The sequence below is a fragment of the Penicillium macrosclerotiorum genome (assembly GCF_028827735.1).
Source record: "Penicillium macrosclerotiorum strain IBT 26536 chromosome Unknown utg000002l_segment0_segment0, whole genome shotgun sequence".
Taxonomy (NCBI): domain Eukaryota; kingdom Fungi; phylum Ascomycota; class Eurotiomycetes; order Eurotiales; family Aspergillaceae; genus Penicillium; species Penicillium macrosclerotiorum.
The window spans coordinates 4,573,671-4,679,356 of NW_026643082.1; the positions used below are offsets into that span (position 1 = coordinate 4,573,671).

The 105,686-nt window shown below is 50.4% G+C and overlaps 29 protein-coding genes across 29 annotated transcripts; 14 read left to right on the plus strand and 15 right to left on the minus strand.

The window, feature by feature from the left end:
* Positions 1 to 3,106: 3,106 nt before the first annotated feature.
* On the plus strand, positions 3,107 to 3,977 carry N7462_002797 (uncharacterized protein; the record flags this gene model as incomplete). The annotated part of the gene is made up of 4 exons (XM_057074523.1): positions 3,107 to 3,177; positions 3,319 to 3,341; positions 3,412 to 3,786; positions 3,832 to 3,977. The coding sequence occupies 4 exons, from the start codon at positions 3,107 to 3,109 to the stop codon at positions 3,975 to 3,977; spliced, it is 615 nt and encodes a 204-aa protein (XP_056938164.1).
* A 6,992-nt stretch (positions 3,978 to 10,969) lies between these two features.
* N7462_002798 (putative RNA polymerase II transcription elongation factor (Ctr9)) lies at positions 10,970 to 14,574 on the minus strand (the record flags this gene model as incomplete). The annotated part of the gene is made up of 2 exons (XM_057074524.1): positions 10,970 to 13,666; positions 13,738 to 14,574. The coding sequence occupies 2 exons, from the start codon at positions 14,572 to 14,574 to the stop codon at positions 10,970 to 10,972; spliced, it is 3,534 nt and encodes a 1,177-aa protein (XP_056938165.1).
* Positions 14,575 to 15,256: 682 nt separating this feature from the next.
* Positions 15,257 to 16,601, minus strand: N7462_002799 (lysophospholipid acyltransferase family protein; the record flags this gene model as incomplete). Its single annotated transcript, XM_057074525.1, has 2 exons — positions 15,257 to 15,644; positions 15,742 to 16,601. 2 exons carry the CDS (start codon positions 16,599 to 16,601, stop codon positions 15,257 to 15,259), a joined length of 1,248 nt encoding a protein of 415 aa, XP_056938166.1.
* Positions 16,602 to 17,917: 1,316 nt separating this feature from the next.
* N7462_002800 (uncharacterized protein) lies at positions 17,918 to 21,199 on the plus strand (the record flags this gene model as incomplete). The annotated part of the gene is made up of 2 exons (XM_057074526.1): positions 17,918 to 18,339; positions 18,397 to 21,199. 2 exons carry the CDS (start codon positions 17,918 to 17,920, stop codon positions 21,197 to 21,199), a joined length of 3,225 nt encoding a protein of 1,074 aa, XP_056938167.1.
* A 1,760-nt stretch (positions 21,200 to 22,959) lies between these two features.
* N7462_002801 (serine/threonine protein kinase CLA4) lies at positions 22,960 to 25,456 on the plus strand (the record flags this gene model as incomplete). Its single annotated transcript, XM_057074527.1, has 2 exons — positions 22,960 to 24,882; positions 24,932 to 25,456. 2 exons carry the CDS (start codon positions 22,960 to 22,962, stop codon positions 25,454 to 25,456), a joined length of 2,448 nt encoding a protein of 815 aa, XP_056938168.1.
* Positions 25,457 to 26,510: 1,054 nt separating this feature from the next.
* Positions 26,511 to 29,804, plus strand: N7462_002802 (tetratricopeptide repeat protein; the record flags this gene model as incomplete). Its single annotated transcript, XM_057074528.1, has 5 exons — positions 26,511 to 26,592; positions 26,653 to 26,815; positions 26,877 to 29,465; positions 29,514 to 29,603; positions 29,660 to 29,804. 5 exons carry the CDS (start codon positions 26,511 to 26,513, stop codon positions 29,802 to 29,804), a joined length of 3,069 nt encoding a protein of 1,022 aa, XP_056938169.1.
* A 1,197-nt stretch (positions 29,805 to 31,001) lies between these two features.
* On the minus strand, positions 31,002 to 35,571 carry N7462_002803 (glycine--tRNA ligase; the record flags this gene model as incomplete). Its single annotated transcript, XM_057074529.1, has 4 exons — positions 31,002 to 32,945; positions 33,043 to 33,162; positions 33,431 to 33,805; positions 33,865 to 35,571. The coding sequence occupies 4 exons, from the start codon at positions 35,569 to 35,571 to the stop codon at positions 31,002 to 31,004; spliced, it is 4,146 nt and encodes a 1,381-aa protein (XP_056938170.1).
* Positions 35,572 to 35,870: 299 nt separating this feature from the next.
* N7462_002804 (rRNA-binding ribosome biosynthesis protein RPF1) lies at positions 35,871 to 37,172 on the plus strand (the record flags this gene model as incomplete). Its single annotated transcript, XM_057074530.1, has 1 exon — positions 35,871 to 37,172. The coding sequence occupies one exon, from the start codon at positions 35,871 to 35,873 to the stop codon at positions 37,170 to 37,172; it is 1,302 nt and encodes a 433-aa protein (XP_056938171.1).
* A 663-nt stretch (positions 37,173 to 37,835) lies between these two features.
* Positions 37,836 to 39,089, minus strand: N7462_002805 (class I SAM-dependent methyltransferase; the record flags this gene model as incomplete). Its single annotated transcript, XM_057074531.1, has 2 exons — positions 37,836 to 38,883; positions 38,956 to 39,089. The coding sequence occupies 2 exons, from the start codon at positions 39,087 to 39,089 to the stop codon at positions 37,836 to 37,838; spliced, it is 1,182 nt and encodes a 393-aa protein (XP_056938172.1).
* Positions 39,090 to 44,918: 5,829 nt separating this feature from the next.
* Positions 44,919 to 45,167, minus strand: N7462_002806 (uncharacterized protein; the record flags this gene model as incomplete). The annotated part of the gene is made up of 2 exons (XM_057074532.1): positions 44,919 to 44,978; positions 45,042 to 45,167. The coding sequence occupies 2 exons, from the start codon at positions 45,165 to 45,167 to the stop codon at positions 44,919 to 44,921; spliced, it is 186 nt and encodes a 61-aa protein (XP_056938173.1).
* Positions 45,168 to 45,554: 387 nt separating this feature from the next.
* Positions 45,555 to 46,458, plus strand: N7462_002807 (uncharacterized protein; the record flags this gene model as incomplete). Its single annotated transcript, XM_057074533.1, has 3 exons — positions 45,555 to 45,613; positions 45,697 to 46,070; positions 46,127 to 46,458. The coding sequence occupies 3 exons, from the start codon at positions 45,555 to 45,557 to the stop codon at positions 46,456 to 46,458; spliced, it is 765 nt and encodes a 254-aa protein (XP_056938174.1).
* Positions 46,459 to 47,204: 746 nt separating this feature from the next.
* Positions 47,205 to 47,905, minus strand: N7462_002808 (M24 family metallopeptidase; the record flags this gene model as incomplete). The annotated part of the gene is made up of 2 exons (XM_057074534.1): positions 47,205 to 47,645; positions 47,711 to 47,905. 2 exons carry the CDS (start codon positions 47,903 to 47,905, stop codon positions 47,205 to 47,207), a joined length of 636 nt encoding a protein of 211 aa, XP_056938175.1.
* A 1,328-nt stretch (positions 47,906 to 49,233) lies between these two features.
* On the plus strand, positions 49,234 to 49,947 carry N7462_002809 (fungal specific transcription factor domain-containing protein; the record flags this gene model as incomplete). The annotated part of the gene is made up of 1 exon (XM_057074535.1): positions 49,234 to 49,947. One exon carries the CDS (start codon positions 49,234 to 49,236, stop codon positions 49,945 to 49,947), a length of 714 nt encoding a protein of 237 aa, XP_056938176.1.
* Positions 49,948 to 50,516: 569 nt separating this feature from the next.
* Positions 50,517 to 51,211, plus strand: N7462_002810 (uncharacterized protein; the record flags this gene model as incomplete). The annotated part of the gene is made up of 3 exons (XM_057074536.1): positions 50,517 to 50,532; positions 50,720 to 51,014; positions 51,121 to 51,211. 3 exons carry the CDS (start codon positions 50,517 to 50,519, stop codon positions 51,209 to 51,211), a joined length of 402 nt encoding a protein of 133 aa, XP_056938177.1.
* A 422-nt stretch (positions 51,212 to 51,633) lies between these two features.
* N7462_002811 (alpha/beta hydrolase) lies at positions 51,634 to 52,585 on the plus strand (the record flags this gene model as incomplete). The annotated part of the gene is given in 3 exon segments (XM_057074537.1): positions 51,634 to 51,767; positions 51,828 to 52,143; positions 52,163 to 52,585. 3 exon segments carry the CDS (start codon positions 51,634 to 51,636, stop codon positions 52,583 to 52,585), a joined length of 873 nt encoding a protein of 290 aa, XP_056938178.1.
* A 1,366-nt stretch (positions 52,586 to 53,951) lies between these two features.
* Positions 53,952 to 54,653, plus strand: N7462_002812 (aminoacyl-tRNA hydrolase; the record flags this gene model as incomplete). Its single annotated transcript, XM_057074538.1, has 1 exon — positions 53,952 to 54,653. The coding sequence occupies one exon, from the start codon at positions 53,952 to 53,954 to the stop codon at positions 54,651 to 54,653; it is 702 nt and encodes a 233-aa protein (XP_056938179.1).
* A 631-nt stretch (positions 54,654 to 55,284) lies between these two features.
* Positions 55,285 to 56,607, minus strand: N7462_002813 (amphiphysin-like protein RVS161; the record flags this gene model as incomplete). The annotated part of the gene is made up of 6 exons (XM_057074539.1): positions 55,285 to 55,738; positions 55,856 to 56,003; positions 56,099 to 56,172; positions 56,253 to 56,298; positions 56,438 to 56,488; positions 56,595 to 56,607. 6 exons carry the CDS (start codon positions 56,605 to 56,607, stop codon positions 55,285 to 55,287), a joined length of 786 nt encoding a protein of 261 aa, XP_056938180.1.
* A 1,093-nt stretch (positions 56,608 to 57,700) lies between these two features.
* N7462_002814 (uncharacterized protein) lies at positions 57,701 to 58,139 on the minus strand (the record flags this gene model as incomplete). Its single annotated transcript, XM_057074540.1, has 2 exons — positions 57,701 to 57,870; positions 57,932 to 58,139. The coding sequence occupies 2 exons, from the start codon at positions 58,137 to 58,139 to the stop codon at positions 57,701 to 57,703; spliced, it is 378 nt and encodes a 125-aa protein (XP_056938181.1).
* A 4,694-nt stretch (positions 58,140 to 62,833) lies between these two features.
* Positions 62,834 to 64,523, minus strand: N7462_002815 (serine/threonine protein kinase SAT4; the record flags this gene model as incomplete). The annotated part of the gene is made up of 2 exons (XM_057074541.1): positions 62,834 to 64,134; positions 64,208 to 64,523. 2 exons carry the CDS (start codon positions 64,521 to 64,523, stop codon positions 62,834 to 62,836), a joined length of 1,617 nt encoding a protein of 538 aa, XP_056938182.1.
* A 3,273-nt stretch (positions 64,524 to 67,796) lies between these two features.
* On the plus strand, positions 67,797 to 68,009 carry N7462_002816 (uncharacterized protein; the record flags this gene model as incomplete). The annotated part of the gene is made up of 1 exon (XM_057074542.1): positions 67,797 to 68,009. One exon carries the CDS (start codon positions 67,797 to 67,799, stop codon positions 68,007 to 68,009), a length of 213 nt encoding a protein of 70 aa, XP_056938183.1.
* A 3,905-nt stretch (positions 68,010 to 71,914) lies between these two features.
* On the minus strand, positions 71,915 to 72,706 carry N7462_002817 (TRAPP subunit BET5; the record flags this gene model as incomplete). Its single annotated transcript, XM_057074543.1, has 5 exons — positions 71,915 to 71,932; positions 72,007 to 72,095; positions 72,176 to 72,321; positions 72,401 to 72,608; positions 72,670 to 72,706. 5 exons carry the CDS (start codon positions 72,704 to 72,706, stop codon positions 71,915 to 71,917), a joined length of 498 nt encoding a protein of 165 aa, XP_056938184.1.
* A 427-nt stretch (positions 72,707 to 73,133) lies between these two features.
* Positions 73,134 to 76,063, plus strand: N7462_002818 (serine/threonine-protein kinase; the record flags this gene model as incomplete). The annotated part of the gene is made up of 6 exons (XM_057074544.1): positions 73,134 to 73,234; positions 73,341 to 73,410; positions 73,480 to 73,629; positions 73,785 to 74,579; positions 74,639 to 74,776; positions 74,831 to 76,063. 6 exons carry the CDS (start codon positions 73,134 to 73,136, stop codon positions 76,061 to 76,063), a joined length of 2,487 nt encoding a protein of 828 aa, XP_056938185.1.
* Positions 76,064 to 78,469: 2,406 nt separating this feature from the next.
* N7462_002819 (putative AT DNA binding protein) lies at positions 78,470 to 79,721 on the minus strand (the record flags this gene model as incomplete). The annotated part of the gene is made up of 3 exons (XM_057074545.1): positions 78,470 to 79,407; positions 79,493 to 79,607; positions 79,680 to 79,721. 3 exons carry the CDS (start codon positions 79,719 to 79,721, stop codon positions 78,470 to 78,472), a joined length of 1,095 nt encoding a protein of 364 aa, XP_056938186.1.
* A 4,084-nt stretch (positions 79,722 to 83,805) lies between these two features.
* Positions 83,806 to 87,144, plus strand: set2 (SET and WW domain protein; the record flags this gene model as incomplete). Its single annotated transcript, XM_057074546.1, has 4 exons — positions 83,806 to 84,274; positions 84,549 to 86,188; positions 86,249 to 86,329; positions 86,401 to 87,144. The coding sequence occupies 4 exons, from the start codon at positions 83,806 to 83,808 to the stop codon at positions 87,142 to 87,144; spliced, it is 2,934 nt and encodes a 977-aa protein (XP_056938187.1).
* Positions 87,145 to 88,207: 1,063 nt separating this feature from the next.
* Positions 88,208 to 89,219, minus strand: N7462_002821 (translation initiation factor 6; the record flags this gene model as incomplete). The annotated part of the gene is made up of 3 exons (XM_057074547.1): positions 88,208 to 88,565; positions 88,704 to 89,051; positions 89,185 to 89,219. The coding sequence occupies 3 exons, from the start codon at positions 89,217 to 89,219 to the stop codon at positions 88,208 to 88,210; spliced, it is 741 nt and encodes a 246-aa protein (XP_056938188.1).
* Positions 89,220 to 90,928: 1,709 nt separating this feature from the next.
* Positions 90,929 to 93,762, minus strand: N7462_002822 (uncharacterized protein; the record flags this gene model as incomplete). Its single annotated transcript, XM_057074548.1, has 5 exons — positions 90,929 to 91,102; positions 91,150 to 91,731; positions 91,793 to 91,897; positions 92,010 to 93,529; positions 93,684 to 93,762. 5 exons carry the CDS (start codon positions 93,760 to 93,762, stop codon positions 90,929 to 90,931), a joined length of 2,460 nt encoding a protein of 819 aa, XP_056938189.1.
* Positions 93,763 to 96,440: 2,678 nt separating this feature from the next.
* N7462_002823 (uncharacterized protein) lies at positions 96,441 to 97,727 on the minus strand (the record flags this gene model as incomplete). Its single annotated transcript, XM_057074549.1, has 1 exon — positions 96,441 to 97,727. The coding sequence occupies one exon, from the start codon at positions 97,725 to 97,727 to the stop codon at positions 96,441 to 96,443; it is 1,287 nt and encodes a 428-aa protein (XP_056938190.1).
* A 1,843-nt stretch (positions 97,728 to 99,570) lies between these two features.
* N7462_002824 (putative UV excision repair protein (RadW)) lies at positions 99,571 to 101,232 on the plus strand (the record flags this gene model as incomplete). The annotated part of the gene is made up of 7 exons (XM_057074550.1): positions 99,571 to 99,588; positions 99,675 to 99,722; positions 99,815 to 99,890; positions 100,028 to 100,107; positions 100,198 to 100,533; positions 100,587 to 101,051; positions 101,116 to 101,232. The coding sequence occupies 7 exons, from the start codon at positions 99,571 to 99,573 to the stop codon at positions 101,230 to 101,232; spliced, it is 1,140 nt and encodes a 379-aa protein (XP_056938191.1).
* A 1,767-nt stretch (positions 101,233 to 102,999) lies between these two features.
* smp3 (glycosylphosphatidylinositol-alpha 1,2 mannosyltransferase smp3) lies at positions 103,000 to 104,937 on the minus strand (the record flags this gene model as incomplete). Its single annotated transcript, XM_057074551.1, has 4 exons — positions 103,000 to 103,963; positions 104,016 to 104,146; positions 104,214 to 104,596; positions 104,829 to 104,937. 4 exons carry the CDS (start codon positions 104,935 to 104,937, stop codon positions 103,000 to 103,002), a joined length of 1,587 nt encoding a protein of 528 aa, XP_056938192.1.
* Between the last annotated feature and the right edge of the window lie 749 nt (positions 104,938 to 105,686).

Genomic DNA, 105,686 nt, shown 5'->3' on the forward strand with positions numbered 1-105,686 from the left:
AGGTTCCTCGCCGTGGTGGAGTCCAGTTGAGAGTCTGAGTTTGCGGCCGAAAAACGAGAAGCATCTTCCCGCCTTCCCGCATATCCGTATGCTTGGTGTCCATCGTTTATCAGCGTATTCCCACGGAACTACGAAGAACTCAGGTCTACAACGATACTGTACGAAACAGATTAAATCCGATAATGGAGGATCAGAAAACTCTAGGAGACTCTGGTGGACGACCCCGCCCCATCTTGATCATACCATCTTCTAACCCTAACCCCCTCTCCTCTCGAGGTGGAGTCCTGGAGTCCCCACGCCACAGAGCCCTACCGTTATGAATCTCGTGTGAAAACGAAATAGCCGGAGTGGGCCGCAACAGTGAAAAAAAATTAAGTTGTAGCTAGCAGCATTCGAAACAAGGGAGAAGCCCGAAGGAAGTCGCATAAAACCCCCTCTCGGACGCCAGCGTCTCAGACGCGGCTGGGCAAAAAGTTACTTTGGAGGGGAAGTATACTTATCGTGCCCCATCTTCAACAGAGCGGACGATCTAAATGGGAATCGGGCTGCCAGCCAATCGGAGACTGTCATGGCCTCCAATTCGCGCGAAAGAGGAATATACGAGCCTGGGGATACTGCGAAATCGGTACGTCGGACGAAATACGGAGTAGTATCTGGTGTGGACGGTGCGCTAGACCCCATACAGTCTCTGGTCCTGGAGTGTCACTGTGGATTTTTTTTCCTGTTAGCACGGTATCCGTCCGAGCAATCGAGGCATCTCCACTTCCACCTCGGTCTTCCGGTCGAAATGGGAGAGCGTGTGGACTCCGGACGATCCCCCTCGTCTAGAACCGTCGGCGACCTTGAGTGGATCCCGCAACGAGCTGCCGTGCCTGATACGCCTGCCGATCCAAGCAAAAAACAGAGAGGGGGGGGGGGAAGGGTTCCTGAACGAGTCGACGTTCAAGCCTTGAAGTCTGTACGAACGGGCCTATTTGGTAGACGGGGGTTCCCAGAGGAATACGGAGCCCGTATGACGACTGAGGACGTCTCCGGGATCCATCCTTCGATCCATCCGTGCCCATTTCTGTCCATTTCTGAACAGTCCATTCTGCTCCGGATCCCTCCCCCCTCGACATAGCGGGCCTTCTTCTCCACTGGTAGTGTCGCATATCGTCATGAGCGAACGCGACAGGCCCATGCACGAACCAGGGCACCTTCGGGCGTCCCCGTCGGCCCTCCCCCTACCGAACACAAAGATGGATGAAAATACCCAGACGATAAAATGGGGAGGGGGAAGTGGGGAGACCAAAATGAAATGTCACTTTCCAGAGAAAAAACACCCCCTGAACTGGATAGCCTACAAAAGAGCATGTTCCGGTCGCCTCTTCCTTGTGATGGCGTAGGTGGTGGCCGGCAAGGACAAGTATATCCACCACACAAGCACGATGTCCATCCCCAAGTGCTAACCAGACAACCGGGATCATCTTCTTTCGATCGGGACTCGGTAATACGGGGTACACGATACGATACCGCGAGGTCCCATGCCCCCACCTGTAATACGCAAAGGTACGATGCGATGCGGATAAAACTCCCCATCTTTCACCAACCCCCGTGCTTAACGTTGCTTTGCTTCGTGCGCTTCGCAAGGGCTTGAACGGCCGTGCAGATCTTGTAGTTTTTGATTTTCCTCCCAATGTTGGTTGAGGGGAATTCAGGGAAGAGACAATAGGAAAACGCGAGAACAAACACACATCCGCCACGCAGGATAACAATGGTGTGCGAGGGCCAGGGGACGAGGGACGGGACGCGTCGCGGCCTGCAACAGTACAGAAAGCCCGGCAGGAATCCCATCCCGGGCATCCCAGAGGACAAATGGGCCACTGAGAAAGCACGATGCGCGCCATTGGAGAAATTGCGAACCGCATATGCTGAATTGGTAGTTGAGGGGTTCCCGTGCCCGCATCAACAAGTGCAGATATGGATCATCTGAATTATTCTTAGTAGGCAGATTCTCTAACTGCCGCGAGGATCTCCTGCCGTGGTTCGAACCATTTTAGGCCAAACGCAAGCTCCCCTTTTCCCAAGCGGCTGGGGATCGACAGCCTCACGGCATCTTGGCCGAGACTTTTGGGATCGGTTGGGCATCTAGACTCACGGGCCAACCTTGGCTCAGAGAAGGAGGGGGCGGTTATCCTCATTTCAGGGTGTTCGAGGTTCTGCTTCTTCAATTCCAATGGCCAGGGTGGCCCGTCTCCAGACTATTGTCTCCGGCTGAGGCCTGGAAGTTTGCTGTTGAATGTCCCACCAAATCTCTCTCTCTCTCACTCTGCTTGTTTCAATTCCTGTTGACCTTTTTTCGAGTCAAGAGGTGGAGATCTGCCTTACAAAGTAATATCGTGTAAGATGATAGAAGGGTGGGACCAATTGCGTAGGAACTAGAATTTACAGACACTTGACATGAGATTCTTAGGGAGGGTTGGACTCCGTACGGAGTATGCGCTCCAAAATTACAAAACGAATGACATTGTTGCTGAAACCGCTACACGGAGGTGTCAATAATAGCCTCTGGCTGGGACGTTAGTGGGCAACGGTCTTGACAAGTGCTAAAATGCCCTGACAAGTATTTGGCCCCCTCGAGTGGGACGACCCTTGACACTACTCACCCAAAAACGGCGGCCCTCAGCCTGAGCGGCCGAGGTTGCCCCTATTCCCGAACGCGTAATAAGTCGCCGTGGGCCCTCGTCGTCGCGTCGACCTGGCTAGTGCGCTATGTGCAACACGCAGAAGTGGGAGACGAACGAGATGATCTTTTGTAACAGAATAGCAGGTTTGCTTTTTTCTCTCTCTTTTTTCCCCCACTCTTTCCTCGGACTGCCTCTTCTGTGCTGCGCAAATTGCGCCCAAGTCAACAGTACGGGATTGCCCACGCGAGCTGAACCGTTGTACCCGCGTTAGGCGTGGGGCACCGGAATAGAATATCCGACTATTTTCCCACCATCATGGAACTAGCTGAAAATCCGGGTGTTAGGTGCCAGATAATTCTCTTAAAGAGCAGCCCAGATCGGTCGGCCCGTATAGTGCCGACGATCTGCATATACATAGTCCTAGCCATATCGTGGGAAGTATGATGAAATGGAACCAACCCCTAATGGTTGAGGTGACAGTGATTTTTGCTCCATATGAAATAATTCCTAGGTAAGAATTGAGTATAGAAATAGAATCTTAATCTTAATAGTAATTCAGTTGGTTTTAAAATCCATTGTAAACTATCATACCGTATTATTTTGAGGATCTATTAACGCCAGATTTAAATTTAAATTTTATCCCGGAAGACAGAGAAAAGCAAAAGGAGTTTAACGGTAACACTGCATAGACGAGACCGTTAGCTGTCATCCGAAATCATAATATCACGGTGTGACAAAATCCCAGGCACATACGATAATTTTCCGAAGCAGAAATTAAAGAGTGACTTGCAGTTGTATCACTCAGAGATTGACAATACCGCCATTGGCGTTGACAGGGAGAACACCATCAAGCTCAACAGGGCCAACAAGCTCCTCGTCGCGCTTAGCATTCTTCACACCAGAGGCATCACCATCGCCTCCCACAAGAGCAACACCGATATCATCGGTGATCAAGCCAGCTTCAGCACGCTTAGCGTTCTTCACACCAGAGGCATCACCATCGCCGCCGACAATGGCAACACCGACATCATCAGTGATCAAGCCGGTCTCGTCGCGCTTAGCGTTCAGCAGACCAGAGGCATCGCCATCGCCGCCCACAAGAGCAACACCGACATCATCGGTGATTAAGCCAGCTTCAGCACGCTTAGCGTTCTTCACACCAGAGGCATCACCATCGCCGCCGACAATGGCAACACCGAAATCATCAGTGATCAAGCCGGTCTCGTCGCGCTTGGCATTCTTCACGCCAATGGCATCGCCATCGCCGGTAATGACTCCAACACCAACATCACCGACGGCACCGTCCTCTGAACGGCCGAGGAAGTCGTTCCCCAAAGGAGCACCTTGGATGGCGGCAGCGGCCAGGAGAGCCATAGCGATATAGCGATGCATGATGCAGATGATCAAAAGATCTCAAGAGAATCAAGACTAGTAATAGGAGATTAGCCCTCCTCTTCTCTTTCTATTATTCTCGCTCCCTTCTCACTGGCTCTATACAGGCTGTATATGTCTCCGCACGTGGGAAGAGGGCTTTTCTTGAGCATGCTTACATATAAGATAGGGTACAGGGGAAATGGACTGGGATGGAAAGAGCACAAAAAGAGAGGAACTTCGAGGGACTTCTTAAGAACCTGAAATGTGGAAGGTTTCATACTGGGGAAATCTTTGAGGAGCTGACGTGCTCCACTGGGCCCTATGAATCTGGAAGTGGGATGAAGTCTCCTCGTTGAGCTGAGGACGGGCATCCGAGCTACTTTCCGAGAAGTGAGATAGTCAACGGAGTGGTTTCCAGTCCCTGCGGGTTCCTCGCCGACACAGAAACTGCTACAGGTGCCCTTTTCAAATGGTATTTTGTCTGCGTTCTTTTCCTTTTTCGCCGATTCATGACATATGGCAGGCGAGCCATAGGGCTGGACTGCGCTGCCATTGGACTCTTGTCTGCTTGAGCTTCAAACTGCTGTTCAGTTGACGGCACAGCTACTGAACCTGATCCAATCAGCAGCATACGTGAAACAGGATCACGGTGCTGGACAAGAAGAGGTGTGGCTAGGGTGTCAGTGACAGTGGATGCTGCGCAGAGCAGGTCATCGTTTCGGGCCTTTTGCTGACGATCCCTGACTATTCGGGCTGCAGACCCAAGGCTGACGCAGCACTGATGATCCCGCGACTGGTGTCATTGTAGGATTTTTCGGTTGCCGAAACGGGAGGCTGACCTTCTGCAGGGCGGAGGATGCCTCAGGAATGGAATCCTCCGAATCTTGGTCACGGCGATTAGTGTATTGACATAGTAGAGGCATTCTTCTATAAGGATGGGACTGATGCTCCAAAAACAGGAATTCGGAACCTGTCGAAGCTCTACTGGTATTCTAGAAGTTCCCTCCGCGACGCCACCAAAGCCCCTTGGCCAAACAAGCCAAGCTCACATGCCAAGCTCCACTGCTCGCCAACCCAAAGCGGAACATCGCCCAACCTTAACCCGGATAAAGTTACCTACGCAAATCACAGCTCCGCTAACCTCCGTCGGGAGAAAAAAGAGACCCTACGTAGCAAGAAGATTACGCTTTTTTCACACGCTTGGGCGTGTCTGCAACATTTTCGCATCTGGGTGGTCCAGTCCCAGTCGGACGTGCCTCAGCGATCCGCGGTGCTGGGTTCATCGAGGTCGTATGCCGCCCTAGCATAGTTTCTCATTCGACAAGACGAGAAGGTTAATGCAAAATCCCTGAGAATATGGCAGGTGGAACTTTTTGTGACTTTTTTTCTTTCTCTGCAACAACCTGTCTATTACAAGCACTTTTCAGTACGTAGATCCCTTTGTCATGGATCTGACTTAGGTTGGCAGCAGGTTCTAGATTCTGTCGGTATTATTATCACGGCCCTTATCTTGACTTTTCAAGGACCATTCAGCAAGAGGTTTATTGCGTCATCTTGTCCGCAAAACATACCAAAAAAAATGCGAAGCTGATAGCAAACCTGGAAGGTCATGGCAGTATAGTAAGGGGCAAGGGGACTAAGTAAACCTTACTGGCAGGTTTAAAAAAGGGGAAAGAGGGGAAAAAAAAAAAACTATACAACAGCAGGGATTCGCTGGTGGTCACCTACCTAATTACTAGCCTTCCGGCGTGTAGCTAAAGTACAGTCAGTAGTCGGGTGGGTGTTGCCCGGGTGAGCAGAGGGTGAGCACTTTAGAAGAATCAAGATTTATGATCCCATCACACATCATATCCCATAAGTGCTAGACCTTGATAGTAGTAACAATTACGTATGTTATCATCCATTGCCCTGGTGAACCTTCCGTAAATGAGCCGCGGTCATAAAACTTTGCACCTCCGAGCCTAATCGAGTAAGAGGTATGTAAGGAAGCCCCCGCCTACCAATTCCTACTCACATCTCCCTGGTGCTTGACGGACAGCTCATGTGCAGGCTTTTAGCGTGGGCTGTGATAATTAAAGCTTATACCCAGCTATTGTATCGCCAGCCTGAAAGGGTTTTGAGCGAAACATAGGACTGACCGGAAGTTTCTGAGTCCACAGTATCAAGCCCGAGAGAGGCCTTGGCCAACCTCCCTTTGCCCCCTCCCCTTCAAAAACGATGCTTGTTTCTCTTTCCCTTTTCGTCCCTCCAGTGCTCGCAGGATCATCTATTCTAGTACTATAATGAATAGCTCCCTACCATCCAAACTCTTTCTCGCACTAGCTTAATACCAAGACACAAATCACTCCTGGTTCCCGTTCAACCAGCTCATGACCTCTTTGTTCTGGATAGCTTAAAAATATCTCTACTCAATAGGCACTTGAGAAAGCGTCCAGTGGCTCTAGAGAGAGCTCGCTCTCCTCCACCTCGACCTACGAGAAAAACAAATCCTGAAAGACCGGTTACACCAGGCTACTTCTCAAGAATACGAGGGACAACATTCATTGTGAACTTATATAATCTAATCTTGAGCATTTTGAACGACCCCTTTAGCAACCGTCGCTAACTATCTTACCCCGTATAAGGTGGAGCAGCTTTCGAGCGCTTTTCCGCTAGAAAGAGATAAGATAATACCAATATCGCTAGTTGTCCTAGGGTTAACAAGTGAATAGTGGCAATCAGACTTCTCTAAGCCTGCTCTGCTTCGTGTTAATCGATAACACGCGAAGCGATAAGCCGTCAAGGGGAACATCTTAGAGGCGACGAGAGGAAAGAAGAGCTTGACAGAGGCAGCCGGTAATACGGAGAGGCTGCATCTAACTTAGGAGACATTGAAACGAGCTAGCGTCGGGTGCAGGTAGGCGGGAAGTTGATCAGCGGACAATTAATGCTACTAATTTTTGCAGCCTTACTTCTCGTGACCTAGAAGCTAGGGAGCTACGCAAGATACCGGATATAATCGGTATATCGACCTAGAAGGACCTCTAGGCAACCGGGGTTTGCTACTAGTATATTACGGAATGCGAGTTTATATAAGCTAGTTTACTAGGTATCTATGAAGAAGAGACTTAGAATATGTAACTTGGCGGTGTTCTAAAGATTCCCTTAGTCTCCTATTAAAAGAATAGGGTCCACAGCGAAGCTGGGCTAAACTAGGGCCCCTTAGAAAATAGCTTAGTACACAAGTTTTCCGGTTATTAGGTCACCTAAAGGATTATTCCCTCTCCTTGTTCTTTAACCTCTTCACAAGGGCATAGAATTGTGGATTACAGACTTGACTCACGATCAGATCTTACTATCGAGACGCAACAGCGTTGCGTGTATCCTATGCAACGTGATCTAAGTATACGTCTAAGTCACTGAAAATATATAAGATAGAATAAATAAATAAGAGAAATAGCATAGAAACTAACAAGTAGAGGGATTTATTTTATTTCCTGGAAAGCTAAGGATAGGAAGGCTTAATACTTTAAAATTACCCGAAAAAGGAAATTAGTATAATAAATCCTGTGACTAGTAATAGCGATTCAAAGATACTATATAAAGGGCTATCTTAATTCAACTTACTTCCTACTTTCGTTAAGGTCGGATAGCGTTTGAGAGCTCTTCTATAACTATCTATCCCGTAGAAGAAGGGCTTTCTATATCTATAGAAATTCCTAGCGTTCAACCAGAGATCGAAAATGTATTCAACGTTCTTATATTGAATTTGGAGCTATCAGTCGTCCTTAGTACCAACCGCGTAGCATTTCGAATTGAAATGGATTCTAGATCGAACGGCTTTATTGGAAAAAGGCTCACCCGATACGACTGCGAGTAGGATAGGCAACTACTGACGGGGTTTTAGGTGGCTTGCTAGATAGGGTGATTAGCGAATTTCCTATTTAGACTCTGGTTTCTTTAGCTTAGTCTGATCTTTTATTTTCTGTTTAACGTCTTTGCTCTGTTTTATAGAGGGGTGAGGGTACGCATACAAGGGAGAATGTTATCCTTTTCAGCTTATTTTCGGTTTTATGCACTTCTGCCCGTCTTACGACAATTGATTCGATTCGTTTTTTTGTGTCTTGTATCGGTCACATTTTATTTACTAGTTTGCATCCCTCTTATTTTATCCGCCCGTTCGCAGCATCATATCAATATTATCCTTCAATTCTACAGATATACTGGAATTCCTTACTTATTTTGAAGGTTTATAGTCTATAAGAACTCCATGGAAGTTGCTAAAATGAATTATGTAACAGGCCACCCAACGAGGTATTAGAATAGTGTCTTGTAGATACCGAGGTAGTTTAAGGTTCCTCGATTTATATGTTTTGGTTTAATAATTTTGCCCTGACTTTCTTTAGGCTTACTGTATTCTCAGAGGTGCTCGAACCAGATCCTGTCTCATCGGTAGAACGACTATATGGCACCGTGCTCTTGACGGGGCTAGTCTCCCGACTTCAAATTATACGGAGGAAGCGCGTGACAACCAGGCATCTAGAAGATCAGCCTTCAAGACTATCGCTAAGAGCTCAATCCACTTTACCTGTATGGATAATTACAATCGCTACCTAAAATTTCCGCCGTCGTCAGGTGTACATCTCGGTGACGATATATGCGTACCGTCTATATTAGATTAAACTCCCTTGATAGAGACTTGCATCCTCACCCCTCCTATCTTTGACATTACGGGTTGTGGGTGCGTCGATATTGAAGGCATGGCGCCTAAAGCATGACTAGTTAATTCAGAAATATTTAAATTACTGCCAGAGCCACATCCGGCCGACTGTTAGGTTGCTAATACAACCTGCTGATCTTAATGGTAGTATGGTCAGGAAACATCGATCGTTACGTGTGCCTTCGTCAGCTATCAATGATTGAGGGTGAATTACATTATGTTATTCGGGGCATCCGTTTTAATCTGTTCTTTGGCAAATAGTGGTCAAAATAGCTAGCTGTACCGCATCAGCCTTGAATATCTAGTTATGCGCGCTTTATTATAAGTCATTAATCGCCTTTCCTGGCAGACGGAAAGTACAACGAATGACGGACTCTCAATTATCATCTGGTTCCTGGAGACTCTAAAGTTCCATACTGCTTATTCTGCAAGAGGTTTCATTTGCACGCAGCGGCTCGTTTCCAAGAAAAGACCTCATTTCTACAGATAGAAGTGAGCAAAGCAATCTCTGTTTTAACTGTTCCCAATGACCCTTTTTCTCGTAGGGCTATACGAGGATGCAATGTCTCATAAATCGGTATTCTGAAGGATATACTGGGGAGGTTTTTCAAACTCAAGCCTTTGGGCTGCTTTTTCCACCTCTTCATTTTGCTACTGCCACATGCTTCTGATCAAGCGCTTTTAGGAATAATTGTATATTTTTGTACAAAATGAGATAATTGGACTTCTGTTTCGGTGAGCTATGTGCAAGAAGCCTATTGACCTTTATAGATTTGGGGTCATGCATCTAGTTCTCTTAAGATACATGTGTGTATACAAAGAGGTAGGTGGTTCTGTTACAGCTAAACCTAACATGACGCCATAATATATAATGCTTTATCTATATTTTTTCTAGCTGAAGCAGCCAAAATTTAGGCTTTGATGAATTTTTTAGCCGATATCAAGGGCCTAGAGCTATGATAATAGAATGAGTAGAAACGATGGGAACTCATTACTCCTTTGGGTATGCTTCGAATGGGGCAATTATGAGAGATGGTAAGCGGGGTGTTTGTGCGACCACGAATTTCGACTGAACTGAACCTGGTTCTTAAAGCCTCCTAGCAGACTTGGGATCGTCGATAGCAAAGCATATCTCGATACTAGGATACCTCAATGCCCCGTCTATTTTGTCCTGTACCATACATCGCCCCCAAGTCCAACCCTGGCTTTACGTCAACATACGACCCGACGCGATGCAATGCAGCGCACACCGCTGCACGATCGGGCGGGCAAGCTGCAGGTCCGGTCCCGATCTCGCCCAAGCTCGGAGCGTATCTGAGATGTTCATCATCCGGCGTCCAGGATGCCCAGTCAGCGGGCCGTCCATACGAAGGAAAGAAACTCCCAGTGGATAGATGTAATATACTAGATCTTGTGGTGCATAGCCTCGATCGCACGGTCAAATTCCGAATGGTGCAGGGGCCGGAAATTAAACGTCAGCACTGGGCTCCGCTGTGACTCGACAGCTAGACAATGGTACTCAGCGGGGGCTGGGCGAGGAGCTAATACTCGGGCTATTGGGGGCCGGGCCGTGGGGGAGAAAGCTACCCTGCAATGCGGTGTGAGCGGCCCGGCCCTATTTCCAAGCTGACTGTGCGCGGGGCTGGAGGGGTTGGTGGCTTGGAGGCATTGGACAGAGCACACAACTTAGTGAATTAATCTACGGAATTGACCAATAAACAACACGGCATGTCAGAGATACTACAATACTACGTCGGTATTGTTACGTTTGAATTACATTGAACGTGAAATGGAATGAATTACTTCGATACCCAGAATGTGACGGTGTGATGACATGTATTCATTGTTACTATTCCAATGCCTGTACGGAGCAAAATAGGAAACTAAAACAAAGAATCGAATACAAAAGTACTGCATTCACAAAGGTAGATAACTATCGGGTGAGATCGACAGAGGAGAGAAATTTGAAGGCTAATAATTACACATGAGTCGAAGGACTTTCTCGTTTCGCAAATAAACTGTATCTGCCACCGCATGGAAAGGAAATGGTGAACAATGATCAAAAATAACAATATTGAGGTGTGATTCACAAAGTAAATGCCTTCTTTGCCGTGATTTTGCCGGACGCCGAGATGGGTAAGACATGAATAGTTGAATAGAAAAGAAGAGAGGCAGGGAAAGATAAATCAGAAAAAAATTGAGTAGCTCAAGGATCACCGCACAATTTGGCTCAATCCTCCTGCATCTCGGTGTCTTCCTTTTCGCCAAAGAGATCCTCGTCCTCGTCGCCAGCCCTTGCTGCGGTCTCTTCCTCCTCATCGTCATCATCTTCAATACGACGAGACACCTTGCCCCGACGACGAGGTGCACTCTCCTCGTCTTGCATTGGCTCATCATCACCGAAGAGATCATCCTGATCTTCCTCGCCAGGACTTGCGGGGGCGGCGCCTTCTTCATCCTCATCGTCCGAGTCAACCACAACTTCACTACTCTTGAACTTGCTCTGCGCCTTGCCACCAGAGCGGCGCTCCAGGCGACGCCGCTTCTTGGGCGCGGTCTCGTTCTCGCTCTCCGGCTCAACGCTACCCTCCTGCTGATCACCTTCGTCGTCTGCCGCAATAAAGTCATCGCCACCCTTCTTCTTCCGCTTTGACGGCTTCTTCTTTCGCTTGATTTTCTCGCCAGTCGCAGAGTCGTCGGTGAGTTCGGCCTCTTCGCGGACACGGTCCGCCTCGGCGCGCTGCGCGGCATGGCGCTGTAGCTCCTCGACCATCTGCGCACGCTCCTCGGCAATCTTCCGCTTGCGCTCGACCTCAACCTCCTGAGCCTTGCGCGTCGCCTCCTCACGCTCGCGCATAGCAGCCTCACGGGCCTCACGCGCTTCACGGAGCTTCGTGGCGTTCTTATCCTCGTACTCCTTCTGGGTTTGGAATGCACGGTCAAGCTGTTTGCTGATCGTTCGGCCCATGTTGGCTCGTTGCTCCAATGCCTGGCTGGGGTATGGGGGATTCTTCTCCTTTGAGATGCGATCAAAGGCTTCAATCGCCTCCTTCAGCCCCTCGGCTGCCTCCTCGACATCTTGGAGGGTCTTCTGGGTAGGCGGAAGACTGTATGCCAGGGAGGCGATCTGATTCTGCACAAAGGCAACATTGAATTGCAGGTGAAGCTGATCCGGGGAGACATTCTTGGCCCGCTGTGCATAATCAAGAGCGGTCTTCATCGCCTGCATGCTACCTTCCTGCTTTCCTTTCAACCACCAGACACGACCAAGACAAGCTAGGATCTGGACATCGCGAGACCGATCTTTGGCCAGCGCAGCTTCGTAGTGTTCGATGGATCGCGAGTACTGCCGGAGCTCGGCATAAATATGACCCAGGTTGAGATAGACGCTCGGGTCCTTGAGTGTGTCGCGGACCCTGGAAAAGATCTGCACGGCGGAGCTGTGGTCTTTCTTGTCATCCACGAGAGCAATTGCAACACCCTGTGCGGCGTAGGCGTTCTTCGGATCGAGCTGCAGAGCTTTGTCAAAGAACTCCACGGCACGCTGATACACCTTGCGGCGTTTCTCCTTCTCCTGGTCCGTATCACGGCGCATATCACGGGCCGCGAGAAGGTGCACATTGCCCATGCCCGTCAAAGCATAGCGATCATGCTTGTCGTGGTATTGGAGGGTGTGCTTGTAGTGGCGTTGTTCGTGATCTTCCGCGAGGTTGGCCACACGCTTCTTCGATTTACTAAGATACCAGCCAAAGAGGGAGCGAACTTCTAGATTTGAGGATTCGGCTTCATAGAGTTTAGCCATCTTCTTGGGGCCCTCATCTGTGGGACTCTGGCGAAGGGCTATGTATGTAAGGCGAGCACTGGCTTCGGTGTAGTCGCTGTGCCGCTCCAGAAGACCTTCATAAACCTTTTTGGCTTCGTCCCACATGTCCGCAGCCTCGTAGGTTCGACCCAGGTTGTAGCTGATAGAAGTAACAAGAGCGTCGTTATCCGTACCGTCCTCTCGCTGCGAGGATTGAACGCAAGCGTTGAGTGCAGACTGGAACATCCCACGAGCCAAGGCGATCTTCTCGTTCTGGTACAAGAAGCACCCCATGTTGTTGAGCAACTGTGGAGGAAGGCTCTCTCGGAGCGTAACTTTCAGCTGATCCTCATCTTCGATATCCGGACGAGTGCTTTCAGGAATGCTTGAGATTTGGAGCTCTTCCAGCTGAGCCAAGCACTGCATGCTCTTATCTGGCGCAGTGTTCTCGTAAAGGCGTGACAGGTACACCAGAACCGATTCGTCAGGTGTCAGTCTCTGTTTTTCATCCTTCCACATCGCCCGAACAGACTCTAAGAGAGTGATCGCACGCTTTGCCTCGTTCGACTTGTCTTCCTTGCTTCCAGATCGCTGGGCGGCAAAAACCTCCTCGGCATGAAGTGCCGCTAATAGGATTGTCGCCTCAGCATTTTTGGATTGCTGAACGATCTTCTCGAGGTGGAACTTAGCACCATCGAGATCCTTATTGGTGACCTGCATTTGCACAGCACCGAATTTAGCCGGCAGGTAACCCTTATCGCCGCCACCCCGAGCTTGATCAGACCGATTGTAGAACTCCGTGGCGCGTGCAAAGTCGCCCTCATAGTGGGACTTGCGACCAAGAAGATACCAGCCATCACTTGCAATGGGCATGACGTCTGTTTGTTCAATGGCTTTGCGAGCGAGGGTTTCCACGGTAGGATAGGCTTTTCGAAGGAGGAAATAGCCTCCGAACAGGGCACATGTCATCGGATATTCCTTATCGAGTTTGAACGCCTTCTGAGTGTATTGTGTCATAGCCATCTTGTACAAAGAGCCAAACATCGGATCTGTAGTCGAGCGACGGGAGCTGTCATAGAGGTGATAGACTGCGAGGAGGATATTGGCGACCTTGGACTCAGGATTCTAGTTTGAAAACGATTGCGGTCAGTTGAAAGGTTTATAAATAGCAGGCAAACGGAAGAGGGAGAGCATACCAAGGCCAATGATCTCTCCCAAGCTGCCTTGGCTTGATCTTTAAATCCAAGCTGCCACAAGCAGCATCCCAAGCCGATTCTCGGGTCGGGATCTGTGAGATGAGGCACCTTCAACAGAACCTTCTGATAACCATCTAGAGCCTCAGCATATCGGCCTAGCATATAGTGAGCTCGAGCACGTCCCAAGATCGCCATGATATTGCGGCCACCAAAGGCCTTAGATGATTCGTCGAAGCATTTCAACGCCTGTCGTAAGGATTCTACGCGCTCAGATGTGTCAATTGTTCCGGGACGAACCGCACGGGGAGGATATAGCGATGCACGGAGAAGGCATAGAACGCCACGCGCGAGGAACAGCGGGGGATAGGCTGGGTTCAAACGAGATGCTTCGTTCAATGTCGACGTCGCTAGCTGGAGGTAGTGATCCTTCGTCTTCGCCTCCGAGTATAATTCACCCTCGGGAGCGACACGCGGAGCCTGGCGACTCTTCAGCATCAGCAGCCAGCAGACCCAACCGAGAAGACCCAGTTTCTCTTTGGTGGCACCGTGGGCGACGGAGGCCAGGCCCTTGTTGAGAATGTCGATTGCATGGTCAATCTGCTTTCGTTTGGCGTACGCCAAGGCAATGATCACCCAGAAGTTCTTCGCTGCGCGCTCATTCTCAAGCAGGGTGCAAAGCTCGGTTGGATCTTCCGGGAGATCAAGGAGGCTGACTTCGACTTCGCTGTCGAAACTGGAGGCGGGAATATCGATGGCATCGGGAATGTCGGAGAAACGGAGAGCCGCGACAGAGTCACCATTCAAGCCATTGGCCTGGCCATTCTCAAGCGGCGCCATGGTTGCGCTGTTTGCGTCCCAGCCCGAGGAGTGGGAGAAAGGAGCTGGCGTGTGCCGAGGATGTGTGATGCGACAGGAGGAGGATGGGAGAGGGTTGTGGGTCGAGGTATTCCTCTTAGCTCATGATCAAATGAGATTGTCCAGAGATTGACCAAATTCACGAGCCAACTATTTCGCCAGTCCACTTGAGGGCTGAGAGACCCCTTGTCGCCGAACAAAAAACTGCGAGTGAATCGGGAAGCTTCGTGAGTTCGCGGTGCTGTTCAGTTGAGAATTGGAGGCTCGGTGTGGCTGGTGGAGATGCACCGCCACAGATCGCCAGCCACATGCACTAAATGTTGTAGGCTTCGAAATGAATTCTGGTTACCGGAATTGAGGAACATGTGTGAAAAATAACCTCGCAGACATTTAAGTAAGCCTAACAAATAACAGCTAATATGAAGCATGCGATGCTATAATCTCTGTTCACAGGTGGTGACATTCTGTGCTCGGATTTTCCACACTATGTAAAAAGTCGCAAGTACACATGTTTGATAAAGCCAACAATGACAGCTTGTATAACAATAACGTTCAAAATGTTCATTCAAAATTCTAAATAAGAATATTTTCTAGGTCTTGACTTCGTGTCTCTGGTCCTCAAGAGAAGAGAAAGAGAGGAGTGATTGCACCAGCGTCTCAAGAATCAGTGTGTCCAGCCGCTTATGAACCTGCATAGACAGGCAAGACCAGCCAAAACCATGAAAATCTGGCCAAGTTCGATCCAGTGGTGTACTTGAACATAAGACTCTATATAACCTGCGGAGACCGCCACTTTTTGTTCATCGGTGGCATGCTTGGCCTCGATCGACCCGGCCAGTTCGGAGGGGAATCTGCCGGTTTCGAAATACTGATCCATTAGCTCGTCTTTTTCGGCCCAACGAGCTCGAAGCCATGCATCAAATTCTTGCTGGTCGTCGAGGGGGATATCGGCAACGGCAAACCGCCTCCAATGCGTGTTGACCGAAGTTGGTGGGCGCCCCAAGGCGTACGTGGAACGAAGAGTGAAATACTTGTCAGGATAGCTACCTTTTCTGTGAAAATAAGAAAGATAGGAAGTCAGTATATCTGGATACTTGAGAGCAAGGCGTTGTTCTTCTTTCATGGGGAAGACAATCAAGGGAAACATACGGAGGTCCCTCGTAGGCAATGGTGCTGTCGTATACCCAGTCCACGGTTCCCCGTAGTTGCTGAAGGCAGAAGAATAGACCCGTTGATCGGGGGAGAATCTCGTGTTTAAAAGAAGGATAACCCATTTTCTTCCCGAATTCGTCGCTCCGCCGCTTGGTATTGAGGGACAAATTGGTGCCTTCGGGAAAGAGTAGGAGCCACATGGGGTCATACTGCGGCTGGCCGGACTTGGACCCGGTCAGTCGGGTTTTGAGTTTCTCCAAACGATACTGAAGTCTGGGTTTATCGGACTGCCATTTGCGCGCCATGAAGATGAACCCGTAGAACATCATACCCTGCCCCATAATGGGGATATACTTGAGCGACTCCTTCAGGATGATGTAGATGCGACCGTGCATGGCGTTGGTATAAGCGAACCACCAGAGATAGATCCAGTCGGTATAGACCTGGTGGTTTGCGATCATGACCAGGCGTTCCGGGAATTGGGTCAGCAGCATTCCGTCCTCGCCGAGGTGAAGCTGGCCCCGGACACTGGCATCGCCGCTGACCCGGAAGAGGGTTGGAGCTCCCCATTGGGTGAGTGCAGTTATCACCAAGCCAAAGTTTTGTTTCGTGAACGCCATATAGGAATAATAATAGTCTTTGTTGATCAGGTATAGAGGGGCGCCCACCAGTTGTGTTGCCAGGATGACGACACAGCAGCAGTTGAACCACGCTGCCATCGCCAGCGAGCGCAGTACCTGCATCGTGAGGCCATACTTGAGGCGCGGATCGGTCGCTGGTTTGGAGGAGTGTTTCAGGAGCTCACTGACGTCCCCCGCGGGGGGTTGCTTGCGTTGGCGGAGCTCAGTTGAATTCATGCTGGTTTGAGCTCGGCCCTGGAGGGCTGATGGAGAGGTAGGGGTATCAGCTATGGGCAGAGAGATGCCGTGGCCGCACTATTCGAATCGGAGAAGCTAAGCACGCAACTCCGGGAGGGGAGTTGCAGAACTTCAGCAGCCCGGACGTGAGGTTGTTCGCGGGAAGCGGCGGATGCGAAGATCAGGCCCGAGGAGTGGGGCGATGGTCTCGTCCGCGATGCTTCCAGGGGGCCAGCCAAGGAGGGGAGAAGAGAGAGGGGAGAAGAAGGAGCGAAGCAGCTGAGGTCAAGAAGCAGCGGAGTAAGGAGCCATGGTCCGGGTCTCGTGGACGTGGACGTGGACGTACCGGAACGAGCAGTTCACGGCCAAACCTTATAACGTCAGTGAAGCGGTGGGGGCATCGAGGCGCCCCCGGTCCTTTATCCCGTCACCAACATCCACTCACATCACCCGAGCCGCTCCCCTTTCAACATCCCCGACCTGTTGGGCTCCAACCGTGTGGTTACACCCTATTCGGGCCTGGCAGAGCCTCGGATTCGAGCCTGACTCGTGCACACATTCCTGCTCCTTGGTGTCGTGTGCGCCTTCTGGGAGATGTGGTTCCCGCGGCGTATCACACGATGCGCCAACCCAACGCCTAGTCGACCAGATCGCCGATACGAAATATCGAGAAATACCCCCCTTGGTTGTGCGATTGAGGAGCCCATGTGGTTTGCGGAGCGTGATCTGTGCCTTCGGATATGGAATTTAGGAACCGATCTTCCGGCCTCAAGACTTGCTTCCTAAACCATACGGATTTCGATACAAAGTATCTTGTTACTGTGGAAAATCAATATACCAGAAGCTATGGCCTTCGAAATCTACTGCCCAGACCCGATCCCTTGGTCGTATCCTCTGAATGTGGTGGCTTCCAGGTGGAGCCCATGCATCGAACTTCTCAAGACGAAGTTGGAGAAGCTGCAAGCGTGTCCGCAAACACTGGGTTGATACTAAAAGACGTCCATATAGCCCCCAAATGGAATTATATATTCTGTCTCAGTTCCGTGTGGCTTACTCGCTTTTCAAGTGTCGGTTGACGCTGGTCCCCCGCCTGCATAAGCCGTTGCTAGTGGCCCCGAGCCGCAGGATCTTCATGGAGCGGCTGGAATTGAGGGGCAGTGCTGGCCCCCACGAGGGCTTAGTAGGAGCCATCAGGTGAATCCGGCAAAGGCCGTCTATTTGTTCTATCACGAATCGCACCAGGCCGTTAGTGTCTCTTTATTCGAGAATATCGTGCCTATGGCTCTGCCTCACGTACCGAGGATCAAGACGACGCCATGGATCCCGTCACGGCCATCAGCATTGCCGGCAACGTGCTGGCCTTCATTGACCTTTCGTACAAAGTCATTTCTGGAGTCAATGAGGTACTCTCAACGGCGAGTGGCATGACCCCTGAAAACGAACACCTCGGGGTTTTGGTACAGGACTTGAATTTGATCACACGGAACTTGGTCACAGATGCGCCTGCCCGGACCGAAAACGAAAAGCAGCTCTGCGCCTTGGCCGCGAACTGTCATGAATTATCAGGCGAGCTCTACCAGCTCCTTCGCCGATTGAGAGTGGGGGATTCGAAATCGAAATGGGAGGGCCTAAGGGTGAAATGGCAAAGTCTCCGGAAGGAAAAGGAGATCGATTCAATCGAGCGAAAGCTGAATGGGTACCAATCGCAGATTTTACTCCGACTGCAAGTCATGTTTAGGTATACCTCTCAGTCAGGGTCATCATTCAGGATCAGTTTATGCTGAGATCAGGATAGTCAGAAAGCGAATGATCAAAATTCTTTCATCAATGGCCAGTTGGAGGCCCTTCGGAGCGAGGGCCAAGCGCTTCAAAACATCACAACGACCCAGCTAGATGGATTGTACCAGACTATTTCGACGCTGGTGGATAGACTTCAGTCGACTGCGGCGCAAGATGATTCGGACAGGTCCGAAAAGGAACCGCTCACCAAGCTGAGCGATTCACTATTCAAGTTTCGGTCCATGACGTCTACAATGTCGCGGGAAAACAAGATCTTGGAATGTCTAGCCTTCCCATCCATGTTCAATCGCGAAGACCGCATTGAAAATGCCGAAAGCGGCACCTTTGCGTGGATAGTTGACGAGAAATTTCAATCAACCGACGAACAAAATGACTCTTCTGCCAAGCCCGGCGAAAATCACGAGGAACAAAAGGCAAAAGTACAATATCAGACCGAGAAGGCAAGGCAAGCGGTCCGGCGCGAGTCTACTCGAGAGCAGTTTCTTACTTGGCTCAACGTTGGCCGCCACATTTTCCATATATCAGGTAAAGCAGGTTCCGGGAAATCGACCATGATGAAATTTCTATCGCACTCTTCTCAAGTTAAGAAAGGACTAGAAAGCTGGGCTGGAGGTAGATTTTTGGTCTTTGTTCGGTTCTTCTTCTGGAATTCAGGCGATGCGAGACAGATGTCGCTTGAGGGCCTGTACCGAACTCTGCTGTTTGAAACTTGCAGGCAAGTGCCCGACTTGATTCCTCTACTTTTCCCCGAGCTTTGGGGGTCTCCAGCTGCTACGGCTGCCCCGATACGCTTTGATGAAGTTAAGGCTGCGTTTGATCGTCTGATCCAGGAGGCAAGCTCGTCAGAAAGATATTTCTGCTTTTTCATTGATGGTCTAGATGAGTTTGAGGGCGATGAGGTCGACCACTGGTGTCTTGCCCGAGATCTTCAATCTTGGACAGAACGAGCCGAGAATATCAAGCTTTGCGTCAGTAGTCGCCCGCATGTTCCCTTTGTTCAATCGTTTGCGAATAAATTGAATCATCAAGTGAGCATCCATGACCTCACGCGAGAGGATATTTATAAGTTCACCGCCGCCATGTTTGAGAAAGACCCCAATTTCCACCGCATCAAGGACTCGTATGAGGATTTGGTTGTTGAGGTTGTGAACATTTCTGATGGGGTATTTCTCTGGGCACGACTGGTTGTACGCTCGCTGTTGAAAGGTATAGGATACCAAAGTAGCGAGAAAGACTTGAAAAGAAAACTTCAAACGATGCCCAAGGGACTGGATGAGCTCTTTGATCGGATCCTTGGTTCCATTGATCAAGACGACCAGCTACTCTCGGACCAACTGTTCCTGTTGACGACTCCCAACTTTTGTCGATGGCAGCCAACCGCCCGGAATGCGATCGCGTACTCCTGGCTCGGGGACTTGGACGACCCGGGTTTCCCTTACGAACGACCGATGCAATCATACACTATGGCTGAGATCGATGAGCGGCTTGAGCAGGTCTCGTGCACGTTGGATCGCCTTTCTCGCGGTCTGCTCGAGTTGTCCCGAAAACGCCCCCGAGAACAAGATGGGCATGATTATTTTACTTATGAAGTGCAATTTCTCCATCGCAGCGCCCGTGATTATATTGTGAATACGCGGGAGGCACAAATGCGAGCTCGGCTACCTGAGTTTGATGTCTGCTCCGCGATCTTTCGACTGTTGCTTGCAGAGTTCAAATTCGCGCTTCCTACTAAGCATGATGCTAAGCCTCGAACCTGGGCGGTTACGAGTGAAGGTGGTCCTTTGAGAAGGGCCCTTCATATTTTATTCACCACGATGAATGCCGCAAAAAAGCATTACCAATATGATATACCCTCTCGTATTCTCGATGAGGCCTATCATATTGTTCGGCATCACTCGCAAGCGACAGATTCAACCCAGGTTCTCTCTGGAAATTCGGACTCAGAGCTCAAGGGCTATATATTTGGATCAAATTTGCAGCGCCTCGGCGAAGAGTGGCTCATGCGAAGGGCATCGGACCATTCACCCAATTTTCTTTGCGAGGTTGTGTCTCGCAATGTCCAACGCTGGCTTTCTCCTGATCTCATGAGCCACTTACGGAAACAGAGCTTGCATTCTGGTCCAAATCTACTCCTTGTAGCGTCTGTTTATTGTGAGGACTTGGAATTTGTGCAGGGCCTTCTGCACGAAGGACGGTCACCCCGAGAGATGGTTTCCATGGAGCCAATCCGTCCCTTGGACAAAAGCGATTTCGAGAAAATTACAACCATGATTCCAGCCCCGCAGGCTACCGTGTCTGTATGGATGATATTTCTGTATTCTTTTGTGGAAGGATATATATTGAGCGGTTGCACCAGCCTCAGCAATCGATGCCTCGAGGAGTTCTTGCAGTACGAGGTCGATCGCGACATAATGTTTGTTGTGAGAATTCCTGCCTTGTCCCGCAAACCGAAGGAAGCAGTGGATGATGTCTTTCCTTTCGGGGATACCGACGAGGGATCGGATGAACGAGTGGCATTTGACTTGCTTGAAGTCCTGGAACTGGCGGATCCATCCAACCTCGAAGCTCTTCGTATACTTCTTTCGAACCAGGCCTCCCAAGAAGACCGACCGGAGGTAAAACCCATTTCTGGGCCCTCAATCACCCACCAACGAGGCTCTCTAGCCAAGGCTCTTGACGCCATCGAGGCCGCGGGTAGGAAGAGTCCTCATTTTGGATTTGGACCGGCTCTTCGCCTGGAGAGTGTCATTTGCCCATCCGAGCGCTTGGACATGCCCTTTGCTTTCCGGATTACCTGAACAACTTGAACCCTGGCACCCTTAAATTATCATACGAAATTTCAGATCCTTCCTTATTAGTGCCTACAATAATGAAATGATTGATTGAATGGGATATTCCCCAGAGATGTAATAAGAGTGGGTAGCTATGCTGTGTTCAATCTCCATACTTCCTGGCGCTCTTTCTTGTGATTGCTTGGATATCCGTTTAGCTAGTAGGGTTCCATTGATGTGATTGCCTTCAGGTCGGCGCATAATGCACAGGTCAGTTCCAACATGGTATTGTCTACAAGGGTACTTGGATCCCTATTATCCCCGTGCCGTGCCAACAAGGACCCCAAGTCCACTGCGGTTGTCCACTGCGGTTGGCTGCGGGCACAGACCCTCCCCCCTCTCCCCCAATATCGGTCCTGGGAATGTCTGGCGCCGGCCGCAGGACCTGTGGAATGGAGGAAAATGGGAAGGGGGGTGACAGCACTCTTGTAGGGTGATGGAGGCCTGAACAGGGGGAGAAGAGAAGAGGAAGGGGGGGCGAAGAACAACTTTGCCCTCCATCCCTTGGGAAGGCTTGCGAGTTTTTCTTGACTCCCCAATCCTGTCTATATTTTGGCGGGGCGGTAAGAGGCAAGGAACGACAAATAAGATCTTCTTTTATTGGCGGTGGAGTCGTCTCGTATGCCTCCCGGATCTATAGATTGCACCTCATTAGCCGCCCGTGGGCAGGGGACGTCGGCATGCGCTGAGATGCGTCGGCCTGCCCGGTGTGTTAGCGCCGCATGGGGACCAGCAGTAACGAGGAACTTAGCGCTCTCGATCGTCCGAACAGCCCCCAAATCGCCAGGGTAGCAGTCGCAACGAGTAACACGCGTAACGGGAGTCCCTTGAACCAGGCTAGACGGAGCTTCCAGAACCAGTGCGACCCATGGATCCCGCGGGCCTCCACCCCCCGTTGATTGGCAGGACAGTGTTTTCTGTAGATTGGTGGGATCCCGGGCGAGTCGCGCATCCGGACGATAGTGGGTTTGGGCAGCGAAGAACAGGAGTTGGGGGAGCTGGTCTTAGGAAGGTATCATTGGGATAAAAGGGCCACAGGACAACGCGGCTCTGTCGAGTTGGCGCATGTCGAAAGGAGGGAAAAGCGTGGACTTTGTGAAGTAGGAGTAACAGTAATAACAAGGCGATACCAGCCGATCTCCCCTGAGATCACCTTATTTCTCCCGCCCCCAGACACTCGTCCCTCTTCCCCCCCCCCTGACCTTCTCTTCTCTCAACCCCCCCCCCCCCCCACCACATCTTCACCTCCAATTCTTCCTTGACGGCCGGGTGTGAGCAATCCTCGCAGTGCGAGGACCGCTCCCGTTTCTCTTTTTTTGCTGTTTCTCTTCCCCCACGGTAAGCGACTGCCCGCGGTTGAGCCTGTGCCGCCCGTCTCCCCTGACCGAATCATTGCCCCCGGTCCAATTATTCTCCCTAAAACACTCCCCCTCCTCCCCTGCCGGGTTACAAACGTGTGCGAACTGACCCTCTAACCCGTGGCACCACAGAGCCGCTAGCCTTGAGGGGCCTCAGGAGGTCTCGGCGCGTCAATTCTCTTCTCTCTTCCGCGACCTCACCGATCCCTGAAAGATGGCCTCATACGGCAAGTAAGTCGCGTTCCAAACCACGCTCCGACTGCACTACCTCCCAGAGACCGAGAGCAAGGAGGGCGCAACAAACCCAAAATACACCAACCTTTCGATCCAATATCTAATGATTTTCTCTCTTTCGTCAATAGCAGCACGATGTACTCGCCGGACCAGTTCATGAACCCGGGGCCGGCTCCCCGCCCCCCGACGGATCGTCCCAAGTTGACCCTCCCCACCAACAACAATGTGGCCACCTCGTTCAGTCAGATGGCCTTGAACTCTCCCAGCACCCCCAGCACCGCTCCCAGTGGCAATCTCTCGCTATTCCCCAATACCAGTACTCCCTCCCTGGCCCGGAGTCAGACGAGCGGCTCCGGGAGTCTGGCGATTATCAAGGAGGGCTTCGTGCGCTGCAAGGAAGACAAGTTCCTGGCAACATGGAATCAACGTTACCTCATCCTGCGCGACTACAAGATCGAATTCCTTAAGAATGAGTCGGGCAAGGTCGTTCTGTCGTTCCCGCTTTCGACCGTGACCTCCGTGTCTCGTTCTGAGGAGTCGAAGATGGCCTTTGAAATCACTCGCCTGGCTAACCCTAAGGATGCCGGCTCCAAAGCCGCTATGATCACCCGCGATGTCCCCACCAAGACTATCACCTGCGAGGTCAAGTCTGACGATGAGATCTACGAATGGATTGACCGCATCTACGAGCGGTGTCCCGGCATGGGTGGTGTTAGTAACCCAACCAACTTCAGTCACCGTGTCCACGTCGGTTTCGATCCACACACCGGTGCTTTCGTGGGCCTCCCGCCGGAGTGGGAGAAGCTTCTGACCGCGTCGGCCATCACCAAGGAGGATTACAAGAACAATCCTGAGGCAGTCATCGAGGTCCTGGAGTTTTACTCTGATATCAAGATGCGGGAGCAGAACCCGCAATACTATGCTGGACTTGGAGGCCCCAGCGCTGCTGCACCAAAGCCCCTAGGCAACAATGCCGTGGGCAACTCGATTGCCCCCCCTCGGCCTGCTCCACCGCCTCTTGCGCAACGCCTCGACACTAGCCAACCAAAGGCCTCGATGGATAGCCCTATGCGCTCTGCTACATCTTCACCAGCCCAATCGCACATGCCCGAATCGGCGGCGGAGCGCATGGATCGGGAACGAATGGATCGTCGCAGAGCAAATGAGGAGGCTGTGGCAGCCAATAAGGCTGTGTCCAGGGCCCAGGAACCTCTGTATGGATATGGCAGCCCCAAGAAAGAGGATGGATACAAGAATATGGGCGGAGATGCCATGAAAATCAATAAATTCCAGGAAAGACCTCTCCAGGACAAATACATTGCCAGTCGCCCAGCGCCCAAAGCTCCCGCCGCTCCTCAGGGCCCACCTGCTGGCATGTACCAAAGCGAAAGTCCCTCACCAAACGCCGCTCCTCATTATTCTCCCAACCGTCCGCCTCCAAGCAATGGCAGCAAAGGTCAACAAGGGCCCCCTCCAAGCCGTCTTCCTGCTCCCGTGCAGGCTGTCAAGCCATTGAACATCGCCAACAAGCAAACAGCCAAGAACCCTGCTGTCGATGGCGTCCGTCAGGCAGAGGCTGCTTTGACTAAGAAGACCGAGCCACGCCAGAAGGAGGTACGCATGTCTGCTATGTCTGAAAATGAAGTTATGGACCGTTTGCGGGCGGTGGTCTCTCGGGACAACCCCAACGAGTCGTATAGCAAACAGCGCAAGATCGGTCAGGGTGCGTCGGGCTCCGTATATGTGGCCCGAGTGAAGGAGCATGCCACATCTTCTGTGGCTCGGGAGCTGTACCGACAGTACGGCCCACGCTGCCAGGTAGCCATCAAGCAGATGGATCTGCGCAGCCAGCCCCGAAAGGAGCTGATTGTCAATGAGATTATTGTCATGAAGGACAGTCAGCATGCCAATATTGTCAATTTCCTTGATTCCTTCTTGCAGGAGTCGAGCAATGAGCTTTGGGTGGTCATGGAGTTTATGGAGGGCGGCGCCTTGACTGATGTAATCGATAACAATTCATCGATCCAGGAGGGCCAGATTGCAACCATCTGTGCCGAGGTATGTTTTCTTCTTAGTTCGGAGCTCAACATAGATAACTAACCTCAAGTACTCAAAACAGACTTGTAAAGGATTGGCTCACCTTCACAGCCAAAATATTATCCACCGAGATATCAAGAGTGACAATGTCCTACTTGACGCTGTCGGCCACGTCAAGATCACCGATTTTGGCTTCTGTGCCAAGCTCACCGAATCTAAGAGCAAGCGTGCTACCATGGTTGGCACTCCGTATTGGATGGCACCCGAGGTTGTCAAGCAGAAGGAGTATGGCCCCAAGGTTGACTGCTGGTCGTTGGGTATCATGGCCATCGAGATGATTGAGGCCGAGCCCCCGTACTTGAACGAGGAGCCCCTGAAGGCTTTGTATTTGATCGCCACCAACGGAACCCCGACCCTGAAGAAACCCGAGAAGTTGAGCAAAGAACTCAAGGCATTCCTGAGCCAGTGTCTCTGTGTCGAAGTACGCAGCCGTGCCACCTCTCATGAGCTACTCGCCCACGAGTTTCTGCAGACAGGTTGCAATGTCGCCGGTTTGGCTGAGCTGCTGCGCTGGAAGAAGCCCAGCGGCCAGTAATTTTGTCACCATCTAGAGGCTTTCTCTCATGTCTCCACACCCCTGTTTCCCGCCACTTTCCAACTCTTCACTCGCCATGACTACGAAGTTTATCAAGTTGGAGATCTGTCCTGCGCACATATGGGTCCAATTTAACGCGCTTCGGTTTAGACGTTCCTTTACACTCTCCCTCTCACGAACCTGCATGGGGACACTACATTCCCGGTTTTGCCCATACACACGTTTATGCGCTACCCCTGCTCCTGCTGCAGCATTCTGTTGTTTTGCCTTATTCTAAAGAACATTAGGCGTGGCTCATTAGGCGTTCTTTTTCTAACTCAATTTTCATCCTTCATTTCTCGATGTTCGCAGCTTTTCGTGCCTTTCCCCCACTGCCTCTTTCTCGTTCATGATAATCTCCCTCTTCGTCCCGACCTCTTTCGAGACTTTGCACAAAAGATACATAATCCCAACAACACACTCATACCTCCACGATCACCCAAACGACCCCTAGTCACCTCTAGGTAGTTGCATTATGACGTTGACGATTCTGGCACATTCGAAATGCACTTACTCACACTTGCACTTGTTTTCTGGCGTGTCCTTGCACTAAAAGCAAAGTTCAGTAGTTCAAATTCGAGGGCTGTTGTTGGGGGCTATAGCCCAATTCCATTCATTTTCATTAACAAATCTGTCACCGTATAGCAAAATTAGGTGTAAGACGCTCCCTGTGGCTCAATTTTTGGACGACTCCTTAAAGGAAAAGTCATAACTGACGACCATGGTTTACACTTTTGGAGCAAAACTCAATTTTTTGGTACATTTTGTTTCTTATCGGCAAACAATGAGGACGGTCTTCCCGTGTCCGGGATCAAATGTCAGAGATTTGTGTGACTTATACGGCGAGAGCCATTGAGCTCAATGCTCAGGCTGTAAAGCAATTCCTGCTCAGGTGAAGGAGGGGTTTAGTGGTCACCTGACTGGTCTGATGGTGGGGGAGTTGACAACATTACCCAAAGTCTAGTTGGGCTGTACTCAGTTTCAACAAGCTGTTCCTACATTCTTCTTTGTTTTGATGGAATCAAAAACTTTCGGAAATCTATATTCCGGGATCCAGAATGGGGTCAACAATGGCATCATCAATTATTACGCCTCGAGTTCGTATTCTGCTTCTGATTAAGACCCAACTGAACCGGACTAATCACTGCACATACTAGCCCACCCCGAGACACCTCCCTCTCCTATATTTGCAGTTCCATATCAGAGAGATTTAGATTTTGTTGACCGCTTGGATGAACGTGGATCAATTCTCAATCAAGTCGCTGGCATCTGTTCAAAGCCTGGGTCAGGAGTGGCGCTTGTGGGCCTTGGTGGGGTTGGGTAAGTCCGCCTTGTACCATGATCTATCTCTCTGTGTTACGATCCTATTGACGCCACGAAGCAAGTCCGGGCTTGTCATTGAGTATTGTTATCGTGTTTATGAGAAGTCTCCCGACATTTGGGTTTTCTGGGTCCATGCCAGCAATAAATCCCGATTCGAATTGAGCTATAAGAATATTGCTGAGCAGGCCAAGATACCTGGCCGTCAGGACCCTAACTCCAATGTCTACCAGTCAATACAAAACTGGTTTCAAGATGGAAAAAGGGGGAAGTGGATTCTCGTTCTAGATAACCTCGATGACGACGAGTTTTTCTGCACACCCATCGCTCCAGGAAAGCCACTACTCAAGACTTTCTTGCCTCAAAGCCCCAGTGGATCAATTATCATAACGACTCGAAGTTGGAGCATTGCAAGGAAGTTTTTCAGTGAGCGCAGTATCATCTCAATTGGTATAATGGATGAATACTCAGCATTAGACCTTTTGCAAAAGAAGCTCGCGACAAGAGAGGCAGGAGACGGAAATGATGATGCAAGACAGCTTGTTGGAACCCTTGGTTATTTTCCACTTGCCATTGTCCAAGCAGGTGCATTTATTGTGCAGCGTTTGCCCCGGTACTCTATAAAGCAATATTTGAAAGATTTTTTGAAGAGCAAGCAAAAGCGAGCAAAGCTCCTGGGTCACGAGGTGGAGAATCTCCAACGAGACAACGAAACAAGCAACTCTATCATGGTAACATGGCAAATCTCTTTTGAATATATCAACAAAAAGCGGTCATCAGCTGCTGATCTTCTCGCGCTTATGAGCTTCTTCGACAGACAAGGGATTCAAGATGAATTGCTTCAAACTCCGCCGCGGAACAATGCAAGTCTGAGCAGAGACTCCAGAAAACAAGATGACAACGACAGCGATGATGAAAGTGAATGGAATGAGGTCTTCGAAGATGATTTGGTCATGCTGAAAGACTACTCGCTGATCTCCATCTGTCCCGATAAAAGAACGTTTGAGATGCACCGACTAGTACAGCTTGCGATACATCAGTGGCTAAAGTCTCACGCGAAATTTGACGTTTCGCATGCTCAATTCATCAACCGCCTTTATCGTGAATTTCCATTCCCCCTACAGATATTCAATCGCTGGTTGGAATATCAGTCTTGGTTTCCACACGTGAAACTGGCGATGGAATATCGCCCCGAGTCAAATAAATCCCGTAGAGAATGGGTCACCCTTCTTTATAAGGGCGCAAACTTTGCAAACGAAGCCGGAAACCTAGACGATACGGAACAGATCACAATGAAAGCGATAGCAGAACACGAGGAGCTGCTAGGTTGGGACCATCCGGAAACGATTGAATGTCACTTCACGATATTTTCGTTGCATTCACGAAGGGCGCAATGGCCCGAACTCCAAAGTGCTGCCAGTCATTTACTTACAAGAAGTCGGCTGGTGCTGGGCCCCGAGCATCCTTGTACGGTTATCACCATGGGTTACCTGGCTTTAGCCTACAACCGGCAAGATCAACTAGAAGATGCCGAGAGGGTAGAGACGCAAGTTCTGCACGCCTCCAGGAAGATTTTTGGGGAAGAGGACCAAAGAACCCTCTCAAGCATGAATAGCTTAGGTTTCGTGTACAGAAGGCTCGGTCGTTATGAGGACGCTGAATCATTAAGTATAAAAGTTCTCGAGGTTCGCAGAAAGATACTTGGCGAGAAGCACCTTGACACGCTCAACAGTATGGACACCCTGGCAAGTCTATACGATCTACTTGGCCGATACGAGGATGCCGAGCCTCTAGGAGCCAAATCAGTGGAGATCCACAAGAGCGTTTTCGGAGAGCAGCATCTTGATACGATTGCCAGCATGAACATACTGGCAAGCATATACAATCACCTCGGCCGATACCAAGATGCCGAGCGGCTTGGAACAAAGGTGCTGGATATCCGTAAGTCTGTGCTTGGAGAAGAGCACCCTGACACGCTTGAAAGCATGGAGATCTTAAGAGACGCCTATAATTGGCTCAGTCGACCCGAAGAAGCGGAGTCGTTGGGGCAACAGGTACTAGAGATCAGTAAAAGAGTTTATGGAACTGATCACTCCTATACCCTTACCCAAATGCGTAGGCTTCACGCAATATACCAGAGCCAAGGTCGATTTCAAGATGCAGAACCTCTTCAAGCACAAATAGTTGATATCTCCATGAGAACTCTCGGAGAGGAGCATCTTGACACCCTTCTCGACATGGCTGTCCTTGCAGATGTGTATGATGGCATAGGTCGCCATGAAGATGCTGAAGCACTGGAAACGCATATTATGGAGGTTCGCATGAGGTTGTTTGGAGAGGAGCATCCCAACACGCTCAGAACCATGGCAAACCTGGCATTGACATATCAGAGTCAAGGTCGGCTCCAGGAAGCCGAATCGCTGCAAAAAGAAGTCGTCGCAATTCAAAGGAGAATACATGGAGATGATGATTCAACAAGCCTGCTTTTCATGTTCAACCTCCAATCGATATATCAGAGCCAGGGTCGATTCCAGGAAGCCGAAGAATTACAATTGCAAGTACTTCAAGGCCGAAGAATTGTCTTAGGAGAGGAAGATCCTCAAACCTTAGACAGCCTATATAGCCTGGCTTGGATCTGTAAGAGTCTTGGGTATGACACTAGAGCCTTCGACTTGATGGAAAATTGTTGCAATCTTAGGACCCAAGTACTGGGGGAAAAGCATTCGGGCACCCTCCAGTGCATAAAATTTTTGGAAAGTTGGCGTGTTGAGTCTACGCCAAAAGAAAAGTAAGTAGATTCCAATACTTCTCCCAAACAAAAATTTAGGTATTAACTTATCCTAGTGACAAGGAGAATGACATAAGTTCACCAGGCTTAGAGAAGCAAGCCGAGGTGCCTCAAAACGGCATTGAAAGTTCGAAATTTGGTCGACTTCGAACCAAAGTCTTGTGGAAATCGTCCCAGTGGAAGAAGAGAAAGTCCAAATAAGTTATACATAATTTTTGGGTCCAGTTCATGGACTCCAATTTCCACTGGTATTTTGACATCGCCTATCCTGCGATTAGACGCAAATCAACACAACACGAGGACATAAAGGAGTGGAACCTAGCTCCTGTCGCTTTATATACGCACCATATACGGATTCTGTACGCATCCAGATCAAGCAATTAATAGTTTAAATTTATCATGGTTACTCACTGGTTTTGAATCGCAGTATTTGGGAATCATGCAGGATGCTAGTGGTGAAATACCTTATGAGGTAAAGTAGATGCCACTATATTCCCATCCTTCTATTATAATACTCACGATTAATCTAGAAAGACGGGAGTGACGTTGAGCTATCCTATCTGGGAAAGTAGTCTGTCCTATATACATATGCGAAGTGGATTGAGCGAAGATAAAATCCTCACCGTTATCATTAGAGAGCTCACTGTCATTAAGAGATATACAGAGCAAATGACCCTTCTATATATTTCTCTAATGTATATGGCTTTTTATTTCAAGAATTAATCCCGAATATTCCCCAGCCGGTGATATGGGCTTCATCTCTTTCATATACGTATATGAGGCGGGTAGGTCATCAAGAATAAACTATGAATAAGAGGACGAAGAGTGTGATTATTGACTTGAACATTAGTTTACCACCACAGGAAAAGAAAAGGAATTCGTATTTATATTATATTCTCGCCATCAATATCAATCAAATTCCAATTAAGATTCCGACGAACATCCTCTTCTTCTGAGGTTGATCCCATAATTGAACGAAAGCATCCCCCAAATCTCCCAGATCGATGAAGAGGGGTCTTATCATGCGGTAGCATCGAGTGGTATCAGAAAGAGGCATCGACTAGATGAGACCTGGATCTATCTAATCTGCGCCTTCCTTGATACTTACATTTTGATAAGGTAACATTTCAGGCTCCATTTGAGGGCTTTGCATACTATAGTAGATTCGAAATACACTCGTTGATAGCCGAGCAAGTATCCAAAGAAGGAGAAGGTGGTCTATACGTGGTATATTTCAAACGTTGCAGTAGTCAAAATTTTTACAGCAGAAACAAAGTCATCTATCTCATCGAAAATATACCTAATATATCAAATAATACATGAAAAGAGAGCACAAATCCGTCAAATCCTAGATAAAAGAGTCCAAATTGAACCAAAACACATCAGCATTGAAAGTTCTCAAGGCAACCCCTCTCTGACAAACTGCCGCAGCTGCCCACAAGCCTCACTAAAAAGCACGCCTTGTAGTACAGTCTCACCCTCGCCAGCAGCCCAGCGGCCAGCATCAGTGAGTCGCTGTTTCCAAGCAGCCTGGTCTGCGCCGCTGAGATCTTTCCAGGCACGGAGTTTGTCTGCTTCAGAAGAATCGTCTTCACTAGTATGATGGGAATAAAAAGTTTCGATCAGAACACTCTGCTCGGCAGTTTGGCCATGCTCATTGCAGCGCACGATAACAGAAAGAGCATGCGGGCTGACAGTCTCGATATCTGCAGGTGCTGCCCCAGCACTGTGAACCCGGTCAAGAATCTCTTTGAGGCTTTCGATTTGGGCTTCTTCAGTGGAAGTCTGTGCAATTGGGATACCGGACCGACTCTTAGGGGAGAGGATGTAATCAATATAAGAGCCCTGGCCGGGTGAAGGCGGGATGTATTCATTCGCAATTGTATTGCGAATCGCGGGAGGAAGCCATTCTGCAGCGCCGAGGAAAGGCGGTGTTCCACCACGGATCTCGGCAAATGCAAGCATGGCAAATGTAATAGCAATGAAAGATCCGAACAAGACAAGAGCATAGTAAATGCCCTCCCATAACTCAGCCGGTCCAGGAAGACTGAGGACATAGCGGGGCGTCCGGGAGGAGGCAGGGAAGGGTGAGAGCGGGAGGGTGTGGACGACGACGGTATTGCCCATGCTGATGGAAGCCAGCTTCACTTTTTGCGGTGGTACATCGGGAGTGATGGGGTGCAGTGGTGCATTGAACGGTGAGAAGACAAGTTTTGTCATAGAAAATGGGTGCACGTCGCGGAGGGTGGTATACGGCCGAATAGCACCGTAGCCCTTGTTGGGTCCATATTCCAGCGTCCAAAGCGCAATAGAGTGATCACTGCCGCTCGCAGCAATTACAGTCTGTTCCTGGCCAGCTGGATTGGTGCCAAGTGCACATATATCGAGCCCAAGGCCGATCTTAGTACTCCTGGGCAGCTTGCGTCGACGCACGATTGTAGCCTGGGCATGCTTGGCGGCGGGTAATCGGAGGAGGATGAGTTCGCTACCGCTCCGTTCTGGCGCATTTTGAAGGAGAAGCAAGACATTTGGGGAAATGAAACGTAAAGCACGGAACTTTGGGCGGGCCGCACGGGCGCCGCTGGTAGGGACGGGGATGGTATACACGCAGCGGACCTCAGGGGCCGTATTGGAGCGAATTGAGGACGAGATTTCACAGATATTGACATCTGCACCGTTGGTATATGCCACGCGGAACCGGCCACATTCAGCTTTCGCCTCCTCTGGGTCGTTTTCTAGAGACACGAAGTCCACGTCCTCCGCCTCCTCGTTGTTACCGAGGCGAATGCGGCCAATGACATCTGAATCCGTGGGAGATTCTGTGACTTGAAAGAAAACAATCTCCCCTGACGATGCCAGACCTGTTGCAATAGCTCCGACTCTTGTACTTCGGCTTTCGTTTTGGGATGCCTCGGCGCCTAGCTTCTTCCACGGTGATAGCCTCAGCACACGTTGGTAGGTATCGCCGGACTCTCCTTTTGTACGGAATAGCGATGCGCGTGACAAAGCTTCTGCTTTGCCGGCTGTAACCTCTTCTTCTTGTTTTTCTCTCTTGTCCTTGTTCTTTTTTGTTTTGTCCTGTCCATCGCCGTTTTGGGCACCGCTCGTCGTCAAAGCTTGCTTCTTTTTCGGCACATCGAAGCGGAATGATCGCATATGCTGGTTATTATTCTTTTTCTGCTGCGCAACGGAGCTGTTGATACCGGCTAACGTAGTCAGCGAGCTATCTTCATCGCCAAGCTGCGGCGCCGCGGCGAGCGACGTCACCGAATCCTCGTCGCGCGACAAGCTGAGTTCGACGGTCTCGGTGATCTCATCTCGACAAGACGTATCAATCAAGGACTAGGAGAATTCAAGTTTACCGGGTAAGTTTCAAGATATCGAAGCTGAAGGCGCGCGCCACTTACAATCTTGTTCCCAACTCCGCTACGGCCCTCACCACCTCCACCGCCGACGAGCAGACGCCTATTGTCGCGCGGATCAAAATCGGCCGCAAATAGAGGACAGGAGAGAGTGAGTTTGGCGGAATATATTGTGGGCGCCATGGTTCTGTCGGGTCCTGTTGCTCTCTTGGGAGCAGAGAAAGAGGACAGTTGGAAGTGACGAGGTTGCCCCGGATTCTTGGCGCGGCAGGCCGCATCTGGGATCCCGCAGAGCTAAATTTATGCCAAACTACCCAAAGTATCGTGAAAATGTAGACATTCCACAATCGTGCAAGGAAAATTAAGAGCAAGGAAGCATAAGCTGGTGAGAACAATGAAAAAGGTATATAAATTTTTTTAGAACTCCCCCATAATGTCATCTTTCTCTACAATACTCTAATCGACCTCCTGGCCAGTGAACTCGGGCAGTCGCTTGGCCACATCTTCCCAGGTTTCGTCGCCCTCGGCAAGCGACTTAAGAGCCTGCAAAATCTCGTCCTCGCTGGCACGCACCTGCTTGGTGGTGTCACGGTCGCGCAGGGTGAAAGTGTTGTCCTTAACGGACTGGAAGTCGACGGTAATACCGAAAGGAGTGCCCAGCTCATCGTTACGGGCATAACGCTTGCCAATACTGGCAGATGAATCATCCACGCGGCTAGAAACACCGAGACGGCGCAACTTCGAGCTCAGGCTCTGAGTCAGAGGCTTGAAAGCAGGGTTGGTGGAGAGAGGAACCAGCAGGACCTTGGTGGGAGCAATGGCCGGGGGGAAAGATAGAACCTGATGAATATTAGTAACAATTTTATAAGAAAGGGGGATGGAAAATTTGAAAAACGTACACCACGGGCCTCGTCGCCAGCACGAGACCAGTAGACGTGCTCGATCATGCTGTACATAATACGACCGATACCGAAGGAAGGCTCAATAACGTTGGGAGTGTATTCGCGAACGTTCTCAACACGAGTACGCTTCTCAATCTGGATGATGTCCTTCTCTAACTCAACCTTGCCGGAGCCAACACCCTCAACGTCAATCTCGATCTTGCCCTGCTGCTCCAGATCCAGAGAGAGCTTTTCGCGCAGATCCTGGGACAAAGCCTCAACGGCGGCCTCGACGGTCTTGCTGTCTTTCTTAAAGCGGGGGCCGAACTTCTTCTTGTCAAGGTCGATCTGCCACTCCTCAATGCGCAGAGGCTCAGAGCGGGTCTCGCGAACAACAAGAGGCGCACCGGTCTTGTTCTTGTGCACAGTGAGATCGTAAGCACTGCGGTCAGCACAACCAACACACTCAATCCAACCATAGCTGGTCTGCAACTCCGCATCCCAGCAGTCGGCGGCATAGTGGGCCATCTCGTTGGCCATGTGCTGGCGGAAACGCAGCTTGTTGAAGTCGATGCCTAGCTTGAGAAGGAAGAGCTGGATACGGGCCAGGAAGTAACCCAAGGTCTCGTTATCCACGAGACCAGTCTCAACAGCCTTGCCGATGGTCATCTTGGTGACCTTGGTGCTGCCGGACAGCTGCACATTGCGGTCAAGCAGGGACATCTCGATGTCCTTGACCTCGACAAAGCGGGGGTGCTTCTTACCACCCTCCGGGTCGACGTAGTGCTCAATCTCAGCCATCAGGAACTCACGCACACGAAGCAGACCGGCACGCGGGGAAATCTCATTACGGAAGGACTTTCCAATGGAGGCAGAGGCGAAGGGCATGCTCTGCTGGTTGAACTCGAGCAACTTCTGGAAGTTCAGGAATTGGCCCTGGGCAGTCTCAGGTCGCAGGTAGCCAGGCATGTTGCTGCTGGGACCGATCGAGGTCTGGAACATGAGGTTGAAGGAGACGGGGGGCAGGACCTTGCCATCGGTAGCGGGGTTGCGGATATCGTACTTCTCGATGATCTTCTCAAGCTCAGGGCCGCCGAAGTTATCAATCTGAGCCAGAGTCTCTTCATACTCCTTGACGACGGCATCGTCCAGCTTGACGGCCTTGGTCTCCTTGGACTTCTTCTTCTTCTTGGCCTCCTTCTCGGCGTCAACCTCGACCTTCTGCCCACGAGCCTCCTTGTCACCCTTCAGGCGGTTCTCCAGAACTTCCTCAACCAAGTGATCGGCGCGGAAGATCTCGCCAGTTTTGGGGTCCTTGCACATCCAGTCGGCGAACTTATCCACGTGCCCACTGGTCTTCAGGATCTCGTGGGGGGTGAGCATGGTGCAATCGACCTCAAGCATATCCTCCTCCAGCACGAAGTGTTTGCGCCACAAGTCGGTCATGTTGGCGACCAGAGCGGTGCCGGGTGGGCCATAGTCGTACAGACCAGACACGCCACCATAGATTTCGAAGGAGGGGGTGTAGAACATGCGGCGGCGGAGCATTGAGTCGAGGACCAGGCGGTCGACAGCCTGGCCAGTCTTGGTAGTGACAGTCGCCATCTTGGGGTTGCGATTGGACTTCTTCTGGAGCGCGGTCGAGCAGGTGAAAGTCCTGAATTGAATGGATGGAGGGGAAAGAAAAGAGCGGGGGAGGAAAAGGCGCGGCAGCAATTGAGTCATCCACTCAGCATAAGCCCCCCTTCAAGGACTTGAAACACACCACAGGCAAAATGAGCGGACGGATAAAATGCGATTAATTAGAAAGAGATGAAGATTGCGCTTGTTAATCCCCCTTATTAATTTCTTGACTTTTTGATCTCCCACGCAACGTGATCAACAAAATCAACGTTGCTACGGCGCATCGGCCCGTCGTTTCTCCGACAAAATAAATTTATCGTGGAGATCGGTTGAAGCTCCTCCGACGAGCAGCCACCAATTTTCTCCTTGAACTTCTGTTTTTTTTGCGACAGATTTTCACCATGGGTATGAAGGGCAGAGGAGGGCCGCCACCCGGCGCGGATCCCGAATTTAAGCCTGCCAACAAGCAGCGCCGCCAGATGATGCACATCAAGCGGAAGAGAACGAAGGACTCCGAGCGCCGAGCGGAGCGCTATGCTATCAAGAAAGAGGAGGCCAAGAACCCCAAACTCAGAGAGGACCGTCTACGTCGCAACGTGCCGTTGACACTTGACCGGAAACGTGTCTGGGACGAGGCCGACAATGACGCCGAGGAGACTGGACTTGGCCTGAGTGTCGACGTCGAGCGCATCAAGCGGGCGAAGAAGGAAGAGGAGGATGAATTAAACCGGCCCTTGGAGGATGGGGAGGATGACAGTGAAGAGCCAGAATCCGACAATGAGTCCATCGACAGCATGATCGCGACAAGTGAGAGTGAAGATGAGGACGAGGACGAGGAAAAAGACGGCGAGGACGAAGAGGACTCAAGCCGTGGGCGCAAAAAGTCTTCGCTGCCCACTGCCACTGAGCGAGCTACCAGCCCAACGCAGTCAACCCGCAGCACGAATCTCAACCTTGCACCCGAAGCATTGGCTGCCAAATTTCCCTCGCTCTTCTCCTCCGAAGCCCCGCCGACCCCAAAAGTCCTCATCACCACTTCCATCAACTCTACGCTACACAAAGAAGCCGAGATCCTGACAGACCTCCTCCCGAACAGCGTGTATATCCGACGTACGGCGCATCGCTACTCGCACAAATTTTCAATTCGTGAGATTTCCAAGTTCGCCGCCAATCGAAACTATACCACCGTGGTCGTGCTGCAGGAGGACCAGAAGAAGCCCAGCGGAATGACTATTGTGCATCTCCCCATTGGTCCGACCTTCCATTTCAGTATCAGTAACTGGATTGAGGGCAAGCGACTGCCGGGCCATGGTCGTGCGACTGAACACTGGCCTGAGTTGATCCTAAACAACTTCCGCACCCCGCTGGGTCTTTTAACGGCGCATCTGTTCCGCACCTTGTTTCCACCACAGCCAGAGTTCGAGGGCCGACAGGTTGTCACGCTGCACAATCAGCGTGATTATATCTTCGTGCGCCGTCACCGATACGTCTTCCGCGAGAAGCGGGAGACCGAGAAGCCGGTTGTTGGTGCGGATGGTAAGGAGATACAGGGTGCTGAGGGTATCCGAACTGGTCTCCAGGAACTTGGTCCTCGCTTTACTCTGAAGCTGCGGCGTGTAGATAAGGGCATTCAGCGAGGCAGTGGCCAAGAGTGGGAGTGGGAGGGTAAGATGGAGAAGGTGCGGACCAAGTTCCAGCTGTGAACAGCTAGAGGGGCTTTGTCCTTTGTGGTATTTTTTTTTTGGTTTTCTTTCCGCATGGGGTTTGGGGAGTACCTAAAAGCATGGTTTTATTTAAGCTTATTCTCTGGGCATATTTTGCACTTTATATGTGTCGAATGAACATAGACATGTCTTATTTGAGAATGCCATCTCCCTGTACATGTAAGCTTGGATTCTGGCCCTGAGACTAAGGGCCTTTCTATAGTGGGAACTACTTCGTTGGTTTCACCTACTTGCGATATACGTAGAAAATATATCCAAGCAGACCGAAGTTACCGACATAGTCTTTTTCCAACGGATCTGATTAAGTGTCCGAGATTAGGGTTCCAAGGATCTCTCCATCTCGGTACCTCCCGAATACCAATAAAGTATCACTCTCTTAACGACACGCCATCGATTATTGCTCCGTCACTTTCATCGGATAGATATCTTACTCAACGGCTAGAGATGTAGTACAAGATCGTCGGTCATATTCCGAAGCGTATTTTGATTTTGTTAAGACTCTCAGTTTATCGATCGCTGTGTTAAGTACTTTTTCTTTCGCTATTCTTCTAGAACCCGGCAATCGGGGGCAGAATACGCCCAATTGCATGCATATGATACAAAATCCAAAACCAACGCCTCCATTGATCCCATTCCCATATCTTACTCCTTTGCATTCCCTCCACCTTCCTTCTCCTCCGTTTTAGCATCCCAAGGCAATCCTGGCGTCATGTCACCCCCCTCGTCCTCTGTTATCAGTGCCTGCACTTTTTTCATCGCCCTCGCCATTACCTCCTGTCGCTTCTGCGCAAAAGGAATCGCCTTCCGGGCTGTGACGACCCGCACATGTGCCCTCAGCCCCTGCGCCCCCATCAATTCAGCCTTCACGTTGTCGCAGAGCTCTTGCGCTTCGGCCGGTGAGTACTTGCCAGAGCGGGTCAGCGGCCGCAGCGCGTACGCCTCCAGGCTCTCCAGCAGCGCGATCAGCGCCATCTTACCCATTGTTTTCTCGTGCAGGTCTTCCGGCCATAAGCCGATGGGAATCATGCGCTCCAGCACGCACACGTCCACGAAGCCTGCCGCGGTCAGGACTTCGGGGTGCAGGTGGTGCAGGTCGCGGGGGTAGCCGACTTCGGTAGCGGCAGCGCGCAGGGCCGCGGCATAGATGTTCAGATAGGAAGTTGCGCTGGAGGCCGAGAAGGAGACGGTATCGCCAGCCGGGTCGGCATCGGCAACCTCGATGTAGCCACCGGGTTTGAGGTGGGCGTGGGCTTGTTGGTAGATGGAGTGCCAGTCCGGGAAGGCGCCTGAGAGGCCGCGCATGTGGATGAGGTCAAAGGGCTCGTGGTAGGTCCATTCAGTGCGAGCATCGGCGAGCTGGAAGTCGATGTTGGGAAGGGCGATGTGACCCAGGCCAGAGTCGAAGACGCCTAGGTCGGAGGCGATGATGGTGGCGGCAGGATATTCGGCGCTCATCTCGATGGCCCAGTCGCCGGGGCCGGTGCCGATATCGAGGATGCGCGGGTTTTTAGAAATGACCGGCGCCGTAGTAAGACGGCCATCGAGTACCATCAGGTAGATTTGGTGGACAATGTTCAGGCGGGTAAGCTCGGTTTCATCGTTGGGCATGAAGTATGTATCGTCGCAGTACCGTCGGCCATTTTCTTCGATATATTGGAAACTGAGCGGCGAGTAGGAGCGGGTGGATTTTCTAGGATGACGCGGTTTGTTTTAATACATGCTCGGGTAAGGTGTCTGCCCCGATTGCCACCTATCAACTTACATTGAGGCTTCTCCGTCGGACTCGTTATCAGACTCGGGCTCCGAGCTTGTACATGCCTGGTTCGCGTCCGGGGCCGGTCCTTCTGCATGAGAAGAACCGGGGTCCTCTGAAGGCCGAATGGGTTTGCCGTCCATGACATGACGTTCCTGTAGAGACGAATGGCAAGGGCCGCGGGGTTCAATAGAAATAAGAGCCGATAAGGACCGGAAATTAGAGCTGAGTGTTTGGAAGCCAAGGATGCTATTACCAGGGAAAAATGTAAAAGAAAATGGAGATGGAGAGAAAATACGGAAGGAGTCAGGAGCGCAGAACGAGACAGAAAAACTCAGAGGAGAGAATCCCGAATAAAAAAAGGGCTGTCGAAGATGGCGTCGATTAAGAAAAGAAAAGAAAAAGGAAAGGGAAGGGAAGGGAAGGGAAAGACCAACGGTCAATTGTTGAACATCAAACAGGAGGGCGAAAGACAGCAAGACAGCAGGCCAGGAGGATAGGAGAAGTAGGAGGGACGACGGCCGAGGCCAAAGAAACATCCGACTAGGGCGGAGTCGGTTGACAGAAGCGAGCCTAAAATCAGAAAGGGTTTCTTACGGGGGGCAAATAATTCGGCTCGGGATTATTTTCATTATCGTTTATTGTCATTTATGGTAATTTGGGCGGAGAGGGGATTGTTATGGAGCATTATCATTAGCTGGGAAGCGACCCGACAATCCGGCTCACGATACGTCACTGCATAGTCTGTCATCCAGGAGTAATCTGATCTGGTAATTCAGAGGACGGAGGGAAGCACAGAACAGATTGGTCCAGTGGAAGCCAGGGCAAAAGAAACGTTGTCAAAAAAGAAAAGAGCGGACCGGACCGTCGGGACAACAGAATTCTATGGATGCTATCTCGCCAGACCCGGGGCTGTGGTTGGGAAAAGAAAAGAGAAAATACTGTAACAGACAGGGAACTACCCACGGACCACGAACACGCAAATCAAACAGCGCATATGAAAAGAGAAGGGGAAAAAAGATATTCTAATTTGATTTTTGAAAAGGAAAATAAAATAAAATCAAATCAAGTAAGACGAGCTGACGGGCTAGGGACAAATGACCCAGAGCTGCTGGCTGGTGGGGAATCCCAAGCGGCGGGGACGTTACTGAACTCTGGGAAATTGAGAAAGGAATCCCTAAGCCATTCGCCCAGTTCGGGCGTGGTGGGCCCCATTTCGTGCCCGAAGGTTTGTTAAGAGGGGGGGAAGGGGGTGGGGAGACACCCCCATCACCCGAGCCAAGAGCCTAACGGACTAGCTGCCTGCCGAAGAGTCCAGAACCCCCCAACTCTACAGCCCAAGAAGTTAAAAATGATTTGCACCAGGAAAGCAAAATCGAAGAGAGCGAGAAAGAATCACACCCTTTTTTTTTCTTTTTTTTTTTTTTTTTTTTTTTTTTTTTTCCCTCACTTTCTTTTTTTTTTGGGTAAAAAAAAATCGAAAAGAGGAAGGAGTGTACATGGACACCCATGCCCGGGCAGGCCGGGTCAGCGGGGAAGGGGGAAGAGGGCCAGTCCGACAGCTGAGGTGGGGCCGCGGAGGGTCTGATCGGGGGGTGGAAACACTTGGGTTTGGAGCTTATGCGCGCGGACGACCCGGTCTCGAGGGACGATCGGGGCCTGGGACCCATGTTGCCGGGATGCTTGAATAACTCACCATGGGCTTGACTCATGCAAGTCCGAGAGTCGGAGTTAACATACTCCTTCTCTGTATATCTGTACCCATAAGTGCCTACCACCCACCCCACACACACACACACACACACACACACACACACACACACACACACACACACACACACACCTGTAGAATGTATCGACTAGTCCAATGTATCCGCGGCCAGTCATGGCGGTTAGGGGACTACGAGGGTTGACACAGGTACGTTCATTCCGGATCAAAGGTCGGACGATGCGAGGGATGCGTCAAGCGACCGAGCGGCAGGATTTGGTATCGTAACGAGGATCCTTGTAGGAAAGTGCAGGTGTCACGGGCCAAGGCCGATACTACAGTCACGTGTGCCATGAGACCTTGGCATGTTGACATAGCGAATGTTGAAAAATCTCTCTTCAAACATTTTGTATTTGTGGCCTTCTTAAATTGGATTGAAGTCTTGCTTCAGTCCTTCGCAGCAGTGCTTATCCATGCGGACATGTTATAGTCAGCGCTCTGGAGGAGTAAGCGGGCCCTTCGGAAGTATACCGGCGAGGTTGCCTTCCACGCGGCCTGATGAGTTGTGAGTTGTTGCTCTAAGCTAATTTAGATCCCCCTCCGGTCCGTGGCCTGATCTGAGACTGACACTAATCACTATATCTCATTATTTTGTTTGTTTTCTGGATGGAATATCTGCTGGGCTCGGGGAATCTCGCCAACTGCCAAGCACCGAGCGTGTGTAATTTGTGTCTCTCTGGTCGATCGCCCTAGATATGCAACATACATGGCTCCATTTTGGGTACATACAGGTACCTCTTGCTAAGTACATAGGTGCCCAAGCTTGATTTCCCTCACTTCACCATACTATGGAGTCTTCAACCTTTCTGGCTGAAGAGCCCTGACAAGCCCAAGTTCAACTTCGAAGCATGTAAAGATGATTTTCCTGAGGGGCTTGGCTGTTTCACTCGCCGCCTTGATAGCGGCGTAGCTAAATTTGCTAAGCGACCTTGTTTCAAATTTGGCAGAATTTTCATTATTGCCTTGTCATATATTACATTAATGAAGGTCAATCAATATTCACGAAGAAAGTCTCTGTGAGGTGAAAAGGTTCAACTGTAAGCTCCCACAAATCTGCAGTGGACCCGACACAATGCCCGGCCCCTTGCCATCGCTGATTAACGTGATCCTGAACTTGGGGACTTTAGTTTGAGATGGTCACAAATTATAAGATTCTCGAGGAAATTGACATTCCACGTATCTCGCCAAGTTGAAGAGTGCCTCCAAATTGATCTTTATTACGCTCTGTTGTCACCGAATCTATTGAATGCTTAGACTAACTACGCTTAATGAATATAGTAGAACAGCTTTATTAGCACCTATTATAACTTATCCGTAGTTTTTCGCTTGCCGGCGTGAATTAAAGAACCTTTTCACAATCCGTACACAATGGTGAAAGTCTGCATCATGCTGCCGAAGTGTTGATTTACTGCCAACCCTCCCAAAACAAATCGTACATATATAATATCTTTGGACTGCGTATAAGTTGGGTGGTATAGAGGAGGTGTGACCTCTATAGGCATTAGTTTGACAGAGAGCATCGCGCTAATATAAAGGCTCATCAAAACAGTAAAGGACCTGGAGCTTTGAGAGATGCATCTATTAAGATCTCTAAATCTATCTCTAGACTAGATGAGCAAGTTTAACCAATCTGAGAAGCTCGAGCAGTACTTTCCGAATAAACTTTGTATACCTCTCGAGGGTCGGAAAATGCTCAATCACACATTCAGGTAATAGTTCCTTGGAATGTAACAGTAGAGGAATTTGGTCCCAGTAAATATCTTCGAGAATACTCATAAAATGCAAATCGTTTCGATCATGGCTCAGGTTCGCCAGAAGCTTTTTCTGAGACAGTACCTTCGAACGATCGGTCAGATACTTGTCCACAACAAAAAAGAAAAAAACTCGTATTTCAGTCTACTTATATGTCTATGCTGATGTCAACGATGCCCAAGAAAGTTTTCTTTACCTGAGTTACTTTAAGAATAGCTGCTGTCAAGTAATAATCAAGCTATGGGGAGAAAGCATAAGTAACGTATCGCCCAATGTGAATAGTACATTGAACGAAAATTCTGAGCCGAAAGTATTCATCAGTCTCTCTGTCACTCTAGCTGAAAGGGCTTTGTGGTCCTAGCTAGCGGTAGAAAGAGACATCCGAAATCAATACAAACTTAGGTCCATCACTCGACTTCGCCGAACTTTCTCTCCATCCTCCCCTAAGTAGCGACCTGTTCTGAAACTAATGTAGTATTTTGAGTGCTGAGATCATGATCAATACTTAATCCAGCATGCTTACCTCCAATGGAGGCTTCCAAGAGCCATCTTGAGGCGCATATCGGCGTATTTCAGTACCTCTCGATCAACAGCTTCCCCCAGACTGGTAAATCAGCCGGCACATTATACCACCGTTTGTAACGACCAATCAGGATTTCCCCGATTCTATCCATAGCTTGTTGTGTAGAAAGCCCCTGGCCTTTTAGCAATGGTATCAAGCCATTATTCTCATCCCGTATCTGGTCAAAATATTGGTGCGAATTGGCAGTCGCTAAATCTTCACTCACTAGCTCCTTGTTAAAGGACATAATGTCATTCACAATAAATGATTGTAAGGAAACTTTGTCTTCTTATCACTGCCAAAACAGATTGCTTACAGCACCACAATATCTGCGCAGATGGCGTTTAGCTCTGCAAGCAGTGAATGGTTGACGATATGAAGGGAAATATTGATATTTCCACAATTCTATATGCAAATCAAAACCATTACCAATCCATAATTAAGAGATCAAGATAGTCTCGAAATACTTACTCGCCAAAGATAAGCGATGGGTATATGCCGATTGTCTCCCTCCGCATTTCAATAAATTCTGCTGTATCTCGCGTGAACACACGCTGATCATGTGCGTCCTGGGTCTGTTTAAGAACTCCCTGGAAGTAGCCATAGTGTGCATCTCTCAACCGCTTTTGTGTGTCTAACAGAAACCGAAATACACGATTAAACACGGGTTCGAAATTCTAACGCTTCGTTGTGAGCTTACTATGAGACGACCGCTGATAAAAGATTGTCAGCCAATACATACGGTAACTTTTCGCATTCAAACTATGTAATTTTTGACCCGATCCCATATATCTCCAAGCATAAACCCACTCCGGTCGTCTTGGGCGGAAGGTGGGGGTCGTGTGCCATCCAGGATAGCAAGCTTAGATATTCTACATCTGCTTGCTATAAGTCGCGTAGTTAACGACTATAAGCTTACTAACACGTCGCAAACAACCCTATACTTGTATATATAAACCGTATCACTGCTCCTTCCCCTTATTATAAGGCTCGCTAGCTTCTATGCTAGCGCTGCAGAGCGAACGTCTTCGTTGGATAGCTATGAATATATAAGCACTCTTTCCTGATAGGAATTCGAGGCCACAAAGTTTCTTAACGCCTCCGAAACCTATAATCTATTAAAGCATTTTGTTATAATACCTTCCATCAATTCTTCACCCTCGGACGTAGGAAAGCACGATAATTTACCTCTTGCTACCGCTAGTAGCCTTGAAGGGTTTATTAAATATTTAGGTAGCCTCAAGCCCTGAATTAGAGCTTGTATCTGCTATTCTTAGCGAGATCTCCTAAAAACGTTAGGAGATTTACTCTCAAGATAAAGAGTTAAAGAAACTCTAGTAGGAGATATCGCATATAAAGAGGACAAAAGAAACTACTATCGACGATATATTTGCTGCCAACGAGAAAGAAAGAGTAAGGCTTAAAGCCTCTACTACTTAGATTGAAAAACTTCGTACTACTATCCTCGAGAGGGAAATCAAAATCGCCGAATTATCTAGGAATATAGAGTCTCTATTCAAGGAAATCGAAAAATTAAAATCAACCTACTCACAGGAGGTCGCGAAGCTCTCACAATCTTCTAAAGATATTACTACACTTCAAAACAATTCAAAAGAGAAAGATAAAATAATAGATCAAATAAAGACAGCGGGGTCGAAATTGAAATCTGTGCTATTATCGGAACAGAAAAAGAACGGAGAGATAGGAGCAACTAATACCTCAATAAGCGCAGAGCTATAGGTAGTCAGGGCCCGTATCTAAAGAATAGATAGTTTAATAGTCCAATCCTCGGAAATTAATAATAATTTTATATAAGTTGAGTTTAAGAGTTTCAAGTACTTGTGGCCTAACTTTTCCTGTCCCTTACTTTGACAACCAAGTTCACAAGCCTTAGATAAAGACAGCAGCCTTACCCTTGGAAACATCGTGCACTACCTCATTAATCTCCTTCTGAAGTGGAATTAGCAATTATCACCTTGGAGGAGCTAAAAAAGAACCCCCTATATCACTCACTTCATAGTTCTTCAAAACCCCAATGAGCTTTGGTAAGACTTGCTGCACCTCGGTCCGCGAGCGCGATGGTACGCCCAGGCTAAAAGGTAGGATCTTCTGTCTACTGTCTGTAGACCAGGTAGCCATCTACTCTTCAGTGGTGAATTTCTTCCTTCCTGCGAGAAATTCTTCGAGTGTAGCCGCTTGAATGTGGGCCGGCGAAGGCATGCCTGACTCTTTTTTTTTCTTTTCACCTGATTCTTGTTCCTTCGCCGATGGGACACTATGCCAAAGACGGAACTATTCGTATCCAGTATTTAAAATAAATCAGGAGTATGCCAGAAGAATGCCGAGGTGGACCTTCGACTTCCCATTTGGGCTTCTTAAACAATTCCTTCTTCCAGTACGACTTTTAGCTGCGGAAGATTGTGCATTGAAATGACGCTAGCTCTGGATGCTAGTTCAACCCATACACTTCGACCGGTGCACTTCGGGGTTCGGTACAATGCGAATATCAAATTAGATTACGCCATCATGCCCTTGAAAATGTTGGCTGGCCGTATTATGTGGTCCAATCTCTTATACGCGTTTGTGTGAGTAAATCTTGGACTTATCTTTGCCCAGAGGGATTGTTTGCTTTGATGTCAACGGGCTAACTTGTGATTACGTTCTGCAGTGCCAACCTAGCAAACTTTCAGATACTGTTTTATCTCCCCATCTATTTCCAGGCCGTTCATGGCATGTCAGCCATCAAGAGTGGCGTCTACTGCCTTCCCTTCATGGCTTTCTATACCTGCGGGGCTGTAGTCAGCGGTATGCTTGTTGGGAAGACCCGTTTCCTGCAGCCGATCGAGCTTGGTAGTGCACTCATAGCTGTTCTTGGAGGCGCCCTAATCTACGGCATCGACGTTGATACCTCTAAGGCGTGGTATATCGGCGCTCAGATTCCTTTCGGGCTTGGAATCGGTCTTGGAAATCAAGTTCCGGTGACGGCGTTACAGGGCTTCGCGACGCCGGAAACTGTGGCAGCGACGATGGGAGTAGCTTTCAGTAAGTATTAACAAATCCCATTAGCATAAATGATCTCCGCTAATACTCTCTCCCAGCGGCCCAATCTATCAGCGGGGCCTATTTTGTTACTTCCGCCAACTCTATCTTCGACAACTACCTACTACAGACTTTGGCGCGAACTGCTCCTCAAATCGATTCGGCGGATATCCCGTTCATTGGAGTGTCGGAACTTGCAAATTTTTACGAAGGGGAGCAGTTGGCTGTGATTCGAGACGCATATATGGTTGGGATCAAGGATGTCTTTGCCTTCGCCCTGGCCGGTACTGCGCTCACTGTAGTCCTCGCCCTTTTGATTCCCTTCACGAGACTTCCTTCTCACGAGGCCAAGAAGGCTGAGGATAAGGAGGCAGCGGCTAAGGCCTCTTGAATTATCATCCAGGACACTTGAACCACGAACATATCAAGCAAGAAAACAACCGCAGATCAACTCACCGAATGGGGTCCAACTAGCGTGGAAGAGGGGTTTTAGATACACAGATAAATAATTAATCTACCTAGAGAATCAATGCTGGATACCTAGTGTGTCAGCAATTTATCTACTTTTTATGTGCCTGAATATACTATATCTACTAGTAGACCAGGAAGTACCAGTGACCCTTGAAATTCCCCGAATCCCGATCCTCTATGTAGTGGGCCGCTGGACGCCAGAAACGTATAATTAGCCCCTATTTCCCTTCAAACATGGAGGTCCCGGCTTCTTGTATGCCGTCAAGCAAGATACTCAACCGTGGATACAAGGCCCTGTCAATGATCCCAATCCATGGGCAATCGAGCTGTTATTTCACCTATAGTCAAGTACGTGACACTGAAAAACCTACGCCCTAGCATCTACGATATTGCCGAGTTCTACTTAGATGAGATACGAGAAACGAGCGAGACTTTCGTCGAGGGACCGTCTTTTTTGGTGTGATATAAGTATATTATTAAGCAGCTTGTTCTATCCTGCCTTTCGACTATTCTATTTTTTCATCTTAATGAATAATAGCCTTATGCGACCAAACTTTTACCACAAGTGGCCTCCAGGAACCGCTGGGATACAGATAGGCATGGTGGGTGCGTGAATGTCGGGGTGGTGCTGAATAGCATCGCATTTCATTATTCTGTAATGGAGCCTCAATTAACAGTCAGCAGCTGCTCAGTAAATCCACCAAACCCCCGGGCAGTATCCCGCAGATGAATCTCCAGAATCCAATGTCTCTTAAACCCATCCTTGCCTGTCTGGTTCATCGACTCAGTATTCCCCTTTGTGATGTATAGAGTAGTCCGATCTTTCGGAATGCGCTCGTGGGGGAACGACCCAACCAAATGGCCTGCAATATCTGCCCCAAAATCAAAGCCATTCTTTTGAGCCTCTCCGCAAGCAATATCATATAGTTCCTCGCCCGACATGTTGGGGTTTGCATCAAACTGGGCCTTCACAATATCCCAGATGGGCTGCAGCGCATCTCGAAGACGTTTCTTGTGCGGGTCACCGCCCAGTACATATGTACGGCCGAAATCTGCCTCCCATGCTTCGAAAACGGGACCCAAGTCGACTACAAGAATGTCGTCCTCCTGGATAATGCGGTCCGGGGGTTATCCGAGAACGGACTCAATGTGTTGGGCCCACTACGGATTACCCGTTTATGCCAATGCGTTTTGATGCCATAACGATCGAACCCTAAATGATAAATCTCGCTGTTCAAAGTTTTTTCGCTGATGCCAGGTCGGACAAGGTCACGCTCAATTTCGATGAAGAGCTGTGCAGCTTTCTCCTCGGCATCTCTGAGGTAGGCGGCACGCTCGCTCTCGGTAGTTGCGGTGCTGTTACCCATTATTGTGGTAGTTATGAGGAAAAAGAGGCAGTGAATCTATGAAATGGAGATCGTCCCGAATGATTAGAAATTCTCAATTATGCCGTGAGTCATCGGCGTTCTTATGCTTGATGGGGTAAGTGCGGGAGGGTGGGACTCGGACTTGCAACCCCGAGGAGAACTTGGTTTAGTAAAGCGCGGGTTCCGACTCGGACTTCGTAGCGGGTCTCGCTAGCCACAACGAACCCGAAGGGCGCACCACACGCGCGTCACCGATTGCACGGCCTCTTGTCAATTCGGCGACATTTTGGTTTCTATTATTTCAATCTATTATTTTGAGCAATGTCTTTCAAGCAATCATACTAAAATTCAAGCATTCGGGAGAGACCCCTGGCAGAAATATGAGGGGAATGCATAGCCTCTTGTTTCCGAGACCTAAGTAATGTATTAATATTTTGAATACGCAGTATTTCATCTGCGCCGTGTTCGATACACAATGCTCCCAGAATATAATGAGAACCATTGGGCAGCACTTGAGCAGCCCTACAGCACGTAAACCAGAATGTAGCTAGTGATTTCTAGCCAATGAGAGTCGCTCTGGCACCACCACGTCCGAGGTCGCGCTTTTCTTTGTTATCTTCAGATCACCTGATCTCAATCTATATCGGGGGCCAGCACGCATCCTCCCGCTTTTCCTATTTACACCTCTTTCGGCGCTTTGGCCAGAGTCTTACTCCTTCGTTAGTTGAACCAGAAAAGCTTTGATTGTTAGATGAAGCAGGCTTGATCCAAGGGCTTCCGAGACAACACGAGGCTTGGCGGTAGAATCTGATTTCCATACCCAGTCAATTGTAACAGACCAACCACTTGATAGCTCTCCTCGACCGTGATCGACTGGCTCGTGGATGCGAAATGGCAGGCCAACCATCAGCCTCTCTCGATATTTTAACTCATGCGAATTCAAGGGCAAGTGTCCTTGGGCGAATCTCGTAAGTTTCAGTAATCGGGAAGTAGCAATCTCATACTCATGAGCACGTAGGTGCGAAAGATGTCGAAGACGAAAGGTCGATATATTGTTTCCTTTTTTCTCTTCTCTTATCACAAATTATTTCTATTGCTGACTACTTCAGCACTATAGGTCAGATGTGACCGTGCGCGCCCATGCACGCAATGCATATCAGCAAACGTAGAATGTACAAATACTGACTCGATAAAAAAGAGGTTGGTATTCTTGAACTCCATTTAATAAACCACAGGGCTCGTATCCTTACAGTTTCATCCCTAGACCGATATCTCGGTCTTACGCCAATGCGCTTGAAGAGCGAATCGCTTCCTTGGAAGGGTTTATCATGAACCTGGTGAATGCAAGCCATCTGGAGCGCGAGCAGCTTTTGGAAGACTATGAGAAGTCGTCAATGGACCACACGCAGGCTCTGATGAGCGGTCCTCAGTCTTCCAAGTCTCACGCTACGTCAAGAGGTTCTCTGCTGAGAATGAAAGAGGGCATTGCGTCTCAATTCTTCGGCGACACAAGCTTCTACCCCATTGTTCCTTGTATCGACGAGGACTTGGAAGAGGACCTTAAACCCACTCGACCAGAATCCGCAATTGAGGCCCAGAAAGCGGCGAGCACAGGCGCTATTGCGGAATGTGCCAGCGACGTTATCTCCGTGCGCGGGCTCACCCCGCACAGTCCGATTTGCGAGCAAGCCATGTCGGCATTCTTTCAACACGCCTACTACTATCATATGGTGCTCTATCGAGAATATTTCCTCCGCGATTACAAGGCTGGAAAGGGGCTATACTATTCTGAGGCTCTGTTGTACGCTATTGTGTCAATAGGTGCTGTAATTAGTAACAATGATTCATTACGAGACTTGGCAGAGGTCTTCTCCGATCACGCAGAGAGACTTATTTATAGCGGAGCACTCCATTCGCCAAATATTACCACTATTCAAGCGCTTCTATTGATGGGGCAATTTCAGATCGGTCGCAGAAACGAAACAAAGGGGTGGCTATTTACAGGTTTGTCAAATTATACCGTCACTCTATGCCATGACTAAAGTATGGTGTGTTGACAGGAATTGCCTTCAGAATGGCTCATGAGATGGGTCTTCATCTTGACCCCAATCACTGGAAAACCGTGCACGATTCCGAAGTGGAAAGGGAGGTTCTCAGACGAGTATATTGGGCATGTTTTATTGCAGACAAGTATCTCACTCCCGGGACCGCATTGATTAATGATATATCGTACTGAAGATATCAAGGCAGTTAAGTCTCTATTTTGGGCGGCCACCAGTCCTCCATCCAAGCGCAGCTGATGTGCGGGATTCTGTTCGGATAGCATACCCTTTGAATTGGGATATGCTACTAGATGAGTACGTCAAAAAAAACACATCGCGAACCGAATATGAGGATGGGGTAGCATTCAGTAGTTGTTTTGTTCAATTGGCGAATTTATCCAAGATTGTTCATCGCATGGTCACTGAGGTTTTCGAATGTCGAAAGATCGCGGATGCGAGTATTCTGGCTGCGTCAACGAAATCGATACATGTCTCTCTGACCAAGTGGCTTGCTGATCTTCCAGCCAAGTTGCACTGGAATCAATGGCTAAAACACAAGGTACCACCCTATGTACTTCATCTTCAGTAAGTTCTAAATTGTCTTCTTCGACAAATGCAACCTTCATTCATATCTTCAGTATGTACTACTTCGCGGTATTGATTATTCTATACCGACCTCCTCGACAACTTGATTCGAATCGGCTTGGCGCGTTTCGGCCAGGATTTGAGATATGTGAAAATTCGTTGCTTTCAATCCTTCAACTTCTCAAAGTATACTCGAAGGACTACGGCCTCGACCATCTGCCAATGATATTTATACAGACCGCAACAACGGCAGTTAGTATCGTGTTGCTAAAGTTATATGTGAAGGGGTTTTCTAGTGACTTGAATAATACGGAGAAACAGCTTGAACAGATCTCGCAGATTATTGACAATGTTGCCAAAACCTGGACTGCAGTCGTGCCGATTCAGGAGGCGATCAATCAGTCTCGGCAAGTGATTGCACATAGGAAAGCATTACAGGAGCCGGCTTGTTTTGACTGGGAAAACATAATGACTACTGATTGGTATGTGGCCTACTCATATCGCTATGTGCACATGACACATCTTTAATGCCCTCTAAAGGCAGCTAGATTCAAGCCTACAAACAGTCTTAAGTATGCCTCCACCTAGTTCTGAGGTTGGTATTCCTGGAGATCTGGCTACACTTAACGAAGATATACTATCCTCAGAGTATGAACTACCATTTCAAGAAACAATATAATGTTATAAATGTCTGTTGTCGAGGCTCAAAAATGCTTGATCTTATATTTTGCCATAAATGGTGCTGTCCTGGGATCACGAGATGTATTTAAAATCTAACCTTCCCCAGCTTTGAGCACAAAGTTCTAGCCAAGTCGTCAGCTCCATGTCATTACACAATTCTTCTGCGACAATCAATGAACCGACTCATTGGATACTTTCAAATGTGACACCCTTCTTGTTGGCTCTCGTCGGTAAGCTAACCGTCTCACAGCCGCGGCGCAGCAACTCCGATACCCCACTCCGAGACTAGAGCACCGTTCTCTGAACACCGCTTTGCTGATTTTAAAAGGAGTCATCATCTCAAAGATATATCTTTGCATCGCCTAATCGACAGTCTTGAATCTACAGCATTTCCGATACCGCAACTCAAGCAAACCAACAATGGCCTCCATCAATCCCGATCACACTATTGCCTACAAGCGGGTGGGATCTCTTGAGATTCCAATGGATATCTATCTACCCAAAGACAAGAAGAATGCGCCGGTCCTGCTATGGTTTCACGGAGGTGGATTGCTGTACGTTCAAAGCATGTCAGTTTCTTTTAGACCTTAACCCCCAGTATTAATGTAAGCCAGACAAGGACGACGCGACCTGCTAGCCCCTCATATGCGGACCGGCGTTCAAACTTACGGCTTCGTGTGTATCTCAGCCGACTATCGCCTGGCACCACAGGTCAACGTCGGCGAAGTCTTCGAAGACGTCAAAGACTGCATCCGATTTATTCGTGAGGAACTCTCCGGCGTCCTTGGAGAGGGTCTCGTGGATGGATCCCGCTTGGCCGTGTCAGGAAGCTCCGCGGGGGGCTTTCTTTCGCTTCTGGCCGGCCTCTACATCGAGCCGAAACCGCAGGTCATCATACCTATCTATCCAATCACCGACCCCCCTCGGGACGTTTTTCACCAACTCCCAGCCTGCACCAAAAGGAAGGTACACGGCATCCAAGGGAGAAATGGCCCCTTATCTCGATACGCAGGCAGCGGTGGTCGCTAGCTCAGGAAAGCTCCCCGACGACCCCCGGTCCAACATATATGTGTATATGCTACGGGCTGCGAACCTGGCTGAACTCTGGGGCATTTCTGGGAATGAAAATGCTGCAGCTCCGTACCGTATATCACGTAGAATTCACGATTACGGTCTGCCTCCAGCGTATATTTTGCACGGAGACGCAGACAGCGCAGTGGGGGTGGAGCAGTCTGATGAAGTCGCTGGTGCAATGATGGGATGTGGACTGACAGTCCAATACGAGCGCCCTCATGGAGAGGACCACTTCCTGGACAATGAAGACGGCTACGAGAACAAGGCTCTTTATGAATTCATGCTGCGGTATCTGTAAAGGCTTCCGAGTTTTAGTTCATCAATTGAAAGTCTGCTGTATCTGGAGACATGCAAATCAATGGAGCAGAAAGAGAAGTAGGAGTGGATGTCATTGTGGCTGTCATCATAGTAAGAGTTGAGGTGCGAGAGGAGACGAGAGGGCCAAAAAGGGCATTGACACGCACACGTATTGCTATTAGAGTGTTTCCTAGCATGTGTCGATGCAGATGAAGTCCAAATAGAATCTCAGGCGTCATCAATGATGAGTATACCAAGGTCGAGAAAGTTCCGCAGAATATTCCCCGTTTGTTGCTTCTACTCCGGCTGGGAAACGTGTTTTCGCTTGACGCTTTATGTCTATCACGGATCGTGATTGGTGTGTTATTTCCCCCATCTCAAGACACAGAATATTTTCAAGCAGGAAAAAGCCAAGCAGCCAGCAGCGTCCTGGCTGGCCCGCCAGAAAGCCGACCTTGGGACGTTATTGGCGAACAACTGGAAACTGATAGCGCTTCACGGAGATTCCGAGGAGTTCGGGTTGCAGGAGCGAGTACTTGCTTTTTGATATTCAAAATGTAAGCGAAGTGCCAATCGTGACTCTAATTATATACGAAGAGCTAGATATTCTTTAGATTGAAAGGATCAGTCTGAAGATGAAGATGAATATCTCAAAAGGGAGTCTAGATACGGAGTAGCCTCCGAATCCCTCTGTATACTTCTTTCCCTCCGAAACACCGAACAACCCATCTAATTCCGGGCGTAACAGGCAAATGGTCCCCGCTCCCCGCTCATGGAATCCGCCTGGCCACCGTGCTGGGGCACTTGTTCAACTCCCTGAACTGGCGGTGTCTACGGGGTCGCCCATCTTGGCCTAGGATCAGGGGGAGTAGAACATATGTTATGGGAGCGAGCTGGGTGTATGTACCTCGACCGGTCAAAGTCCACCGTACCTGTCCTGGCCCCTGCACAGCCCCAAGTACTTCTGTCCGACGCCACCAAAAGTCAAAATCCACCCTGCGAAACCAACAGAACTCACCACGCTCGAGACCCGCCGGACCTTGAAATCCCGCGAACCGAGAGAGTCTCTTGCCTGAAGCAGCAGAGACCGCGAAACACGCAGGTCATGAGACCATCTTCCGATCGAGTTCGATCCGAAAAAGCGCCAACCCCAACAAGTAGAGAAAAATCGACAGTCGACACGGACAAGTCCAGGCGCCAACACGAAGACTCCCGAATTATCGGAAGAGGAGGATCTCGCGCTGCTGTGGCCCTGACCGGGACAGAACATCAATAGCATCATCTACCACGCGCACTGCCTCCAATTGCGCCCGCCTACAATTTCTGCCCTCCACCATCCTCCGCATCATCAATCACAACCCACTACCATGTCAATACCTATTCCCTCCGCCGGCCTTCCATCCCCGCGCCTTCTCTTTATCGCCTCAATTGGCAATCCTAAACCCTACCTCACCACCCGTCACAGCGCCGGCCACATCCTCCTCGACGCCGTATCCCCACTCCTACATGCTCGCCTCGCACCACCATCACCACCACCCCCCTTCTCGCAATACACTACCTATCGCAGCCCCTCTCTTATGAACATCTCCGGTCCCAAACTCGTCAAGGCCCTACGGAAATGGCTCGCGCAAACGCCACCGCTGACCCCGACCACCCTGGTTTTGCTGCACGACGAGCTTGAGGCCACGTTGGGCCGCGTGCGCGTGAAGCGCGGCGGGCCCGAGGCCGCCTCACTACGCGGCCATCGTGGCCTGCGCAGCGTGTTCGACAGTCTGCACGGCGCGGGCCTGTGGCCATCACGCGCGCGCGAGTTCCAGGTGCTGCGCATCGGCGTCGGCATTGGGCGGCCGACGGGGAGGGAGAAGGGCGCGGTGGCGGATTATGTGTTGACAGAGATGGAGCCGGGTGAGCTGGCGGCAGTGCGGGGAGCCGCGGCGCAGGTGATGGATGTGTTGGAGGGCGAGTTGCTGGGGAAGAGCGAGGGAGGATTGGAAGGTAGGCGGGTGTCGACGACGTCGAGGCGGAATGTGAGTGGCAGGGGAGGAAGCTCGCCTGTTGAAGGGGCATGAAGAGCTTTCACCGTTTCTTTTCTTTTTTTTTTTTGACAAATTTCTTCATTTTTTTCTCTTTGCTTTGGGCTGGGTAGAAAGCGACTTCTATGGGGACTAGGATCATTCTGTATTGATATTTAGATGAGCAAGGCCGAGGGCCCGTAATGTACAGTATCTGCATGGGTTGGAGGAATTGGGTTGAGCGTGGTTGATACCCCCTGTCTTTCTGCTATCGGCAATTGAATGTGTCACACACAATGCGCCCGAAAAGAAACTCCTCTTCTCCTGGAATTGAATTGGGCCTTTAATAAAATAGGAAACGCAAGGTAAAGGAACAGACGGTAACTGAGACCAGGCCCGTGAACAATAAGAGATCGACCAGCATGTTGAGATCATGTACATCGGGGCGGTTGAGGGTAGAGAGAAGTAGAAGAAGGAACGGATATACAGACAGGAAGCAAAGAGAAAAACAGGATCACGTAGTCTTCGTCAATCGAGGGGCGCAGACGTCAAAAATCGGACGCAAGAGCAAAAAGAAAATAGAAGAAGGAAAAAAAAAAAAAAAAAAACAAAAAGGAGCAAGAGAAACAAGATGAAATAAGAACCCCGGCATTATGCGAATAGTATCAAACGTTCAAGGATAGCCACACTAAACAGTGCCAGCTATACTCAGATCTCGAATCTCTTGCAACACTTCTTCAACTCGATTATCCAGATCACCGCGTGCATACTGGTCCCGGGTCTCCGCATCCAGATACTGCTGGACCTGCGCCATGCGTGAGTACGCTTCGGCACAGAAGCGGAGCTGAATCTTCACCAGGGCCTCGAAGCTGGGGTCAAGATACGGGACACGTAGATCAATGAGCTGCGGCAGTTCGGTGAAGAGCTGTTCGTTGAGCTGCTCGTAGGCTTGCTTGGCGATTTCGGTCTCACGCTCGGTGCGCGGCAATTTGGTGGCATCCTTGTCGGGCTTCTCGACCAACTTCTTCACTTTGGCGCGCATCGCATCATAGTCAAGAAGTTTGTGGTTGCGCTTTTTGATACATTCATTGACGTCCGGGAAATAGGCACAGAAGCGGGAGATGGGTTCAAGGACAGTGGTTCTGCATCGGCGAACAGTTAGTAATTCGTCGACATTTATATTTGAGTGCAGTTGGTAGCTTTGAATCTGCCCGGAAAAAAAGCCTATGGCTTTAAAAACGTGATGGTGGCATCCATACCGATATGGCCCGTCTAGAGCTTTAATCGTTTCCGCGTCGAGATCCTCCACGGCCTGCTTATAGCTTCGGCTGACGCCATCCTTTGTGCCAGCATCACCGTAGAAAGCGTCAATGGTCTCCGCGATGCGCATTTGAGAGGCCGTCATCGCTGATCGAAAGAACAGGGGAAAGAAGGAATCTCGTCAGCAAATGGACGCTTTTTATCATCCACAGGCACCAGCCAACTTCAGATGGAAAACACACCTCGCAATGAATCCAGATATCCCTTTGCTTCTTTCTGCAGCCGGTTTGCAGCTGCCTCCATCGTCCGGTATCGTCTGTGGTTCGGTCAATCTGGTCAGTATACCTTGCTCGGCGTGGTGGGCGGGCTACCCGCTCAAAAGGAAGTGAGCCGTACCGCTCCTCAATCTCATAATCTCGGTCATTTGTCCTCTCGACATGGCCTGTATGAAAGTTCCCAGTCTAGATCAGTCCCTGTCTCTCATGATCCCGGTGCCCATTCCTGCCTGCGTCAAACATAGAGACGAATCGATGGGAAACCGTCTCGCGCCTCATTGCGGGGTAGCATTCCGGGCAACTCACCGGTCTTCATCATCACCTGCGTCGTGGCGCGGTTGACATTCTTCTTGAAGCCTATCCAGCGACATCGTTAGCCCATCCTCCAACATCCCGGTTTCTATAACGCGACGATTGGCTCTGTATTCTGAAAGCCCGGGGAGGGCAGAGATAGTAGCCGTACCTGCCCACGACATGATGGCAGCCTTGCGCGTATTCGGGTTCTTTAAGTACGGTCGATATCGTTGAGAGGGTGGTGAGAGCGAGGTTGTTTTCAAGGTAAGTCAAAGTAGTGTGGGTTCACCAAATTCCCAATCTTGAGGGAACGAAGAACGAGAGGTCCTTGCCTGTCGAGTAATCCAGTAGCGTCTGGCCCGAGCAAGTCTGCCTTACGCTGTGGCGGTGTCGGATGACTAAGACACTTCCGCATGCGGCTACGTCATTAGGGCTGTGCCAAAAGGTCCTATTTCCCTTCGAGTCTCCAATCACATTGGACTTGGAGTTCGTGGACCTAAGAAAAGTGATAATTACGGTGTCATCTCAGGAGTCTTGGGATGTAGAGAAAAGCCAGCGATGAATTCGTCAGGCACCGGGAGGGGGAATGTCTTTAACCCTACAGAGTATAAGTTAGCTTTGAGATATCATATTAATCAGAGCTTTCTGGTCCGAAAGATCCTATAACATGCATCTTCAAAGGAAACCCGCCTATCCTGCTAGCTTAGAACATGCCTCTCATATATTCAAGATCTCCAAAATTTCTTTCTCGAGGTAGGACGGGACCACCCAAGGATGAAATCATACCGGAGCATTTGCACATGCACAACGCGTCCTCGTACGCACTAGCTATATTATCGTTCTGCCAGCGGCCCATTTCCTGCTCTGTCCCTAATGGAATTTGCAGCGTTCATGCAGGACCTGGCCGACTATATCGGTGACGGGCCTGTTTTTGTGTTTGTATGCTTTTGTCACTCGGTATGCTAATTCTAGTTTGGGTATTCAACACATCTTCAAATGGATCCATGGCTTCTTGATTTTTTATGTATGGAGTAATCGGCCTTGCCATACAGGGTTGACTGATAAAGCCATGTGACCATCGAGCACCTCTTGGTCGTAAGTCGGGTCACCCACTTCCCACTTCCCGCTTCCCGTACTCTCCCTTGTCTCGCCATCTTTATATAGCCTACATAGCGTTTGTCAAAGTCTTTCTAGAACTTCCAATAGTCAACTCTCTTCAATTGTCTCGACTGCCAGTCTCCTAGCAGAAAAGCCTTCCATTCTGTTGTGATCACATTACTCATCCTTGAGGACGCAGTTCGCACCAGAATTAACCTTATATAGGTCACATTTTGCCTTGTCTCCATTCGTGTTACTGAACTCGATGACAGTTCCCCTAAGCCATATTTGAGCCTGATTATTGCAGAGCCAAAGGGGGCCATAGACGTCGGAATTGTTCATCCATTCTATCGATAGTGGTCTCTTCTTAGTATCATGCATCGACTATCTAGCCTTTGATTGACTTACCACTGCAGTTGCCGTCATCGCGGACATCAAACCCAAAATAGTCGGTGTTCCCATAACAGTCATGGACGGTTTGATCCTTGCTGCCTACGCGAACTTTGCAAAGATTGTGCTTATAATCGCTCCCGCCGTCATAGTTAATGATCTCGACGTTTGCAGCAGCAAAAGCAACGAAGAGACCAGAAGCCAAAAAGTAAGCCGAGGAAAACATCGCTATTTGAGACTAGATTAAGTGCTATAGCGGTAAATAGAGAGGACGGAGGTCTCATATATAGAGTCCTTTTTTCTCGATGAACCTTCCTCCCGCCATAATACGTATATCGAATGTATACTATAAATATATCACTGGCTTGGGCCTCTTGGACCGTCTTTTTCTAGACAAAATTATTTTTAACATCAAAATAGACTACTATGGTGGTAGGATGGTTTAACGTTTCTACTGGGTCTCCAGGTTGATATGAACCACGGGAAGGTATAGGCGGCTATGTTGCCTATCAATTAATAGATATTTCGCCATTCTGTACGATTCTTAACAGATGTTATACAAGAATAGTGGCCAACAGCGATAAATGAAGCTTGATAGTCTGACTCAGGCGCGTACAGGGCGCATATAAAGAGGGGCAGGAACTTGGCTCAAACAGTAGAAAGATCCCAACACTAACTAACCAATAAAATGAAAACCCGTTATGAGTTGACTTTGGCTTGTCCAGCAATTGTTTCGGATGTTTAATAATCAATTTGATTTGATCATTATGCGCTGGAGTAAAGAGAACGATAACCTGAATGGTCTAGATAATCTAAATATAGCCTAGCGATGCCCAAAAGATGCGATCTTGATTTTACGGAATATACAGCCTCTACCTCTTAGAGACCATCAAGGGCCAATCAGCTCCTAGATAGGAGCTACTGTAGATGCTGGCGCCAAGTCACGTGAATTTATAGGAGGGGCCCTGGCTATCGAGGAAGAATCATCTCGACTAACGATAGGCTTAGTGATCAACAAGTTGCTCAGGCCTACCGTCACAGGAAAGCTGTCAAGTAGGTCACTGTACCTAGCGAGAGAAAGCACGCGGGAAAGAGCCAGGACAAGCGGCGTCGTTATCTGGGGTGAGAGCGCCAGCACTGACCGTGTAGTTGGCAAAATGTGGGCCTATCGATTTATATATAATGTAATTTCCAAAATACCGAAATTTAGCACCTGGGAAGCTAAGAACGAAGGATAGCGAGCGTATCCAAGCAGATGATGCAGACCTACTAGTGTGATGGTCTTCTATAACTATCTAATAGTAATTACCGATATTTGCCTTGTATACGCATAGTAGTCACCGGAACAAAGTGGTTTTCTAGCCACCGTAGACCGATATCATCAGTGATCCAACCGCTTGATAAAACTTGCTATAAAAGATATTAAACCGCCTTCGATATAGATATTTCCTTTGGAGATTGTACAAGACGGAAGCTCCAAATAGCTAGCTTTTTTCTCGTGCGCATTTTCCCGTAATCTAAATACATGTTCACTTTGGTTCATTCAATACCGCATGCGCAATATGATGGCCCGTCAAATTTGGAATATTATCAAACTACAGATTAAAAATATATCTCGAGTCGATCTCATCTAGAAGCGGCAACATCACATGGCCGGCTTTCTCCGCTTGGTGGTTACGCACCGAATAGGCGCATTAGTTCATGTGGGTATAAGGACCACAGCCTCTGTTCAAAGCCACTGATTTGATATGTAGACGTTCTACACCATGATATGGAAGCACAAACTATACTACAGCAATAGGTCCCTGATTGACCGTTGGAGGATTCCAACGGCGTCTAGTGTAGTCTCATTCCACCTAGCGTCCTACACTAGCCCTGAAGCTGTCACCTTTCATGTGCCTTCCCCTTTGTTGGTCTATTTGTGTGGATACTAGCATGGCATCCCAGTTGGGTGGGCGGGTAGCAATAAGCAGCTACTAGGCGCCAGTAGTTGATTTGGAGGCCCAGAGAGGAAACCTGACAGGATTTTTCGAATACCTTGGCGAATGGTCACAACATCGGTGAGATTCTCAAAATGATCAAGATAACATAGATCATTCATGTAATCACCTAGGCCGCTAAAAAGGATCTAATTTGTAGGTATCACGCTCCGCCTTCAATCGGCCCTAGGTATTATAATGATCTAGGAATTCAGACAATTGATACTCCCCATATAAATGACTATCATTAAGTTATTATCATCATAGTTAATAACTTTATACTAGTGATCGTGATATTGACAAACCCTCTTTTTAGACCCGAGCTACGCCGCCGTCTTAAAGCCTCGCACTATGATTACCAGGAGCGGATTCCCCGGACTCAAATCTGCCACGCCTCAACCATCGTAGGTACCTCTTCTATACCATTGATGAAGTATTTCCAGTTACCTATAATCTACTAAACGTCGATATTGAGTATACCAACCCTACAGGGATAAGCCTAGGTAATACGATTATTGAAGGTTACGTTTAGCCTTTCATATTTCGTAGATCTAGAGGATTGGAATCGATACATAGGCCTACATTACTTCGCTTTTCCTTTCTCAAAATGGAATGCATGATAAGATTATCAAGGTCGTTAGAATAGCACCACTACAATTCATATGTACATAAATACCTCTACCTAAGTAAAGAAAGGATTCGAAATTATTAATGCGACGAAATATAGTAAAAATACGTATTTTCACAGGTCATTGATCATTAAGTCTCCCAAGAAAAAGTCATATTGTTATATACGATAACGCCTCAGCGCACAAATAAAACGACGAAAGAAGAGCTCGCTCGAAGGAAGTTTCTCTATTTCGAATAGGAACTGTTTTTGACTGACAAGAATCCATTTGAAGAGGGTCTGATTCATCATAAAACGCTGGATACGGAGCCATAACCAAATCTAGTTAACGACTATGAGGCGCTTAAAATCCGTATAGAAGACGTGGGACGTAGTGGACCCGGAGACCTTGAGAAGCCTAATACGCTTAATATTACAGCTTATAGCAGACGCTATTACTGCGTAGTGGTGGGTTTGGAGTTGAATTTTGGGTATTTTATGCTATATATTGGGATCCGAACATAAGTAGAAAGATGCTTGGTTGCCTAAGTTAGGGGGCGTATGGCAGTGTTGTCCAATGTTAGGGTCGCCCTTAAGGCGTCAATATGGCAGGAAGGGGTTGCTGAGCCACAATATTACTATATCTCATATTCAACCCAATACTGTGCTGACTTTTGTGTTTTGTACAATACTGCGTTGGACACCGTCTTATACTACAAGTGGAGCTAATGATGACGATAATGGCTTGTAAAATTTCGTGGTCAGGGAGTGTAAGGTCTCTAATTTTCCTGAATCAATCACCCGTAAGACCAGCAGCTATTTCTCCACTGGAAATACATGGTACATACTTCAATTTCCCCTTTGTCCTGTATGGAGTACTTGGCGTGCGGGACACCGCCACTACGAGGCTTGAGAGGGTACTTGGCTAAGGCTGAAGCCTGGCGAGGGTTCTGCATAATATCCACTTCCGCCGAGCCTGAAATTCAGGTGCCTAAACAGATAATGCGACAGACCGACCGGAAAGAGACCGGGAGATGCGCCAAGTCTGCTAGAGAATGGGCTGGCGCAGGTTTAAGACCAATTGGTAATCCGATTTAGAGAGAATTTGGGACACAAGCAATGGCGGTTTCGGCATACTGATAAGTCAGAAAAACTAATCCCTATCGACCACCTCGACGGAGTACGGCAAGGGGTCTAGATATTGAAGCCTCTGGGCCTATGAATCTTTCGTTGAGGGATTTCAAGTGCCCCGATCTGCTGCTCATTTGAGTCCGGGTCGGATGTACGGAGTCACCGAGGTAAAGAAATCTCGGAAGTCGGAAGCAAAAGACAGTGGGGGGTTTAGTTCGGGAGATGCGCTGGCCAGTCCCGCAGTGGTGGATCGCCACGCCTAATCAGTTTGATGTCATACCAACCGACAACGGCAGGCCTGACACGGCAGCCTACATTCAGCACTGCTTTGGCAATGTGCGGAAGGGAAGACAAGGAACACCGTACGGCTGGTTCAGAGGTCGGATAATGGAGCCGGCCATTGCCGCGTCGTCAAAATGTCCACGATAGTCAGTTTGAAATTCAGATGGATGAAGGGTTCGTATGTACAGAAATAAAGCATCGTAGAAATATATGCTGGAAATGGGCAACACTCGCCAGATCGGATCCTGGCCCATTGAAGATCGACCGTCAGGAAGAAGAAACAAGCAGGGCATATCCGCCAAGACTATAAAAGTACAAGCGCAGTCGCCCAAGACATGCCAGTCAACGCCAATCCATTGTTTTGATTCCAAAGAGCGCAATAACACCGCCGCCTGGTAAGAGAAAAAGAAAGAATGAGATAATGAAAGAAAGGTCATGAATCTTCGTTGCATTTGACGTGGAAACATGACAAGTCCCAAAAAAAAACAAGCTAAGCGATGAACACAGGCTGAAAAAGGATGGAAACAATGCGCCGGGGCCAAATGACAACACCATAGAATAGAAGCAGTGTAGGGCGGTAAAAGGAAAGAAATCGCCAATCGAAGGGCCTCCTTTTCTTTACGAAACAGGAGCATATCAAGGACAGAGAACCTTCCCGTTTTGCCTTGAATGGGTCTATGACAAAAAAATAACCACCCGATGATGTGTATAAGAAGAAACAAAGGCAGGTGGAGTTGACGTGAGAGATATCCATAGAAGTTCAAATAAACCCCTCCTCAGCTAATTTTCAGGAGGCAAGCAACAGGGATGAGTCCTCTCTCCAAACTCGTGCCCGACCTCCCATCTTTTCCCCTCGAGGTCCGGCCATGGCTTGCTCTAAATTGGGTTGCGCGTGTCATGCCGGCCCTCGCCATCAAAAGATCAGAACCCTTCCTCGCCAGCCTTGCACAGCTTGATCTGGCGGACCCACTCGGATTTCAAAACCTGGGAGGCGTTGATCCGACGGGAAGGGTTGGGGTCTAGGATGGAGTAGATCACGTTGCGGCAACGGGCCTTGATAGCAGAAGTGGAGTCAGTCATGTATCCTGCAGGTCTTGCAGACCTAGAGATGCTTACCCGATGCAGAGTCTCAATCGGCGCATATCCATCTTCGTGCTTCCGACCCTCTAAATATCGCTGATAAAACTCGTCTTCGTCTTTGCGAGCGACCCGCCAGAGATGACGACCGGTCCGCATGGCCATATAGATAACACCGGTGGCCCACAGATCGACCGCGCGAGGGTCAAATTCCTTCTCGACATATTCCTCTGGGGCGATATAGGGAGCCGATCCACAGAGACCAGCCGTCATGTGGGCTTCCTTCTCCCACGCCATGCGAAAACACTCGCCGTTGCCGAAATCGGTGATCTTGAGGGCACCATGAGTGGTGAGTAATAGGTTCTCGGGTTTGAGATCACGGTGGGCCACGCCCATCTCATGCATGTATTCGACGCCTCGCATCAACTGCTTGAAGAAACAGTCGGCTTCTGCGACCTCGAGTTTCCCTGCGGACAAGACCAGGGTGTACAGATCACCACCGGCGCAGTACTCCATGACCTCACAATAATCGCCTTTGGCATCTTGCAATAGGTCGAGAGTATGAATAACGTTCGGGTGACGAAGGGACGAGGAGATGCAGAACTCCGAAGTCAGGCGCTTCTGATACTTCTTGGCGGTTTCTTGGGGACGACGTCGGAACTCCTTGACGGCATACAATTGCTCGCACTTGGAGTCTTGAGGGTCGACTTTGTGGGAGATACGGACGATGCCGAATGCGCCCCGGCCAACGATCTCCTGGCATTTGCCGTACTTATCTACCAGAGATGCGGTGGCGTTGGGGCCGCCTTTCTTGTCGGATGCCAGCTTATCACGCTCGCTCTTAAATTGGTCGATCCAGGTTGACATGAGTGAGAGCTGCTGTTCGTCAACTTGATCGTCCCCCCTTTTTCTTCCGCCGCCCAACATGTCGCGGAGGAGGCCAGTCAGTTTCTCCTGTCGCCTGGCGCTGCGGAGGTGATGGGAATGATTGCCAGGGGTGCCTTCGGGGAGGATCTCGAAGCGCTTATGGGCGGGGACAGCGCCATCTTTCTGGTCTTTGCCACCTGAAGGCTTCTTCTTCTGTTCTTTTTCGATCGGTTCACTTTTCAAGGATGCTTGTCGGGAGGGAGTGCGGGAGGGGGGGTCTGGAGTTGGCGCGGGAGGAAGGTTTGGAGGCGGGCTTTTCTTTGCCATTCATGACGTGAAGCGGCTGAACACTCTCCATGCTGCTGTCGGAGAGCCGGTCCCGTTGGGCACCGTCGAGTTGGGTCTGCTGGTGATGATTATCTTTCGTCGGTGTCTGCTTGCCCGTTGAGAACATTCGTGAGAGGCGAGAGGCCATGTTGTTGGCTTTGGTTGGTTTGGGAACGGGGGAGGCCGGGGTGGAGAGAGGCTCCCCGTTCGAGGCGGACAAGTTCATGCCCGCAAAGGCGCGTGTTACCGGAGGATCTCCATCCCGAGGGTCATGCGAGTGTTGAGAAGCGGCGGCGGAGGAGACTGCGGACGGAACAGGCGAGGGGCCCAGTGGAGTCATGTGCGGTAACTGTCTGTTGAGGCCGGGGAGAGAGCTTGATGAAGGTGAATGAAATCACACGTCCTCGGGCGTGACGGCGAGAGGGGAGGAATGGGGGCAAGTGGAGGACGAGCGTCGCTCGCGGAAGCTCCAAGCTACCGAAAAGCAACTATGAGGCGCTCGGTCGTGTCTGCTCTTCTTGTTAGAAGAGAGAAAGAAGAGGTTATTCGAGGTTGGCGGCGAAAAAATGTGTGGGTTGCCTGATGTGGCGGCCTGAGGCAGAGATAATCATAGGGTGACGACAGCGATTTCGCAAGCAGCGAGGCAAAAACCGCTTTGAGGAAGTAGCAGAGACTGCGGAGAGGATATAAGAGAATCGCCAAGGACCAAGCCCAAGGGAAATCTGACACACCCCTCGAGGTTTGTAATCATATAAATAGGAAGAATAAGAGAGAGAGAAAGAAAAGAGGAATTAACGGCGAGGGTAGGGTTAAAATTGGCGATACTACAGGGGAGAACCGGCTGAAATACCACGGGGGTGAAAGGTTTGTATGGGGAATTACGGGGGGAGAAAGTGGGCGGGTTTTTTTGGGGCTAATGGGCGTTTTTTTTTTTTTTTTTTTTTTTTGGGGGGGTCGCTGGCTTACGATACTTGGTCTTGTGAGGCTACAGTGCTCGTCGCCGGGGCTTCACTGGGCTCTCCGGATTATTAAGGCTTAGTGAAGCTACCCGTAACCTGTGGACGGCCATCGAAAGTCCGTGGGCCCGGTTCGAAGCAGGTAACGGTAACTTGACCTGATGCTCAATCCTCAGTCAGCAGGATCCCTGCGCATTTGGACAGTTCCCGTAAAAAAAAAAAAAAAAAAAAGGAAAAGAAACCCGAAAAAAGAGAGCGAGAAAGGGGATGTAAAAATGGGGCGCTGCAACCCACGAGCAAAACCGGTATTTACGGTGACACGGTAACCATACACTGGTACGAACGATCAGTCCCGAGTCCCGCGGTGGTTTCTCTACCCGCCGTTGGAAGGCGTCACCTCTGGGAACCACAAAAACCTATATTAATAGCATCCTGGGAGAATAATGGCAAGTTCTATTATGAACAGCCGCTGAGATCTGCTAGAATTGCCCACTGGCGGTGCCATAGCGCACCTTATGGGAGAGATTTTCGGCAGCGCGCGACTTAATGATCCCCCGTTAAGCAGTTTGTGAAGGAGCGATGGTTAGATTGTCAGATTGCTTTGAGATCATGCAATAGGAATGATTGCCGCTGGCCGGGGCTTTGTACTGATGGGGTGATTGGCGCATCGACCACAGTCAAGAGTATTATGCAACTGGGTGTATACTTCGCCTTACTATACCGGCATGCAGACAGCGATTCCTGCATACGGAGGGCGAGATTCTATATACCAAGATGGAATATGTACCGGGCGACCATGTCTATAGGCCAAGAGATGCGCAAGAAGGTACCCGTGCGGTAACATTCCAGATTTCCGAGTGGCGCATGTTCTCTTGCCTGAGTGGTCTCCAACTTCTCAAAATCTAAACTCACGCCCAGTTTCGGTCTAAGCGGACGGAAGGCGGAGCCAGGGCGAAGGAGGAGAAGAGGGGATACGGGAAACCTAGAGGTCTGTACGGAGGAAACTGTATGGATGGATGCACCGGATGGAGTAGGGCATTCAACCCCAATGAAGCCAATGAAGCCAGTAAAGCCAATAAAGCCCCATACAGATGAACCGCCAAAAGCGCGTCCACCCGAAACCCATTCCGCCCGCGGAAAGCTGGTAGGAGTGTGGGATCATGGAATTCGTTGGACACCCTTAGCTCGTTAGCTAGCTAGGGAGAGATTCAGTCGTCAATGCCCTAAGGCGGTTTAATGTCCCTAGATCAGTGGAGTCTTCCGTGGTAGCGAGCGTTACAGATCGGTTTCAATAACGAAGTGATTTGGGAGATTTCGTCGGCGCGAACGACGTGTGGTGAGAGATTTAATTGACGGAGATCCCTGGAACTGGCGCTGGGTCTACCTTCTTCCGCGCAGCTAGGGAAAATTAAGCACTCGCACCCAGTATATGCCCCTTCCCAAATTGTCCACAAAATTACAGGCCGATCGTCTGTCCCAATGACGTTCCTCCCTTGTCCGAGGTTCCGCCCTTGACCCATCATCATGCTATCATGCTCTGCTCCCATGCTGCCATGCTGCCATGCTGCCATGCTATCATGCCTCGTACCTGGTGCCTTAAGTGACGTCGAGCTTTCCCCTCCTCGAAAACCTTCCCTATGGACCTACACATAGCGTCCTGCCGCCACGTATATCCGCCCAGGAGGCCCCTCCGCGAGTGAGGCTGTGCATGTCGTCGGCATCGTGAATATCCCTCGTTATGATTCGATCACAGCCCCGCACCAGCAACAGGAGCCGATGCGCTGGGTGCACCGTGTGGCGCTAGTGTGGCCACTTGTTGGGACTGCCCGGGGAGGAGGGGCACCCGACGATGGCCACTTTTGGGCCATCGACATCATTGTGCTCGTGGACACAGCGTTGAGCCCGGGTCACCAATGCCCTCGGGAGAAAGGTTGGAGAATGGAGCCTGGATGCTCTGAACTGTCATTCACATACAGTTCATACACACACTCTCTTCCTCTCCGCGGATCGGTGATCAGCCATTTGGCGAGATCCTGGGCGCACGCAGTGATCCAAACCCCAAGGATTCCACCTGGATGCAAAGGGCCCATGTACTCTGCAGGCTACGGTTCTCCTATTCAACTAGTCTCTGGCGGGTACCTATCCGTGGACGTGCTCAATTACTCCGTCGAGCATAAACGGTGGATTCCTTGTCGGCAGCGTCGAGTGGATATGGGAATTGTCTTCCGAGAGACACAGTACATCCGCCGCTGCCCTCTTCCGCACTGTGGCGGATTGATTACGGCACGATTTTTAATTTTCTTGGGATGCTCCTCTAATTGTATACTAACGGAATGGGGATTAGTTACCAGTGTCATTCGAGGGAATAATACCCATAGAAAATCGCGTGAAACCGATCTAAACTAAATCGGTTGCATAGATACAGTACAAGGATAAGAGGCTGCCGTGAGTGACGAGGACGGTTACTTTTCGGTATTTGTATCTATAAAATCGAATCATAAAGGGGGAAAAGGAAAAAAAAAAAAAGAAAACCAGGAAACACAAGAAAAAAACAAACATAAACCAAAAAAATGATAACCGGAAGAGAGAAAAAAAATAACGACTTGAAAGATGAGATGAGCATCAAATCAACCGAGATATGACCTTCTCCTTCTGGGATGTCCCCTCCCTTCAACTCTCTGCCGGCCGATCGCCGTGACATCGACGGGATCAACATTCCTGCACATCTCTCCATCGGGCTGTTCGTGGATCCCGACGTGGGGTCCCAGCAGTCTGATGGGGTCATCCGAAGAGAGGAGGTACGAGGTCTTGCTCCGTCAGCTCGTGAGCTCGGGGCGCCCCAGCCCATCTGGCGTCATTTGGCAAGATGACGGCATCTGTTATCTGAACGCTTCATCCGTGGGTTGGTGATGCGGACACGAAGTCGACATCATCACTGCACCATGACCTCTGCCTTCTGTCCGACTCGAGCCAGTTGTTCAACCCGGAGCACGAAGGCAAATTGAGGGATAAACGGAGAGCCTATCACGGTAGCACGAGCAGTTGATGATTGAGCTTTCATTCGCACACGCGCTTCACCGTCTCTTTTCGCCGCTACGGATGATCTCTGGAGCTCGCTCATTCCATTTCGAGCTGGTGTGATTCCTTTTCCGGAGTGGGGAAGCAGTATTAGTAATAGTGGTGATAAGAGTAATAGTGGATGTACTGTAGTCGTCGTTGTGGCTGTAGTAGTTGCAGTATCAGTATCAGTAGCAGTCGTAGCACTAGCCATAGAAATAGTAGCAGGAGCTAAGACAGGGAATACATGCCGGCCAGCATTGTTCAACTCATCCCTGTCAGACGCGGTTTGGGTACGGAGGAGTGTAGTCCTATTCGCCCGGGATGGAGTGAAACAAGTCGCCCCAGGTGCAGACGCGGAGATCTCATTACGGATAAGCTCGTCCCTCCTGGGCCTTTGGAATGCCCTGAGCCTTTTTGTCTTGGGACACGGACTACCCCGGATTATTGTCGCCTGACTCGGGTTCGAGCGAAACAAGGAACCCCATTAAAACCCATTAGACCCCATTGCCGGGTATAGACTTTGTCAACCCTCTATGTCATGACATCGCGGGTTCACCAGGTCATGCAGGGGATCTTGCGCGCTTGCGAGTGGAAAGTGCCATGGCCAACAAGTGGAATGGCTATCGGGACCCCCGTCTTCCAGAGAATCCATGAGATTATCTTACATGGCTCGCATTTTCATACGAATCCGGGGCAACCTCGGTCTTCCTCCCTGGGATCCCGCAGCCGAGCACATGCGCCAAAAGGGCAAATCGGGGGAGAACCCCAGCTACCGTAAGCATCGCCGAAACCCGACACGAGAAACGGGCGATATTTCGTTGTGCGTACACAGCCCACCGACCCAGAGTGGCCCAGAATGACCCCAATCCGCTGTGCCCGATTTCGCTCCGTTGCAATAAACAAGAGAGACTACGAGGCATTTTTCGGTCGCCAATCAGCGGCTGTTCAACTGCGGGGTCCTTCAATGTCCATGCAGCTGCAGTTTGTTTTGTGCCTCTGCTCCCTCTGACTCCATCCCTCCGTGTGGCCCGAGTGATTGGCGCGCCCAGAGATCTCCTCGATATCTGTCCCGTCCGCTGTCCGTGTTTTCTCTGTTCGGCGGTGGAAGTTGAATACCAATTACCAAGTGCAACCAAGTCCTTTTCAAACAGAAACCACCGACTTGAAGCGGTGGCACCTGGGATCCCGACGGAAACCCCGATGAACGTTCCTATAGTACCATCCAAGAAGTAGAGTGTCCCACGCCTGGCAATGTACTCCCTCAGTCTCCCTCTATCATGTCAATAGATCACCGAACTAGAGTGACTCGAGCCATGATGAGTTCCAGTCACTGAGGACTCCAGGATAGGATGCTCTCCTCCCCATCTCCCTTCATCCGATCCACGCTCTCTTGCTGTCTTTCTGTCTTTCTGTCTTTCTGTCTTTCTGTCTTTTTTTCTCCCTTTCTCCCGTGTCCACGATCGACTACCGAGTCCTGCCCCTCCCACCACCACCACGCCACCACAACCCCACTCGGAAGCAACAAGCGCGAGCCACCAAGTGACACGCGCACGCCAGGCAAGCGAGCGGGGGCGCGGTAGATCAAAATAAAGCTTTTCCACTGGGCCGACTAGGCATCCGACTTGAACCGTGCTGACCGCCAGTTCTCGAGGGGAATGCATCCCGCCCTACCGAAGCTCATAGATTCGACGGGGATTGCGCGTGCATACCGTTGCGGGAGGACTAGTTCTCCCAAAAGAAGAAGAAGCCCCCCGGCCCAAGCTTAGGGCCAAGGAAATACATTTTCCTAGAGCGGGGATTCCGTCTGCGCCTGGGCATGTTGCAGTTGCTCGTATTGGGTCTTGGTTCTTGGGTTCTTGGGTTCTTGGAGGGAGGGTGATGGTGGTGGTCGGGGCATCCTGCCGGCCCCCCGGCCCCCTACTCTTCCCCTCCTTCGATGGAGCCCATTTTGGAACAGCTGAAGGCGCCCACAAAGGGAGGGTGCCCGAGCTCGAGATAAGCTGTGGCCGAGCTGAGCTTCGACATGCAGGAAGCTTGGATGATCGTGCGCACGGTGGTGGCTGGTGCGAGCCTGAGCGGTCGCTGGGCCCGATGAGGAGTAGGCTGGTTGGCTCGTTAGTTGCCTCGAGTAGACTTCAGATGTTCTCTGTACAAGCATGGAGCAGATCTCCGAGGACGAATGGATGTGATTGATTCGTGAGCAGCGGCAGAACGTATCGATCTGCGCTGGGTCACGCTGGTTCGCAGCTATGGAACATCCTGTTATAATATACGAAGTTACTGATGTTGGTTCTGCCAAGGAGCAGTTGGGAGTATCCATCGGTTTTGAAGGATCATGCCAAGGCTCTCTCAAGTTGAAGACCCGCCTGCCATTCGGTATGTGTTGATACGTGGAGTTGTACGACCTGTGCATCGGCGGGTGCTGGGATACTCTCGTGCCCTGGTGTATAATAAGAGAGGCTCAGAAATTGAAACATCTTGGACGCTGCATACTAGCCTTCGTGAGCTCCTCGGAGATGCCCGTCAGCTTTTTTTTGTTTTTTTTTTTTGTTCTTTTTTCCCTTCGGGAATGATAGGAGGAATGCGTCGGAGCATTGTCTTCCTGTGGGCTTTAGTATTATAGGGCTGGGATGAGAGGGCCGGGCCGGGCCTCCTTCTGCCACCGCGCGTGGTATTTGCGACATCCTTCCTCGTTTGCTGCCATGAACCACTACACACTTGGTAGGCCAAAGCGCCTCGATATTCAGTAAAAATGAAGCACCCCCTTGAAGGAAGTGTACATCAACTGTTTGGTCTTGTAACGAAAGAATGGGGCTTTGTTGGTATTCATACTAGTTCGATGCAAGACCGGAGAGAAACAGGGATGAAAGGGTAAATACCATGTTTACATTCTCTCTGTCTCTTTTTATTTCTAACGGAGAAGATGGACTCGATTGATGCTCTGACAAGGTGCCTGATAGCTAAAGCCACGGCGGGCGGGATGTTAAAGAAAATCCTGCTTAATCTGCGTGTCTCCCTTGGCATTGGACTTGGGGAGGAGATGATTGGATCTTCGGAGACAGCGCATCCTGTGGCGTTGCCTGTGGTGGATTGATAATCGGGATACCCCAAGAAAAGAGTACGGGAACTATGTCGACCAGAAGGGGGGGAGGGGCGCAAAAGACAACAGAGCAAGCTCGCGAGCTTGCCCTATGCCAGGCCTGCAGCTGCGCCAAATAGGTTATTCTCCAATTTTTAATCGAGTGTGCTATGGAACAGAAAATTATGTCAATGCTGTTCTCTTCATTCCTCGCTTTTCCGGATTCTTCCGCTCCCCTGGAGGTCGCCGGTAAACAGCGGTGATCCCTGACCAATATTCACGAGGAAGCTACAAAGCAGGGACTGCCGGAGACGAGCCCGCTTATCGAGGATCGATGTCACACCACGTGGGATGTTGGCTTCATTGACTGGCACCGGTAATGGAAAAGGCGGTGTTGGCATTGACGACTTTCCGGGGCAAGTTTCCTTGGCCCCATCCTTCTCTGTGGGGAACTGGCACGATTGCGGTGTGTATAGTTATCTTGATGTCTCTTCCATCTCCTGGTGTTGCTCTGTGAGGACCGGGCAGTCGGTCTTTCACTTTGGTCAGGATTGACAAGCACAGCAGCTGCAAGTTTCAATACACCCGAGTGATAGGTTGCAGCGGGGCTGCTTGGCTGATTGGACTCGTCTAGGGTCACGAGAGAACTCGCGTCTGCTGCCAGGTTAGAGAACAGGTCAACAAAAAAGATGTGTTGCCGACAAAGACGTCCGAAGTCCAATACGTACCACAAATTGCTCCAATGACTCTTCGAAAAGCTCGTTGTTCACGCCTACGCCTCCCGGATGCTCCGTGGGGGAGAGAGGGTTCTTGACCACTGGATGAAGAAGGCGACGGAGTCAGAAGAGATTTTGATTTGAGTCGTGAATTTATGAATTTAGGAGGAGAACGAAATACCATATTCGACGAACAGATTGATATAAATCTGCTGCAAGGCGATGCGCATGCTAGGACTCTTGAGGTCCGTCAGCATGACGAACTTGATGTTGGTCGGGGTTTCGTAGTAATGAAGCTTATACTGGCTGGTGGAATATGACACGAAGCTAGATCATTTTCAAGTCTGTTAGTGCTCCGACTACCTTCGCGGGTTACATTGATCGTTGGTCCGGAGGGGAATCTCACTTGTCTTCCTCACCACCCAGCTTGCGCACCATGTTCCGCAATGAGAACACCGTACCAAAGACCAATTTGGAATCATCGTCTGTGGCTCGCACTGTCTGGCCAGTTCCTGACGCACTTGCTCCAGCATTCGGGACTTCTGAGGCTCGAGAGGACTTCCCCACGATAGACACCGGCCGAGGTGACCAGCGGCGTTTGTAGATGCATTCCGCTAGAAAGGAAACAGGGGTCAGTCAAATGGATTTTCACGGAGTAGTCTCACGCGAACTAACCGTGGCGGTCAAAGATATAAAAAGAGTAGACAGTCATTGTTGGGCAGTGACTCGAGACTTTGCTGTTGGCCAGGAGGCTCGTTTCAGGCGGTGATTTGTTGACGTCTAGGTTTCAGGGGAGGGCGGTGAACCGGCGGTATCGATAACACGGACTGGGCTCCTATCGATAACAAAAAGCCGTTGCCTGGTGAAACTGTCGAGCTGGACCGTTCACTTGAGTGGCTTGGCCCTTCGGCTTTTTTCTCTCTCATTGCTGAATTGGGGGAGACCTCCCGCTGGATCTTCCTTGCAGAAAAAAAAAGCTTTTTCTCGTAAGGCTGACAGCCTGCATTCCCCGTTATCTGCTCCCCCGCTCTTGCCTACCTACGACCTCACCCCCCTCTACCCCACACCTGGACCCTACCCGTTCCTCCAAGAAGACATTTGCTATCGCTTCTTTTGTTTATACCTTCACCTGAGCGTCAATGGATGACTCAGTGGAGGCTTCACTCTCCGATGTCTCTGCGCAACCCTCGATCGACTCCCTCGAGGGCGCGGGCTTGCCGCCGCGGCCCTTCAGAGTTGCGTAAGCTTCCTCTTGATACACAGTGGACCACATAAGAAAGGCCATTGGTCACACCCTATTTACGTGTGAATTCTGACATGATTATCCCTTCCGTTCGATTGTTTAGTTCCGCTGCATCCTATGATAGCCCCCAGAGGCACCGACGACGAAACCCCCGAGCGCGGCGTCCGGTGAAGGTCAGTGTTTCGTGCTTCGACAGTTAAACTTGAGGACGGGACTAATTGCTTCTAACGCGAGCCTTATAGGAAACGTTGGATGCCCGCTCCGAATATACTACGAGTCAAGATGATGGTACGGCAGAGCACCGCATCAACCAATACGTGATAAAGCAGGAAATCGGGCGAGGATCGTTTGGGGCTGTTCACCTGGCTGCCGATCAGTTTGGCAATGAATATGTATGAACAAGTTCCTGCTTTGTGTTTCTTCCTCTCTCCCCCTCTCCTCCTTCCGAGCGGCCAGAGAAGACCGATGAATAGGCGAATTGTAGGAGACGATCAATATATGAATGGGTGTGCTGACTGCGAGGGCCGGCTATGGTCGATATATGCAGGCTGTGAAAGAGTTTTCCAAGTCCCGGTTAAGGAAACGCGCACAATCTCACCTTTTGCGGCGCCCACGAGGACCTCGACGCCCCGGCACTGGGTTCAATTCGCCGTTGCACCGCCATCCTTCTGAGGACGATAATGCGAATGCAAAGAATCCACTTTACCTGATCAAGGAGGAAATTGCAATCATGAAGAAACTCAATCACAACAACTTGGTCTCGCTGATCGAAGTTTTGGACGATCCAAGCGAAGATTCTTTATATATGGTGATGGAAATGTGCAAGAAGGGTGTAGTCATGAAGGTCGGCCTAGAAGAACGATCTGATCCATACGACGACGAGCACTGTCGTTGTTGGTTCCGTGACTTGATTCTGGGAATCGAATATTTGCATGCACAAGGCATCGTCCACCGAGATATCAAACCAGACAACTGCCTTGTGACAAGTGATGACGTGCTCAAAGTGGTCGACTTTGGCGTATCGGAGATGTTCGCCAAGGACTCAGACATGTTCACTGCTAAGTCAGCTGGATCTCCAGCATTCCTTCCACCGGAGCTGTGTGTTGTGAAACACGGCGATGTGTCGGGGACAGCCGCAGATATCTGGTCTATGGGTGTGACCCTCTATTGCCTTCGATATGGCAAGCTTCCATTTGAACAGCAGAGCATATTTGAGCTATACGAGAGCATTCGGAGTAGCCCTGTAGTATGCGAAGATGAACCAGATGAGAATTTTCAAGATATGATGAGTCGCATTTTGGAAAAGGACCCGGCAAAGCGGATCAAGATGTGCGATCTACGAGTAAGATTGCCTAGAAAAATGCTTTGGTTAATGATTGAGTTCACTCATTTGGCAAATAGGAACACCCTTGGGTGACAGCGAATGGAGTCGATCCTCTTCTTCCCTTCGAGGAGAATACTGCTCAAATTATCGAGCCGCCAACCGAGGAGGAAATGAATCGAGCTATCACGACCAATATGGAACACTTGATGACAGTGGTATTTGCTTTCCCTCTTTATCTTCAAGATGGTCCATGTTGATTCTTTCCGCAGATGAAAGCCGTGAAGAATTTCAAGCGATTGGTAGATCCATCCAAAGCAGTTCCAGCCATGCAAAGTATCCTAGGTGGCGAATACGAGGCACACTTTGTCCAGCCACCTATGGAGATAGACGATAGTGATGATTTTCCAACGGTGGGACTGGATCCCAATGCCCAGGGCGATCGTGGCCTTGGTGGTATCCGCAGAGTTCTGGGACGGCATCCATTTCATTCTGCGCGTGATGAAATAGCAGGAGCAGTGCCAGAAAGTGCTTCTACAAGCATCTCTTCTCGGCCAGAGCATAGCCCAGCTGGCAGTCAGCTCCCAAGTGGTGTCTTTGATACACCAGAGCGAAAAGACTCTGGCTCAGCGCGAAGTGGAAGGTCAATAAGGAAAGCAGAGCCCACCAGGCCACACTCCCAGTCTGCATCCCCTCACATCCCGCTTTCGCGTGCTAGCTCAGCCACCACGAAACGCAGTCTTGAGGGGACGAGGGGCCATGCTCGAGATCCACTGGAGGAAGAGTTCCCATATCTTTTCATCGGTCCGTCGACATATACCGGCACGACCCCGCAGGATACAAGTGATATCACCCACAATGACCCGACTCCTCTCTTCGCGGAACCCGAAAATACCGAGGACATAATGGATTTGGGTAGAGAGTCGACAGTTTCGGAAGAACCTGTGCCGACCGTTAGCGAATCCCCCGGTGCTGCAGAATTCGATATTTACGAAACAGCCTATCGACAGGAGCTCGAGCGTATCAAGTCCGATCTCACCCATCCTGGTGCCGGTCCAAAGGTGTATCTCACTCGGCGGGTCGAAGGCAAACACGAGGTCATGAAGTTCGCCATGGATAAGGTGCTCGATCTGCAAACGGGAAGGAAGTATCACATTAACCCTTCTGCTTCGAGATCATCGTCTGCCTTTGGTGCGGCAGTGAGCTTGCTCCGCAATCAGATAGCACAGCAGAAAGATACAGCAGTCGCTGCCGAAGATCTGAAACAAGATGAGGGCCATAAGGAAGCATTTGTCGACAATCAACAGGCTACTTTACCCCACGAACATCGAGATTCACATCCTCCCCCATCTTCACTTTCCTCACAGTCTATCCCTGGTCCAGAGGCATCGCCCCTCGAGGCCATAGGAGTGCCGGCTACCGACTCACATCCTAAAGGAGGGGATTCGACAGCGCAACTTCGCCGTCTACTGGATCGTGTTGTCCGCGATAAATCTGGAGCGTGAGCAGTGTGGTCAGTCATCCGTGGTGAGCATGCATCTTTCCTCATTTCATATGGTCAGTATTCGTAGTTGTTGCATTCTTGTCTATGATATATACCCTGCGCGATATCTTTTTCAGTGGCAAAACGGCAAAGCAAGCGCAAGAAGCTGGTTTTTGGAGGGTCCGTTTAAGAAACAGAGGAACAACAGTTAAGAATCAACAGAATGGCCTTGACCCTGCCAGTTTCGCCCTCCACTTGCCATTTCCCACATATTTACTGTGCATTTGTCATTTCTTTCTCTTTCTTTTCATCCCTGTCATTTTCTCCCATGCATTCTGCCTTTTTTGCTTCGGTTCCATTTTCCCTGTTTCAATCGACGCATATGCATTATTCACCCGCTCGATGCGGTCTAGCGGGCTTTGATGAAATTTGAATCAAAGATTGTTGCTCCTCAAGAATCTCTTCCCTTGAAAAACCAATGCTATAACAAGGTTGAGCTTAGTCTGCCTTTTCAGAAACATTTCAAAGCCCAAATTTTTGCGTAGCTACCCCCACCCCCACCTCTCACCGTCTGCGAACAGACCAGGCCATGTTTGGAAATTCAAGACTGGTCCCCAGATCTGTCCTATCCCTCCCTTGAGTCGGGATTTGCCGGTCGATAGGCTCATGCACAAGGCCAATGCGGGTACTGGGTTGGACGTGGCTCGAGGGCGCGGGGAAGGGTTACACAACTGTACGCCTGCCCCTCTTTCCATTGGCAGCTTGACGCACGATGTGTATATGCACCTTGGATTTTGGAGGCTTGTGTAGACCGCTCCAGCCGAAGATGTTTGCATGTAGCGATATGGCCTATGACTTGGGATCTGGGAAGGCTTGGCCGTGTTTTTGCTTGTTCGGATCGACGACGATCTGTTCTGGTCTATATGGTTTACCTGTACACGTTACAAATCCTGTAGGGCTGCCTGCAGATGTTGTTCATACGTGACATGTAACACTTCACACATATTATTTTCCTCCCATCATTACTGACTTACATATAATTAAATAGGATGATTTTATGAATTCCTGTTTTTTACCTTTTTGGGATTATTTTCATGGCTATTTTTTCATGGTTATTTTGAACCTAGTCAGTCTTATTTAATGAACGAAGTAGGTAGAGTGTATATCAAATCAGAACTGCAGGTCTGGGCTGTACATTATATATCAGTTCATAATCTTACATGCATCATAAGCGAAGTCAAACAAAAATCACACAAAACAAAATCTCAAAGATGAGTGAGAGAAAAAATGAAAAAGAAAAAAGATAAAAAAAGCTCGATCACGGTCGTTAGCCTGGCCACAGTAGGGTAGTAGTTCAATCATAAGGGGAGAAAGTAAATGTTACCGCACACGAGGACAAACAAGCACAGAAGCAGAGTAAGAAGATAAGGAGTCACCCAATGCCCAAACTTTGGGGGCAAGAAAGAAGAACGAGGATAACAAATAATACAAAGACAGGCAAGATGAGACCAAATCCAAGAAGCGAAACAGCCAAGATCTCAGGGCGACAAAAATAGTAATGAATGGCTCAAATTAAACCACCTTCGCCGTGTCCTTGGAAATAGGAAGGATCATTATTTGAACAGATGCAGGTCATGTCACATTAGACAGAGCACTGTGCTGGGAATCAGAAGAATAAAGAAGGTCAAAGCTGTAGGAGTAGTGAGATGAGAAGGTTGACGCGCAAGAGAGAAGTGATACTGAGGTCATGATGCTCACTAACATCCACCAGTAAGGATGCGCTGTGTTGACCAATAAGCAAACAGCGAATTTTCATAAAAGGGAAAAAAAAAACCGACAAGGCCGACGTCAACAAAAGCATCAGTTAGGCTCGTGTCAAATCAAGACAGACGCAGATACGCAGAACGCTACATCTTGGTCGAGTATAATCATAACAACACCGGTAGTCGATGTGGATTTCGCGGTTGACTCCGGGCTCCGGGCGATAGAGAAAGGAAGGGGGGTAGAGATCTTGTAGTCGAACCATACGATATAGTATGGGCAGGATGTCATCATGGTGGAATGTTCAGTGAACGGCATGTTGCTGAAATCAAGGACGCTAGGGCAGCATGAACAATAAAAGGACAGAGTCAAGATAGGGCTGGTAGCGGTGGGGCGTATGGCCAAATGAGACGCAAGAAACAGGAAACAATAAACACAACACGAACGCTGTCTATTGTTCGTCAAAAGTTCATGAAATCGAATTCATCATGTGGCTGGGAAGGAAATCGTGCTTTGATATCAGAATAACGGGACGTAGTTGGTCGTGTCCGACGGGAGTATTGATGGTTGTTTTGGATGGAGAATGCATTTCAATCATGCGTCGAGATCGCGTTTGGCATTCCGCTGGAAAGGACATGTTTGACGTATGGTATGTTCTATGTTTGAATTATCGAGTGGGCTTTTCGGCTGGGGTCGTACTCGTTCGGCTGTCTGGATATGGGCCCGGGGGCAGTTCTCCCCGGCTGGCCACAGAGTCGCGACGGCTGCTGCCTGTTGGGGAGTATCGGTCGGGTGGAATAGATCCGTATGAGCCTCGCTCACCAGGATTACTGTTCAGGCGCGAGAAGGGACTCGGAGGTCCCAGTTGGAGGGCATGGGGAGAGGGTAATGGGTGGCTCATTTCGGCTGGCCGAGGTAATTCTCGCATATTCGGACCCATGCCCCGTGTCGGCATCTCACGGCGCTCTTCATGATGTGGAATCCCTGGGGCGGGTGCAAGAGGTCGACTACCGGGGATATCGTATGGCAATGGGCCCGGAGTTGGTCCCTGTGGCGGTCCTGGATGTATTGCAGACGGCGGGTATGGACCCATGGATGGACCCGCGGGACTGGTTGGGGAGGGTGGGATTTTGAGTCGTCCAGAGCCGGATCGGCGTGGCGGGGGATACGTCTCTCCGCGAGCCTCCGCGGCTGCTTTGCGCCGTTCGGTTTCAGCTTTGCTTGGTCGGCCTCGTTTGCGCGGCGGTTCGCTGCCCATGGTGCTATCTAGTCTTGGAGACAATTGGGCCGAGCTCTCGCTGCTGTATGAGGCGGTACTGGCTGGAGGACGAGGTTGAATGGCGCGTGGAATTAAAGGCTTCTCCGCCGGGAATAGCGGGCGCTTGCGCAGGCCAGAATCCATATGAGTAGAGGTTCCAGGAACATCTGGACGGGCCATTGGCAGTGGTGCTGGTGGTCCCGTTAATGTCAGCCCTATTGGCCCTGCTGGTGCTGGTGGTACTGCTGGTGTTGTTGGAGCCACTGCCACTGGCGTCGCGGGCGGCGGAACTGAATACTGCAGTTGCATGTCGCGAAAGGCCATTCTGCACGCGCTAAGGGAGCGACCTATATTACCGGTGCCAATTGAGTTAGTCGTTGGTCATGGTTGAAGAGGTGTTCGATCAAGATATCGCAAGGTGACTATTTTTACCTTGCGGCAGGGGAATATGCTCCCAGTTAGGGACGATACGGAAGTCATTGATCAGGCGAACGAGATAGCTGGATGAAACACCGGCTTTCTTGAGGATCTCGGTGAGTAGAGTATACTAAGACGGATATTAGTGCCATTCATGCTGGTTTCTTGGACGATAATGCTGCCGCCTCTTTGCTGCTCATACCTTCTCCTCCTCATCCCAGGGCCTATCGGGTGGGTTCGACATGTCCAGACCATGGAAACCGAACCAGGACTTCTCTTGAGCCTCCCAACCAAGGAATTTAAAGGAAGTAAAAAGAAACTAGATCACCGGAAAAAGGGCAAACAAACGCGCAAAATAGCCTCCCAAGACAAATTGAAACTGGAGTGAATGGCAGCGGGGTATCAACAAGGTGTATACGCGTGTGCGCGCGCACGCCCCAGCAACGGTGGAACTCTTGAAACAGTCGAGAGCAAAAGAGAGTCAAGAAAAGAAAAGAAAAGAAAAAGAATGAAAATGTGCAAATAAGAGCCTCTTATGTGCCCATTCTCTTTCCACGAGGCACACTGAGGGTCAAGAGAGGGGGGAAGTGAGAGAGGGAAAAATACCAAATGCAAAAAAAAAAAAAAACAAAAAAAACAAAAGGACAAAAAGATAAAGTCAAATAGAAATCCCCGGTCAAAATGCGATTGAGGAAAAAGGAGCAACCTCAATTGAAGGCCGTTCAGCCACAGAAAATGGAGGAGCAGCACGACAACACGCAGTCCATGAACTCCCGGCTGGAAAAGATTGGCCAAACGGACTTGAACAGCCGGGATCGCGCAGGAGGGACCAGTGCGCGCGTTGGACGGGAGGGAAAGCTGCAGGGACGTGTTTTGAGGGTTTGGGGAAGAAACAGGAGAAGGTCGAGAAGAAGAATCGAGGCGCAAGTTGGTACGGGAAGAGTACGATCGGGGCAGGCTTGTCGGGCACGGCGTGTACCTCCCTCGGTGACGATAGGTACCGTTTGGAACCACCAGAACCCAGCAGAAACAGGGGGCAGGCGCAGGTAGATGGGTGCAAGGCCGACTCGGCGGGCCCAGGTACTAAGCAGGTACTTCTGAAGCAGCAGGAAATTACCGTACAGCAAACCCACACGTTCGAAAATGGATTTAATCAAATCCAATGGCTTGCAAAAAAAAGGATTGGAAGAAAAGAAAAATGGGGAAATCGGGGAGTTTCATCTCTTCCAGAAGAGTTCGAGACGAAACAAAATTACCACAGACGCACGTCGCCGGCGGACCTCGTCTGGACAAGAAAAAAGTACGATCGAGGGGGGGGGCACAGTGTCCACTATGATTCCACTACGGAGTTACAACACAGTCCAAGTACAAGAACAGCAAAGTGGGGGTAAGGGGGGGCTTTGGGTTAGCCATGCACACTTGCATGGTTAGTGACCTGCAGCTCGGCCCCGTCGAGGGACTAGGGGTTAATAGGAATTGGAATTATAGGGACAAGTCGGATAGGGGGAGGAGGAAAGGAAAGTCCTGCCAGAAGTATAACCAGCAGTAAAAGACTCACAAACCAAAAGAGGTCGAGAAGAAAATTAAATCTCGAATGCAAAAGAAAAAGCAAAGGAGAGAATGCATAAAAAGAACCAACCCACTCCAGATCCAATCCAATCCAATGCTCTGAAAAAAAAAAAGATTTTAAAGGAACACAACCAGACGGGCTATGATGTGTCGCACAGTTCGGAAACGGTTGGCCCTGGCAGTCCCAGAGCCAAGGGACATCCTGCGGGAAGCAAGTGCTTTTTCCGGTGGTAAACCGTGGTCTCAGGGCGTATTGGGGCGGGTTGCGACCGTCTGATAGGGCGCGCCCCGGCGGGTGCCCCGGGACGTTGGGTCGTTGTGAATGGATTGTGTTTGAAGCTAGGCCCAGGGGCGGTTTAGGGTCGATCCACACCGGCGCTGATGAGGATTGGGAGAGACGATCAAGGAGAAACATCCGGAACGCGGGCAGTGTGATTGGAACAGAACGCTGCAATCGGTAATATCCAGATATACAACGATCGGGGACTCATGGAGAGAGATTGGAGTGGAATTTATGTATAGCATCGACCCTTTCAGTTCCTGTAGATGCGCCCAATTCCTGAGATTGTTTAGATAGTGTATCCTCCTCGTGGTCCTCGCCTAGTCGTCTCCCATATGGCGGACCAAGGCGGTGGAAAGCTCGAATGTCTATAATTTAGAAACTACGAACGACATGATTCGTACAGAGTCCGGAGTATTATCATTGGGGGAAGGCCAGACCCAATATAGTTTAGCGACATGAACATGAGGACCTAGGCCTATTCGAGGCCACGGCAAGATCAATTCGGAGCTTTAGGGGCAGGGCAGACAGGTTGGCGGGTTTCGAGCGGCTAAACAGGAAACAGTTCGAAGATCAGACCAGTGGCCCCGCCAGGATGAATCACCGGTGTCCTTTTGGTCTCGTCCAGTTACAGGAAGCTCGATCACCGTCATCCCACGGGCCAGGCTGGGACGGAATACGGAGCAGTTTGACAGGCGAGGCCCGTGAATCAGGGATGTCTCGACACAACAGATGTACGGAGTATATACGTACAATGCCCGGTAGCATTGCGTGGCGGAGTGTACGGAGGAATAGTACCTTCTCGATACCAAATTAACCAGGGTGAGACCAACAGGAAACAAAACCAGGCAAAAGTACTTCGGACTCACTTAGAGAACTTAGAAGTGTCTGTCAGGAACAGAGTAGCGCGCCGGGCTGCAATTCCTACAAGAACGCATGGAATTCCTACTATCTATACATCTGTAGTTCATGTCTCCCGGTATGCTGCCCTTCCGACCGGTACTGACTTTGGCCCTGGATTGGGGCTTGATCGATGTGCTTTGATCATCCGAGAGACCCCTAGCCTGAAGGCATGTGGATTGGGAGGGTCACTGTTCTCTCTCACAATTGTATATCGGGTCTTGGGACGCAGTATAGATCGAAGAGACCCGATAGAACCAAAAGTCAGTCCAGGAATCTGATCCCTAGTTGATATCTACATGTCCTCACAGAGCTCCTCACATGGTGTGCTATGAAATTGAGCACCATCAATCCCACCGTGTTCTCACGGGAGTTCTCTGCTACCCTCGGGGCTCCGCCGCTGTTCAAAGTTACTTATACAACGTGACTTCCCCCTAACCCCCTCTCCTTATACGACCTCGTTATCCCTCATCCTATCTATGATTAGGGGTACAGAGAAGGTACTTGCCGCACAGACACCGTTTGCATTTCTGCATTTCTGCATCGCAGACCAAAAATAACCATAGACTTGCGCGGGAGAGTCACTCCCATCCAATCGTTTCCCGCCCAGAGCCAATCCCACGCCGTGCATCCCCCGACAATCGTGCATCCTCATCCACTCGTTTTTTCGGAACCACCAACTTGGTCCCGTCTGGTTGTGGACGTGGCCCTGCAGAAGACGCAGCATGCAGTCTGCCTAGTCTCTGACGACTGAGGTGAAGATGCTCGGGCTCGCGGAACCTATCGTGATTTGGGTTCTTTGGCGCGTCGCGTGCAGTAGAGACATTATGTGCAGTATCCCTGATCTCTCGATAATTTGCTCTATTTGGAAGTGACCATCATTGCTCCCCCTTTTTATCTCTTCATGCTTCCGATCAATCGATTAGTCGTGAGGACCAAATCCAGCCCATGGCGACTCTACCTCACCCTGCTCCCGTTCAATCTCCCGTTAAGTTCGTCCCGTTACTCCCTGTCCCTGGAAAATGGGAACCATCTATGAATAATGGGCTTGTCCAACCTGCTTATAGTGAAGTTGGATATCTATCCAGAGAGCTAGACTCCCAATCTATTGTGATTTTTCTCTATCTAAATCTATCTTTCCGCTGCTCATTTGCTTTCTCGCTCCCTTTAATGTTCGCTCCCCTGACCACGCGGGGAAAGACCTGGACACTCAGTCGCAGGCGGCCCGTCTTCATCAGCTTACAGCAAATTGACCTTGGGACAGTTCCAAAAGGCAGTGAGAACAGATGGAGAAGAAAGGGGAAACTAAAAAAAAAAGGCATTGGGACGCCGACGAGGGCCATGTCTATACTTCCTCCTTGCGGGCGGTGAGCGCGCGCGGAGTCACGGCCTGTCAGTTTAGGATTATCTTCCAGTGAATGAAGTGCACTTTTTTCCCTTCTCCCTTGAATTCCTTGGTCTTGCCATTCGACCGCTTCTTCTCTCAAATTTCCCTTTTCCTGACCTCCGACTTCCATTATACCATCTCTGCTCTGCTCTTCCTCTCTCCCCGCCATCACCCGTAGTCCGCGTGTTCGTCATGTCTGTCCATGGCAACGCGGACTCACCAGATTCCGAAGCAGCACCCACGAAAATGGGCTCGTCCGACGCGACCAACGGTAATGAGATCCTGCAAAATGGTCGCTCTGAACGATCCTCCCGGTCGCCTCTCCCTCCGATCAAGAAGGAGGCCTCGGCCGACGACGAAGCCGCAGCCATGAAGGCAGACTCCGATTCGGGCGCGATGAAGGACGAACACGAAAACACTCTCAAGGAAGAGACCATCAGCGGCGAGATTGTCGTCAAACAAATGCCTGGACAGCCACCCAAGCTATCTCGTAGCTCCTCGCAAAAGGTCGTACCGCGGCCGCCGCAGCTCTTTTCCGACTTGCCAGATAGCACCGCCGATGCGCTGGCCACTTTTGAGCAGATGGACGCTTGCTGGTACGCAAACAAGTATATGGGCTACACTGAACACGCCATGGAATGCGACTGTGCTGAGGAGTGGGGTGAGTCTCTAGTTTTGCCATTCTCTCTTCTGATATCCCTCTCCGTCTGTCTATGGTTCTTGTCTTCCTACTGTATTGCCACTGGGGATCTTGTCCGTCGCGCAACCCAATTGCGGGCAATCGGCCAGAGGTAGAACCCGCGATTCACGAATTGGACGATTTTTTCTCCCTTTTCCATTTGCATTCGCTCGACATTCGCTCGTGTCAATCACTTGGATTTCAATTTTATTTTTTTTTTTGTTTCTTCAACTGACTGATGATGGCTTCCCTCCAGACTCCGACATCGGCCGGAATTTGGCTTGCGGCGACGACTCCGACTGCATCAACCGTGCGACCAAGATCGAGTGTGTAGGGGACTGTGGCTGTGGGCCGGACTGTCAAAATCAAAGATTCCAGAAGAAAGAGTACGCGAAGGTGTCGGTCATCAAGACCGAGAAGAAGGGATTCGGATTACGCGCAGAGTCCAATCTCGAGCCGCATCAATTGATCTTCGAGTATGTGGGCGAGGTGGTTGGAGAGCAGCAATTCCGGCGCCGCATGAGGCAATACGATGAGGAAGGCATCAAGCACTTTTATTTCATGTCTCTGAACAAGGGGGAATTCGTGGATGCGACGAAACGGGGCAACCTGGGACGATTCTGCAACCATTCATGCAACCCCAACTGCTATGTCGACAAGTGGGTGGTGGGTGAGAAGCTCCGCATGGGTATCTTTGCGGAGCGGGCGGTGCAGATAGGCGAGGAGCTGGTCTTCAACTACAACGTGGACCGATATGGCGCAGATCCTCAGCCTTGTTACTGTGGCGAACCAAACTGCACAGGATTCATCGGTGGGCGGACTCAGACTGAGCGGGCGACCAAACTCTCCAATGCGACAATTGAGGCCCTTGGCATTGACGATGCCGATGGGTGGGATACTGTGGTGGCCCGACGTCCTCGCAAGAGGAAGACCGAGGAAGATGATGAAGAATACGTCGACAGCGTGCAACCTAAGTCTCTGGACGAGGATGGCGTGACCAAGGTCATGGCGGCTCTCATGCAATGCCAGGAGAAGTGGATCGCCGTGAAGCTACTGGGTCGTATACAACGGTGCGAGGATGAGCGTGTCCGGAATCGGGTTGTCAAAATGCACGGCTACCAAATCCTCAATTCACAGCTGGCCATGTGGAAAGAAGACCACAATGTGATGCTACAGATCCTCGACATTCTGGACACCTTCCCGCGTCTCACACGGAACAAAATCATTGATTCGAAAATTGAGACCAATATCCAGCCATTGACGAATTGTGGTGATGAGCATGTGGAGAAGAAGGCTGTGGCTCTCCTGGCTAGTTGGGCCAACCTTGAAGTTGGATACCGAATCCCACGAATGAAACGGGGCGAGCAGCAGACGAAGCAGGCCGTCAACCAGTTCGAGCGCCGCGAGTCTGGACGCGAAGGCCAGCAACAACAGCGTTCGAAGACCCGTTCTCCATCCCCAATATACGAACCTCAACAGCAACGAGGGCATGGTCCACCTCGACGAGAACGAAACCCACACAACCATGGGCAAGGGCGATCTCGCCGTGACCGTCGCAATCGCCAACCTCTGCCGGAAGGATGGTTCACTGCAGAGGCCGATGGCGGTCGTATGTATTACTACTCGGCGTCTGGCGAAACCACCTGGAATAGGCCGACAGCTCCGGCCACCCCTCAGTCCGCAGCTCCTCCTCCCGCGAACAAGCAAAATTTGGCCCTGCAGAGCATCATTGATGGGATCATCAACTCCCAGGAGAGGACACCCTCGGAGCAGAAGACGGAGACTCCAGGAACACCACAGCCCAGCTCTGATCACCCGCCAGAAAAGAAAAAGAAGGAGGCCGACTGGTGGAAGAAGCTTTCCTTGGAGAAACAAAAGAAGCTTTACGAGAACACGGTGAGTCGACCATTCTGTGCTTGTTGGGTCCAATATGCCGAATACTAATGACAGTGCTAGCTTCATCCTCATATCAAGCATGTGGTCGACCAATACAAGCACAAAATTCCCAAGGATCATCTCAAAAGATTTGCCAAAGAGGTTTGTTCTGCTTCTACAAAATCACTCACCACCCTTCTATTCCTCCAGCTAACTGGATATGTGTGAGACAGACGGCCAAGAAACTCGTGGAGGGTGACTACAAAAAACAACGCGTAACGGATCCTACCAAAATCAGCGAAAAACACCAACAGACCGTTAAAAGCTACTGCAAGTCCTTCTTTGACAAGGCTGCGTCCAAACACAAGGAGCGCGAGAAACGCAAGGCCGAAAAGGGCCACAAGCAAGGCAATGACGACGCCAGACTCGACAGTACCCCCGCTGACGACCCAGACGTCAAAATGTCCGATGACGAGGCCGATACTGCAGCCGGTCCCGCCGCCGCCTCCCCCATGGACGATGACGCCTCTTTCAGCTTGAAGCGCAAGCGTAACGACGACAGCTTCAACGCCGCCTCGCCAGATATGAACGGTGATGAAGGCGCGGACAGTTCCCCGTCCAAACGACACAAGTCTACTCCTCCCCCTCCGCCGCCCCCACCTCCACCAATAGATCCCAGTGTTGATGACTCGAAATTCGATGTCGAAGACGCAGATGACTCTGTTTCACCGCCGCCGGTGCCCCCATCTCCCCCAAAGAGTCTCCCGGAAACGGGAGTGAGAATGCTTTCAATGTCGATATGGACATGGGTGACATGCCATCACACACATCGGCGCAAATCGGCATCGAGGGCAAAGTATAGCGATCCTGGCCCTGTGGGGGGGGGGGGGGGCAACCCATTCCTTTTCTTTTCTTTCTTTCTTTACCCCCTTTCCCCCCCATTATATCGCAGCCATTACAGCGCGCATTTCCCGTGATTCGATCGGTGAAGGTGCCATGCCTAGAGATACGACAGATTGAGGGTGATTTGAAAGAGAAGAGAAAGAGACACAGAGAATCATGCACGGGAAATCCATTCGAGAGTTGAGCGTGATTGGGGGTGCAAACCAAGAATTTTAAAAGCGTGTATCGGGGCGACTGCCAGCGTTCTTTTTGCACTGCGCCTTTGCCTTGTCCCTTTTGACTTAATTTTCCTTTCTATCTATGTTTTGCTTTTCTTCTCTTCTGGACCTTTATCCGAAGCTCCTTTCTACTTGTCGCTTCCCTCTTGCTGGAGGGAAGAAGTTGAGGGAGGTGAGGGGTGAATGAGGGTTGGTGATGATTCGCTTCGACATTGTGTTTTTACCGATATCCTTTTTTTTACTCCAGTATTTGAGAATACCCCGATCATATTTGCAATCAAGGAGTTTGGGTTGCCTCTTTGTGGGTGATTGAATTTTTTATTTCCGGGTTTCTATGACATGTAATGATATATAGTATCTCCATGAGGTGGATCATGGCAATCTCGTGGAGACCACAATCGAGTCCTATTGTCGTCGTCTTCTTTTCAACTATATAATGACGGGCAAACGTTGTCGCACTGTCGTGTCTGATCAGAACAAGTCCTGTCAACCCAGTCACATAAGGGACAGGTGCTACTATATCTACCCAGACCAATCCATCTGAGAACTTGTAGGGCTTTGGGGACAATGCCAGCGTATCTCAGTCTATGAGACACACCGAAACAGAATACTCGAGAATTTCTTCGGTCATCAATCATCATTGTTAGGACTCATCCAGTCCCCTCAACAGTTATCGACAAACCACATGCCCGGCCTAGCACGTAAGGTCATAAAAACGGCGGTTCCAGTTACACAGAAGGCAGAAAAGAGGAAGGGGGAAGCAAAAAGAGGAGAACAAAGACACGAGAAAATAAAAGCACTTGAGAATCTGAGATGAAACCCCCAAAAAAACTCCCTCAGGTAAGCATTAAAACATAACCCCGTCCAATGGAAAAAAGGAAAAGAACACTGTCTCTGCTCTTGCGCTCTTTTCATCTCTCTAATAGAAACTCTCCACGATGCTCTCCTTGTTGACGCCAGCGCCAGCGCCGCCAGGTGCCATCTCGCCCAAGCGGAACACGGACTCGATGACGCTCAGCTCGGTGGCGGTAGTGTCTAGGCCAGTCACGGCGAGCCAGTCGTTGACAACCATGCCGGCGCCGACGACAGATGAGCCGCGGTTGACGGAACCCGCGACCAGGGGCACTTGCAGCAGCGAGGAGAGCTCGTCTTGGTCACGGATCGAGGTTTTCGGGTGCACAATACCGCCTTGGTTGGAGAGCGCCATGTACGAGCCGGTCAGGACGTTATCGGCCACAGTTTGGCGGAAGACTTCTACGCCCAGGACGTCGGCAATGCTATAGTATAGAACAGAAACTGGTTAGCAATGGGGTTTGGTCTTTTGATTTCGTTCCATTGTTGTTGTTGGTGAGGGTGTTTTCTTTTTTCTTTTTTTTTTTTCATTTGGGAATGGACGGTGTAGAAGAAAAACATACATCTCTTCAGTTTCCCGCTCCAGATCCGGGTGCACGATGGCCACATGGTCGTTGCAGCAGATGACATTGCCCAGCGCCGACAGACGCTCTTCGATCCGCTGGATTTTGACTTCGTCCGGGAGTGTGTTCCGCAGGTGCTGCAATTCCTGATCCGTGGTGGTAGTCGGGACCAGCAGGCCCTTGCGGTTGCCGACAGTCAGACGGCCGACGATACGGGTACCGGCGATGGTGGCGTGGCAAATCGGGATGACGTCCTGCAGCTCGGACTCGAAGACACTGTAGAAGTTCTCCGAGGCGCCGACGGCAACGATGGCATAAGAGTTGGTCAGACGGGCAAAGACGCCGACTCTGCGGAATGGGGCAATTGGGTTAGTTTGGGACTTGAAACCAGAGGGTGCAAATTCGGATAGGGAGGGGGTTGGTAGTGGGCTTCCTAGTTTTCCTTGGAAGCCGTAAAAGTGAAGCTAGGGGGACAACTGACTCGTTGGAGTTCTCAAATTGCGCGCGGACAGCCATGCTGGTGTGTGGTGAAGATGCTGATGCTGATGAGGGTATCACGGTGAAAAGCGGGGGGTCAACGGGTCGTGAGGACGGCCGGAATGTAGAAGGAGGGGAAGAGGAGGAGCCGGAGAAGGAGAATAGGATGAAGGGGGGTTCGAGGAGAGTATTGCTCGTCAGGGAAGAGCAGTCCAATCCGTTAAATAATTTGCAATGAACTCGGACGAAGTGGGATGCGCAGGTGAAAAAGAGCAAAAGAGCAAAAGCTCGGCCCAATCAGCAGCCGCCTTCGCCCTGCCCCGCCGGTGGAGTCTCCGTCGACTCATCGTGCGTACTCGGTACTTCGTGCTAGTACTTAAATTACGTACTGAAACCAAGTACTGTATACTTGTGGCTCAGGCAGTCCTGCTTGACTCATTCTGCCTCATGTTGACGGGGGCCAAATTGGGTCTGGTTAGTCCGTGACTTATTCTGTACAAAGTAGCGTGTAGACTGACTAGTTACAGCCTGTATCGTGATGCTTGATGTGTCATAGCGCCCCGTTTCCTTAAAAAATGGTGTTTCGAACCCGAACTCAGCCCCAGTTCATCCCCGACTGACAGGTATGTTCCGTTATGGCTGATTCGATGGCACAACATCGTCGTAAATTGGTATACCAGAGCTCACGAAGGGGAAAAATTCAAAGGCTCTTCCTCATGAGTATCTTGCACCTTGTTGTCATATCCCCCAAGTTCATCACTCGCAAGCAGGCAAATGGAATTCAATCCACGATTGATATAGCAATTCATATACTAGAGCCACCATGAAGTATAAAACCACCCAATGCAACTATACGGCTCTCGCCCGTCTTATTGACCATGCCGAACTGTAGCTGATTGAGGTATGCATTTCCTTGTTGCCTCGACGCGATGAGATATCACTCCTTGCTCGATGATGCCGTTTTCTATATTTAACAACAAAGTGAACGAAGTACCTTTCTTCCACGGAACTTGACTGGGCCACAGGCGGTTGGTTGGTTAGCTCGTTGGTTGATGTATTGACATTCCATCCAGCGCAAAAGCCCTCCAGCTTCTTCTGCCAGTGGCACTCTTGCACGCTGGACAGATTCGCTTGACAATGGCCAATCCTACGAGAGTAACTGGGGACAAGGCCACAATTGCGATATACAAAGGCAACAAACCTGTGCCAAATACGAAGGCAAAGAGAGGCTGATGGCGATGGAAAGAGAGGAATACTAATAATAAGGTAACATTTTCGGCCGCGAGACCTCGGCCTTAGAGAAAAACCGGCGAAACACAATCATAATCAACTCCGGGCCAGGGCACCCGCCCTGCCCGTCCCTCTCCGGAACGCCGGAGAACACAGAATTGGAAGTGAACTGGATATGTACAGGACGCCGTCGCTGGAAAACAGAACAAAGTGAAGTAAATTACACAGACAAATGAGGTGAATCGTGCGTGCAGTGCACGATGGTATAATAGTCGTGGTGGTGGTACATGCCCCCCAAAGGCATGGCCCGGAGGGGGGCGGATATTTTCCTCATCTTTTTCTTCGCCTCATCTTCTCTCTCTCTCTTCCTCGCCAGGTATTGATATTTGTTGTGAGACTGCCGGCACACGGGAGAACAGTCAAATCTATTCTTTTTCTTGGCAGTGTTGACGTGGTCTTATAAGCGTTCGCTCATCGCGAACGCTTTCACTTCCTCCTCATTTCCCACCGCCGCTCGCCTAGTACTGTCGAGGCGGATGGGGCGGTGGGAAGCTGTACATGGACGGTGGCGCTGGCGGCGCACCGTGACGTCCGGATCCCGACCCGGGCAACCCCTGCGACCAGCTCGCCGGCCCAGGCGGCGGCAGGTTCCGGAAGTTCGAGCCTGGAGGCGGTAGCTGCGGTGGTGGCAGCTGCGGCGGCCCGGTCAGCGAGAACACATCCGGCAGGGCCATCTGACCAGGGGCCGGGAGCAGGCGTCGGGGCTGTTGGGTCGGGTTCGGAGGGGGAGCATGAACGAGCGCGGGTCGGTGGGCCCGTGCCCCATGCTCGGGGCGGGAGGTAGGGTCACCCCCGTAGGTTGGTTAAGGATGCCGCGGGGGCCCGGCGCGAGGTTGGGGTCGGTGCGGATCTGTGGGAGGAGGGTGGGCTGAGAGTATCTCATTGCAGTATCCGCGAGCATCGAGAGAGCCTTGGGTGCGGGGTCGATGGCGCCATCGAAAGATGAGAACTTGCCGGCCTCCGTCTCGTTCTGTACGGTTTGCGCGGCGCGGAGGAGACTGGCCATGGTGCGGTCGACTTGGTCGAGGGTCGCCGGGTCAAGGGTCGAGTCAAGGGCCCGCATCTGCGGGTTGAGGTCCTCGCCCAGTTGGACCTTCTTGATGAAGTCTTCCCAACTATTCCAGCCCCGCTCAAAGGCAGCAGCTCCCTCGGGATCGCGGACAGCCTGAGCAAAGAATCCACGCTCGACTTCTCGCTGTCCCGCCTTGCCGATGCGGAACAGATATTGGGGTTCCTCGGCATCGGGGTCTGATCCGTCGGTCTAAAACGTGGTGGGTCAGCTTGCTGTTGATCATATCAATTGAGGGCTTGCAAAAATTTACCTCAGTGTGCTCATCATCTTCGGCGGCGCGGCGACCCATAACTAGCTCCATGTATTTACCACGAACGGCATGAAACATCTCATCTTGGATGTTCTCCAATTGCTCCTGGCCATCATGTCAATTGAAAATCATCCTTAAAAGACAACAAAAGACAATAATATGTATGAAAAACGTAAACGAGGAAACGGAACTGTATATCACAAACAAAAAGGCTTACCTTGATACGCTCTTCAACTATGAAAATTTCTCCCGCATACACCCTCTCAGCTGCCGCGACTTTAAAGTCAAAGGACTCTCGGACTCGTGTCATGGCCTTGCGTTGGTAATCGGCCAAGTTGCGCTGCACGTGGTCAAACTCTGGGCCCTCCTTGTGAATATTCTTATCACGGGCAATTTTGCCCATTGACTGCTCGGCCAGGAAGCTGAGAGCGCCCTGCTGGACCTGTCCGACCTTCTTGAATATAGTGGCTAATTCTTCCAGGCGGTCTTTGATGGGCTGGGAAGCAGGGATGGGAGATGGGGACCGACGGCGGCTCTCGCTGTCCCAGATTTCGTCCTCAATTCTCTTGCCACGGCGGAGGGCGGCGGCTGCAGCGGCACGGCCACGACCCCGTCCTCGTCCACCACGAGCACGCACTGCGGTTGATCGAATCGGTCCCATGGCGCCTCCTCGACTACCACGGCCGCGGCCGCGGCCTCGACCACGACCACGATAACCGCGTCCTCGACCCCGGCCTCTTCCCACGACGGGGGTTGAGGCCCCATCTGCGGCAAGATCCTCGGCATCGGCGGTTCCATCAGGGGACAATTCAGGGGGCGACAGGGTGTCGTTCGCGGTGGGGAGCGTACTCTCGGGTGTCATTTCAGTCTCCTCTAGTTTGAGTTTCTTGGTCGTGGGCTCGGGCATTTCAATTGACTCGGCCTCGTAAGATTCATCCTTCATGTCAGCTGATTTGCGCTTGCGCGCCAGACGAGGGGAATAGAAGGAGCGCGGCGGTTCGGAAATGGTTGCTGACTTCGGGTCGTCTTCCGTTTCTTGGGAATATGGACGCGCCAAAATAGATACATTAGTGGTCGCGAGGTCCTCTGCCGATGCCTCAGGGTGGTCCAAATCATTCCTTCGTTCGGACGATCGATGGGGGAGATAATGTGGATCTGGGGTTTGCGAAGCATTCTTAATTTTGATACGAGGTTGCGGTTGATAGTTCTCATCGTCTGGATCATGATCCTCGGGAGAATAAGTCTCTCGATCATGATCGTCGTCGGATTCAGTGGCTTCGGCCTCCTCTGCAGCCTTGCTCGGCGTTGGGTGATCAGTGGAGCCTTCGCCGGAGGGCTTGAGTCGAGCCGACTGCCGCGTAGTGCGTGAAGATTCCGGAACCGCCATTGCGCGCTTGGAGCGACGCGGGCGAGGAGTTTCGGGGTTCTGGGACTCGGTAGGAGTGATTGAAGGCGCATTGCCCGACTCAATCTCCTCGATTGAGGGGTCTGAGCCCGATGCATCCACTGGGAGAGATCGGAGAGATGGCATCTTGAACTTGATGATGTGGGAGCGCTTGGGGGGCTCGGGAGACGATTCTTCATCGTCCTCCTCCTCCCCCTCTGCTTCTTCATCATCATCATCTACAGAAGCGGCCACGGTGGTGCGGCCCGGAAGGCTGTTGCGGCCATTCCAGTGATTTGCCCAGCGGCCTCGGCCGCGACCCCGGCCGCGAGCTCGCGGGGGGGTATAAGTAGCTAGCAATTGCGAATTAGTTCCGAGTGAGAAAGGGGGGGGGTTGGAAAAGAGAGATGAGATAGATTGAATGTACGGGTAAAGAGCAGACCAGCTGGGGTCTCTTGGACGAGACCAAAAATCAAAATCAAAAACAGGAAAAAGCAGGGGACATACCGGATGCATTGCGCGAAGATCGCGTTGCCGGGCTGGAATTGAGCGCCGGAGCAGCTCGTTTCCCTCGTCTGCCCACCATGGCTGGGAGTGGTAGGTGGGAGGGAGTTCGCGACCTTGTTGGTTCTTGATGGTGAATCAGCCCTGAATCAAAGCCACTGGGTCATGCAGGCAGGATCAGAATACAGGAGTCGGATAATACTTGTGCGCAGTATATGCTGGGTAGGGATGAAGTGGGAGCAGCCGCCGCGGAAACAGCAACGAAATACAACGCGGATGGAAGGGAAGACAGGAAAAACAAGATACCCCTTCCCCGCCAGTAAAAAGGGGGAAAAAAATACAAAAAAAGCGAATACTCGAGTATAGAAAGTGCGAGCAGGGCAGACAGGGACGAGGAAGCAAGATGAAGCAAGGTGAAGCAAGATGGAAACGATGAAAAAGATGGGGGAAGGACAAGAAAAAATGTGGAGGCGAAGAGTGGGTAGATAAAGTGACGGAACAAGACGATGGGCGCAACAGCGTCTGTCGCGTCTCTCGCGTCTCTCGGAATTCTTTTTGGGGGAAAATGGGATGATTCCTTTGATGGGGATTATTTTTTTTTCTACATCTGGATCAAGGCATCCCTAGGGAGACCCGAGGGCAAATCTGGAGCGTCGCTGCGGAGATGCAGAGGACTTCCCAAATTGAGACCAGATGGAGGGCAAAGAGCACCAGCCGATCATGGATGCAGATGTTTTCCCAGGAGAGAAGAACCAGGAAAGAAGGAGATGTGGGTGATTTGGAAGGAGGCGGGAGGAGAAGCAGAAGCAATAGAAGCAGCAGAAGCAGAAGAAGCCAAAAGCAGACGCAGAAGCTGATGAGCCCGCGAGAAATCACGGTTTACACAGTAGAAAGGGGGGCCCTGAGGACGAGGAAGGGGAACCGCCAGAACAGGGCAGCATGTAAATGGGCGCAAGACACATGGACGAACCCCGACGATGAACTCGAAAAGCAATCGAGCAGCAGCAGCAGCGAGCAGTACGTACCGGTTTTCGCAGTAGTTCAGAAGGTGGGAAGCAAGCGGTTAGCAAGTTCCGCGACTTTCGCTAGGATTTTGACCGCCGAGTGGGTCGACGGGTTTGGGGCGGATTGGCCGGTGTTGGTGACGGGCGTCAGTTGGGTTTGGGAGCCCCCGAAATGGGGGAGACCGCGGACAATGGGACCGTGGCAATGCGAGATCACAATGCGAGATCATAGAGCATCGCCGGTCAGGAAACGGAGAGAGAGAGTCCCTCAAACAAAAAAAAACCAGGTGCAGGAGGAAGGGGAAAGGAGAGAAACGGGATGGAAAACGATCGATTGACAGGATGCAAGGAATGCAAGGGGAAGTTTAGGAAGAAGAAAACAGGCGAGGGCGGAGGATTTAAAAGCAAGACGACAGCAGACGACAGCAGACGACAACAGGCGACAGCAGGCGACAGCAGTGGGACGAGGTAGACGTGGAAGAATCTAGAGAACCGATCGAATCGATAGAATCGACGGAATGGGTAGAATAGTTAGAATAGTTAGAACTGGTAGAACCGGTAGAACAGGTAGACGCGAAAGTAGAAAGAAAGAATCCACGCTGAATAGGAAGCGCGAAGGGACTCGGGTTTTTTCCCCGTTCTACGGCGCTTGCCTGGGGAGGGAGAGAGAGGATGGGCCCGAGGCAGTGAGGTCGACAGGCCGAAGAGAAACAGAGAAAGCGAGCAAGAGAGGTATACGACTCCAACAAGGCCCCCAAGAGCTTTTTCCAATAGCCCCCCTATGGTTTCAAGGCTGTGATGGCAGTGGAAACAATGCTCGTCGTTGGTCGGATGATTACTTCGGGAGAAATCCTACTTGGGACCCACTTGGGCCCCGGTGATTGCGACGAATGCGGACTCACTATCAGCGAAGGATAGGAGAACAGGACGAGAGTCAACACGCCGCAGTCAACGCAAAGAAGAGACAGACGATGTCTAGAAAGGGGACGACCGCGTCTACAGGAGAGGACAGAGTGTAGAGTTTGTACAGCGTGTATAGATCATACTAAGGGGACCCGAGTACACGCGGTACACAGACCCAGACTGAAACACCAAAAGTACGACGAAGAGACACGAAAGCCCCGATCGAGACGGCATCAGGGCCCAGAAAAATTCGCTCCACTCGGTTTGGCCATAGATCGCACCGGTGCTGGCTACTGGGAGACCTTGCATCTCCGGTCGTGCGCGTCGCCGGTCGGGTTCGTGAGTAGGGACCGGGCAATGATGGAGAGTCCTTCTTTCTCGGCCGGATTCTCCTCGAACCCCTCAAAAATGAGGATGCATCGGAAGAAATACTAAGGGGAAGAGAATCTGAGAAAGTTCAGGGGGCAAAGATACTTTAAGCAAAAGACCAAGGGCATTGGTATCTAGTAGTTGTATCGACAAATTGACATATAGACATCATCGCAGATCTTCCATTCGTCTCCCAGAAACTCCCTGTGGCAATGCTCGATCCACGTGAAAGCCAATCCAACCAGCAGATGGAAAGTCAAGTAACGAATTGCGAAATCATAAATCACAACAGGAAAAGAAAGAAAGAAAGAGGGAAAGAAAGAAGAAAAGATAACAAGACAAAACAAAAGGCTAAGGCTCCGGCTCCTAGAAAAACGTACCGTCGTCATTATCATCAAAGTCGATCATCAAAAAGTGCACTCTGTCCAATTGCACCCAGAGGCCCCCGAATTGAATACGAAAGACTGCTGGGCTTGAAACTACCTTACTTCTCCTCCGTCCATTCTTTCAAGTCATACCGCTTCTCATACTGCGTGATGCTGCGTCGCACATGGCCCGCGTGGATCAACGACCGCCCCGATCCGAACTCTTGTCGCGTGCGTGGCTGGTCCACGTCCGAGGCGCCGACAGGCGAGAAGGGCGACGGGGTGCGCATGCCCGTCTCGCGCAGCGATCGGGCGGATCGCATGCGGGTCAGGGTCTTCACCGTGATGGTTTGGCCCGCGGATGGGGACGCTTTCACCATCGTCCCTGGAGTCGGAGTGGGCGACGGGCACGGGCTTGTCGATCGAAAGAGTGGGTGGATGTGGTGCTCGCGAGAGTCGCGAGAGGACCCAAAATTGCTCTCGGGCACAAGATTGAATGTCGAGCTGGACGGCGAATCGGGTTGGATGCTCGATGCAGTCGGGGACAGCGGCCTTTGGACGAGGCTGTCTAATGAAGCCTGGATGTGCTGGGGTCGCCGGAGACTGGGCATACTGCGGAAACTGCCATTGCCTCGTGCAAGAAGAGGCCGAGTGTCCCGCTCGGGAGCCAATGAAGTAAACGAAGCCTCGGGTGTCCGCTCCTGCGTGCGAGAGGGTTCCAGTGAGGATCGGGTGGACGAATTAGTATCAAATGAGTGGTGTTCGGCGTCTCGAGTGCCATCGAGGCATAACGTGCCGCCGGAGAAGCGATTAGAACGTCGGGGAAACTTGCGGAGAGAGGATCGCCGGGTATCGAAGTGCTGGAGATCAGGAAAAGGGCCGCAGACCGTTTGAGCTGGTGGGGAGATGGGCTCAGCACTGTCACGCAGTGATTTCAGCTCATGCGAGTACGAGCGCGGCCAATCTGGACAGGGTTTTCGTTGTGCCAAAGTCACCAGAAGAAACCCGTAGTATAGACCTTGGGTGATGATCGAGATCGCCCAGAAGATTGAGCGCGCAATCAACAATTGACTGTGGGCGAGTGAGCTGGCAAGGTCATTGTTGGCCATAGTTCCTGCGACGGACGCCGCGGCGACGAGGAGGTATGCGCCAGTGAAGTAGAAAACGCCAATCTTCCATCTCGGCCACGAAGAATTACTGCGAACATGTTGGTGAAGCAGCAACACCAGCACAAGCACAGACATGCAGGTCACAATGCTGAGTACGACGGGAGCCAATCCCATCGCAAGAGTGTAGGATGGTAAGGATTGTAAGGTCGCGTAGGCAAGGCCATTGAGAATGGTGACAATCAAGGCAGAGAGTAAGGTGGCTGTAGCCAACAGATATAGAAGAATGGCGGACGACATAGTGAAGGAATTGATCAAGAGGCTTTATAGTTCTAAGGACACAAGAAATGGGATCAAGGTGTGGTGTGATGTATGGCGTGCAGAAGAAGAAAAGAACGAATTGAGGCTTTATAAAGAGAGTGATATTGCAGTGAAGAGTCAGGAAAGTGTGGTATATATTAAGGAGTACTGTAGAGTCAGAGGACGTATGTCTGTACTCTAATCTCTGGCCACTCCACGGCACTGTTCCAAAGGAATGAGAAAGTGGTGGGGGTAGCCAGACGGACCTGAAATCTTCCATGAACAAGACGACGGGACGATGGTTCATATTTATCACGGATCGCATGGAAGCGGGACGGGGCGCAGTATCCCGGCGTATCTCGAGGCGTGGCTCGAAAAGTTAATCGACAGCGGTAAGTAAATTTTCGTCCAACATATCATTTTTTTTTATTTCCATGGAGAGATCCATCTGACCCATCAACCCGACATGGTGGTTAGAGTCAGCGGGGCAGGACGGAGACGGGCCAGATGGGAATTGAAGCTGGGAATCAGGGACGGGGACGCTCCACTCAATGCTACACTGTTAAACTTCAACTTTGGTATAAATCAATAGCAAGATCTTGCGAGATGGTGTGGAGATTGAATCGGTCAAAGCTGGTGTCTTCGTAACCACTCATCGATTCTATACGTCCGCCAGGGAGTATAGCCGGGGCCAGACGGGCCAAGCGTGGATGCTATAGTGCTGTCAATCCATCTGCTAGCTGCAGAACTATTTATCTGATCAATCGCACCGGAGCAATTTCAATAAAGAAATTCATGGGGTTCAAAATGGGTGGATCGCGCAGTCTGCTCTCCGGCTTCCGGAACAATGTGATCTATCAATCCCAGCCGCCATAATTTTCCGCTGTTCTCTCAACCGGGGTGGCATTGTCCAAAGTTCAGTGGTTGGGGGACGTTATTATTGTGGAATATTTGAAATTGCTTGAAGTTATGCAACAGCGTGTTCATGCCGGGGAACTAGCTCCGGAGAAGAGGACAACGGGCCCCGGTTCCTGGGATAGGTACAGCCAAACCCCGTAGAACGGCGATTAAAGTTCAGACAAGGGCTATTGTAAAATTAAGCGAGAGGAGAAATCGATCAATGTTATTGTTCATTGGGTCAATCTGTACTTTGGTCTGGTAGTAGTATGCTCGGTGTTCATTCTTCATAAACAGGCCTGTCCCTGTCATGGACTGTCCGTGCTCATCGTCGATCCAAGTAGGAGTGAACTCAGCATGTCAAGATGAATGGGCACTCCATGCTGGCATTTTGTGCCTCGGTCTCGATCAATGGGAGCTCTGGTGGCACTCCGCAAATACAGATCGAGTTTCCAAGGGGGCAAAACACCTCTGGGATGCGGACCTTGGTTGTCCACTAAATAACCGACAGCCCCGATGATCTCGCCGTCAGGGAGTATGGGCAGGTGTGACGATAGCTCCCACGGAAGATCCAAAAAGATATTTGTCGTCGATTGCTTCGGCTCAAAATCTCATCGAGCATGCTGCGGCCCCCAATCCATCATGATATGGGGGCATAGTTAATTTGTCCGTATACTCCCCATACTCGGGACCCAGGTGACTCGGGCCAAGTGGGGCGGTGAGGGAATCACCGCCTCAGGCATCTCGTTTGCTGCCATCGTCGTCACTTCTTGCTTTTCGAGCCCCTCTTGACCTTTCTTCGACCATCGCTAGGACTCTACTTCTTTTCTCACTACACCACCGACAACCCCACCCCCCTCTATCCCCCTGAAGTCCATCTTCAGACTCTTCTCTCACCGACTCTCCTGCCCTACTTGCGGTCCTCTACATCTCAGGTGGCGGCAAAATGAAGCTTACGTTCAAGGTCCGTCTGTCGTGCCGCTAGCCGCCAACCCTTCCATCCGTGCTTTCTGAACGTCTGACTAACCCCCTTGTTTCGGATTTCTACAGGATTTGAAGCAAGAGAAGTTCGTGATTGAGGTTGAGCCATCCGAGACTGTATGTGATGTTTTCTGTGCTCTACAACGGCAGACCCCAACGCCACCGAGTGCGTGCGGGGCTAACTTGGGTCTTTTCCCCCTTTCCTCCAGGTTCGACAAGTCAAGGAGAAGATTGCTCAAGAAAAAGAGGAATATGCTGCGGACCGGATGAAGGTGATCTACTCGGGTACGTAACTAGTCAAGGATTGATGATTTTGGTAGAGCCAAAGTAGAGAGGAAACTCCTTGATGCCCGCTTCCGCTCAACCATCTCCCAGGTCGGGAACAACACAAATGCTAACCCAAATCTGCTTCCTTGTCATAGGCAAAATCCTGCAAGATGACAAGACTGTTGAGTCTTACAACATCCAAGAGAAGGATTTCCTAGTCTGCTTGCCCGCCAAGGTACGAGCTCACTCCCTCCAGCGAAATTTTCTCTCTTTCGTCTTTCTGCTACGAGAACATTGTTAACTGACATATGCCTGGTCATCAAAGCAACCCAAGGCCTCTTCGTCTGCTGCCTCTTCGGCTCCCTCAACCCCTGCTGCCAGAGCTCCTGCATCGACCCCCGCCGCCCCCGCCCCGGCGGCTCCTGCGCCGGCCGCTCGCTCGAACCCTGCCGTTCCCGCGACCCCATCTCCTGCTGGTGCCGGTGCTACACAATCCGGTGATGCCGCTGCTTTTGGTGATCCTTCCGCATTGGCAATGGGTGCGGCTGCTGAGGGAGCAATGACCCAGATGGAGGCTATGGGATTTGAAAGGCCCATGGTGGAGCGAGCTATGCGCGCAGCATTCTTCAACCCAGACCGGGCTATTGACTATCTGCTGAACGTGAGTTCATGAGAGACATCACAAAAAAAGACTAGCTAATCAGAAAACTGTAGGGAATCCCCGAGAGCGTCCAGCAGGAGCAGCAACAACGCCAGCAACAGCAGGAGCAGCAGCAACAAGGTGCTTCTCTCGGCCAGACTGCTGCTGCCACTGGTGGATCTACTGGTGGTGGTGAGCCCTATAACATGTTTGAGGCTGCTGCCCAGGCTGGCGATGGTGGCCGTGGTGCTCGTTCCGCTGGCACTGGCGGTGCTGACGCTGCTAGTCTGGATTTCCTTCGAAGCAACCCTCACTTCCAGCAACTCCGCCAGCTTGTACAGCAACAACCCACCATGCTTGAGCCTATTCTCCAGCAAGTCGCCCAGGGTAATCCCCAGATTGCCCAGCTTATCTCGCAGAACTCGGAAGCCTTCCTGCAGCTTCTGGGTGAGGACATTGGCGACGAGGACGAGGAATCGCTGCCGCCTGGTGCACAGGTTCTTTCGGTCACAGAGGAGGAGCGGGATGCCATTGAGCGTGTAAGTTCAGCCTCCTTCATCATTTTGACATTCTAGTTGGTTTGATTACTGACGAGCCTTGTAGCTGTGCCGTTTGGGCTTCCCCCGGGATTCTGTCATCCAGGCATACTTCGCGTGCGACAAGAACGAAGAGCTCGCAGCCAATTTCCTTTTCGACCAGCCGGATGACGACGAAGAGTAAATTTTTTGCTCACATTCTGCTTCTTCTTTTTCTTGTTCTTCTTCTTGTTCACTTTACGTTCTGATGAATACCAAGCATGCTACTGTTCGATTTCCATATTTGGCAGAAGCCCCTTTCCCACCCCTTCCCCACCCTTTCTTCCTGCAGAACCCTTTTTTTCACCTCCCATCCCTTTCAACTTTTAAGATCCCTCTTCGTCGCTCAAATGCATCCTCCAAGTTTCTGCTGGCAGTCCGTCGACGCGGTCTTACATTTTCCGACCGGGTCTGGCTCTCGCTTCGCTTTATCTCTTCCCTCCTCCTCCCCCTCTGAAACGACTTGTCATGTACTTAACTTAATGGGCAAAATGGGACGTTTTCGCTAAAATTGCTTTCCGTCCACATGGGAGTTGGTATTCTGATGGTCCAGCTTGCGTCAGGCCCTTCGGTGCATTCCCCTGTGGGAAACAGGGTCTGTGCATCTTCCCTGCCGCCGCAGTCATGCGAATCGATGCACAGATGACCCGCCGATCGCACCACTGGCCTTGGTACTTTCGGCATATGTATGCCAGAAAATGTAGATACTCTCTCTCTCTTTCTCTTTAGTTCCAGGAATATACAGGATATATACAGGGTGAATGTCAGCAAGTATCAAGTGCTGTGGTCTACTGTATCGCACAGGCAACAATATGCTGTGGTCTTATGCCTGCTGGCTGCTGCCTAGACTTCAATGTTTGATGAAGGAAATCAAGGGTGTATTTGGTTTTCTCGGCCTGTAAGAACAGCTTGCCGCTGCCTGGATGGTTGCTTTGGGAAACTTTGATTTAGTCCAATGTTCTCAGCTGGATATGTGGCAGTGGCCAGCCGCAGTTCTCGGCGCAATATATTTTAGTGTGGTTACAAGGTGTCAGCTACCCAACAAGTAATTTCTGACATTCCTACTGGGTATGCAAACTCGTTATGACACAGAAATCAGTTGAATACTAGCAGGATAAGTGACAAATATACATATGTTTGTAGCCTATGCATAAACTTGCTTGCTTAAGGATTAATGATGTTTGCCAAATTGGGTACCCATGCAGTCAAAGAGGAACTTCTACCGACTTTGAAGCCGAAGATCACAAAATGTCTGTCATAGCCGCTAATAAAAGCTTCATCGATTAACTTGGGCGAATGCCGTTTCTCTTGGCTGTAGGGAACAGGCATGCCGCAGTGTTTAGGTAGTTGTGTATTCCATCTAAGAAGCAACAGTCGCTCTCATCCACATTTCTAGAGCAGTAAGCTTCGCTGGACTACAGTGAGATCACGGATGGGACTCAGCTTAAATGCTCACTTGACTTGGTGCAGCTTTGGGCATCATGCGGGAGTTTACCAAAGCGATTCTGCAAATTCATGCTCGCTACCCAGATCGTCAGTGGAATTAAGAATGACCTAAAAGCCAAACCCAGGGAAATCATATCTCCTTTCTTGGTACATATATCAAAGATTGCATCGTATAATGGGGAATCAGAAATTAAACAGCTCAAACCCACGCCCAACCCGATTGGGCACATGCTATATCCAAACCCAAAGTAAAAACTGGCTGAAGGGAAAAGGGGGAATATTTCCAGTTGAAGACATAACAAAATGTGTTACAATGCAAGTTTCAGGGTACCCAAAGGAAATGAAAATGACAGGAACCAATATCCAGGTGGATGGAGGATTCACAATTTCCCTCCAATTTTATTAGAAAAAAAATAATCGCTTCCAAAAACAAATGATACAGTCCTCATATTCACAATGGACTCTTCTACCTGCAAACTCGCCGGACAGACCAGACGCCTAGCCCGCGGCGCCCGATAACCCGGTTAAATGTGGTCAAGATACCATCATCACCAAAGTCCAGATCATCCAGGTTGAGGTGCTTGCGATGTGTCCATAGCCGGTAAAGTTGCAGGTTGGGAGATCGTGATAATGAGGATGCTGTTGAGATGTATTCATCGAGGAAGGTGGCCGACGTAGGCGCGACCAGGTAGATTGGGGAGACGGTGTTGCAGCGCGGGACGGCCTGATCGAGGCGATGGATCATGTCGATGCCAGGAATACCCATTAGATCAAGGGTGTCAATCTTCGCCGTCGTGTTGGTGTCCGTCCCAAGCAGCCATTGCGGCGGGGAGTAGGTTTTCCACCAGAAGACCGATGCGTCGGGTTGAATCTTGACACCTTGCGCGGCGATGTTGGATTCTACAATAGACCGCATGGCCAGCTGTGCCGGCACGACGCCGCCCTGATGATACACGCCCATGAGGAAGCCCATGATGGCGTTGAAAACAATCCATACGGCTAGGAAAATGCGCGAGCGGTGGACGCGGATGCAGCTGAGAAGCAGCGGAACACAGGGGATCAGGAATCGCGGCTCTTGGTGCGGAAAGATGGAAAGAAGAACGGTTGCAGAGAGTGCCGAGGCGGCGCGCGCATTACGCATCCACGACAGTCCAACTGGCCAACGGAAGAGTGAGAAAATCATGACAATATAGGCTGGGCCCAAGAGCTGGAAGAGATTGGCGACGAGATGCTGGTGGTGGGGGTGTAGACCATGGACGGCGAGGTTGGTCTTGTCAGTGTTATATAGGAGGTTGTTCACCGGGGTGATGACGGGGGAGCGGACAATATCGAGGAATGACGCGGAGGGTCGGTAGAACGCTGTGTCCATGTAGATTGCTATCGAAGCAAAGAAGGCCCCGAAGCCGACGAAGGCTACTAAGGATGTTGGTCTTGCCGGTGGAGTTAGCAGATTGGTTTGGAAGACAGGCATGAACCACATACTTGCGCTGGAAGTGTGGCAACAATTGTAAGCCGGGCAAGAGAAGGAATGCAGGGAAGGTTATGCGATTAAACACCCCGACCACCGCGATGAATGAAAGCACCACATAAGAAAAGAAGGAAGAGAGTTGCTGCTGGCCCGGTAGTTAGTTAAAATCCATCTTCCTCTCAAATGTCGCGCCATCGCGATATAGCACGAACCTTATTCTCAACGATTCGCTGAATCAAAACCAGTCCCCAGGCGACCAAAAGGGTTTCCAGAGAGTTGGAGAAGGTGTGCGTCTGATATGTCCAGGTGACATAGCTCGAGGCCACCAGGACCACCGTCGCGCGGCGGTGGCGCGGGGACGGCACCAACTCATAGATTGCCCAGTCTTCCAAAACAAAGCTCAGCAGGAACATGCCTGCACGAAGCGCATAATAGACCAACTGTGGTGGTGGGTTGCCGGACCCGATCTCGGCGTAGAACCAATGTAGAAGGCTCATGGGAACCTCGTAGGTCGGCCATAGTGGGAAAACGCTGCGGATGGGATGATCGACGGTGAATTCCCAAGGGAGTTTGGACGGATAGGAGAAGATGCGACCTGTAAGACGCGATCCAATGGGATTAGTCTATCTAGAGTCATCGCTAAAAAAAGGGGGGGGAGGAGAGGGGTTATCGCGATCACGGAACCCGGGCGCATCGTATGAGTTTCCGTGACAGCCGGGCGCGATTTTTTTTCTAGAGGGATGGAGCAACTAGATTGGCATCATATGCGCCACTTGCCAATGCTAGCCCAGGATGGAGAGGACGGCAAATGGCTTTGGTGCACATACCAGCGAATACCTCGGGGCCCTGGAAATTCTCATCGGGGTGTAGATAGCTGGGCGAGAGCGCGAAGTAAACACGGATCAGCAGTAAGAGTAGGTAGGTTCGTCTCCACATGGTTCAGGGGCGGGACATGCTGCAGAAACACAGCGAAGAGGGGTAAGAGAGAGAGAGAGGAAGAGAATGAGAAGGAATGAGAGACCACGTCTCAAGGGCCAAAGGGTAGAAAGAGAGAATGTGCAGGAGGGAGAAATACAAAAATGGAAAGACGCGTTGGAGGAGAAAGCGATGATATCACTTTCCGACCGGCAGAATTGGGGGCTTGCACTATGTGGATGGCGGACAGACTATGTATAGCGCAGTAGTGGAGATGGGCAATCTTCGCAGTGAATTATTTGACTGCTTGATAATTTACTATTGACTCTGTACAGGATGAAGGTTTATGGCATGGTAACCAGCATCTCCTTGTGATCGACATAAGACTCTGGTGTACACTGGATTTACCAGTACTGGTGTGTTCAGCCCCGTGTGACAGTTCACACCTGAGATGCCGAAAGGGTCAAAGTGGTCAAAAGGGTCTCCGATTATTGGTTTGCCGGAATGGGACGCAGCCCGGGCCAATAAGGATCGTCGACGGGGTCGCGGTGCTTGGCTCTCGCCCATAACCCTTCACTATCCCTGATTAGGAACTATAAGGTTCACAAACCCCAAGGAATAGAAAAGGAGAAGGAGCAGAGATAGAGAGAAAATGGAAGTGGCTCTCAAGTGCTATAAAATATCATAAATACGGAATCGAATAACATGTCTGATCCTGATAATCACTCTCCCTATGAGGAAGCATACAAACACAGTAGGGCAGCAGCATA